A 130319-nucleotide genomic window follows, 5' to 3' on the forward strand; every position below is an offset into this window, starting at 1 on the left:
GGCGAGGTCAGCACAGGTGCATCAAAGCTGGGACCGAGAGACTTGAAAAACAGCTTCTAATCTCAAGGCCATCAGACTGTTAAACAGCCACCACTAACTCAGAGAGGCTGCTGTCTACATACAGATTTTAAATCTCTAGCCACTTTAATAATGCTTACATATCCTACATTACTCATCTCATAAACTATATTTTATACCATCTATTGCATCTTGCCTATGCCGCTCTGTCATTGGTCATCCATATATTCATGTGTATATATTCTTATTCCCTTCCTTTACTTAGACTTGTGTGTATTAGGTAGTTGTTGTGGAATTGTTAGATGTTGCAATACTGTCGGAACTAGAAGCACAAGCATTTCGCCACACTCACATTAACATCTGCTAACCGTGTGTACGTGACTGATAACATTTGATTTGATTTGGTTTGACCTTGGTCTAGTGGTTAAAATTCAGAGCTCTCTCCGGTTCGATTCCCGGTCAGGGAATGAATAGCTTTATGAGCTCCCAAGTGGTGCAGTGGTCTAAGGCACTGCATCTCAGTGCTAGAGATGTCACTACAGACCCTGGTTTGATTCCAGGCTGTATCACAACCGACTGTGATTGGGAGTCCCGTAGGGCGTTGCACAATAGGGCCAGCGTGGTTAGGGATTGGCTGGGGTAGGCCGTCATTGTGAATTTTTTTCTTGCCTGACTTGCCTAGTTAAATAAAGGATACCTTTTTTTTTATGTCACTGTTTAAACTGTCATTGTTGAATTAGTCTATGTAGTGGAATGTATTCATAGTGTTGACGTACAGTACACCGTTCTGCCAAGGCGTTCATTAAAACTTTTACCTGAAGTCTGTCACAATACAATGCCATTGATTTCTAATGTCATGATGTACTCACCATCCAGTAGGCTAAATATCCGAGGTATAAATGTCTTTTTTTTTTGCATAACAGTAACAGTCTATATTTATCTCAAGTTTAATGGTGTGAAAAACAATAGTTAACAAAGTACTTAATCGGTGCAAAATGCCAAAGTGAGTCGCAAAGAACAAAGAATTCCTTGAGTGAGTGAACGATTAGCAAACCGTTCAAGCCTAGTTAATTAGAGAGTAGCCGAGGTCTGAAGAGAACAAAAGTCAGACAAACTGTTCAAGCCTAGTTAATTAGAGAGTAGCCGAGGTCTGTAGAGAACAAAAGTCAGACAAACCGTTCAAGCCTAGTTAATTAGAGAGTAGCCGAGGTCTGTAGAGAACAAAAGTCAGACAAACCGTTCAAGCCTAGTTAATTAGAGAGTAGCCGAGGTCTGTAGAGAACAAAAGTCAGACAAACCGTTCAAGCCTAGTTAATTAGAGAGTAGCCGAGGTCTGTAGAGAACAAAAGTCAGACAAACCGTTCAAGCCTAGTTAATTAGAGAGTAGCCGAGGTCTGTAGAGAACAAAAGTCAGACAAACTGTTCATGCCTAGTTAATTAGAGAGTAGCCGAGGTCTGTAGAGAACAAAAGTCAGACAAACCGTTCAAGCCTAGTTAATTAGAGAGTAGCCGAGGTCTGTAGAGAACAAAAGTCAGACAAACCGTTCAAGCCTAGTTAATTAGAGAGTAGCCGAGGTCTAAAGAGAACAAAAGTCAGACAAACTGTTCAAGCCTAGTTAATTAGAGAGTAGCCGAGGTCTGTAGAGAACAAAAGTCAGACAAACTGTTCAAGCCTAGTTAATTAGAGAGTAGCCGAGGTCTGAAGAGAACAAAAGTCAGACAAACTGTTCAAGCCTAGTTAATTAGAGAGTAGCCGAGGTCTGTAGAGAACAAAAGTCAGACAAACTGTTCAAGCCTAGTTAATTAGAGAGTAGCCGAGGTCTGAAGAGAACAAAAGTCAGACTATTGCAAATGGTTACCAAGGATGTATTTCATTATATTAAAAAACAAAAACAAATCCCTGTTTCTTTCTTTCTTGAATCAATGCTACAGGTTAACTTGTTAGCGACTGTAACACTTTAGTCAACCCCCCACACAGCAAGCCAACCAGGCACATTGTTGAATCAATTAACAGATCCACCATATCATCAGTATTTTTTTTTAATTCTAATGCCTGAAGTATCCCGGCTAACACTTAGTCCTCCTGACTTCAGAGTCTGGAATAGCTCTCTGAAGGGGTCGGCACAATGCGTTGATAATGAAGGAGGGGCTGTGCTTTTACTGGTTGGCGCTCCTCTGTGTCTTTTTCACTCAAACACAGCCCTCGGGCGCTGTCTCTCCCCCCCCCCCCCCCCCATCCAATACAACGATTAGAACATTTGAGAGAACGAATCAAAACCCCTCGCACGATTTCTGAGCGATTATATTGCATGAACTAAAAACGGTCTCCTTTCCAGACCCGTGTGTCGCAGCTCTCCCTGCACTTTGAGTGACATGGGGGCGCGTGGGCCAGGCTTTGCTTGAAGAGCCTGAGCTGTGTAAGGACAGTTGGAAAGTTAAAATGACTGACTGACTGACTGACTGACTGCCCTTGGTGACCCTCCCCTCATTACAGACAGTGAAATGTGTAGTTAGTAAAAGCAAAGTGATGTTTTCAGACATGCCATCAGCCAACGTCAACAGAGACACGGATCTTTGGCAGGAACCTGTTCATGAACATTTCCAAGTTAGCGAGTCCCGAACGGGTACCCTATTCTCTATCTTAGTGCACTACTTTTTTGATGGACTCTGGTCTAAAGTAGTGCACTTACGTAGGGAATAGGGTGCCATTTGGGACAAATAGGCATGACAGTTCTCTGCCAATGAGCTCTTTGTGTCTTTGTGTTTCCACATCGCCCGAGAGTATGGTGTACTTGTAACCTGAGCTAATGTTTAGTCAACTACTAATTTGACTCTCAGAAGAAGTTATGTGAACTTTCGTGTCCTTGGTGAAATGAAATACAATGAAAGGAAGGATTGGCAGACAGAGGGATGACAGAATGGAGTGTTATACTGTTGTGGTGCAATGTTTATGTACAGAGCATTCGGAAAGTATTCAAACCCCTTGACTTTTTCCACATTTTGTTACGTTACAGCCTTATTCTAAAATGGATTAAATTGTTTTTCCCCCTCATCAATCTACACACAATACCCCATAATGACATCACAGTACCCCATAATGACATCACAGTACCCCATAATGACATCACAGTACCCCGTAATGACATCACAATACCCTATAATGACATCACAGTACCCCATAATGACATCACAGTACCCCATAATGACATCACAGTACCCCATAATGACATCACAATACCCTATAATGACATCACAGTACCCCATAATGACATCACAGTACCCCATAATGACATCACAATACCCCGTAATGACGAAGCAAAAACAGGTTTTTAGAAATGTTTGCAAATGTATTAAAAACAATAAACTGAAATACCACATTTACATAAGTATTCAGTACTCAGTACTTTGTTGAAGCACCTTTGGCAGTGATTACAGCCTCAAGTCTTCTTGGGTCTGACGCTACAAGCTTGTCACACCCGTATTTGGGGAGTTTCTCTCATTCTTCTCAGATCCTCTCAAGCTCTGTCAGGTTGGATGGGGAGTGCCACTGCACAGCTATTTTCAGGTCTCTCCAGAGATGTTCGATCGGGTTCAAGTCCAGGCTCTGGCTGGACCACTCAAGGACATTCAGAGACTTGTCCTGGAGCCACTCCTGTGTTGTCTTGCCTGTGTGCTTAGGGTTGGAAGGTGAACCTTTTCCCCAGTCTGAGGTCCTGAGTCCCCCAGTAGCCTACAGTTATTCTCTGTATCTAGTTTAAATGTAGGTTATGTCATGTCCATGGATAGTTTTGTAGTCTTCTAACAGGATGGTGGGAGTTAGTAGGTTAGAGTAAGATATGTTATTACCATTACAAAGTTCATGTTTATAACCCATTATTCTCTTCTGTTTCCAGCTGCTTACAGCTCCGATGTGTGGTTTCTCCTCTTCCTCCGCAATTCCTCCTCCTCCTCCTCAATTCCTCCTCCTCACCTTCCTCCTACTCCTCCCCTTCCTCCTCCTCCTCCTCAATTCCTCCTCCTCACCTTCCACCTCCTCCTCCCCTTCCTCCTCCTTGTCCCTCTCCTTCTCATCCCCTTCCTCTTCCTCTTCCTCATCTTCCTCATCCTCTTCCTCCTCCTCCAATTCATCCAATTCAATTCAACGTCTGCGGTAATCATACATGTTTGAAATCCATGCTCAATAATCACACTGGATTCTATTATTCTAATATAAAGAGAGGGTTTAATTAACAACACCAAATACGAGCTCATGTCTACGTCCCAAATGGGCACTCTGTTCCCTACATAGTACACTACTTTTGACCTGGGCCCTATGGGTAGTGCACTATGGAGGGAACAAGGTGCCATTTGGGACGTAGACATGAGCTCGCATTTGGTGGTGTTAATTAAACCCTCTCTTTAAATAAACACACATCTCGCAATTGATCATTACAATCTGTTAACTGTAGAATAATTAACAATCTATCATTTATTATTAGCACAGTGTACATGTTAAGATGTCAAGTGGTTAATAATTTTCAAGAGGGAGGACGAGGAGGAGGAGGAGGAGGAGGAGGAGGAGGGAGGGTCCACATGCTTCATTTGCAACATTAATTAAGCAAAGTCATTATGGAGCTAATTAGCTGATCTTAAAAGGATCTTGGTTTTATTGTAATTTATTATCAAAGTGACAATCAGCTGCTTTCTTGAAAAGGGGGGGGGGGGAATGTTCACACGAGTGATTATTGATGTTATCCAGTCAAGTTAGGCTACATCTATCAAATACCTTTAGTATCTGTCAGCTTGTCAGTTCATTTATTTGATGTGCTTCTTTTCACGTGGTGGCTTGATTTGTTTTATATGGTATCCAATTATCTACAGTGTAATATACTGTAGATTCCAACAAACATTCAAAGGCCATTTTCTCAAAAGTGAGGTTACAAGTTTATCAACTTTTCAAAAGCAGTTTTCAAAACTGCTTTCAAACCTTTCCCATTGTTCCTCAAGTAAGTGCAGTGTATGATATATCATTTTGAAGCTCTGTGTCTCTGCTTTTATCCAATGTTAAAAAATATATATATTTTAACCAAATTTTGCTGCATAAGACTGAATCAAGGCGGTGGGTCACATAATGCCTCTGTATGCAGGGTAATTCACGAGAACTAGGCCTTGTGAACCTTATTCATGAGTGACACAGTGGACTCTGAGGACGTTCTGGAAGCTTGTTGAAATTCATGAGGTTGAATCAGGGTTGAATCAGTGAACTGTTGTTCCATTAGCAGGGGGTCTCGTCATTTTACATTCTGTTTGTCGTCGCTAGCTTTTTCTCTCTCTTTAAAGGAGCAATCAACCATATTACCGCTATATATGGTCGTTCGAGTTAGTGATAACCATTTTAAAAATTATTACAGATTGTGGCTTTAAATCCTAAACTCTAAGGTCTTTCGAAACTCTGTCAGCCTCCTCGTGTTCCTTTCATCCAAACTTCAGCCTTTAGTGCACTACTTTTGATAGGGCTCTGGTCAATAGTAGTGCACTAAATAGAGAACAGGGATCCATTGTGTGGTGCAGATTGGGATACATTGTGTGGTGCAGATTGTACTGACAGAAGTTGTTGATTTAATGTCATTCTACAGCACAAGACTTTGTCATCTGGTACATTTCTCTTGCTTTTCTGTTGTTCGCTCTGCCAATTTCCCTTCTTTTTACTCGTGCTACTGATAATTGAAGCAATACATCCCGCTGAAGATTAAATACGGCATTTAAATAATTTCTTAAATTGAAACCAAGTAACTGTTTTTTCATTTCCTAGAACTCTTATCCACCATGATATGATACTGATCTATCGTGATATGATACTGATCTACCTTGATATGATACCGATCTATCGTGATATGATACTGATCTATTTTGATATGATACTGATCCACCTTGATATGATACTGATCCATCTTGATATGATACTGATCCACCTTGATATGATACTGATCTATCGTGATATGATACTGATCCACCTTGATATGATACTGATCTATCGTGATATGATACTGATCCACCTTGATATGATACTGATCCATCTTGATATGATACTGATCCACCTTGATAATGATACTGATCCATCATGATATGATACTGATCCACCTTGATAATGATACTGATCCATCATGATATGATACTGATCCACCTTGATAATGATACTGATCCATCATGATATGATACTGATCCACCTTGATAATGATACTGATCCATCATGATATGATACTGATCCACCTTGATAATGATACTGATCCATCATGATATGATACTGATCCACCTTGATAATGATACTGATCCATCATGATATGATACTGATCCACCTTGATAATGATACTGATCCATCATGATATGATACTGATCCACCTTGATAATGATACTGATCCATCATGATATGATACTGATCCACCTTGATATGATACTGATCCATCTTGATAATGATACTGATCCATTATGATATGATACTGATCCACCTTGATATGATACTGATCCATCATGATATGATACTGATCCACCTTGATAATGATACTGATCCATCATGATATGATACTGATCCACCTTGATATTGATACTGATCCATCATGATATGATACTGATCCACCTTGATAATGATACTGATCCATCATGATATGATACTGATCCACCTTGATAATGATACTGATCCATCATGATATGATACTGATCCACCTTGATAATGATACTGATCCATCATGATATGATACTGATCCACCTTGATAATGATACTGATCCATCATGATATGATACTGATCCACCTTGATAATGATACTGATCCATCATGATATGATACTGATCCACCTTGATAATGATACTGATCCATCATGATATGATACTGATCCACCTTGATATTGATACTGATCCATCATGATATGATACTGATCCACCTTGATATGATACTGATCCATCTTGATAATGATACTGATCCATTATGATATGATACTGATCCACCTTGATATGATACTGATCCATCATGATATGATACTGATCCACCTTGATAATGATACTGATCCATCATGATATGATACTGATCCACCTTGATATTGATACTGATCCATCATGATATGATACTGATCCACCTTGATATGATACTGATCCACCTTGATATGATACTGATCCACCTTGATATTGATACTGATCCATCATGATATGATACTGAGTTGAAAGTGTAAAAACGTATCACTGCTATGCATTTTTACTGTATTGTGAAGTCATACAAAAATAATCTTGTGGCATTACACCTGAAGATACAATCTCTTGTGAAATTACACTCAACTGACTGATCACAGTGTGTATGACATTTGGAAGCATGTTATTCTTTGTTCCTTGACCCAGGATCATATAGGTAACAATGATTAACTAAACAATGACTTATCCTCAATTTCTCCCTTCGCTCTCTGTCGTTGTCCCCCAGGTGAGAAGGTGACCGTGTTTCCTGTCCTGGGCATTAACCGGGGCGACATCGTGGACACTAACGGAGAAGGAGGTGCCTTTATTGGAGGTACAGTACACTAGTCTGTCTCCTCCCTGGTTTCTCCCTGGTTTCTGCCTGGTTTCTGCCAATCATCCTCACCACGTACATACGTGGTAACCAATTTTGCCCATTTAACCAATTATGTCCATGTTCCATTTCTACATTTTTCACCAGCCCTCCCTAGCCCCGTCATTCAAACTGTGCTTTGTCAAATTATATTTTAAGGAGTGACACTTTAATGATATTTTCTTCTCTGCTCTGCTCTATTCTTTTTTCTTTGACCCCTGACCTTTGCCTCTCTCTCCTCCCAGGCTTCCTGTCTGGAGCTGGTCCTGTGCTTTGATTTCCATGTATTTTCCTTAAAAACACCTGCTGCATTAAGCTGTGTGTACGTGCCTCAAAGTTGTGTAAAGTTTGTGTAAGCCTTAACCTACAATTTCCACGCCCCAGCGGAAATCTGATTAACATAAAAACAGAGAACACAGGTATAAGTACCCAGGGGATAATGGGGAAAATGGGCGACACCTGGAGAGGGGGTGGAGACAAGCACATGGACAGGTGAAACAGATCAGGGTGTGATAATCATTGGTATGACCATATAAAAACAATGTAATATGTTAGCTTAGAATGCAGCCCTATGTGTGCTGATCAAAAGTTGTGCACTATATAGGGAATAGGGTGCACTATGTAGGGAATACATGGAATATATAGGGTACACTATATAGGGAATAGGGTGCTATTGGGAAGGATAGGTCCATGGCTGATGGAAGTCGTTTCTCTCAGCTATGGGATTAGTGGTGCCTCTTCATAGTGGTCATTAGATAGCCCTGAAAACTAGGCTAATTCCCCCGCACCCAGCTGTGCTGTCGCCAGGTGTTGGAGAGGGGAGACAAGGATCACGGAGAGGCCCCAGTCTGTCCCTCCCTCCCTCCAGGCATGGAGAGAACAAATGTAGGATTAGTGCCAAATGGTACCATATTCCCTATAGTTGAATACTTTTGACCAGAGCCACTGGTTAAAATTCTTGCACTGCAGTATGTAGGGAATAGGGTGTAGTGCTCTGGTCTACTATAGTTATACACTATATAGAGAATAGGGTGTAGTGCTCTGGTCTACTATAGTTATACACTATATAGAGAATAGGGTGTAGTGCTCTGGTCTACTATAGTTATACACTATATAGAGAAAAGGGTGTAGTGCTCTGGTCTACTATAGTTATACACTATATAGAGAAAAGGGTGTCATCTAGGGTGCACCCTAAGTGTTCAGCTCATACCATACTGCACCTATAGCAGTAGTAGATACAAACTGAAGCCTATACTACCTATACCATTATCATAGGCTGCAGTCCAAAAAAAACTGAAAGTCTGCAACAACAAAATCCCTTTACGCAATATACCATTTATTATCATATGGTGTCTAAATAATACTGCACAGCCAAACTGTTAGCGTATCATCATATCATCCTTTCATTTCTGGGCTCATTGAATATTAAGAGTTCCCTTTCATACACCTCTTATTCAAAGGGTTGTAGATCCATTTAAAGAGGCTGAGTTTATGCGCTTATGCTAATTGGGGGGCATCTAGGTGAACACCAAAAATGTTATTAGCAACTTTGAGACACTTCTTCTTTTTTTTTTTTTCATCAGCATTTTTAAGGTTTCACACAGATGCGCTTTGAAAAACCACCACGTTTCTGATTGGCTGAGATCACACTCCGTAGCAGCTGGTTCATTTGCTTCTCAACATGACAGATGGCAAAACACAAACACAAAGTATGCGTGACCATTGGCACCCTATCCCCTATTTAGTGCACTACTATTCCCCATAGGGCCTTGGACAAAAGTAGTGCACTACTGTATATATGGAGTATAGGTGCCATTTGGAGCACAAACACAGAAAGATGGAGCCAGTAATGAGAAGGAAGAATCCTTAGCTACCAGGACAACTATTTACCAGTTTTCTACCTTCGGTTTACTTTCTTTTATAGAAATTAAATACGTCAGTTATCTAGTCTAGTAGTATTGTATCTGTCTCAACAACTAACGGGCTATCTTGTCTAGTAGTATTGTCTCTGTCTCAACAACTAACTGGTTATCTAGTCTAGTAGTAATGTGTCTCTGCTTCAACGACTAACTGGTTATCTAGTCTAGTAGTAATGTGTCTGTCTCAACAACTAACTGGTTATCTAGTCTAGTAGTATTGTCTCTGTCTCAACAACTAACTGGTTATCTAGTCTAGTAGTAATGTGTCTCTGCTTCAACAATTAACTGGTTATCTAGTCTAGTAGTAATGTGTCTCTGTCTCAACAACTAACTGGCTATCTAGTCTAGTAGTAATGTGTCTCTGCTTCAACAACTAACTGGTTATCTAGTCTAGTAGTATTGTCTCTGTCTCAACAACTAACTGGCTATCTAGTCTAGTAGTATTGTCTCTGGGCAGAACGACAGATGTGTACCTTGTCAGCTCGGGGGTTTGAGCTTGCAACCTTCCGGTTACTAGTCCAACGCTCTAACCACTAGGCTACCCTGTCGCCCCAGGCTATGAACTTTGATTATACATGCAAGGCTCAATTAGAAGGGGCTGGTGGAAGAACGTATGTCATTCTGAGGCAGATCATAGCCTACTACAGTTATACTGTCAACGTAAAATACACCACAACTTGTCGATGTGGTATGTACCGTCACGTGGTTTCATTCATGACCACCCTCCATCCCTTCTTTGAAAAGCAAATGTGTTTGTGCCTCTCAAATGGTATCCTATTCCCTATACAGTGCACTACTCTTGACCAGAGCCCTTGGTGCACTACATAGGAAATAGGGTGCCATTTGGGATTCACACTGACTGACTGGGGACATTGCCAGAGCAAACCAGACCAGAGTTTTGCACCGCAGATGGGCAGCAGTGTTCCTGAACAGCACTGGGTGGCAGTTGGCAGGGATTGAGAGGGAGAGGGAGGGAGAGGGAGAGGGAGAGGGAGAGAGAGAGAGAGAGAGAGAGAGAGAGAGAGAGAGAGAGAGAGAGAGAGAGAGAGAGAGAGAGAGAGAGAGAGATTTGGGGGGATGGGCAGACTGTGGTTGGCACATGCTCCCGTCTCTGTCCCAAATGGCTCCATATATAGTGCACTACCCTGGTCAAGAGTAGTGCACTACATAGGGAATTGGGTACCATTTGAGACACAAGCGGCAATTCAAATGCTCCTGCTGGACCCATGCATGGGATGCAGCAGTGTGGAGCTCTGGGAGTCAGGGGTACCTGCTGCCTGGCCTGCTGGGGCCCAGGGTGACATTCATTACACACACACACACACACACACACACACACACACACACACACACCACACCACACCACACCACACCACACCACACACACACACACACACACACACACGGAAAGAGAGACACTCTCTCACACATGTGCTTGGTACTCTTCCTTTCTCTTGATACCATGGACAATCCAATCATAAGCAAGCACTTGTTTCACGTCCTCATGTCAGTCATACTGTGATTTAAATGTCCCGTGAAATAACTATTGCATACATCAGATATAGCTAATAATAATATTTAACAAGTATTGACATGGTAAACATGTTTTTATAAAATATATGTTTTATAAAAAAATTGGTATATTGTCACTGAAATTGCATACAAATATTATGTGTTATTATTATGTAACTACCTCATAAATAGGTTACCATCATCAACAAAGATTACTTGCAAAAATCCAAACTTTTACGTAATATTTTAGAATAGGCCTAACCAAACTTTTACGTAATAGTTTAGAATAGGCCTATCCAAACCTTTACGTAATAGTTTAGAATAGGCCTATCCAAACCTTTACGTAATAGTTTAGAATAGGCCTATCCAAACTTTTTATATTCCAGTTCAATATTTACTTATTATGTTTAACAAGATTATCTTGTTGAGGCAAAAAGGCTATCCAAACTAAATAGACTTTCCAAACTTTACGTTACAGTTTTTCATACTAGTTCAATATTTACTCTACTAACTACACAACATAGTAGCCTCCCTCGCTCCCTCCCTCCCTCCCTCCCTCCCTCCCTCCCTCCCTCCCTCCCTCCCTCCCTCCCTCCCTCCCTCCCTCCCTCCCTCCCTCCCACACCTCCCTCCCTCCCTCCCTCCCCCCCCTCCCTCCCTCCACAGTGAATCTACATCCAAAATGACACTTGATTTGGCACACTATTCCCTACAGGGTTAAACTAAATGTGGAAGACACATTTTAAATGTTTTTATTCAACCTTTATTCAACTAGGCAAGTCGGTTAAGAAAAAAATGTGTATTTACAATGACGGCCTACCACGGCCAAACCGGACGATGCTGGGCCAAATCTGCGACACGTTATGGGACTGACAATCACGGCCGGATGTGAAACAGCCTGGAGTGGAACCAGGGACTGTAGTGACACCTCTTGCACTGAGATGCAGTGCCTTAGACCACTGTGTCACTCGGGAGCCCATTTCGGTTGAATGCATTCAGTTGTGCAACTGACTAGGTACCCCCCCCCCCTTCCCTTTATATAACATACTACTCTTTACTAGAGCCCTATCGGTCTTGGTCAACAGTAGTGCACTTTAAAGGGACTAGGGAGCCGTTTGGGAATGATAATGGGTCATGTTGTTCCTGTCTGTATGCCTGTGACGATGACACAGAATGGGATGTCACCACGTGCGGCTGTAACATCTTGAGCTCGTTGATGGATCATCTCCATATCATTTGAATGAATCATACGGTCGATTGGACTTGGTGTTTGTCCATTTGATAGACTATACCTGAGTGATTCTGAAGGGGTTCTCTTCTTGTCTGTCTTCCATTAAAAACGATATGGGTTGGTATCCTGTTGTGACGGAATGAAATGCTAAATCAATATTGTGTCTAAAGACAGACTTGTTATATGGTGACATTATTCATTAATGTAACGATTTTGTGTCATGCCCAAGGACGTGTGATGTGTTTATTATTAGGATTGAGTCAATCTCTGTGTAAAAATAAACACATGAATATGGTATGATCGCACGATGCTAGGGAACAAGGTGGAAACCTAATAGGCTGCATTAAGTTATTCTAATTTTTATTTTTTATTTTTTATTTATTTCACCTTTATTTAACCAGGTAGGCTAGTTGAGAAGAAGTTCTATTTACAACTGTGACCTGGCCAAGATAAAGCAAAGCAGTGCGACACAAACAACAACACAGCACATAAACAAACGTACAGTCAATAACACAATAGAACAAATCTATGTACAGTGTGTGCAATTGGGGCCCCCTAGATAGCATATGAACACATCATAACCCATGGGAAAATGTGTAGAATTGCAAATTAGCTTAGCTAGCCAGTAACTCCTCCAGTATGTGTTGAGGTAATTTCACAGGATTTGTTTTACGTCAGAAACTGAGAAAAAATCTGTCAGAAATGGCACTTCGGTAAGCAAATATCTTACTCATACATGTTATTTTATTTTAAATATCAGCATTGAATTAGTTGGTATGATGATGCATTAATCAGTTATACAGTTTAAAGACTTTGTTTTTTGCAATCAGTCTTTGCAGTCGACCTTTTAAAGTAACTGTCCAGTGTTTCCAGATGTCTATAAAATAGACAGTATATTCCCAAAGTATGTGGACACCCCTTCAAATTAGTGGATTTGGCTATTTCAGCCAAACCCCTTGCTGACAGGTATATAAAATCGAGCACACCGCCATACAATCTCCATAGGCCAACATTGGCGGTAGAATGGCCTTACTGAAGAGCTCAGGGACTTTTAACGTGGCACCTTCACAGGACGCCACCTTTCCAACAAGTCAGTGGGTCAGATTTCTGCCCTGCTAGAACTGCCCCGTTCAATTGTAACTGATGTTATTGCGAAGTGGAAAAGTCTAGGAGCAACAATGGCTCATCAGCAAAGTGGTAGGCCACACAAGCTCCCAGAACGGGACCACCGAGTGCTGAAGCGTGTAAAAACTCGGTTACGACACTCACTACCAAGTTTCAAACTGCCTCTGGAAGCAACGTCAGCACAATAACTGTTCGTCGGGAACTTCATAAAATGGGTTTCCATAGACGAGCAGCCGAGCAGCCGCACAAAAGCCTAAGATCATCAATGCCAAGCATCGACTGGAGGGGTGTAAAGCTCGCCGTTGTTGGACTATGGAGCAGTGCAAACATGTTCTCTGGAGTGATGAATCAAGCTTCACCATCTGGCAATCCGACGGGCGAATCTGGGTTCGGCGGATGCCAGGAGAACTCTACCTGCCCAAATGCATATGTAACAGTATAATTTTAGACCGTCCCCTCGCCCATACCCGGGCGCGAACTAGGGACCTTCTGCACACATCAACAGTCACCCTCGAAGCATCGTTAACCATCGCTCCGCTGCCACCATCTGCAAGGGCCGCGGCTTTTGTGGCGCGATGGGTAACGACGCTTCGTAGGCGTCTAGTTGTTGATGTGTGCAGAAGGTCCCTGGTTCGCGCCCGGGTATGGGCGAGGGGACGGTCTAAAATTATACTGTTACATTGATGCTGTTGACCCGGATTACTGGTTGCTGCGGAAAAAGGAGGAAGGTCAAAAGGGGGGTGAGTGTAACAGATGTGAAACGGCTAGTTTAGTTAGCGTGGGCGCTAAATAGTGTTTCAATCAGTGACGTCACTTGCTCTGAGACCTTGAAGTAGTAGTTCCCCTTGCTCTGCAAGGGCCGCGGCTTTTGTGGAGCGATGGGTAACGACGCTTCGTAGGCGTCAGTTGTTGATGTGTGCAGAAGGTCCCTGGTTCGCGCCCGGGTATGGGCGAGGGGACGGTTTAAAAATTATACTGTTACACATAGTGCCAACTGTAAAGTTTGGTGGAGGAGGTATAATGGTGTGGGGCTGTTTTTCATGGTTCGGGCAGGTAGAGAATGGTGTGGGCATATACTGGTCATTAAAAATATTAATGCAAGTAGACTGCTGATTGGCCAGATCATCCTCCTCTTTGAGGATATAGCAAGTGTTTGTTAAATGGTCTGTTTCAGGTGGAGTTTTTTTAATTTTTCCAATGTATGCTTTGGCCACAAATACGAGTATAGGATTAGTCAACAACATTATTTGGGTATGAGTTAACAGAATAGGAACTTCTAAAAGTGAGATTTTCACTAGACAGTTACTTCAAAACTGCAACATTTTTCTTTCAGCCTCATGGTAAAATGTGTAGAATAGCATTATAAAACTGTACGAAATGTGCTTAAAAACGGCAATATTTTGTCTCACCCCCATGGCAAAATGTGAAGAATAGCATGAAATGAACTATAAAACAGCACAATTTTCTCTCTGCCTCATGGCAAAATGAGTAGAATTGTGGGGAATTAGCTTTAAAACTACAGCCTTTTCTCTCAGACTCATGACAAAATGTGTAGAATAGCGTTATAAAACTGCACATTTTTCTCTCAGCACCATGGCATCTCCTTCCTTGCACGTTTTAATGTGTTAAAGTTAAAGTGACATTAAATTTGCCTATGATCATTGTTGAAACGTTACTGCTACACAGGGGCGCCGGTCCGCTCGGTTTACACTGACTGAAGTGGGGATGTCTACAGTGAAGAAGAAGAAGAAGCAGAGAAGAAGCAGAAGGGGGAGAGAGGTACCACTTTGTCACAGGCTGCTATGTAGATGAACCTTTATTCAATTAGTTGTTATCCGGTCCTCCCTGTCTCAACGCGAGCCTTTAGTGTATCCTTTTAGAGATAAAACATACAAGGAAACCCCCTTTGGATGTGCCGCTTTGAGTGTTTCTATCCGATCGTCGTTTCCGTCATCCTGATAATGAAGAAGAGGACTGTATCTGAGAAAAAAACTTGAGGTAACTACCAGCAAATATTTACGGTAGCTAGCCGATGCTTTTCCCCTCACTGGTTACATGTTCATCCTTGCGTGAAACTTGAGTAATTTGTTTTGCCTCCTCGTCCAGCCGCGTCACATTGTTTAAACGATTTATATTTCAAGGAGGCTGTATATCACCGACTAATAATGTGTAAAGGAGAATGGACCCGCGAATCGAGTGAGACATGGATGGGATCGCGAAACTGTAGCGATAGGTTACATTTATTCTTGAGGATCAGTGAAGATGGTGTTACTCTTACCAGGGTCAACTTCTTAGTTTGTATGTGGAATTTCCCCCATGTGCTCATTTTTTTTTTTATTCTAGTTGGAAATGCAGGGCAAAATAATCCCCATAAGAAGTGTTGTCATGATTTACGTAGAATGTTAATACTCGCTATAGCCTAATGCAGGCAGGCGCTCCTGCTATGTGGAGAAATTCTACCGCTTGATGGATGATTATAGGTTGCCCTACTTATTCTTTAGCCCACGTTTGATACATGAGTTTAGGTTAGTGTAAACAGTTATTTATCTGTGTTTGTGTTACTGATTTCTTTAGTGGGTTTACACAAGAGTGGAAAATAAAAAGAGAAGTACAGGTTCTAATGGTGGGAAAATAAGTGCCGGATAGCGTACACAACACTAGCGCAATAATAGCCTATCACCTTCAAACCTTTTAAAAACTTGCTGCTTTAAATCAGCAGTCAAGTCTTCGCCATGTTTGCAAATAAATGACGGATATAACAAACAACCAATTAAAGTCTAAAATGATCCAAATCATTTTCAAGTGTAACCAATTGTTTCAAGGAGTCGTACTTAAGGTGGGCTGGTGTTTGACACTATAGCCTAAAATCATCATTTTAGCCAACAATCTGTGATAACTATTATGTTAATGAATGATCATATCAATTACATATATATTTGCCTATTAAATTGTCCTTATCGTGTACTCATTTATTCAAACGATAAGTGTTCTGGGTAAATAAAACATCAATCCATGATAGGAGAAGACACCTTAAAAGGCGGGTCAAGTAAGTGTAGTGACAGATCAAGCAGCAAACGCAGTCCCGTCTAAACTGAGCTCATACATTATATTATAATGATTGACATGTACTTTATCAAACCAGAAATCGGATCTTGTCTTTACAGCCAATATTAAAGTTGCTAGGGAGGGTACATTAGTGTAGGTAAGGTTTAATGAGACTCCATTGGATTGTAATCATCGTCATGTCGGATTTATGTAAACTACAACATTGTAACAAAATGGCGACTGTTTAGGTCACGTCAGTAATGCAGGGCAGCACTGTTATTTCTTACAACTCAACTGATACAAGTCAAGGTTTGTTACATATTATCTTCTCGCTCGTTCGCGTTTCATGTTAATTTGAACATAAATTGTCATCATAAATTTCCGGTAACCATCCCTCGGCAGCTGTCAAAAAGCTCAACAATATGAATTGACGGTGTGCGGCTGACATTCAAGCTCGCGCCGACTGCTAAAATGAACAAATCCTTGTTTGTCGCTCGTTACGTATCCAAGCTGTCAAACACGCGTGCAAAAAGTCCAACTCCATTGCCCTTCTTGCGCTACTTGGTACTAATATGAAAATAATAGGATTGATGAAAATACTAACTTCGCCACAGAGTATCCTAACGTTACTCCAGTCAGCTGGCGATGTTGCAATGAAACATTTATCTAACAGATAAAGATATCACGAACAATTGTAACATATTTAACTGGTTACATTTCGTCTCCCTTGTCGTGATGGTTATAGTCAGGGTGTCATGACTAATGAATCTTACTTAACCTGATGTAGTACTGTGGTAAAAATAGAGATTATGTCAATTGTGTTTGTGATTGTGTTATCAGACTCGGACTACCGATTTAAGGGCAATTCCATGGCAACAAGTGAAATTGAGACTGATTTTTCACTTTAAAATGTATGTCAAACGAAAACCAATGATTGCAAAGTTAAACAAACCATACCACTGCACAACGAATACTTTGAACAAGTTTCACTCAAGAACATTGCAGATGTCAAATTTGATACCAGAATGACTGTTTGCTGTTCAAGTAAATGGGTTTTTATTTAATTTTCTGTGTGAAATTGTTAAAAGTAGACATTGTGCATAGTCAGTTTTTTTTTTTTTTTTTGCAATATTGTTTTTGTTACATTTTAAAAGTGAATAATTTGAGTCGCTGAGTTACTGTGGAATTGCCCTTAAATTAACGTCAGCCTTTCCCTAACCTCCCTAGAGTGTCTTTAATCTTCAATCCCTCTGAACCGCATCATAACCCATCCGTTTCTCTAGAATGTTATTGACCTTCTTCATTTTAGTGTTTTGTAATGCTTCTCAGTATTAAACTGATGTTATGGTGACGTCTCAGAATGTAAGATACTACTAATCCAATGTGTCAAGTGTAGACTAGGGCGTATCCCTCACAAATTGCTACCCGTAATCAAATCAATCTGGTGTTTGACTAATGTGACTATTGACATAATGTGTGTTAGGCTTGCCCACTAGTACATTAAGACTGTATAGTGAAGGTGCTGGGTAAAAATGATGGTTCTGTTGTTGATTTTATTTTTTAGATTACAGTATTACTTTATTCTTGACTTGTGATCTTGTTTATGATTGTGTGTTTTTTTTTCTTTTTAGGAATTGTGTGACCTCATTTGAAGAAATTGTGTTCTAGTCCAGTCCCAACCTTCAAGGAATTTACATTCGGGCTACTTCTGTCTTCTTTTGTGAGGTGACGTGAGTTACTACCTTGGATGAAGATTTACAGCAGGATTGTAAATGTGTTAATGCCGAGGTGGAACAGTACCTATTTTTTTTTTTGTTGTTGTTGACCTTTTCAAGATGTGCTGGATGTACCAAATGTTTCACAACAAGGAGGAATCTCTATGGGTAATTTTTTCCTGAATCTCATCGATTTAACCATGGTGAAACTTACCAATCCTCTATATACAGAGTGGATTCTAGAAGCAATACAGAAAATCAAACGGCAAAAACAGAGGCCTTCCGAGGAGCGGATTTGCCATGCGGTGGCTACCTCACACAGATTGGGCAAGCGGACTGTTCTGGAACAGTTGGATTTAAGTGTTAACGATGGTTCCATTCTCAAAGTCACCAATAAGGGAAACGTGTCGTACAAAGACCCCGAGCACCCTGGGAGAGGATTATTATCATCATCATCATCGTCGTCGTCGTCGCTCAAACCTGTAAGTGCAAACCTCTCTATTCCATCGTCTAAAGGATCTATATGGAAACCGAGTGACCTACGCCACGTTGATTGGAATAAAGTCCTGAGGAGGGCCATCGAGGGTCTGGATGATAGCCGTGGTTCCTCTCTGAAGAACATCCAGAGGTACCTAAGGAACCAGGATGATCCATCGCACGTCCAGGACAATCCAGGGTTCCAGCAGAGGTTACGGCTGGCCGCTAAATGGGCGGTCAAAAACGGCCGGCTGGCCAAGGATGGTCCGCGCTACAGGTTGAACCAGGGGGTTAATGGAGCTGAGGGTAGGAGCCAGAGTTGTCCAGGTGCTTCCCCATTGGCTCTTCTGTGTGTCACTCTTCTTCCACATGAGAGAGACCAGGTACAGTATACTGACACTTGCCTCCTGTCTTCCTCTGTTTTTAGTGGTCTATGCTGATAATACTGTATTCCCTTTCACTGTAGATATTCTATGCTACTCCATAGACTCTGAATCCTTTTCAGGCTATCGCTTATGTTGATGTTATATCTCACCCTCTTTCGCTAGTTTATTTTTTTATATTATAGAGGCCATGTTTTATTTTAGTCATGGATCAATCGGCACACACTGTCCTTTCCCTCTGTAACGCAGTTGGTTGAGCATTGTGCTTGCAACTCTAGGATAGTGGGTTCAATACCTGGGACCACCCATATGTAAAATAAAATGTACGCATGACTAAGTCATTTTGGATTAAAGCATCCGCTAAATGGAATTGTATTATATTATCCCGTTAACCAGCTAAATAGACACTTGATTATTGTGTTTGACCATCTCATTTCAAAAAATTCAGTCAGATTTGGTTTCAGTTAAGGACTTGTGAGGCTCTCACTAATAGGCCTCAAGTACTGGGTGATGAAGCTGCTCTTGAGGAATGCAATTGGATGATAGCTGACTGTTGTGATGAATAGGGGAGCTCTCTGTGGGCTTGAATCAAGCTGTTGTGATATAATAATGCTGCTTGGAAACGCAGCAGTAGATCTCGCTGCTAGTTTAGTGTGTACTTGAGAACTAGGCATTGTTGACATTTTCTCTGCTCAGGAAAAATGCTTTGTAACTAACTGGCCATGCTTGTATTTGACAGAATAGATGGACTATGTTATTGTAGACGGAGAGTAAATAACAGACAGTAGCTTTGAAGTTCTTTGAGATAACAAAGGAGAAGGGGGGGGGGGGGGGGGTGCCTTGGTGATATACAGTATAGCCTATGATATGGGGCCATAAAGACTTCCTCTTAGCCTTCATTCGTTTTTCTTGACTATGACACAAGACTTATGCTTTTCACTCTGCAGAGATTGTGACTCCATCACTGACACTCAGCAGTAACTCACGCTGCAGGTGAACAATACTGTATTGACAATATTTTTTTTTTTTTTACTTAACCCTCCTGCTGTCTTCCGGTCGAATTGGACCGATTTACAAGTTTTTTTCTCTCTGAGAAATGTAGTTGATTTCATCTGATTGTCCTATAAGGTTCCAATACTTTGTCCACACAGGGCATCTGAACACACAAAAAATACATGTTGGTGATTTTCATTACGTTTTGGGTGTTCTGTTTAACTTTTTGTACACCTGTGGTGTTCCCGGTCAAAAATGACCGGTCATTAGAAATGAACGGGTGAGACTACAATTAGTGTATAAAATTGAGTTCAGGCACATGCCCATGTATCAGATGGACACACTTTCTCTCCCAGACCCCCACATGCATGTGTGTTTGAACACACACACAATCATCTCACTCCCCTTCTTGGCTTCCATGGCAACCCCCACGGGAACCTTTCCCCAATAGAATCTTTCCCCCACGGGAACTACACCTGTTGGCATTCTCACAAACAATTGCAACACTGTTTCAATAATAAACTCAGCAAAAAAAGAAACATCCCTTTTTCAGGACCCTGTCTTTCAAAGATAATTCGTAAAACTCAAACTTCACAGATCCAAAACTTCACAGATCTTCATTGTAAAGGGTTTAAACACTGTTTTCCATGCTTGTTCAATTAACCATAAACATTTAATGAACATGCACCTGTGGAACGGTCGTTAAGACACTAACAGCTTACAGACTAGGCAATTAAGGTCACAGTTATGAAAACTTAGGACACTAAAGAGGCCTTTCTACTTACTCTAAAAAAACATCAAAAGAAAGATGCCCAGGGTCCCTGCTCATCTGCGTGAACGATTGCATAAATGTCCGTACTGAGAGACGCATAAGACAGCGCTACAGGGTGACAGGACGGACAGCTGATCATCCTCGCAGTGGCAGACCACGTGTAATAACACCTGCACAGGATCGGTACTTCCAAACATCACACCTGCGGGACAGGTACAGGATGGCAACCACTGCCCGAGTTACACGAGGAACGCACAATCCCTCCATCATTGCTCAGACTGTCCACAATAGGCTGGGAGAGGCTGGACTGAGGACTTGTAGGCCTGTTGTAAGGCAGGTCCTCACCAGACATCACCGGCAACAATGTCGCCTATGGGCACAAACCCACTGTCGCTGGACCAGACAGGACTGGCAAAAAGTGCTCTTCACTGATGAGTCGCGGTTTTGTCTCACCAAGGGTGATGGTCGGATTCGCGTATATCGCTGACGGAATGAGCGTTACATGGAGTCCTGTACTCTGGAGCGGGATCGATTTGGAGGTGGAGGGTCCGTCATGGTCTGGGGCGGTGTGTCACAGCATCATCGGACTGAGCTTGTTGTCATTGCAAGCGATCTCAATGCTGTGCGTTCCAGGGAAGACATCCTCCTCCCTCATGTGGTACCCTTCCTGCAGGCTCATCCTGACCTGACCCTCCAGCATGACAATGCCACCAGCCATACTGCTCGTTCTGTGCGTGATTTCCTGCAAGAGAGGAATGTCAGTGTTCTGCCATGGCCAGCGACGACCCCGGATCTCAATCCCGTTGAGCACGTCTGGGCTAGAGGTCGACAATTCATCGGAATAGTCGATTTTAATTAGGGCCGATTTCAAGTTTTCAGAACAATCGGAAATCGGTATTTTTGGATGCCAATTTTGCCAATTAGAAAAATATATTAATTTTTTAATACCTTTTTTTTATTTAACTAGGCAAGTCAGTTAAGAACACTTTCTTATTTTCAATGACGGCCTAGGAAAGTTGGGTTAACTGCCTTGTTCAGGGGCAGAACGACAGATTTTCACAGTCAGCTCGGGGGATCCAGTCTTGCAACCTTACGGTTAACTAGTCCAACGCTCTAACCACCTGCCTCTCATTGCACTGTACAAGGAGCCTGCCTGTTACGCGAATGCAGTAGAAGCCAAGGTAAGTTGCTAGCTACATTAAACTAATCTTATAAAAAACAATCAATCAATCATAATCACTAGTTAACTACAATTAGTTAACTACACATTGTTGATGATATTACTACTAGTTTATCTAGTGTGTCCTGCGTTGCATATAATCGATGCAACGCTGGGGGATGATTTAGCAAAAGCGCATTTGTGAAAAAAGCACAATCGTTGCACGACTGTACCTAACCATAAAAAATAATAAAATTAAATAATATTAACCAGGTGAAATTGTCACTTCTCTTGCGTTCATTGCACTCAGAGTCAGGGTACATGCAACAGTTTGGCCAACTAATTTGCCAGAATTTTACTTAATTATGACAACATTGAAGGTTGTACAATGTAACAAGACATATGGATGCCACCCGGTTAGATAAAATACGGAACGGTTCTGTATTTCACTGAAATAATAAACGTTTTGTTTTCAAGATGATAGGTTCCGGATTCGACCATATTAATGACCAAAGGCTCGTATTTCTGTGTGTTATGTTAGACTTAATTATATGATTTGATAGATCAGACTGACTGAGCGATGGTAGCAGAAGCAGGCTCGTATGCAGGCTCGTATTCATCCATTCAAACAGCACTTTCGTGCGTTTTGCCAGCAGCTTCGCAAGCACAGCGCTGTTTATGACTTCAAGCCTATCCGCCTAATGGCTTGTGCAACCGATGTGAAATGGCTAGCTAGTTAGCTGGGTGCGCGCTAATAGCGTTTCAAACGTCACTCGCTCTGAGACTTGGAGTACTTATTCCCCTTGCTCTGCAAGGGCCGCGGCTTTTGTGGAGCGATGGGTAACGCTGCTTACAGTGTGTCTGTCGATGTGTTCCTGGTTCGAGCTCAGGTAGTGGTGAGGAGAGGGACAGAAGCTGTTACACTGGCAATACTAAAGTGCCTATAAGAACATCTAATAGTCAAAGGTGTATGAAATACAAATGGTAGAGAGAGAAATAGTCCTATAAATACTATATTAACTACAACCTAAACCTCTTACCTGGGAATATTGAAGTCTCATGTTAAAAGGAACCACCAACTTTCATATGTTCTCATGTTCTGAGCAAGGAACTGAAACGTTAGCTCTCTTACATGGCGCATATTGCACTTTTACTTCTCCAACACTTTGTTTTTGCATTATTTAAACCAAATTGAACATGTTTCATTATTTACTTGAGGCTAAATCGATTTTTATTGATATATTATATTAAGTTAAAATAAGTGTTCATTCAGTATTGTTGTAATTGTCATTATTACAAATAAATAAAAATCGGCCGAAATAATCGGTATCGGCGTTGAAAAATCATAATCGGTCGACCTCTTGTCTCGGCCCTGTTGGATTGGAGGGCTAGGGCCATTCCCACCAGAAATGTCTGGGAACTTGCAGGTGCCTTAGTGGAAGAGTGGGTTAACATCTCACAGCAAGAACTTTCAAATCTGGTGCAGTCCATGAGGAGGAGATGCACTGCAGTACTTAATGCAGCTGGTGGCCACCAGATACAGATGTCTGTGGAACTTGTTCAGTTCATGTCTCAGTTGTTGAATCTTGTTAAGTTTACTGAAAATAAACGAAAATGACCGTGAGAGGACGTTTCTTTTTTTTGGATGAGTTTATGTTGAACTTTTCTCACAGCTCTGGTATATAATGCTTTTTTTGAGGCCTTTCTCACAATTCATTCTGTGGCAGCACAATGACCAAACAATAGTGAGGCTCTTGATCATATCTTTGATCGTGACACTGGTGAGGAGGAGAGAGAGAGTCCTTGTTAAACTCTGACACAAAATAGTCTGTGATAAATTGCACAATATGAGTATTTGTTATAGTAAAAAAAATCCATACATTACGTGCTTTTGTTTTCCTCAACGAGTTGTGTGAGCTGAGGTCAATGAGGCCTACAGGCCATAAATAGAAGTAATGTAAAAACTTGTAATGTTCACAAGAACTTAAGTCGATTTTTAAAAGATCTAACAACATTAGGTGATAATATGTATTATTATGGATTTATAATCAGCTATAATGGGGTGGCCATTTTTAGGAACACAGAATTAATTAACATGAAACAAACACAACAGGAGGGTTAAAAAAAATGGAAGAGAACTTCACGGTGAAGGCCGAAGCATTGGAAGTGTACCATTTTCTGTTGCTTTGAACAACTGACTAGGTGTTGCTAAGTAGGGTCTTCACACACACACCCACTAGATGTGCCTGATATGAGACAAGCTGAAGGAAAGAGGACCCCCCACCAACTTAGGTTAGGGATTAACAACAAACCAAACAGGAGAGAGACAGGATAATATTTTGTTTGACAACTTAGAGGAAGAACTAAACAGCTGTGTATCTTTTCCAACATTTCTCATGCCATCTCCAGCACTGGCCCAGCAGCCGTGACCTAGCAGCCGTAGCCCTTCACACTCGTACCCGTATAAGTGTTGAAAATGGCAGATTTTGGACATTGACAAACGCCTAAATATAAACGCAGTGGCTGTACAGTAACATGCTATACATGACGTCAGAGCTCAGGGTCTCCACTTCACAGCTCTGAATGGGTTTGGACTGACAGACGTTCTGAACTTGAGCACCTCGCGCTACAAGTTGACCCATCCCTCCCTCTAATTGGACAACTCTTGCACCTTTTTTGGTTGTCTGAGTGAGGGAAATACTGTAAATTAAGAGGATTTGATTAGATCTTAATGTATTTTGAAAGATGAGACATTGAAGATTCTAAGAAATATCGCTTTGATGTCATACAAGTAAGCAAAAACACCTGTGAGTCCAAACGTGCACTTCACATATCTATGTCATAAAACTCATGTAATGTACAGAGTCAACGTTTATGATCTCTGTGTTTTGATGTACAGTTACATGATGACATGGTGTTATACCCTGGGTTGTCCTGAACAGAATGAGTCTACGTTTGTCCTATTGTGAAGCAAATTTGCCACGGACCATGCATCTGAATGCACAAATTACTCCATTCTTTGCGGACCTAAAGTACGATCTGCTTCTCTGAATTCTCTACTGAAAGGCTAACACTGTAAGATCGTATTTTATCATTTAGCAAGCCAAGAACAAGCTTTCAGATGATGCCCACCTGACCCAGATTGCGATTTATAATGGACCGTTTTTGGATTGCGTAAACAACAGTGGGGATGCAGGTTTGTGTTCCTAATTTAACAGCTACAAGTGTGCTCGCCCTAGTTCCTCAACAGCACAGCTAGGCCAGCTCAAAAAAAGCACCTTATAGTTGAAGACTTCATTGAAATGACTTAGGAACTGTGGACACCTTTGGAGAGGTGTGTGTGTGTGGCCACTTGGAAACACCAGTTAGTCCTCTACTCAAACCCTTGTCATTACATTGTAGTCATTTAGCAGACACTCTTATCCAGAGTGACTTACACTTAGTGCCTTCATCTTAAAACCAGGTGGACAACCACATCACAGGCATAGTAAGTACATTTTTCCTCTTTTGTAGCAATCACCAAAGTCAGGGAGGGTCGGGGGCAATAGCGTTAAATAGCAAGTGTAAAGGGGTTAAATAAAACCTGTGACGTCCCAGGTGCAACACACAGGCTGACGAGGTGACTCCAATCAGTATGCTAATGAGAGAACCGTAACACCTCCCCCATTTAAGACAATTAAATGTTTTATTTATTTAACTAGGCAAGTCAGTTACTAACAAATTCTTATTTTCAATGACGGCCTAGGAACAGTGGGTTAACTAACTGCCTGTTCATGGGCAGAACGACAGATTTGTACCTTATCAAGCTCGGGGATTTGAACTTGGTAACCTTCCGGTTACTAGTCCAACGCTCTAACCACTAGGCTACCCTGCCGTCCCTACACTCTAACCACTAGGCTACCCTGCCGTCCCTACACTCTAACCACTAGGCTACCCTGCCGTCCCTACACTCTAACCACTAGGCTACCCTGCCGTCCCTACACTCTAACCACTAGGCTACCCTGCCGTCCCTACACTCTAACCACTAGGCTACCCTGCCGTCCCTACACTCTAACCACTAGGCTACCCTGCCGTCCCTCCACTCTAACCACTAGGCTACCCTGCCGTCCCTCCACTCTAACCACTAGGCTACGCTGCCGTCCCTCCACTCTAACCACTAGGCTACCCTGCCGTCCCTACACTCTAACCACTAGGCTACCCTGCCGTCCCTACACTCTAACCACTAGGCTACCCTGCCGTCCCTACACTCTAACCACTAGGCTACGCTGCCGTCCCTACACTCTAACCACTAGGCTACCCTGCCGTCCCTACACTCTAACCACTAGGCTACGCTGCCGTCCCTCCACTCTAACCACTAGGCTACCCTGCCGTCCCTACACTCTAACCACTAGGATACCCTGCCACCCCAAATATAGACGCATTTATTTGTTGGACCAGTTTGCTCACAACCAAAAATAAATAAAACACTCCCAATAACATGGCTAAACGGGATCCCTGGACTGTCCCGGGAATATAAAATGATGACCTGAGGAAATGACATGTTCCCCCTTATGTCTAATCCACAAAATCCACAACATGCACAGTAGCAGATAAACACTTTATTAAGGAAACGGTCTGTCTTTTCAGAAAGGGGGTCGGGTTAAAAGTGGAAGTCAGATTTTGTTGTGTGCAATTTACCAATAAAGTAATCTCATCCTAATTTTTGTATTTCAATTTAGGACACTGAGAAGACTGTGTCCTTTCTCTCATGGCGGTAATGACAAACTGCTGGATACGAAGAACCAGGTTTCTGCCGATTTCTTGTCTTTGGGCACCGTAGAAAAAGTTTGAATCCTTGCAGCAGGAGGTGACTTCTGGATTGCTTTTTGCGTAGGGATAACAAAACATATCTACAAGGACTTGAGATTTCTCAAGAGTGAGTAAATGTAGGTAGCAACTCTTTCATGAAGGCAATTCTTGAAATTGCTCGTGTAGTATGAGCATCTTTTCAAACCTCGAGGGCCTCGACCTCGTGAACCACGCACCGATCAAAAAGACATGCTTTGTTCTCTTGTAAATTCAACAGGAGTTCGCGACTCTGTTTTGTTCGTTATTTACAGAACTGTTATTTACAGAATTACTCTGGGACCAACTCGTAAGCCCAAAGGATTCTTTAACCAGTGTCATGAGCTAAAGTGACGTACACTTTCTGAGCTTTTACCACAAGGAGCAGTCACCAGATATCTCATGGCTATTTTAGAGATGTGGCAATCCGCTTAAACAGAGTACAATATACGTCCACCTCCTCCCTCGTTGAAAGACGGTACAAGCCAGCTGTTCCGACCAAGATCTAACTCTTTTAACGGTGCAGGAAGGCATGACTGCATTGAAAATGCTTCCATCTCTATCTCTTTTAATGGAATGGAATGCTCACGTGCAGCCAGAGAACGTTCATCTTGTTCTAATGTTCCTTTGGTGGCCTCCCAATTCTATCTGGTTTTTAAACAAATGACCCGCTCCAACTCCAATCTCCATTGTGCCCAGTTAGGCTTTTGTTCTATCTCAGATGCACGTCTACAGGTTGTACTCGACTACCCGTAGGGTATGAGCTGTTATTTCCTTTTTTGTACATTTTATCCAGTTTTTTCCCAGGTAGAGTTCCCCCACAAATGCTCATATCAAAGTGTGTTTTTTTAAAATGCAAGTTTCCACTGTTTTTCACCAATCTTAGAACGCTTCTGAGTGGTTGTCAGTGACAAACTCTACCACAAAAGTGTCTTTTGAACACCCACAACATCTGGGCACAGTAGAGCTTCAGATTTAGAGTGACTACCATACTCCTGGTAAACAAGATCCTGGATGAGACCCCATTTTTTTGTTACGTTCCCGAACAAGAACTCAAAAAAAATCGTCACTCAGAACGAAAAATTGAACTTTTTTATAAATGAACCACTGACAACCAGAATGAAACAGGTGGGTTTTTAAAATTGGTTCTGGAAAGCAGGGTCTTACAAACACCCACCATGGACACCGACTAGATTTGCTTGATATCAGACAAGCTAAAGGAAAAGAGAACCCAACTTAGGTTAAAGAGTAAACATAAAGGTGTGGCAAACCAAACAGGAGAGAGACGAGATAGAGATAAAAGGCTTTAACAACTTAGAGGAAGAGCTGAACATCTCTCATGCCATCTCAAGCACTGGCCCAGCAACCCTTAATACATATCACCTGCTTTCAGCACAATGTGCACCCCATGCCAACATGCCTACAGTAAACCATTCTAGATTGCAATTTCCACTATTGGAAACATCTTATCTACCCTTCAGTTTCATTATGAATATCAGGAAATAACACCCTCGACTGTGCAGTGACAAGTTTCGGTGTCTGGTCAGACCCAAGTGAAACTGAAATGTTAAGACACTGTAATAAAAAGCATATTATTGATTTAAAAAAAAATATATATATAGAATCTCTCCTAATTTGAAATGTCTAGGCCCGTCTCCTTTTGTAGACTTACAATAACACTCTGCTCTCAAGCTATTTTGGTGGTGACATCACTAAGCTCTTCTAGTTCCCTGTGTATTTCAAAAAGATGTCCTTGCAGTTAGCGAGTAACAACTCATAACTAGTGGGTATAGGAAATGAGAAAGTCTTGGAAAAGAGCATTCTTGGGTGAAAGTTTATTAGATTCTAAAGTGTTTGGCAGGAACAAAGGCAAGGAATGAGATTGTTTTTTTTTTTCACTCCCCTCACTGTTATGTAACCTCTTCTTCAGTGCAGCTCTGCCTGGCTTCTAGAACAGCAGCAGTGTTCTAATAGAACCACAACCCCTTTGCGGAACACAACTGTGTCTCTTTCAAGCACTCTAATTTCCTGTAATGTACTTCATTTGGAAGCCCCTAGTCAATCAGTGGAATCTTCTTCAGCTGTCTATTTTTATTCTGTTATTTTTCAGATGAGCTCCACTAACTTTTTTTTTATTCTCTTGGTTTAATCACCAGTCACAAGCTTTTCCCTGCTGTAAAACATCTCCGATGACCAGCCCAGTCTGTACCAGGCTTGACTTTAAATTGTTAGCCACAGAATGCACATCTTAGGCTCATATATATCATATGCTCAGGTTACCTGTGATGTAAATGCTCTAAAAAGGCTCATAGGACTCACTTTTTAGGTAACCTGAGCATATCTCTAGCTAGTCCCTGAGACAGGTCAACTAAGATCTATCCTTATTGTAACAATGCCTTTATTTTTCATGTGGTCCCACTGGCCAATTGTTTAGCTACAGCTTTTCATTGTGATAACTACTTGACTATAACATCCCTGCAGATGAATATTTGTCCTAAACACCTAGGCCTTTCACATCTAGTTAAATCTTACAGCTTTTCATTGTGATAACTACTTGACTATAACATCCCTGCAGATGAATATTTGTCCTAAACACCTAGGCCTTTCACATCTAGTTAAATCTTACAGCTTTTCATTGTGATAACTATTTCACTATAACATCCCTGCAGATGAATATTTGTCCTAAACACCTAGGCCTTTCACATCTAGTTAAATCTTACAGCTTTTCATTGTGATAACTACTTGACTATAACATCCCTGCAGATGAATATTTGTCCTAAACACCTAGGCCTTTCACATCTAGTTAAATCTTAATTTGCCGCTTTGGGGGATACAGAGGATGTAAAGTAGCCTATGCTTGTGAATGATTTATTGTGATCAGGTGCAGAAGAAGCAGCCTGTTTAGATACTTACTCGAGTTTGAACAGTTCTGCTGTTTTGGAAGTAGTTTAAACAGAAATGCTCCAAACACTTATGGCCTTCAACGTGAAGTTTGAATCTTCATTTGCAGCTTTGGTGGAAATGGTCGTTTTGTGATGGGATATACAGTTGAAGTCAGACGTTTACATAAACCTTAGCCAAATACATTTATAGTAGAAATTCCCTGTCTTAAGTTCAGTTAGGATCACCACTTTATTTTAAGAATGTGAAACGTCAGAATAATAGTAGAGAGTTATATATTTCAGCTTTTTATTTCATTCACCACATTCACAGTGGGTCAGAAGTTTACATCCACTCGATTAGTATTTGGTAGCATTGCCTTTAACATGTTTAACTTGGGTCAAATGTTTCGGGTAGCCTTCCACAAGCTTCCCACAATAAGTTGGGTGAATTTTGGCCCATTCCTCCTGACAGAGCTGGTGTAACTGAGTCAGGGTTGTAGGCCTCCTTGCTCGCATACGCTCTTTCAGTCCTGCCCACAAATGTTCTATAGGGTTGAGGTCAGGGCTTTGTGATGGCCACTCCAATACCCTGCCTTTGTTCTCCTTAAGCCATTTTGCCACAACTTTGGAAGTATGCTTGGGGTCGTTGTCCATTTGGAAGACCCATTTGCGACCAAGCTTTAACTTCCTGACTGATGTCTTGAGATGTTGCTTCATTATATCCACATAATTTTCCTCTCTCATGATGCCATCTATTTTGTGAAGTGCACCAGTCCCTCCTGCAACAAAGCACCCCCACAACATGATGCTGCCACCCCTGTGCTTCACGGTTGGGATGGTGTTCTTCAGCTTGCAAGCATCCCCCTTTTTCCGACAAACATAAAGATTGTCATTATGGCCAAATAGTTATATTTTTGTTTCATCAGACCAGAGGACATTTCTCCAAAAAGTATGATCTTTGTCCCCATGTGCAGTTGCAAACAGTAGTCTGGCTTTTTCATGACGGTTTTGGAGCAGTGGCTTCTTCCTTGTTGAGCGGACTTTAAGGTTATATCGATATAGGACTCGTTTTTATTGTGGATATAGATACTTTTGTACCCATTTCCTCCAGCATCTTCACAAGGTCCTTTGCTGTTGTTCTGGGATTGATTTGCACTTTTCGCACCAAAGTACGTTCATCTCTAGGAGACAGAACGCGTCTCCTTCCTGAGCGGTATGACGGCTGTGCGGTCCCATGGTGTTTATATTTGCGTACTATTGTTTCTACAGATGAACGTGGTACCTTCAGGCGTTTGGAAATTGCTCCCAAGGAAGAACCAGACTTGTGGAGGTCTACAATTTGTTTTCTGAAGTCTTGGCTGATTTCTTTAGATTTTTCCCATGATGTCAAGCAAAGAGGCACTGAGTTAGTGTATGCAAACTTCTGACCCACTGGAGTTGTGATACAGTGAAATAATCTGTCTGTAAACAATTGTTGGAAAAACTACTTGTGTGATGCACAAATTAGATGTCCTAACCAACTTGCCAAAACTATAGTTTGTTAACAAGAAATGTGTGGAGTGGTTGAAAAACGAGTTTTAATGACTCCAACATAAGTGTATGTAAACCTCCGACTTCAACTGTATTGTGATCAAATGCAAATGTCCATCCTATTTAGGCTAGATGGGCCTACGTACTAGAGACCGACAGCCCTCCTGATTTGAAGTAGTTTAAAGGACAGAGCTTGAAAAACCAACTGTTTGATAGAGCAACTTCCTGTTTCTACTTTCTGTGGCCCATTGTTCACAATGACATAATGCCCATCTAGCCAAGGTCGTGAGTTCAGTTCCCGTGGTGATCGATACTCATACTAAATATGCACTCCCTGTACCAGACTGTAAGTCACTTTGGATGAGTGGCATATCCGCCAAGTGGCAAATTTAAACAATAAGGCCTGAGGAGATGCGGTAAATGGCCAATATTCCACCACTAAGGGCTGTTCTTTAGCATGTTGCGTCATGCCTGGATACAGCCCGTAGCCGTGGTATATTGGCCATATATCACAAACCCCAGAGGTGCCTTATTGCTATTATAAACTGGTTACCAACGTAATTAAAGCAGTAAAAATAAATAAAAATGGTCATACCCGTGGTATACCGTCTGATATTCCACGGCTGTCAGACAATCGGCGTTCAGGGCTCGAACCACCCAGTTTATAATATCCTATATTCTGTTCAACTATAATAGTTTGTTGAAGAGCTGAGGAGCTGAGGAAAGAGCTGAGGAAAGTGTGTAGCCTATCCTACAACAATGAAGCACCTGGTTAAATAAAGGTGAAATATAAAATATTTAAAAAAATCAGCTCTATAGCGTTCATTCAAGAGTTACTGTCTTAACGTAGACTGAGGCAAGCTGATATTTAGGGTTGGGCAGTATGCAGATGTTAATACCGTTTCAGTAGCATACCGGGGTATACGGTATTACCGGAAGTGCACACAACGGGGCTCTTCTATCTAAAAATATGTTATTCAAAGTTTTTGGGGACGCACAAAACAATTCCGGCAACAGGGATCTTGATCCAGGAGGTGCCATTTGGCAAACTCCAAGCTGACTGTCATGTGTCTTTTACTGAGGAGTGGCTTCCGTCTGACCACTCTACCACAAAGGCCTGATTGGTGGAGTGCTGCAGAGATGGTTGTCCTTCTGGAAGGTTCTCCCATCTCCACAGAGGAACTCTGGAGCTCTGTCAGAGTTACCATCTGGTTCTTGGTCACCTCCCCGACCAAGTTCCTTCTTCCCTGATTGCTCTCGGAAGAGTCTTGGTGGTTCCAAACTTCTTCCATTTAAGAATGATGGAGACCACTGTGTTCTTCGGTACCTTCAATGCTGCAGAAATGTTTTGGTACCCTTCCCCAGTTCTGTGCCTTGACACAATTCTTTCTCAGAGCTCTACGGACAATTCCTTCGACCTCATGGCTTGGGTTTTTGCTCTGATATTCACTGTCAACTGTGGGACCTTTTATATAGACCGGTGTGTGCCTTTCCAAATCATGTCCAATCAATTGAATTTTCTACAGGTGGACTCCAAGTTGTAGAAACATCAAGGATGATCAATGGAAACAGGATGTACCTGAGCTCAATTTCAAGTCAAATACTTTTTCCTTTTATTTTTTACATTTTTAATAAATTTGCAAACTTTTCTAAAACTGTTTTCGCTTTGTTATTATGGGGTATTATGTGTAGATTGAGATGTTATTTAATATATTTGATAATAAGGCTGAAAAATCCAACGAGTCTGAATACTTTCTGAATGAAACTGTATTGAGGGATAGAGTGACTAGGCAACAGGATAGATGATAAACAGTAGCAGCAGTGTATGTGATCAGTCAAAAGGCTCAATGCAGATAGTCCGGGTAGCTATTGGTTAACTATTTAACAAACTATTTAGCAGTCTTGTGGCTTCGGGGTAGAAACTGTTCAAGGTCTTGTTGGTTCCAGACTGCTTGCTGTGCGGAGAGTCTATAACTTGGGTGGCTGGAGTCTTTGACATTTTTTTTAGGGCCTTCCTCCCCCCTGTTATAGAGGTCCTGGACTCTTTGCAGTGAGAGAGAGAGATACAGAGCCATAATATAACATGTCTCTTTGGGAAACTTTTGTGTGTTTTACTGTTTTTCACTTTTTGTTTTATCTATTTGTAAAAATGTTTCCCACGCCAATAAAGCGTCCTGTCTCACTGTAGTGTAAAGCTTTCTTAATCACCTTTTTCAGACGATCACATCCCCCCCTTTCAGATTGAATGGATCAAGGCCAATCTTTTACATATATTACGGTAGGGTACCTCTGTACAAAGAGTACACGGAAAAGATGGGTTTTAAGTCAATATCTACAGCACCTTACAGCACTGAGGGCTTATGATGACTTTATTTGCATCCATTAGAACGTTGTTTTTGCTTTCATACAGCATGAATACAGATATTATGTACAGCATATCATGCTTCTCGTCCATTCTGACACTTTCTAACTGACCCCATCCCAAAATGCACTTTGTTTCTCTTCCCAGCTATGTTTTGGCCCCATCCCAATATACATTTTTATATTTTAGTAAATTAGCAAACGCTCTTATCCAGAGAGACTTACCAGTAGTGAGTTCATCATTCTGTTTGTACTGGTCCCACGTAGGAGTTGAACCTACAACCCTGGCATTTCAAGCGCCGTGCTCTACCACATGGGACCATGCAGTTTCTGTTTCTCTCCCCAGCTACGCGCTGACCCCATCCCAATATGCAGTTTTCTGTTTCTCTCCCCAGCTACGCGCTGACCCCATCCCAATATGCAGTTTCTGTTTGGGAACGAAAGAGTCCAATCGGGACAAGAGGTCAGAGGAGCTTCTGTCCTGTGCAGACTGTGGAAGCAGCGGTAAGTTCATACCCTTTTTACACTACTGAGCTGAAGTGGACCGAGCGGTACTGGACTTGACCTAGTTACAGATCCACCATTTCTCAGTTACCTAGAGAGCATCGGTCCACTTTACAAGATGTATGTGTTTTGAGATCTCACTACCTGGCAGTCAGACTACACAGAATAACTGATGTAAATCACCTTGCATCCCACATAACTATGCTACTCGTAATGTAATCAAGCTTAGTGATTTTATTCTGCGCCTTATCTTACTCAAACTGATTTCCTCCAACAAACTGGCCATATCCTAATCGGTCTGTGTACTAATAGTACTACACACTATTTATAATTTACTATTTAGTTCAAATGTAACTAAATCAAAACAACATCGCCGAGCTTATTTAATCTTTTTTAACCTGTTTCTCCTCTGGTGGAGTTCCCGGTGCTTGGAAGGCAGCCACGGTGCGTCCTTTATTTGAAGGCTGTATCACAACCGGCCGTGATTGGGAGTCCCATGGCCCAGCGTCGTCCGGGTTCGGCCGGTGTAGGCTGTCATTGTAAATCAGAATTTGTTCCCAACTGACTTGCCTAGTTAAATAAATAAAATAGGATCAGCTTGATCTCCCCCTAACTGTTATAGACCAATTTCTATCTTGCCCTGTTTATCAAAACTTGTCAATAATCAACTGACTGGTTTTCTTGATGTCTATAGTATTCTTTCTGGTATGCAATCTGGATTCTGCTCAGATTAATGTCACTGCAACCTTAAAGGTCCTAAATTATGTAATTGCCCTTGATTCTAAGCAGTGTATTTTTATTGACTTGGCCAAAGCTTTTGATATGGTAGACCATTCCATTATTGTGGGTCAGCTAAGGAGTATTGCTGAGGGGTCATTGGCCTGGTTTGCTAACTACCGCTCTCAAGAGTGCAGTGTATTAAGTCAGAACAGCTGCTGTCTTAGCCACTGCTGTCACCAAGGGTGTACCCCAAGGCTCCATCCTAGGCCCCATGTTCTTCTCAACATAGTTCAGGTAGTAGGAAGCTCTCTCATCCATTTATGTGCAGATGATAGTCTTATACTCAGCTGGCCCCTCCCTGTATTTTGTGTCAAACGCTCTACAACAAAGTGTTCTTAGTGTTCAACAAGCTTTCTCTGCCCTTAACCTTGTTCTGAATACCTCCAAAACAAAGGTAATGTGGTTTGGTAAGAAGAATGCCTCTCTCCCCACAGGTGTGATTACTACCTCCCTGAGAGTTTAGAGCTTGAGGTAGTCACCTCATACAAGTACTTGGGAGTATGGCTAGACGGTGCACTGTCCTTCTCTCAGCACATATTCAAGCTGTAGCCTAAGGTTAAATCTAGACTTGGTTTCCTCTATTGTAATCGCTCCTCTCACCCCAGCTGCCAAACGAACCATGATTCAGATGACCATCCTACCCATGCTAGCTAGATTTATAGATCGGCAGGCAAGTGTGCTCTCGAGCGACGAGATGTTCTTTACCTTTCGGCCATCAGATTTGGCAACAATGCTACTTATAGGACACATCACTGCACTCTATACTCCTCTGTAAACTGGCCATCTCTGTATCCCTGTAGACCCACTTGTTGATGCTTATTTATAAAACCTTCTTAGGCCTCACTCCACCCTATATGAGATATCTACTGCAGTCCTCATCCTCCACATACAACACCCGTTCTGCCAGTCACATTCTATTAAAGGTCCCCAAAGCACACACATCCCTGGGTCGCTCCACTTTTCAGTTCGCTGTAGCTAGCGGCTGGAACGAGCTGCAACAACAAACACTCAAACTGGACAGTTTTATCTCAATCTCTTCATTCAAAGACTCCGTCATGGACACACTTACTGACAGTTGTGGCTGCTTCATGTGATGTATTGTTGTCTCTACCTTCTTTCCCTTTGTACTGTAATCTGTGCCCAATAATGTTTGTTCCATGTTTGTGTTGCTGCCATGTTGTTGTCATGTGCTGCTGCCATGTTGTCATGTGCTGCTGCCGTGCTGTGTTGCTGCCATGTTGTTGTCATGTGCTGCTGCCATGTTGTTGTCATGTGCTGCTGCCATGCTGTGTTGTGTTGCTGCCATGTTGTTGTCATGTGCTGCTGCCGTGCTGTGTTGCTGCCATGTTGTTGTCATGTGCTGCTGCCATGCTGTGTTGTGTTGCTGCCATGTTGTTGTCATGTGCTGCTGCCGTGCTGTTTTGCTGCCATGTTGTTGTCATGTGCTGCTGCCATGCTGTGTTGTGTTGCTGCCATGTTGTTGTCATGTGCTGCTGCCGTGCTGTGTTGTCTTGGGTATCTCTTGATGTCGTGTTCCGGTGTCTCTCTTGGTGATGTGTGTTTTGTCCTCTTTTTATTTTATTTGGTATTTTTTTATCCCCGTCCCCACAGGAGGCCTTTTGCCTTCTGGTAGGCCGTCATTGTAAATAAGAATTTGTTCTTAACTGACTTGCCTGGTTAAATAAATAAACATACTAGGCCCCTCCCATACTGAGAATAGGTCATCCATTACCCCTTCTCATTATCAGCTGTTGTCAAGAACACGTGGGTCTGAAAAGATGATTCTCTTCCTCAATGGCATGCAGGGAATTCTACTAGGTGCAGGCAATTGTACTAGGTGCAGGGAATTGTACTAGGTTGCAGGGAATTGTACTAGGTTGCAGGGAATTGTACTAGGTTGCAGGGAATTGTACTAGGTTGCAGGGAATTGTACTAGGTTGCAGGGAATTGTACTAGGTTGCAGGGAATTGTACTAGGTTGCAGGGAATTGTACTAGGTTGCAGGGAATTGTACTAGGTTGCAGGGAATTCTACTAGGTTGCAGGGAATTCTACTAGGTTGAAGGGAATTCTACTAGGTTGCAGGGAATTCTACTAGGTGAAAGGTTCAAATTAGTATGACATCCTGGCATTTATCACATACTGGTGTATGTATGTATGTATGTATGTATGTATGTATGTATGTATGTATGTATGTATGTATGTATGTATGTATGTATGTATGTATGTATGTATGTATGTATGTATGTATGTATGTATGTATGTATGTATGTATGTATGTATGTATGTATGTATGTATGTATGTATGTATGTATGTATGTATGTATGTATGTATGTATGTATGTATGTATGTATGTATGTATGTATGTATGTATGTATGTATGTATGTATGTATGTATGTATGTATGTATGTATGTATGTATGTATGTATGTATGTATGTATGTATGTATGTATGTATGTATGTATGTATGTATGTATGTATGTATGTATGTATGTATGTATGTATGTATGTATGTATGTATGTATGTATGTATGTATGTATGTATGTATGTATGTATGTATGTATGTATGTATGTATGTATGTATGTATGTATGTATGTATGTATGTATGTATGTATGTATGTATGTATGTATGTATGTATGTATGTATGTATGTATGTATGTATGTATGTATGTATGTATGTATGTATGTATGTATGTATGTATGTATGTATGTATGTATGTATGTATGTATGTATGTATGTATGTATGTATGTATGTATGTATGTATGTATGTATGTATGTATGTATGTATGTATGTATGTATGTATGTATGTATGTATGTATGTATGTATGTATGTATGTATAAAAATACTATTTTGGCATACCCAGTCAGCCTATTACTTAGAACGCAAGTACTGCAAACCTGGACTTAGTCACTGTCTGAATCCCAAACTGCACCCTGTGTCCAATGGGTCCTGGTCAAAAGTAGTGCACTATATAGGGTGCCTCATTTGGGATGAAGCCACAGAATTGACAGGAGGAATCCCTCTGGAGGTCCAAACCTCCACAAAACAACGTAGCCAGGTCGTATGTAGCTAGCAGAGGTGGTTTCAAGGTCAATCTACAATTTGTGAGTCTGTGGTTTAAACACTGAGATGGGGGGGTGGTATACCCTGCGATGGTAGCAACTCTAGTGTTGTTGGGACCGACGCCATATTCCACCTGTAGCATGATGTTCTCCTGCTTTAGGCTTAAACCCTTCTTCTTTAAGAACGTATTAGAGGAACGTTGTTAAAATTGGATAGTTGAGGGATCAAAATCACTACCAACCCATGATGGACTGAGGACTGACTCTGCTTAAGTGCCATTTTAATTATTATTATTTATTTTTTGAATCACTCAAGTCGTTGAGTGAATGGAGCTCGTAGCTCTCAGAATCGAAATTCCCCAGCACTCTGAGAACACACCAGGCAGCGACGAGAGCGGGCAAGGGGATCAAAGGTCATCCATTTTCCACAGCTGTAGATTAGTGACATTTTCATTTACTGTTCTTTTAGTTCCAGACAGAATTTGCTGCTGCAGCTAGCCCTACATAAAATGCAGTCTGCTAAGGAGTGGATTGTTTAAGGAACAGTTCTGCCAGTGACGTTTTTATAGAGCTCAAATTTGACTAAGTAACGTTGAGGTGGTTTTCATTTAACCGCTCTGTAGTGTACACACATTGTGTTCTGGGTGTAAAACAGCTGTTTTACAGCCATGAGAGGGAGACGGGTGAGAGAGAGAGAGAGAGAGAGGAGTCACGCTTTTTAAATGACTTTCATGGATGGGCCCCCATTAGACTGAGTGCTGCTACTGTTTCTGCCTCATTAAGATCAAATTATCTTTAATTAACTGCTTTGATGTTTGATCATACTGGTTTTGTTTTTTTTAATATGCCGCTTGTGGGGAAAAAAAAGAGGTCTACGGACCCACACACCCAAGTACAAACGCTGCTCAACATAGTTGACGATGCAAAATGTTAATATTTAAAGTGGAATTGACAGTGTTTTAGCAACATGATATCTTATTAAAATCAGATTCATTTACACCCTCGGGAAGAATGATGCCTTTTTTTTTTTTTCTTCACATTTTCTGACAGGCGAGACTACACAGACCGGTGCGCCATAGCCAATCAGAGCTACACTAGGCCTATATGCAAATAATATATGCAAATAAGACATTTACCATACGGGCATTCCATCATTTTAACTTTGAACTGGACTGTGTATTTACAGGCAGTAGCAACAGTGCTTAGATCAGTTAGATCAGATTCTCCATTAGCCACAAAATACACCTGAATGGATTTCTGGTGTGACCGATGTGAAATGGCTAGCTAGTTAGCAGGGTGCGCGCTAATAGCGTTTCAATCGGTGGCGTCACTCGCTCTGAGACCTTGACGTAGTTTTTTCCCTTGCTCTGCAAGGTCCGCGGCTTTTGTGGAGCGATGGGTAACGATGCTTCGAGGGTGGCTGTTGTCAATGTGTGCAGAGGGTCCCTGGTTCGAGCCCAGGTAGGGGCGAGGAGAGGGACTGAAGCTATACTGTTACATAAGTATTACAGAAGTCCTTGTACATTTGGGAACTTTACAGTCCTATTTATCTAAAAACTGTGAACATGTAGGCTAGCGCTTTCTCAGTTGCCTATAAGATCAACAACCAAATGTACAACTGAATGGGCAGTTTGACAACTGAATGGGAACTTGCCAGCTTGCCCGCCCATTCGATCGATGACAAATACATTTTTATTGAAAACTAAGAGCTATGCAAACTGTTGGTGAGTTATTCAAGTTCAGCATAGCTAGCTATCAAAGTGACTCACATTTCTTTCTAGCTAACCAAATGACACTTGCATCTCTAGCTGTAGCCAAAGTGAAAATATATGGGGGGACGGTTGTCCACTCACCCATCCTTCCAGCAGCTAGTTAGCTAGGCTCCAGGCTTTGTTTGCTAAATAAATAGTTAGATGAATAGATAAATGAGCCTATTAGCCTCATAGCTTCATATAGATGGGTCCAACCACCATTAATCAAATTAGAACTATTTTATAAGTTAGGGTTATTTTAGATGATGACACGTAGCTATAGAGTTAGCTAGCTATCTATAGCTACTGAAACAGATTATTTCATTTTGCTATGTTTTTGGGGAAGAACTGCATTGTTTGCATCAGCTACCTAACTTTTTTTTTTATGACCAGCACTGTAGGTGCGCGAGACAACTTTACCAGCATCATAGCATATGTATCGATGAATCGTTGTGACATATGAAATACGAGTGATAATATTAACGTAGTTATTACACTAATGAACGTGTTAAATAATTATTTGACGTGCAGCCATATTCAGGTCCTGATTGGTCAACAAGCTTATTTGACAGGTCAAATAGTGTTATTTTACTTTAATATTTTTTGACACGCAAAGACCCAAACGGCATTCCATAGAAATCCTGGTTGAGAATGAAACAAATTAACCACGAAACAGCACAGCTAGTAATTGAAAGAAATAGGGTTTGATTATGTTTTACTGGTAATGGGGACATATGTAAATGCCAACAAAATAACTTTCTGTGTGTGTGTGTGTGTGTGTGTGTGAACTTTATTTAACTAGGCAAGTCAGTTAAGAACAAATTCTTATTTACAATGACGGCCCGGATGAAGCTGGGCCAATTGTGCGCCGCCCTATAGGACTCCCAATCACGGCCGTATGTGATACAGCCTGGATTCGAACCAGGGACTGTATTGACGCCTCTTGTACTGAGATGCAGTGCCATAGAACGCTGTGTGTGTAACTATTTAACTGTACTGGAATGCTTAAAAAGCCGCTAAAATTTGAAATTTAGGTATCGTTTTTTGGGGGGCAAGGAAAATATTGGATATTGGTATCAGCCAAAAATGTCATATCGGTGCATCACTACTTGTGCAGAGAAGCACGAGATTGAACTTGAGTCAACTTTCTGGAGTTTTTCCCCCTTAGTTAACACTATCAAGACTTAGTATGCTAAACTAATTATGCAAGATATTTTCTTGTAGGCGGAACGCATTTGAGTAGGGTTCTATTGCATTTACAGGCACAACTCAGCCTGTACTTCACACAGACTGGTGCAGCATAACCAATCAGATCTGCAGTAGGCCTATATACAAATAGATCATTGCTATATATGGATCTGTGCCATTCAATTTCAACTGGACTGTATTATTTTTTTGTGTATTTATTTTTTTTAACAAATTTCTTTCTCCCCAATTCCGTGGTATCCAATTGTCCCATCGCTGTGACTCCCATACGGACTCGGGAGAGGTGAAGTTAGAGAGCCGTGCGTCCTCCGAAACACAACCCAGCCAAGCCGCACTTCTTCTTGACACAATGCCCGCTTAAAACGGAAGCCAGCTGCACCAATGTGTCAGAGGAAACACCTTGCACCTGGCGATCGTGTCAGCGTGCATTGCGCCCACCACAGGAGTCGTTAGTGTGCATTGGGACAAGAACATCCCTGCCGGCCAAACCCTCCCCTAATCTGGATGCCTCTGGGCCAATTGTTCGCCGCCCCATGGGTCTCGGTTGCGACTGGCTGCGACGGAGCAGGGACTCGAACCAGGATCGCTAGCCTTAGACCACTGACCCATTCGGGAGGCCCAAAACTGTGTTTACAGCCTGAGCAGTCACGAGTAGATGCGCTAGTTTTGAGATCATAGCAAGAGCTGCATGTAGCCACTTTGCATTTCTATTTCCTATCCTTTGCAAATTAGTGAGATATTAGCCCAGTTACATATCATTTGCAGTCAGCAATGGTGGAGTGATTGCATCCTCCGAGAGCACAAAATGTGTACATTTTCTTCTGTCACAAACTCTGATACCTCCTGCGCCTCGAACTGTTTCGGTCTGTTTCTGTTTTTTTATTTTGTTCATATGTCTGGACTGGATGTTTACCAGCTAGCTAGGTTGCATTGGAGCCCACTGCCTGGAATAGCAAACAAACTTTTCCAGCACTGTAGAAGCTGTTTATTACGCTCTTGCCTGGTACAATAGTGACAATCCGGAGTTCTAATGCGGCCATTGTTTGCTTACGGTGGATTACAGGAAGGATTACAGGAACAGTAGCTATATCGTTTGCAAGCAAATTTAAATTCTTATGGAGAAAATACAAATTGGAACTTTATTGTTCTCAACTCCTGTGGCTGGACACCGCTGGGCTTGATGGATGTATCCCTGCCTTGACATCTGTCCTTATTCAAATGGCCTGTGTTACCTGGAACTTGCCTGCCAAGGAAGTTGTCTCCATCTGTTTCTCCTCCTCCTCATCTTGTAGTGGAGTATAACGAGAACAGCAAGAGGATTGCTCCAATCAGCGATGGTCCCATGTCACAAGTCGTGGAAACAAAAGGCAGCAGCATGCTGCTAAACGGACTAGAGTGTCTGCGAGAGGTCCGGAGCAGATCGACATGAAGAATGGCTTTGCCGCCCTGGTGCCTGATCTACCTGTGGCCTTCATCGCTAGGACTGCCTGTGTCTGCGACAGCTTAGCTGTCTCCAGCAGCGGCTTCGTCGCCCAGTTCGGCTCCTCTCTCTGGATCTGACGGGGCTCATCCTGCTGTGGAAGGTCTGAACCTATAGCCGGGAGCTGCGTGCATACGCTATCCTGTTTCTCGTGGGACCGTGAAAGGTTCCACGAATTGTGTGAGGGGTAGAAATGGGTTGATTTCTCCATCCCCTTCTCCGGCCGTTGTATTGGGCAGTTCAATGGTGAGAAATGTCTCAGTCCCTGGTGCAAAGACTTGCTATCCAGGAGCATGTGTATCGGTCATCAATATGCTGCTCCCAGACATTATAAACCTGCATCAGGACATCAATAAGCTCCTCCCAGACATTATAAACCTGCATCAGGACATCAATAAGCTGCTCCCAGACATTATAAACCTGCATCAGGACATCAATAAGCTGCTGCCTAACATTATAAACCTGCATCAGGACATCAATAAGCTGCTCCCAGACATTATAAACCTGCATCAGGACATCAATAAGCTCCTCCCAGACATTATAAACCTGCATCAGGACATCAATAAGCTCCTCCCAGACATTATAAACCTGCATCAGGACATCAATAAGCTGCTCCCTAACATTATAAACCTGCATCAGGACATCAATAAGCTGCTCCCTAACATTATAAACCAGCATCAGGACATCAATAAGCTGCTCCCTAACATTATAAACCTGCATCAGGACATCAATAAGCTGCTCCCTAACATTATAAACCTGCATCAGGACATCAATAAGCTGCTCCCTAACATTATAAACCTGCATCAGGACATCAATAAGCTGCTCCCAGACATTATAAACCTGCATCAGGACATCAATAAACTTAGAGAGGATCTCATGTTAAATACTGTTGAAGTAATATGGCTACAGGTTAATTTGCCTCACCTAAAGCTCATTCTGGTGGGAAGCTGCTATAGACCACCGAGTGCTAACAGTCAGTATCTGGATAATATGTGTGTGATATCAACAGAGGTTTATTTTCTGGGTGATTTAAAAAATATATATATTGACTAGCTTTCGTCAAGCTGCCATCTCAAGAAAAAGGTTAAAGCTGTAGCCAGTGTTCAGGTTTTCAGTCAACCTACCAAAGTAGTTAAAAACAGCACAGGAATGATTTTTTATTTAATTAGGCAAGTCGGTTAAGAACAAATTCTTATTTACAATGACATCCTATCCCAGCCCAGCCTAACCCTAACCCGGACGACGCTGGGCCAATTGTGCGCCGCCCTATGGGACTCCCAATCACGTCCGGTTGTGATACAGCCTGGAATCGAACCAGGGTCTGTAGTGACGCCTCTTGCACTGACGTATTGATCCACATGTATTGATCACGTCTTTACTAATGGTGCAGAAATTTGCTTTAAAACCTTATCTAAATCCATAGGATGTAGTGATTACAATATCGTAGCCATATCTAGGAAAACCAAAGTTCCAAAGGCTGGGCCTAATCAAATCGAATTGTATTTGTCACATGGGCCGAATACAAGTGTAGATGTTACCTTGAAATGCTTAGTTACAAGCCCTTAACTCTATTTCTTGAACTGCATTGTTAGTTAAGAAAATATTTACTAAATCTAATTTATTTATAAAGCCCTTCTTACATCAGCTGATATCTCAAATCTGATATCTACTAAATAAACTAAAGTAAAAAAAAAAGATAACAAAATGAAGATAAGTAACAATAATGAGGCTATATACCGGTCCTGAGTCAATGAATAAACAGCGAGTAGCAGCAGTGGTGGTGGGGAGTCAATGTAAATAGTCTGGGTGGCCATTTGATTAATTGTTCAGCAGGTGGCTTGGGGGTAGAAGCTGTTACGGAGCCTTTTGGTCCTAGACTTGGCACTCTGGTACTGCTTTCCGTGCGGTAGCAGAGAGAACAGTCTATGACTTGGGTGACTGGAGCCTTTGACTATTTTTTTGGGGGGCCTTCCTCTGACACCGCCTGGTATAGAGGTCCTGGATGGCAGGAAACTTGGCCACAGTGATGTACTAAGCCATACGCACTACCATCTGTAGCGCCTTATGCCGTATATAATGTATAAGATGTCTTACAATAAGTTTTGTAGTGATTGATATGTTGACGTAAAGAATATTTGTTGGTCTGTGGTGTGTAATGAGGAGCAACCAGACGCTGCACTTGACACATTTATGAAATTGCTTATTCCATTTACTAATAAGCATGAACCCATTAAGAACATGTCTGTTAAATCCCCATGGATGGATGAGAATTTGAAAAAATGTTATGGTTGAGAGGGATGAAACAAAAGGAATGGCAAATAAGTCTGGCTGCACAACCGATTGGCTAACCTACTGCAAATTAAGAAATGACTAAACTGATTAAAAAGAAGAAACTATACTATGAAAACAAAAATACATGTTGTAAAGAATGATAGTAAAAAGCTTTGTGTTATGGCTTTAGACTCCCTGCGATATTGCGGATAAAGAGTTACCTGTCTAACAGAACACAGAGGATGTTCTTTAATGGAAGTCTCCAACATAATCCAGGTAGAATCAGGAATTCCCCATGGCAGCTGTCTAGGCCTGTTACTTTTTTTCAGTCTTTACTAATGCCATGCCACTGGCTTTGAGTCAAACCAGTGTGTCTATGTATGCGGATGACTCATCACGAGACACGTTGTCTACTACAGTGACTGAAATCACTGCAACACTTAACAAAGAGCTGCAGTTAGAGCTGTTCTGCCTTATTATTATTCGACTATGCTGGTCATTTATGAACATTTGAACATCTTGGCCATGTTCTGTTATAATCTCCACCCGGCACAGCTAGAAGAGGACTGGCCACCCCACATAGCCTGGTTCCTCTCTAGGTTTCTTCCTAGGTTTTGGCCTTTCTAGGGAGTTTTTCCTAGCCACCGTGCTTCTACACCTGCATTGCTTGCTGTTTGGGGTTTTAGGCTGGGTTTCTGTACAGCACTTTGAGATATCAGCTGATGTACGAAGGGCTATATAAATACATTTGATTTGATTTGAGTTAGTTTTAGAATGGGTGGCAAGGAATAAGTTAATCTGAAATATTTCAAATCATTCACTAAACCGTGTAATAAATAATGTGCAAATTGAGCAAGTTGAGGTGACTAAACTGCTTGGAGTAACCCTAGATTGTAAACTGTCATGGTCAAAACATTTTGATACAACAGTGGCTAAGATGGGGAGAAGTCTGTCTATAATAAAGCACTGTTCTGCCTTCTTAAGAACACTATCAACAACGCAGGTCCTACAGGCCCTAGTTTTGTCACACCTGGACTACTGCTCAGTCGTGTGGTCAAGTGCCACGATGAGGGACCTCGGAAAATTACAATTGGATCAGAACAGAGCAGCACGCCTTGGATGTACACAGAGAGCATTAATCTCTCATGTCTCAAAGTGGAGGAGAGATTGACTTAATCACTACTTGATTTTGTATTAAGTATTGACATGGTGAATGCACCGAGCTGTCTGTTTAAACTACTAGCACACAGCTTGGACACCCATCCATACCCCACAAGATATGCCACCAGAGGTATCTTCACAATCTCCAAGTCAAGAACAGACTATGGAAGGAGCACAGTACTACATGGAGCCATAACTACATGACTGCGAAGACACACACACCCACACACACACACACACAGACACATGAGTCGGACTGCAGAGTGGAAAAGCAGCCAACAACTCATTCAAGGCTGTTGGAAAAGCATTCCAGGTGAAGCTGGTTGAGAGAATGCCAAAAGTGTGCAAAGCTGTCAGCCACCCTTTGCCTTGATATTTGAAGAATCTCAAATATAAAATATATTTTGATTTGTTTAACACTTTTTTTTTTTTTGGTTACTAGATGATTCCATATGTGTTATTTCATAGTTTTGATGTCTTCACTATTATTCTACAATGTAGAAAATAGTAAAAATAAAAAATAAACGCTTGAATGAGTAGGTGGTGTTAAACTTTGGACTGGTAGTGTATGTGAAAGTAGAGTTGTGGCCTGAGGGAACACACTTAATGGGTTGTGAAAAGTGTTATGAAATGTAATATTAAAAATTCTGTATATAACTGCAATAATGTTTCTTCCCCAGGAAGAGTAGCAGCTGGGATCCTTAATAAATACATGTTTGAAAAGCGAGTAGGTTTAAAGATTTTTTTTTTTTTTCCGTCTCAGTGTTATATATCGAGACAGGCTTGAATAAGCTGAGTAGCCAATAGGCAGATGGTAATTTATCTGATTCTCTGTAATAGTGGTATGGGAATAATAATGCTTTTTATTTTGTAAAGTGGTTTCTTTCATCAAACACATTTTCACTCACTTCCTGGTCTGAAGGATAAACAGGTTAATGTTAAGACCTACATTTTTTTTTTGTAGAGTCTCATGGAATGTAGACCTACATTGAACACCACACATTGGCTGTTACTGTAGGCTGGATGATAGAACAGCTATTTCCATGCTAAAAATGTTATGGGGTGTATTTTCTCCATTGTTTTTGATGGTAGGCCTAAATGATGATCAAATAGCCACAGTGGCCAACTTGATCACTGTCTAAAACTGTGACTTAAAAGGGGTATAGCCTCAGTGTTCACAGAAAACGCCCGCTGGAAGTTGCACAGAATTTTCACTGTGTTCAAGTTTGCATTCAGCAGACCTAAAATGGCTTTGCTTCTGATGCCCTCGCTAGTTTGATTTTGTATTTCACATTCCCAGCCTTACTTTCTTCTGCTTTTGTCCACAATATTGAGTCATTGAAACTGAAACAGTGCTGGAGGCAGAAAACAATGTACCGGCTGTGATTTACAACTTTGTTGGACTACCAAGCAATATATTGGTGAATTATATTAATCATGCATAGATGAATGCATCCATCTATTCTGCCAACAAATCAAATCGCATTTTATTTGTCACATACACATGGTTATCAGATGTTAATGCGAGCGTAGCGAAATGCTTGTGCTTCTAGTTCCGATCATGCAGTAATATCTAACAAGTAATCTAACCTAACAATTCCACCAACACTACCTTACTCCATGTAATATTATTTTTTTGTTGTCAGATAGAACCTATTTTTAAAACTATATTAAGTTGGTTTCGTAGCGTTAAACTGTGAATTGGATATTTTCGACTGATATTATGGTCTGTTTTTCATATCTTGCGAAGCAGTTAAAAACACTGTCAGTTTCACTTTGAACCTTTCTTGTGTGAACGTGATGGGAAGGTCGAGTCTACTGCTCTGTGAAACTGATACTAAAGAATATGGTCCCAAGTGGCACCCTCATTCCCTCATTCAGGCTTCAGAATGCATTCCCAGTCCTTTACTCTTCCCACATTTTGTTACAGCCTGAATACTCACAGTACCCCGTAATGTCAAAACGGAATTATGTTTTTAGAACATTTTTTTTTACAAATTTAATAAGAAATGAAAAGCTGAAAATCTCGAGTCGATAGGTACGGCAAGCCTAAAAACATTGTGTAAAAAAATGTGCTTAACAAGTTGGATAATAAGTTGCTTGGACTAGCTCTTTGTAGAAGGGTGTTTTTAACATGTTTTGTTTAATGACTACCCTACTTCTGTACCCCACTCGTACAATTATCTGTAAGGTTAAGAGCAGTTAATTTCAAACGCAGATTCAACCACAAAGACCAGGGAGGTTTTCCAACACCTCGCAAAGAAGGGCACCTATTTGTAGATTGGTATAAAAAAAAGCAGACATTGAATATCCCTTTGAGCGTGGTGAAGTCATTAATTACGCTTTGGATGGTATATCAATACACCCAGTCACTACAAAGATACAGGCATCCTTTCCAACTCAGTCCTGAGTGGCCTAGTAACAGTTTTGACTTAAATTGGCTTGAAAATCTGTGGCAAGACTTGAAAATGTCTGTCTAGCAATGTTCAACAACCAACTTGACAGAACTTGAAGAATTAAAAACAAAAAAAAAAAAAATGGGCAAAAATGGTACTTTCAAGGTTTGCAAAGTGCTTAGAGACTTACCCCAAAATACCCTCGGCTGTAAATGCTGCCCAAGGTGATTCCAACATGTATTGACTCAGGAGGTTGAATACTTATCTAATTCAAATATATTGGTGTTTTTAAAAAAAAATTTTTATAAAAATAATAATATTTCCGTTTGACATTACAGAATATTTTGTGTAGATGGTGGACAAAAAATTACAATTTAAATCCATTTGAATCCCATTGTGACACAACAAAATGTGGGGGAAAAATCCAGGGGTGTGAATGTAGTGTAGGTCTCTCTCTCTCTCTCTCTCGGCTCTGGTCAAAAGCATTTACATAGGGAATATGGTGCTGTTTTGGACGTGAACCAAAATATGGTTGAAATGTACAGGAACACTAATATGCTCCTCTTTTAATTACCTCTACAGGGCATCCGTCTTGTTTGAAGTTTTCCCCAGAGCTGACCACTAACGTCAAGAGATTGCGATGGCAATGTATAGAATGTAAAACATGTAGCTCCTGTCAAATACAAGGCAGAAACGCTGTAAGTATTATAATGATGTAATACTGTTCTATTTTCTGTTTACACACCATTTTAATCCGTGATATAGATTGATGATACTTTCATAGAGACATAGCGAGTCTAACGTCTCCAAGGCATTATGGGTAGTACATGTCCTCTTAATGATATTGGCTGATCCCAAATAGCGCCCTAGTACGCTATATAATGTACTACGAAGGTCAAAGGTCGTGCACTATATTGGTAATAGTGTGCTGTTTGGGACACATACTATATAATTACAGATGTTTTTCAAACATAGATCAGCCTTTTCCCGGGCAACATGTTGTACATTGAAGATGCACCGCCCTTTCTTCATTCAAAACATAAATCACCTTCTCGTCCATGTTAAACTAAATGGACGTATACCTCCTTTAGAGTGAAATGACAGAAGGTGTAACATCTATGCAACTACAGGGAAGCCACCACACAGCCCCACACATGCCTCCTGTCTCCTTGCAGGATGAGATGCTGTTCTGTGACTCCTGTGATCGGGGGTTTCACATGGAGTGCTGCGACCCGCCTCTCTTAAGGATGCCAACAGGTAACTAACTGCGTTTTATACATGTTTGGCTCCTTAGTTTTGTCTGAGGTTGTCTCTCTCTCTCCTTCTCTTGTCTTTTTCTCCATCTCTTATCTCTCTTTCTCTCGCTCTCTCTCTCTCTCCTTCCGTCTGTCTTTTTCTCAATCTCTTATCTCTCTTTCTCTCGCTCTCTCTCTCTCTCTCTCTCGCTCTCTCTCTTCCTTTCTCGCTCTCTCTCTTCCTTTCTCTCTCTCTCAATTCAATTCAAGGGACTTTATTGACATGGGAAGCACGTGTTAACATTGTCAAAGCAAGTGAAGTAGATAATATGCAAAAGTGAAATAGACAATAAAAAAATAAACACTTACAGAAGTTCCAAAAGAATAAAGACATTACACACGTCATTATGTCTGTATTCAGTGTTGTAACAATGTACAAGTGGTTAAAGTACACAAGGGAAAATAAATAAGCATAAATATAGGTTGAATTTACAATGGTGTTTGTTCTTCACTGGTTCACAAATCTTGCTGCCGTGACGGCACACTGGTATTTCACCCAGTAGTAATGGGAGTTTATCAAAATGAAAATTTGAATTCATTGTGGATCTGTGTAATCTGAGGGAAATATGTTTTTTTTATTTTTTTTATTTCAACTTTATTTAACCAGGTAGGCTAGTTGAGAACACCTTTATTTAACCAGGTAGGCCAGTTGAGAACACCTTTATTCAACCAGGTAGGCTAGTTGAGGACACCTTTATTTAACCAGGTAGGCTAGTTGAGGACACCTTTATTTAACCAGGTGGGCCAGTTGAGAACACCTTTATTTAACCAGGTAGGCTAGTTGAGAACACCTTTATTCAACCAGGTAGGCTAGTTGAGAACACCTTTATTTAACCAGGTAGGCCAGTTGAGAACACCTTTATTTAACCAGGTAGGCCAGTTGAGAACACCTTTATTTAACCAGGTAGGCTAGTTGAGAACACCTTTATTTAACCAGGTAGGCTAGTTGAGAACACCTTTATTTAACCAGGTAGGCTAGTTGAGAACACCTTTATTTAACCAGGTAGGCTAGTTGAGAACACCGTTATTTAACCAGGTAGGCTAGTTGAGAACACCTTTATTTAACCAGGTAGGCTAGTTGAGGACACCTTTATTTAACCAGGTAGGCTAGTTGAGAACACCTTTATTTAACCAGGTAGGCTAGTTGAGAACACCTTTATTTAACCAGGTAGGCTAGTTGAGAACACCTTTATTTAACCAGGGAGGCCAGTTGAGAACACCTTTATTTAACCAGGGAGGCCAGTTGAGAACACCTTTATTTAACCAGGGAGGCCAGTTGAGAACACCTTTATTTAACCAGGGAGGCCAGTTGAGAACACCTTTATTTAACCAGGTAGGCCAGTTGAGAACAAGTTCTCATTTACAACTGCCACCTGGCCAAGATAAAGCAACGCAGTGCGACAAAAAACAACACAGATTTACACATAACCAAACGTACAGTCAATAACACAATAGAAAATAATAATAGACAAATGTACAGTGTGTGCAAATGTAGAAGAGTAGGGAGGTAGGCAACAAATAGGCCCTAGAGGCAAAAAAATACAATTTAGCATTAATACTGGATTGATAGATGTGCAGATAATGATGTGCAAGTAGAGATACTGGGGTGCAAAAGAGCAAGAGGGTAAGTAACAATATGGGGATGAGGTAGTCGTGTGTGTGTATTTACAGATTGGCTGTGTACAGGTACAGTGATCGGCAAGCTGCTCTGACAGCTGATGCTTAAAGTTAGAGAGGGAGATATAAGACTCCGCAATTTGTTCCAGTCATTGTCTGCAGAGAACTGGAAGGAAAGGCGGCCAAAAGAGGTATTGGCTTTGGGGTTGACCAATGCAATATACCTGCTGGAGCGGGTGTTATGGGTGGGTGTTGCTATGGTGACAAGTGAGCTGAGATAAGCCGGGGCTTTACTTAGCAGGGTCTTGTAGATGACCTGGAGCCAGTGGGTTTGGCGACATATGTAGTGAGGGCCAGCCAACGAGAGCATACAGGTCGCAGTGGTGGGCAGTTCATGGGGCTTTGGTGCTAAAACGGATGGCACTGTGATAGACTGCATCCAGTTTTCTGAGTAGAGTATTGGTGGCAATTTATAAATGACATCGCCGAAGTCGAGGATCGGTAGGATAGTCAGTTTTACGAGGGTATGTTTGGCGGCATGAGTGAATTAGGCTTTGTTGCGAAATAGGAAGCCGATTCTAGATGTCATTTTGGATTGGAGATGCTTAATGTGAGTCTGGAAGGAGATTTTACAGTAACCAGACACCTAGGTATTTGTAGTTGTCCACAAGTCAGAACCGTCCAGAGTAGTGATGCTAGTTGGGCGGGAGGGTGTGGGCAGCAATCGGTTGAAGAGCATGCACATAGTTTTACTAGTATTTAAAAGCAGTTGGAGGCCACTAATGGAGTGTTATATGACATTGAAGCTCGTTTGGAGGTTTGTTAGCACAGTGTCCAAAGAAAGACCAGATGTATTAAGAATGGTGTTGTCTGCGTAGAGTTGGGTCAGAGAATCACCGGCAGCAAGAGTGACGACATTGATATATACAGAGAAAAGAGTCGGCCCGAGAATTGAACCCTGTGGCACCCCCATAGACTGTCAGTGTTCCGGACAACAGGCCCTCCAATTTGACACACTGAACTCTATCTGAGAAGTGGTTGGCGAGGGAGTCATTTGAGAAGCCAAAGCTATTGAGTCTGCTGATGAGAATGAGGTGATTGACAGATTCAATAGCCTAGGCCAGGTCGATGAAGACGGCTGCACAGTACTGTCTTTTATCGATGGAGGTTATGATATTGTTTAGGACCTTGAGTGTGGCTGAGGTGCACCCATAACCAGCTCTGAAACCAGATTGCATAGTGGAGAAGGTACGGTGGGATTCGAAATGGTCGGTGATCTGTTTATTAACTTGGCTTTTGAAGATTTTAGAAAGGCATGGCAGGATGGATATAGGTAACTAACAGTTTGGGTCTAGAGTGTCGGGGATGACCGTGGCAGCTTTCCAATCTTTGGGGATCTCAGGCAATACGAAAGAGAGGTTGAATAGGCTAGTAATAGGGGTTGCAACAATTTTGGTGGGTAACTTTGGAACGAGAGGGTCCAGATTGTCTTGCCCAGCTGATTTGTAGGGATCCAGATTTTGCAGTTCTTTCAGAACATCAGCTGTCTGAATTTTGGGGAAGGAGAAACAGGGGGGCGGGGGGGGGGGGTCCAGGTGAAAAGCATGGTCAGCCCTGGAAAAATGCTTATTGAAATTATCGACTTTCGTAGATTTATTAGTGATGACAGTGTTTCCTGGCCTCAGTGGGCAGCTGGGAGGAGGTGCTCATATTCTCCATGGACTTTAGTGTCCCAAAACGTTTTGGAATTAATGCTACAGGAAGCTAATTTCTGTTTGAAAAAGCTAGCCTTAGCTTTCCTAACTGGCTGAGAATATTGGTTCCTGACTTCCCTGAAAAGTTGCATATCGCGGTGTCTATTCGATGCTAATGCAAAACGCCATAGGATGTTTTTGTGCTGGTCAAGGGCAGTCAAGTATGGGGTGAAGCAAGGGCTATATCTGTCCTTAGTTCTACATTTTTTTAATGGGGAATGCTTATTCAAGATGGAGAGGAAAGCACATTTGAAGGGCAACCAGGCATCCTCGACTGACGGGATGAGGTCAATATCCTTCCAGGAGACCCGGGCCAGGTCGATTAGAAAGGCCTGCTCGCTGAAGTGTTTTAGGGAGCGTTTGACAGTGATGAGGGGTGGTTGTTTGACCACGGACCCATTACGCATGCAAATTGGTCCGGATGATATCTAAAAGTGTGCCCATGGTTACGGATTTAGGGTTGTACCTGGTAGGTTCCTTGATAATTAATGTGAGATTGAGGGCATCTAGCTTAAATTGTAGGACGGCTGGGGTGTTAAGCATGTCCCAGTTTAGGTCACCTAACAGTACATACTCTGAAGATAGATGGGGGCCGATCAATTCACATATGGTGCCCAGGGCACAGCTGGGGGCTGAGGCGGCAACAGTGAGAGACTTGTTTCTGGAAAGGTGGATTTTTAAAAGTAGAAGCTTAAACTGTTTGGGCATAGACCTGGACAGTATGACAGAACTCTGCAGACTATCTCTGCAGTAAATTGCAACTCCGCCCCCTTTGGCTGTTCTATCTTGTCGGAAAATGTTAATGCAAGGTTATGCTCACTGAGTCTGCACATAGTCAAAGCTTTCCTTAATTTTGGGTCAGTCACCGTGGTCAGGTATTCTGCCACTGTGTACTCTCTGTTTAGGGCCAAATAGCATTCTAGTTTGCTCTGTTTTTTTGTTAATTCTTTCTAATGTGTCAAGTAATTATCTTTTTGTTTTCTCATGATTTGGTTGGGTCTAATTGTGTTGCTGTCCAGGGGCTCTGGGGGTGTGTTTGTGAACAGAGCCCCTGGACCAGCTTGCTTAGGGGACTCTTCTCCAGGTCCATCTCTGTAGGTGATGGCTTTGTTATTGAAGGTTTGGGAATCGCTTCCTTTTAGGTGATTGTAGAATTTAACGGCTCTTTTCTGGATTTTGATAATTAGTGGGTATCGGCCTAAATCTGCTCTGCATGCATTATTTGGTGTTCTACATTGTACACGGATGGTCTTTTTGCAGAATTCTGCATGCAGAGTCTCAATTTGGTGTTTGTCCCATTTTGTGAATTCTTGGTTGGTGAGTGGACCCCAGATCTCACAACCGTAAAGGGCAATGGGTTCTATAACTGATTCAAGTATTTTTTGGGCAGATCCTAATTGGTATGTTGAAATTTATGTTCCTTTTGATGGCAAAGAAGGCCCTTCTTTCCTTGTCTCTCAGATCATTCACAGCTTTGTGGAAGTTACCTGTGGCGCTGATGTTTAGGCCAAGGTATGTATCGTTTTTTTTTGTGTGCTCTAGGGCAACGGTGTCTAGATGGAATTTGTATTTGTGGTCCTGGCGACTGGACCTTTTTTGGAACACCATTATTTTGGTCTTACTGAGATTTACTGTCAGGACCCCAGGTCTGGCAGAATCTGTGCAGAAGATCTAGGTGCTGCTGTAGGCCCTCCTTGGTTGGTGACAGAAGCACCAGATCATCAGCAAATAGTAGACATTTGACTTCAGATTCTAGAAGTGTGAGGCCGGGTGCTGCAGACTTTTCTAGTGCCCTCGCCAATTCGTTGATATTTATGTTGAAGGGGGTGGGCTTAATCTGCATCCCTGTCTCACTCTACGGCCCTGTGGGAAGATTTATTATTTTTTTTCTGGCAATTTTAGCTGTACACTTGTTGTTTGTGTACATAGATTTTATAATGTTGTATGTTTTTCCCCCCAACACCACTTTCCATTCATTTGTATAGCAGACCTTCATGCCAAATTGAGTCGAAGGCTTTTTTGAAAGCAACAAAGCATGCCTTTGTTTTGGTTTGTTTGTCAATTAGCGTGTGCAGGGTGAATACGTGGTCTGTCGTACAATAATTTGGTAAAAAGCCCATTTGACATTTGCTCAGTACATTGTTTCCACTGAGGAAATGTACAAGTCTGCTGTTAATGATAATGCAGAGGATTTTCCCAAGGTTGCTGTTGACGCATATCCCACAGTAGTTATTGGGGTCAAATTTGTCTCCACATTTGTGGATTGGGGTGATCAGTCCTTGGTTCCAAATATTGGGGAAGATGCCAGAGCTAAGGATGATGTTATAGAGTTTTAGAATAGCCAATTGGAATTTGTTGTCTGTACATTTTGATCATTTCATTGAGGATACCATCAACACCACAGTCCTTTTTGAGTTGGAGGTAGTTGGAGAATCCAGTGTGTTCTGGAATCCAGTGTGTTCTGGAATCCAGTGGGTTCTGGGAGTCTTTAATAGTTGATTCTAATATTTGTATTTGATCATGTAAACTCAGCAAAAAAAAGTATTGTCCCTTTTTCAGGACCCTGTCTTTCAAAGATAATTCGTAAAAATCCAAATAACTTCACAGATCTTCATTGTAAAAGGTTTAAACACTGTTTCCCATGCTTGTTCAATGAACCATAAACAATTAATGAACATGCACCTGTGGAACGGTCGTTAAGACACTAACAGCTTACAGACTGTAGGCAATTAAGGTCACTAAAGAGTCCTTTCTACTGAATCTAAAAAACACCAAAAGAACGATGCCCAGGGTCCCTGCTCATCTGCGTTAACGTGCCTTAGGAATGCTGCAAGGAGGCATGAGGATTGCAGATGTGGCCAGGGCAAGAAATTACATAAATGTCCGTACTGAGAGATGCCTAGGAAAGCACTACAGGGAGACCGGACGGACAGCTGATCGTCCTCGCAGTGGCAGACCACGTGTAGCAACACCTGCACAGGATCGGTACATCCGAATATCACACCTGCGGGACAGGTACAGGATGGCAACAACAACTGCCCGAGTTACACCAGGAACGCACAATCCCTCCATAAGTGCTCAGACTGTCTGCAATAGGCTGAGAGAGGCTGGACTGAAGGCTTGTAGGCCTGATGTAAGGCAGGTCATCACCGGCAACAACGTCGCCTATGGGCACAAACCCACTGTCGCTGGACCAGACAGGACTGGCAAAAAGTGCTCTTCACTGACGAGTCGCGGTTTTGTCTCACCAAGGGGGATGGTCGGATTTGCGTTTATCGTCGAAGGAAAGAGCATTACACCGAGGCCTGTACCCTGGAGCGGGATCGATTTGGAGGTGGAGGGTCCGTCATGGTCTGGGGCGGTGTGTCACAGCATCATCGGACTGAGCTTGTTGTCATTGCAAGCGATCTCAATGCTGTGCGTTACAGGGAAGACATCCTCCTCCCTCATGTGGTACCCTTCCTGCAGGCTCATCCTGACATGACCCTCCAGCATGACAATGCCACCAGCCATACTGCTCGTTCTGTGTGTGATTTCCTGCATGACAGGAATGTCAGTGTTCTGCCATGGCCAGTGAATAGCCCGCATCTCAATCCCATTGAGCACGTCTGGGCCCTGTTGGATCGGCGGGTGAGGGCTAGGGCCAATCCCACCAGAAATGTCTGGGAACTTGCATGTGCCTTGGTGGAAGAGTGGGGTAACATCTCACAGCAAGAACTGGCAAATCTGGTGTAGTCCATGAGGAAGAGATGCACTGCAGTACTTAATGCAGCTGGTGGCCACACCAGATACTGACTGTTACTTTTGATTTTGACCCCCCCTTTGTTCAGGGACATATTCCATTTCTGTTAGTCACATGTCTGTGGAACTTGTTCAGTTAATTTCTCAGTTGTTGAATCTTATGTTCATACAAATATTTACACATGTTAAGTTTGCTGAAAATAAACACAGTTGACAGTGAGATGACGTTTTTTTGTTGCTGAGTTTATTTGATTTTGCCGTTTGTTCTTTGTTAAAGAGCCAAAAAGAGTGGTTTACCCATACATCTCCATCTCTTCGTGTTGTTTGTTTAGTGTTTTCCAATTTCTCCAGAAGTGATTAGATTCTATGGATTCTTCAATTACATTGAGCTGATTTCTGACGTGCTGTTCCTTCTTTTTCTGTAGTGTATTTCTGTATTGTTTCAGTGATTCACCTTAGTGAAGGCGTAGACTCAGGTTTTCCCGGTCTCTATGTTTTTGGTTGGACAGGTTTCTCAATTTCTTTTAGATTTTTGCATCTTCATTAAACCATTTTGTCATTGTTGTTAATTTTCTTTTTATAATTTTAGATGTTTAGATTTGATAGGGAAGCTGAGAGGTCAAATATACTGTTAAGATTTTCTACTGCCAAGTTTACACCTTCACTATTACAGTGGAATGTTTTCCAGGGAGTTGTCTAAAATGGATTTAATTTGTTTTTGGCTAATTGTTTTTTGGTAGGTTTCCAAACTACATTCCTTCCCTCTATAGCATTTCTTAATATGATTCAGTTCCTTTGGCTTTGATGCCTCATGATTGAGTATTGCTCTGTTCAAGTAGAGTGTGATTTTGCTGTGATCTGATAGGGGTGTCAGTGGGCTGACTGTGAACACTCTGAGAGAGACTGGGTTGAGGTCAGTGATAAAGTAGTCTACAGTACTACTGCCAAGAGATGAGTTATAGGTGTACCTACTGCAGGAGTCCCTTCGAAGCCTACCATTGACTATGTACTGTACATACCCAGTGTCCGACAGAGCTGCAGGAGTCCCCTCTAAGCCTACCATTGACTATGTACTGTACATACCCAGCGTGCGATAGAGCTGCAGGAGTTGTGACCCGTTTTTGTTGGTTATGTTGTCATAGTTGTGCCTAGGGGGGCATATGGGGGAGGGAATGCTATCACCTCCAGGCAGTTGTTTGTCCCCCTGTGTGCTGAGGTTGTCAGGTTCTTGTCCGGTTCTGGCATTTAGGTCACCACAGACTAGTACATGTCCCTGGTTCTGGAAATGATTGATTTCCCCCTCCAGGATAGATAAGCTTTCTTCATTAAAGTATGGGAATTCTAGTGGAGGGATATAGGTAGCACACAGGAGGACATTTTTCTTCTCTGTTAAGATAATTTCCTTTTGAAATTCCAGCCAAATGTTCCTGTTTTGATTCATTTAATGGAGAGAGTTAGGTCTGCTCTATACCAAATTAGCATGCCCCCTGAGTCCCTTCCCTGTTTCACACCTGGTAGTTTGGTGGATGGGACTACCAGCTCTCTGTAACCTAGAGGACAACCAGTGGATCCATCTCCTCTATACCACCCACCTGGTAGTGTGGTGGATGGGACTACCAGCTCTCTGTAACCTAGAGGGCAACCAGTGGGTCCATCTCCTCTATATCATGTTTCTTGTAGGATGACAATGTCTGTATTTCCAATTTCTTTGAAGTCCAGGTTCCTGCTCTTTAGGCCGAAGGCAGATGACCTCAGGTCTTGAATATTCTAGAAGGCTTTGTATTCCATAAAGTGTCCAATGTTGTTGGTCTTGTGGTTTGGCCTCAGGCCAGTAAGTGTGAGCAGAGCCTGCTGAGCATCTGGTACATTCCATTGGCTTGGACTAGTGTAAGAGTGGGGGTTGGGCCTTTTTGCCTGCTCACGGCCTGGGCGTTTGTGTGACTTCCATGTTGAGGCCCTCTTTGCGGGGGTGGGGTGCATGGGGTGGGCAGGAGGAGCATACGTCTGATCTGAGGTGGCCTAAATGGGGGGTGGGGATGGTTGACTTGGGTGGGTACCCACTGTATGGTAGTAGGGTGGAAGTCTTTTTCGTGGTAGCAGGGTGGACATAACCACTTGTGCATTGGGAAAAGTAGAAGAAGCTTTTTCAATCACTCACTTCAGTGCTGTGGCCACCCTTTCCTGCTGTATTCTCAGGTCGTTGGTGCCTGTGTGTATTATTATGTGACTGGGTGACCCTAGTTGGTCCTCAGACAGAAGGTCTGGGTGTTTGGACACCAGAGTTTAGACACACTGTGTTTGGGAAAAAGTGTTTTTTTCTTCTATATATTTCCCATTTGAGCTGGCTTCTCTGCGGGGGTGGCCACCTCTCTAGTGGGTTGTTCTCTGTCACGCCATCCCCCTCAACATCTCCTCCAGCAGTCTGATCCTCTCCTCTAGTGCTCTGTTCTTCTCCTGCTCTTACTTTTTATATTGTTGAAGTTGTCTCACCACATTCCAGAGTGCAGATATGTCTCTCTCCGGGTCTGGTTAAGGGGGTGTTGTTGTGCTGGACTGTTGTCTGGGTCTGTGCTGACTGCAGAGTAATCACCTGCTGTTCCAGCTCCACCTGCCTTACCTCCAGCTGGGTAAATGTATCCTTCATTTCAATGAGGGGGTAGTACTCCGTGGTGGGAGGTTGACTTTCCGCTTGGGGTTGCTCATCTGTGGGGTTATATAATGAAGAGATCTGGGGTGGGGGTATCTTTCTCAAGGGAGAGCTTCTCCTGCTGGACTATAATTCTTTGATTAGGTGAAAGTCCAGCTGAAACTGTTTGGGTTTGCCCTGTACTATTACTGTTCCAGACTTATAGAGATTTGTATTAGTGGACTCAGAATCCTCGTTGTCTAGTATATGAGTTTCCACCCCTCGTTAACCTCTCTGGTATATGTGGGACGGTAGCGTCCCACTTGGCCAAAAGCCAGAGAAAATGCAGAGCGCCAAATTCAAATAAATTCGTATAAAAATCTAACTTTCATGAAATCACACATGTAAGATACCAAATTAAAGCTACACGTGTTGGGAATCCATCCAACATGTCAGACTTCAAAAAGGCTTTTCGGCAAAAGCAAACGATGCTATTATCTGAGGATAGCACCTCCGTAAACAAAAGAGAGAACATTTTTCAACCCTGCAGGCGTGACACAAAACGCAGAAATAAAAATATAAATCATGCCTTACCTTTGACGAGCTTCTTCTGTTGGCACTCCAATATGTCCCATGAACATCACAAATGGTCCTTTTGTTCGATTAATTCCGTCCATATATATCCAAAATGTTGATCCATAAAAACACCGGTTCCAACTTGCGCAACGTGACTACAAAATATCTCAAAAGTTACCTGTAAACTTTGCCAAAACATTTCAAACTACTTTTGTAATACAACTTTAGGCATTTTTTAAAGTAAATAATCAATAAAATTGAAGACGGGATGATCTGTGTTCAATACAGGAAGAAAACAAACTGACTCTAGCTTTCTAGTCACGTGCCTCTCAAACAGTACACATGAAGTGACCATCGTTTCAAACAGGGCTACTTCTTCATTACACAAAGGAAAAACCTCAACCAATTTCTAAAGACTGGTGACATCCAGTGGAAGCGGTAGGAACTGCAAGCAAGTCCCTTAGAAATCTGGATTCCCAATGAAAACGCATTGAAAAGAGTATCCTCAAAAAAACATCTGAATGGTTTGTCCTCAGGGTTTTGCCTGCTACATAAGTTATGTTATACTCACAGACATGGTTCAAACAGTTTTAGAAACTTCAGAGTTTTTTCTATCCAAATCTACTAATAATATGCATATCTTATCTTCTGGGGATGAGTCGCAGGTAGTTGAATTTGGGCATGCTTTTCATCCAAAATTCCAAATGCTGCCCCCTATCCTAGAGAAGTTAACACCCCCTCTCTTAACCTCTGGGATTTTCGGGAAGATAGCGTCCCACCTCAACAACAGCCAGTGAAAGTGCAGGGCGCCAAATTCAAAACAACAGAAAACCCTTAATTAAGATTCCTCAAACATACAAGTATTTCACACCATTTTAAAGATAAACTTGTTGTAATTCCAGCCACAGTGTCCGATTTCAAAAAGGCTTTACAACTAAAGCACACTAAAGGATTATGTTAGGTCAGTACCTAGTCACAGAAAAACACAGCCATTTTTCCAGCCAAAGAGAGGAGTCACAAAAAGCAGAAATGGAGATAAAATCAATGACTAAACTTTGATGATCTTCATCAGATGACACTCATAGGACTTTGTTACACAATACATGTATGTTTTGTTCGATACAGTTCATATTTATATCCAAAAATCTCAGTTTACATTGGCGCGTTACGTTCAGTAGTTCCAAAACATCCGGTGATTTTGCAGAGAGCCACATCAATTTACAGAAATAGTCATAATAAGCATTGCTAAAAGATACAAGTGTTATGCATGGAATTTTAGATCCACTTCTCCTTAATGCAACCGCTGTGTCAGATTTCAAAAAAGCTTTACATTGTGGATTCAACAAAGTCAGAAATAGCATTATAAATATTCACTTACCTTTGATCTTCATCAGAATGCACTCCCAGGAATCCCAGTTCCACAATAAATGTTTGATTTGTTCGATAATGTCCATTTATGTTCAAATTCCTCCTTTTTTCGCGCGTTTAGCCCAGTAATCCAAATTCATTAGATGCGAGCAGACGTAAAGTCAAAAAGTTCCGTTACAGTCCGTAGAAACATGTCAAACGATGTATAGAATCAATCTTTAGGATGTTTTTATCATAAATCTTCAATAATGTTTCAACCGGAGAATTCCTTTGTCTGTAGAAATGCAATGGAACGCAGCTAACTCTCATGTGAGCGCGCGTGGTCAGCTCATGGCACACTGGCAGACCTCATTCAGCTCCCATTCCCCCCTCCTTCACAGTAGAAGCATCAATCAAGGTTCTAAAGACTGTTGACATCTAGTGGAAGCCTTAGGAAGTGCAATATGACCCAATAGACACTGTATATTTGATAGGCAATGAGTTGAAAAACTACAAACCTCAGATTTCCCACTTCCTGGTTGGATTTTTTTCTCAGGTTTTTGCCTGCCATATGCGTTCTGTTATACTCACAGACATCATTCAAACAGTTTTAGAAACTTCAGTGTTTTCTATACTACTAATATGCATATATTAGCAACTGGGCCTGAGTAGCAGGCAGTTTCCTCTGGGCACCTTTTTCATCCAAGCTACTAAATACTGCCCCCCAGTCCCAAAGAAGTTAAAGGGGTAATGTGCTAATATAGCACTGTGCCATGCCAGGGGATGGTTTGTATGAAAGATGAGGTTGCTGATGTTCCCATTTTTATACTAGTCAGCAAAAAGTGTCTCTTGATTTTCCATAAGGAGCTTCATTTTGTGATATTTTCTTGCCTTATCATTCTTTACATACACAGGGTACTGTATTTTAATTACCTCTGAACAGCGAGAGGCAGCTTCTAAGGCCTCTCCATTTGGTTGGAGTAGACTGTGCGACTCTCCTGCCATTGTTGGGCTAAAGGGCTTTGACACTCTCTCACTTGACACGTTAGTGCTAATTGAAGTTGTATCAAGCTTAGCAGCCTTCATTTAGCATTCGGTCATTATAAAGTAATGTAATGCGTTTTTCTTCTTGGCTTTTGGAAATAAAATATAGCTTCAGACTAAACTTACGTAGTTCCAGGTTGGATGGTGTTTTCAGATTTCTGTTGTTTTCCAGGGCATTTGCTGTATAGCGTTGGAATAAAAATCTTTGGTAGTTGTAAGCAATTCAGGTGATTCTGTAATTCCGTCCAAAATCAGTTTGTAGGTTTTGAGTTTTGATTTGGTGTGAAGGTTATGTTGTAGAGGGTAGCATCCTCTATATATTCCCTGACATCAAAAAGTTTAACTATAAATCTATATTTTTTTTAAGAACATGCTGAAAAATGCAGGAACTCATCTGATCATAACCTCTCTCTGTCTCATATATATATATATATATATATATATATATATATATATATATATATATATCTATATCTTTGTCTCTTTCTTTGTCTCATCGTAGTGAAGCAGACATGGCTTATTAGGAGTTAGCATACATATCAAATGATTCCCCAGTCCCAGGGGTGATGTATTATCTGTAGATTACAGTACAGGCCCTACAGCTATGGTGGAATGATTGAACATGTACTGAAGTGTAGGACGCTTGGCAGACAGACTAATATTCTCACAGTCGAATCGCTTTGCTCAAAAACATGCTGACATGGGCAGTGTCCCAAATGCTAGCCTATTCTCTCCACCGGTCAAAGTGTTGCACTGTAGAGGGAGTTGCCAGTTGGGACGCAGACTAGAAGTCTGTTTGGGTGGAGGTTTATTTCCTATGGATTTCCCTGCCTTGTGTTGATTTAATTGAATGTAGTTGGTTGTGAGGAGAGTTTCTCTCTTCCTCTCTCTCCATTCGTTGTAGGAAGTGAGTAGGAGTCTTTCTCTCTCCCTCTCTTTCTCCGTTCGTTTTAAGAAGTGAGTAGGAGTTTCTCTCTTCCTCTCTTTCTCTGTTCGTTGTAGGAAGTGAGTAGGAGTTTCTCTCTTCCTCTCTCTCCATTCGTTGTAGGAAGTGAGTAGGAGTTTCTCTCTTCCTCTCTTTCTCTGTTCGTTATAGGAAGTGAGTAGGAGTTTCTCTCTTCCTCTCTCTCCATTCGTTGTAAGAAGTGAGTAGGAGTTACTCTCTTCCTCTCTCTCCATTCGTTGTTGGAAGTGAGTAGGAGTTTCTCTCTTCCTCTCTCTCCATTCGTTGTAAGAAGTGAGTAGGAGTCTTTCTCTCTCCCTCTCTTTCTCCGTTCGTTGTAGGAAGTGAGTAGGAGTTTCTCTCTTCCTCTCTCTCCATTCGTTGTAAGAAGTGAGTAGGAGTCTTTCTCTCTCCCTCTCTTTCTCCGTTCGTTGTAGGAAGTGAGTAGGAGTTTCTCTCTTCCTCTCTCTCCATTCGTTGTAAGAAGTGAGTAGGAGTTTCTCTCTTCCCCTCTCTCTCCATTCGTTGTAGGAAGTGAGTAGGAGTTTCTCTCTTCTTCTCTCTCCATTCGTTGTAGGAAGTGAGTAGGAGTTTCTCTCTTCCTCCCTCTCTCCATTCGTTGTAGGAAGTGAGTAGGAGTTTCTCTCTTCCTCTCTCTCTCCATTCGTTGTAGGACGTGAGTAGGAGTGTTTCTCTCTCCCTCTTTCTCTGTTCATTGTAGAAAGTGAGTAGGGGTGTTTCTCTCTTTCTCTCTCTCTCCATTCGTTGTAAGAAGTGAGTAGGAGTTTCTCTCTTCCTCTCTCTCTCCGTTCGTTGTAAGAAGAGAGTAGGAGTGTTTATCTCTCTCTCTTTCTCCGTTCGTTGTAAGAAGTGAGTAGGAGTGTTTATCTCTCTCTTTCTCCGTTCGTTGTAAGAAGAGAGTAGGAGTGTCTTTCTCTCTCTCTCTCTCTCTCCGTTCGTTGTAAGAAGTGAGTAGGAGTGTCTCTCTCCCCCCCCCCTCTGTCGGCATTAAAAGGAAATGTTTCAAATGAATGTGTCCTGTGAATTGATGAAGCCTCATAACAGATTTTGTCTCTGACTCTGTTTCTCCCTCCCTCCCTCTGTGTGTGTGTGTGTGTGTGTGTGTGTGTGTGTGTGTCCAGGTACTTGGGTCTGTCGGGTCTGTCAGGTCTGCAGGCCCAAGGAAAATGGAAAGACATTTCTGCATATGAAAGCCGATCAGATCAAACGTCGATATGCAAAGCCAATCGGGAGGCCCAGAAATAAGCTCAAACAAAGAATGTAAGTTTATCATTATGATCTATTAGAGTATATATCTTTTTTTTACTTTGTTGTACCAAAAAATGATTTTTCAGAGTGTCTGTAAACAACCTTATTGGCTCGAGGAAATCAATAATATCGTAATATGTTGTTATTGAGTTATGTTGTTAGTACTTACATTCTCATAAAGTTTAGCTTTGTTTCTCCATATAGCTTTTATTAGTATCCTAACCCTATGTTATTTTGGTGTCTAGGTCTGTAAGCAGTGGTGCCGGCTCCGTGCTAGCCCGGGGAGGAAGGGGGTCACCTGGTAGGGGTCAAAAGCTTACCGTCTGTTCCACACCTTCATCTGGTCATGCAGCATCTGTGAAGAACGCCACAGACAGATTGGCTGTTGCTATAGCTGACCCCTGTTGGGCAGGTGACGCTGTCACCCCTCCTCCCCAATTCACCACCTCCTCCTCCACCCTCTCCACCACTCCCCCCCTCACGCCCACCTCGTCCTCCTCGTCCTCCTCCTCCACCCCAGCAGCTATACTCACCGTTAACAAGAAAACCAAAGGGCTTATCGACGGGCTTTCCAAATTCTTTACACCCTCGCCTGTCGGTCGTAGGTCGTCGCGAGCCGGCGAGATCTTAGACCCCTCAGCCTCGAAAGGGTCACAGTCTTGTTGTCCTGCTAGGAAAAAGCCTGTCCCTCCGCCAGAACTATGGAAACTAAGTCCATCTCCGTCAGTTGTTGTTGGCATGGCTGCAAAGCTAACCACCACCACCCTATCTCCCTGTACACTCCCCCTCTCTCCCACACCCACGTTGCCTGGACAGGGCTCCACCATTTCCCAGGTATTCTCCACCTCTGCTAACTCCCCCCAGAGTTCTTCCAGCCAGTATAGCGTCCCCTCCCTTACTATTTTGTCTGATCACAACCAGCTTAAGGGACTCTTTGACGGACTCTCCCATATCTATACCACTCAGGGACAGTCTCGGGAAAAGGGACTGCCTTGCTATGCACCACCTAAGCGCAGGCACCATAAGGCATCCAAAACGTGTCCTCTCATTCCCCATCCTTCCCAGCAGCACCTTGGAAAGAAAGAGAGAATAAAGAATCGGTTGCTTTTGTTGTCCCATCCATCTCCTAACGCCTCTTCCCATCCTGGGCACGGCCGGCCAAGGGGGCGCCCCTTTAAGTTGGTCAGTCATTTCAGACGTAACCCCTTTTTTAAAAAGCACAGAATGCTAGGCAGGCTAAGATGTAGAATGACCCCTCAGAAGGGACCCCAGGAAATGAACCCTCAGCAGGGAACCCAGGAAACACCAGGAAAGGGAGACATGACAGACGAAGGAAGAATTAAGACAGAGCACCATCATGGTAAGAAAAGGCTTGAACGCTCTGACCGAAACTACCTGCGTCTACTGCCATCTTTATTTTTATTTATTTTTTTAACCCTAAGGCTTGTCACAAATTGCCTGGCTATTTATACAAATGTATACTACTGTGTGAGCTAGCTAATGTTTTATTTTGAAGAGTGAACAAGCACATTGTGGCTTTACCTAATTTATTAAATAACATTTTAACAAGTTTCTACTACTAATCTTTTCTTTTTACAACCTACTTTTAATTCATTAATTTCAATTTGTTTAACCTGTTTAATTGCGTGTTTTTTTACTTTAATGGCTGAATAATAGTCTAGCAACGCGGCTTCAGTTCCATCTCTCTGTCGCCGGCTTCTTTGTTATAGTAGGTCATCATATTAGTGCATGACCTAAACCCTAAACCCTCAAACTGCTTCCTCTGTCCTCGACCTAAACCCTAAACCCTCATACTGCCTCCTCTGTCCTCATGTCCTCGACCTAAACCCTAAACCCTCAAACTGCTTCCTCTGTCCTCGACCTAAACCCTAAACCCTCATACTGCTTCCTCTGTCCTTGACCTAAACCCTAAACCCTCATACTGCTTCCTCTGTCCTCGACCTAAACCCTAAACCCTCATACTGCTTCCTCTGTCCTCAACCTAAACCCTAAACCCTCATACTGCCTCCTCTGTCCTCCTGTCCTTGATCTAAACCCTAAACCCTCATACTGCCTCCTCTGTCCTCGACCTAAACCCTAAACCCTCATACTGCTTCCTCTGTCCTCGACCTAAACCCTAAACCCTCATACTGCTTCCTCTGTCCTTGACCTAAACCCTAAACCCTCATACTGCTTCCTCTGTCCTCGACCTAAACCCTCATACTGCCTCCTCTGTCCTCGACCTAAACCCTAAACCCTAAACCCTCATACTGCTTCCTCTGTCCTCAACCTAAACCCTAAACCCTCATACTGCTCCCTCAGTCCTCTGTCCTCGACCTAAACCCTAAACCCTCATACTGCTTCCTCTGTCCTCGACCTAAACCCTAAACCCTCATACTGCTTCGTCTGTCCTTGACCTAAACCCTAAACCCTCATACTGCTTCCTCTGTCCTCGACCTAAACCCTCATACTGCCTCCTCTGTCCTCGACCTAAACCCTAAACCCTAAACCCTCATACTGCTTCCTCTGTCCTCAACCTAAACCCTAAACCCTAATACTGCTCCCTCAGTCCTCTGTCCTCGACCTAACCCCTAAACCCTCATACTGCTTCCTCTGTCCTCGACCTAAACCCTAAACCCTCAAACTGCTTCCTCTGTCCTCCTGTCCTCGACCTAAACCCTAAACCCTCATACTGCCTCCTCTGTCCTCCTGTCCTTGACCTAAACCCTCATACTGCCTCCTCTGTCCTCATGTCCTCGACCTAAACCCTAAACCCTCATACTGCTTCCTCTGTCCTCGACCTAAACCCTAAACCCTCATACTGCTTCCTCTGTCCTCGACCTAAACCCTAAACCCTCATACTGCTTCCTCTGTCCTTGACCTAAACCCTCATACTGCCTCCTCTGTCCTCCTGTCCTTGACCTAAACCCTCATACTGCTTCCTCTGTCCTCCTGTCCTCGACCTAAACCCTAAACCCTCATACTGCCTCCTCTGTCCTCGACCTAAACCCTAAACCCTCATACTGCTTCCTCTGTCCTCCTGTTCTTGACCTAAACCCTCATACTGCCTCCTCTGTCCTCGACCTAAACCCTAAACCCTCATACTGCTTTCTCTGTCCTCCTGTCCTTGACCTAAACCCTAAACCCTCATACTGCCTCCTCTGTCCTCGACCTAAACCCTAAACCCTCATACTGACCCTCATACTGCTCCCTCTTTCCTCGACCTAAACCCTAAACCCTCATACTGCTTCCTCTGTCCTCGACCTAAACCCTAAACCCTCATACTGCTTCCTCTGTCCTCCTGTTTCTACTACTGTCCTCCTGTTTCTACTACTAATCTTTTCTTTTTACAACCTACTTTTAATTCATTAATTTCAATTTGTTTAACCTGTTTAATTGCGTGTTTTTTTACTTTAATGGCTGAATAATAGTCTAGCAACGCGGCTTCAGTTCCATCTCTCTGTCGCCGGCTTCTTTGTTATAGTAGGTCATCATATTAGTGCATGACCTAAACCCTAAACCCTCAAACTGCTTCCTCTGTCCTCGACCTAAACCCTAAACCCTCATACTGCCTCCTCTGTCCTCATGTCCTCGACCTAAACCCTAAACCCTCAAACTGCTTCCTCTGTCCTCGACCTAAACCCTAAACCCTCATACTGCTTCCTCTGTCCTTGACCTAAACCCTAAACCCTCATACTGCTTCCTCTGTCCTCGACCTAAACCCTAAACCCTCATACTGCTTCCTCTGTCCTCAACCTAAACCCTAAACCCTCATACTGCCTCCTCTGTCCTCCTGTCCTTGATCTAAACCCTAAACCCTCATACTGCCTCCTCTGTCCTCGACCTAAACCCTAAACCCTCATACTGCTTCCTCTGTCCTCGACCTAAACCCTAAACCCTCATACTGCTTCCTCTGTCCTTGACCTAAACCCTAAACCCTCATACTGCTTCCTCTGTCCTCGACCTAAACCCTCATACTGCCTCCTCTGTCCTCGACCTAAACCCTAAACCCTAAACCCTCATACTTCTTCCTCTGTCCTCAACCTAAACCCTAAACCCTCATACTGCTCCCTCAGTCCTCTGTCCTCGACCTAAACCCTAAACCCTCATACTGCTTCCTCTGTCCTCGACCTAAACCCTAAACCCTCATACTGCTTCGTCTGTCCTTGACCTAAACCCTAAACCCTCATACTGCTTCCTCTGTCCTCGACCTAAACCCTCATACTGCCTCCTCTGTCCTCGACCTAAACCCTAAACCCTAAACCCTCATACTGCTTCCTCTGTCCTCAACCTAAACCCTAAACCCTAATACTGCTCCCTCAGTCCTCTGTCCTCGACCTAACCCCTAAACCCTCATACTGCTTCCTCTGTCCTCGACCTAAACCCTAAACCCTCAAACTGCTTCCTCTGTCCTCCTGTCCTCGACCTAAACCCTAAACCCTCATACTGCCTCCTCTGTCCTCCTGTCCTTGACCTAAACCCTCATACTGCCTCCTCTGTCCTCATGTCCTCGACCTAAACCCTAAACCCTCATACTGCTTCCTCTGTCCTCGACCTAAACCCTAAACCCTCATACTGCTTCCTCTGTCCTCGACCTAAACCCTAAACCCTCATACTGCTTCCTCTGTCCTTGACCTAAACCCTCATACTGCCTCCTCTGTCCTCCTGTCCTTGACCTAAACCCTCATACTGCTTCCTCTGTCCTCCTGTCCTCGACCTAAACCCTAAACCCTCATACTGCCTCCTCTGTCCTCGACCTAAACCCTAAACCCTCATACTGCTTCCTCTGTCCTCCTGTTCTTGACCTAAACCCTCATACTGCCTCCTCTGTCCTCGACCTAAACCCTAAACCCTCATACTGCTTTCTCTGTCCTCCTGTCCTTGACCTAAACCCTAAACCCTCATACTGCCTCCTCTGTCCTCGACCTAAACCCTAAACCCTCATACTGACCCTCATACTGCTCCCTCTTTCCTCGACCTAAACCCTAAACCCTCATACTGCTTCCTCTGTCCTCCTGTTCTTGACCTAATCCCTAAACCCTCATACTGCCTCCTCTGTCCTTGACCTAAACCCTCATACTGCCTCCTCTGTCCTCCTGTCCTTGACCTAAACCCTCATACTGCTTCCTCTGTCCTCCTGTCCTCGACCTAAACCCTAAACCCTCATACTGCCTCCTCTGTCCTCGACCTAAACCCTAAACCCTCATACTGCTTCCTCTGTCCTCCTGTTCTTGACCTAAACCCTCATACTGCCTCCTCTGTCCTCGACCTAAACCCTAAACCCTAAACCCTCATACTGCTTTCTCTGTCCTCCTGTCCTTGACCTAAACCCTAAACCCTCATACTGCCTCCTCTGTCCTCGACCTAAACCCTAAACCCTCATACTGACCCTCATACTGCTCCCTCTTTCCTCGACCTAAACCCTAAACCCTCATACTGCTTCCTCTGTCCTCGACCTAAACCCTAAACCCTCATACTGCTTCCTCTGTCCTCCTGTTCTTGACCTAATCCCTAAACCCTCATACTGCCTCCTCTGTCCTCGACCTAAACCCTAAACCCTCATACTGACCCTCATACTGCTCCCTCTTTCCTCGACCTAAACCCTAAACCCTCATACTGCTTCCTCTGTCCTCGACCTAAACCCTAAACCCTCATACTGCCTCCTCTGTCCTCGACCTAAACCCTAAACCCTCATACTGCTCCCTCTGTCCTCCTGTTCTTGACCCTCTGCCGTAGTGCACTGCCTTCGCCCACAGTGATCTTCACCTGGTAGTAACTGTAGTGTAGTGTAGTGTGGTTGCATTATTAGCACCCCTTCCACCCACCACTACCACCAGTGGCACTGTCAACATTCACCCTCACCTCCAACAGTCGTTAGACTGACACATAAACCCTAGTGATAGACATTCACCTACCATTGATGATACACACTTGACATGATGATTACGACTATTGATCAACTATTGATGGTGTCATAGGTCCGGTTTAGCTTAGTCCTAGACTAAGAAGCACGTCCAATTTTAGATTCTCAATTGAGCTTTTTAGTCCAGGGCTTAATCTGTGTCTGGGAAACCGGACCTAAAGGGCTAAGATCCAGTTGTTGTTTTTTTTTTTAAGATATGGATTGGATTTGAAGGGGTTGTTAACAGATTTGGGACCAAGTCACTGTTATTGAAGTCACAAGGTCTGAGTCTGGAGTCAAGTCCAAAGTAGAACGGAACGAGTCTGGAGTCGAGTCCAAAGTAGAACGGAACGAGTCTGTAGTCGAGTCCAAGTCGTGCATTCTAAGAGCGAGTCGCGACTCAAGTTTTTTTTTTTCCAAGTTGAGTCTCAAGTAAAGTAAAAAAAAAAAAGCATCTACACATGCAATGACTGGTTCAACTACAAATCTTTGTCTATGTATTGAAGCTACCAGACGGCCCTTTTCATTATTTTGTCTACAACACATTTTGATGATAGGGACCTTGTAACAGTATTTTTATAACATTTTTGGGGTTATTTTTACCTCATTTTGATATTGTCTCATCACTGTAACTCCCCAACGGCTCAGGAGGCGAAGGTTGGGTCTTGGGTCCTCCGAAACATGACACACCAAACCGCGCTTCTTAACACCCACCCGCTTAACCCGGAAGCCAGCCACACCAATGTGTCGGAGCAAATGATCATTCAACTGACGACCGAGGTCAGCCTGCAGGCGCCCGGCCCGCCACAAGGAGACGCTAGAAAACGATGAGCCAAGTAAAGCCCCCTTGGCCAATCCCTCCCCTAACCCGGATGACGCTGGGCCAATTGTGCGCCACCCTATGGGACTCCCGATCACGGCCAGTTGTGACACAGCCTGGGAACGAACCTGGGTCTGTAGTGACTCCTTAAACCGCTGCGCCACTCAGGAGGCCCAACTTGTAAGAGTCTTAAAGGCATGCTTCTGAATTTTGGCAACGAGGCCCTTTATCTACTTTCCCAGAGTCAGATGAGTAAGGGAATACTATATTTATGCCTCTGTCCTGTATAAAGGAAGATGGTGGTAGTTTCGCGAGCCAATGCTAATTAGCGTTAGCACAATGACTGTAAGTCAATGGGTAGCTACTAGCATGCCCATTGCGAAAATCCCATAGTATCCCTTTAAGGGCCTGAAATCAGCAGAAGGCAAGGCAGGTTGATGTGCTCAATGTAGATTTAGTTACAGGCCTTGTTGATCCAATGATGAAAGTGCAATAGCATCAACATATGCAAAATAACATATGCATCAGCAAAAATCTCTGAAGCTTGAGATTCACATCTCCCTCACTAGCTTTAAGCACCAGCTGTCAGAGCAGCTCACAGATCACTGCACCTGTACATAGCCCATCTGTAAATAGCCCATCCAACTACCTCATCACCATACTGTTATTTATTTTGCTCCTTTGCACCCCAGTATCTCTACTTGCACGTTCATCTTCTGCACATCTACCATTCCAGTGTTTAATTGCTGTATTGTAATTACCTCGCCACCATGGCCTATTTATTGCCTAACCTCCCTTATCCTACCTCATTTGCACACACTGTATATAGACTCTTTCTATTGTATTATTGACTGTATGTTTGTCTATTCCATGTGTAACTCTGTTGTTGTTGTTTGTGTCGAACTGCTTTGCTTTATCTTGGCCAGGTCGCAGTTGTAAATGAGAACTTGTTCTCAACTGGCCTACCTGGTTAAATAAAGGTGAAATAAATAAAATAAAATACACAAGTAGATTTACCAAATATACATGGGCAATAGCCCAAAAGAAATAGCCTCTGTATCAGGTTTAACCTGTCATAACTGAACGGACACAGGTGGAGGGCCAAACTGTACTGCCTAGTTCCCCTTGAGGAACCAAAAGGAGTCTGACAGGAGCTCAACAGGTACATGTAAGCACTTGGCCCTTCCCAGGACAATACAGTTACCCAATTGGCAATTACAAAACCAATTTTACATTCTTCTTGATCAGACTTAATGATTATTAATGATATTTCATCACCATTCATACATGGAACAAACATTTAATCTTATTCAACATACTGACTCCAACGCGTGGAGCACAGGGCACTTACACGGAACCCAAACCGACTGAGCGCGTGTGCCACCGTGCATAAATTAATTTTGTCCCCCCCCCCCACACCAAGCACGATCACGACACGCAGGTTAAAATATCAAAACAAACTGAACCAATTATATTAATTTGGGAACAGGTCGAAAAGCATTAAACATTTATGGCAATTTAGCTTGTTAGCTTGCACTTGCTAGCTAATTTGTCCTATTTAGCTACCTTGCTGTTGCTAGCTAGTTTGTCCTGGGATATAAACATTGAGTTGTTATTTTACCTGAAATGCACAAGGTTCTCTACTCCGCCAATTAATCCACACATTCCTTCCAGGCTTTTTCTTCTCTTGACTTTATATTGCGATTGGCAACTTTTCATGAATTAGGTGCATTACCGCCACTGCCCTCGTTAGTCTTTCAGTCACCCACGTGGGTATAACCAATGAGGAGATGGCACGTGGGTACCTGCTTCTATAAACCAATGAGGAGATGGGAGAGGCAGGACTTGCAACGCGATCTGCGTCCGAAATAGAACTGATTTCTATTTTTTTTTTATTTTTTTTTATTTATTTATTTATTTTATTTTTTTATATAAATATAAATCCCTTGACAACGCAGACGCTTGTTGCCGCGCGCGAGCAGTTTGGGTGCAATAATTGAATAACACAGATTTCTAAATGTATTTTGCGTGCGCGAGCGGTGTAGTCAGCCCGTTTAGCGTAGTCCTATGCCCACTGAGGCGTTACCGCTTCCGTTACACACGACCAGAATGACAGACGACACAAACACACGGACAAAACATGGGAAATACGAACACGGGAAACTTTTTGTTGAATGAACAGAACTTCTACCTCAACAAACAATGAACATCACGCCCACCCAGAGCGTAAGAAATTGTCAATGAAAATGTATGGTATTAAACGTAAAATAATCAAACCTACGGTGATGAAACACTAGCAATTATTAGATAAACTATAGATTTCCCCCACGTGGCCTTTAAAAGTGCAAAAGCACCAGCAAACATTTCAACCAAAGAACAAAGTTGCACCAATGGCGGGAGTTTGGAGAAACGCGCCTATGACGCCTCTTCACCACGAAAAATAATAATCATTTAAACAAGAAAATAAAAATACAAGCTTCATAAATAAATTATACATTTCAAGGATTTTTAACATGCCAAAAGACCAGAAGGCTAGTAAATGTTAGTAATTGTTGTTTGAAGCCCCATTGCTAGTGAGCAAAGTAATAGTTCATATTCTTAATCACCAATTTTTTGGGGAGCTGCATATTTATTTATAATGTCAATCCTCTCTCCCTACAATGTGATGTTTTTACGCTGCACCCGATCCCATAGCTGGACAGCAAATCAGCAATCTCTGCTCGCTCATCCGACCTGTGTTGAGTGACAGTTTGCTGGTCCAATCAGTGGACCAGACTGCGTTTTCAGTAGCCAATCTGTTTCGTTTTTTTTTTTTTTGCAAGGGTGACGCTGCCGCTACTGTCTCTGGCTGCATGGAGATCCACAAAATAAGTGAAAAAATGTTACAAAACCTGGCCCGATTTAATTTCAAGTTTCATGTCGAAGTTGAGTCTTGAGGCTCCAAGTCTCAAGTTATTTTATTTTCTGTCGCGTCTCAAGTCATAAAATGTGTGACTCGAGTCAGACTCGATTTCCAAGTCATGTGACTGGAGTCCACAACTCTGGTATAGAAGCAATAGTGTTTACATTTGAAAGCCATCTACATAATTTATAACTCATACTTAAGTCTCAAACTAATCTCTGTAATTATTGATTTGTTCATGTATAATTTCCACTTATTGTAACACATTCTGTTTTGTTGGTGTATAATACATAATTGTAAGTGTTTTTTGTTAATTTTTGCTAAATCTGCTTGCTTAGGTTTTCAACAGAATTGCTGTTTCATCGTATTCTCCACACTCTGCTGCTGTCACCGCATTGGCTTTTTAATTCATGGTCATTTGTCTCAAATAACACCCAAATATTCCCTATACAATACTTCAGATCAGAGCCCTATGGGCCGTGGTCTAAAGTAGTGCACTGTATAGGGAATAGAGGGCCATTTGGGATGCAGACTTGGTGGGATAACTAAGCACATGAAAGCGGTTACGTAATTAGTGATTTAGTTTCAGATCATTACATTAGGGATTTTCATACGCACATCCAGAGATGAGATAGATATACATTATGTCGCATACATACATGATATATACATTATGTTATATACATCATGATATATACAGTTGAAGTCGGAAGTTTACATACACTTAGATTGGAGTCATTAAAACCCATTTTTCAACCACTCCACAAATTTCTTGTTAACAAACTCTAGTTTTGGACATCTACTTTGTGCATGACACAAGTCATTTTTCCAACAAATTGTTTACAGACAGATTATTTCACTTATAATTCACTGTATCACAATTCCAGTGGGTCAGAAGTTGACATACACTAAGTTGACTGTACCTTTAAACAGCTTGGAAAATTCCAGAAATTATGTCATGGCTTTAGAAGCTTCTGATAGGCTAATCATTTGAGTCAATTGAAGGTGTACCTGTGGATGTATTTCAAGGCCTACCTTCAAACTCAGTGCCTCTTTGCTTGACATCATGGGAAAATCAAAAGAAATCAGCCAAAACTTCAGAAAAGTAATTGCAGACCTCCACAAGTCTGGTTCATCCTTGGGAGCAATTTCCAAACGCCTGAAGGTACCACGTTCATCTGCACAAACAATAGTACGCAAGTATAAACACCATGGGACCACGCAGCCGTCATACCGCTCAGGAAGGAGACACGTTCTGTCACCTAGAGATGAACGTACTTTGGTGCGAAAAGTGCAAATCAATCCCAGAACAACAGAAAATGACCTTGTGAAGATGCTGGAGGAAACGTACAAAAGTATCTATATCCACAGTAAAACGAGTCCTATATTGACATAACCTGAAAGGCCGCTCAGCAAGGAAGAAGCCACTGCTCCAAAACCGCCATACAAAAGCCTACGGTTTGCACCCAACCTTGACGAATGGGGGTGGAAGCATCATGTTGTGGGGGTGCTTTGCTGCAGGAGGGACTGGTGCACTTCACAAAATAGATGGCATCATGAGAGAGGAAAATTATGTGGATATATTGAAGCAACATCTCAAGACATCAGTCAGGAAGTTAAGGCTTGGTCGCAAATGGGTCTTCCAAATGGCCAATGACCCCAAGCATACTTCCAAAGTTGTGGCAGAATGGCTTAATAAGGACAACAAAGTCAAGGTATTGGAGTGGCCATCACAAAGCCCCGACCTCAACCCTATAGAAAATGTGTGGGCAGAACTGAAAAAGTGTGTGCGAGCAAGGAGGCCTACAAACCTGACTCAGTTACACCAGCTCTGTCAGGAGGAATGGGCCAAAATTCACCCAACTTATTGTGGGAAGCTTGTTGAAGGCTACCCGAAATGCCTGACCCAAGTTAAACAATTTAAAGGCAATGCTACCAAATACTAATTGAGTGTATGGAAACCTCTGACCCACTGGGAATGTGATGAAATAAATAAAAGCTGAAATAAATAATTCTCTCCACTATTATTCTGACATTTCACATTCTTAAAACAAAGTGGTGATCCTAACTGACCTAAAACAGGGCATTTTTACTCAGATTAAATGTCAGGAATTGTGAAATCTGAGTTGAAACGTATTTGTCTAATGTATATGTAAACTTCCGACTATAACTGTACATGATAAATTCATTATGATATACATTATTATAGATACATTATTATAGATACATTATTTTAGATACATTATGATATATGCATTATTATATACATTATGGTATATACATTATGATATATGCATTATGATATATGCATTATGATATGTGCATTATGATATGTACATTATGCTATATACATTATGCTATATGCCTTACAAGCACATTAAAACCAAATGCATTTACTTGCGAATTGAGAGGCGCTACAGAACACACACTAACGCTACAGAACACACACTAACGCTACAGAACACACACTAACGCTACAGAACACACACTAACGCTACAGAACACACAACACACACTAACACTACAGAACACACACTAACAATACAGAACACACACTAACACTACAGAACACACACTAACACTACAGAACACACACTAACACTACAGAACACACACTAACGCTATAGAACACACACTAACGCTATAGAACACACACTAACACTACAGAACACACACTATCACTACAGAACACACACTATCACTACAGAACACACACTAACACTACAGAACACACACTATCACTACAGAACACACACTAACACTACAGAACACACACTAACACTACAGAACACACACTATCACTACAGAACACACACTAACACTACAGAACACACACTATCACTACAGAACACACACTAACACTACAGAACACACACTAACACTACAGAACACACACTATCACTACAGAACACACACTAACACTACAGAACACACACTATCACTACAGAACACACACTAACACTACAGAACACACACTATCGCTACAGAACACACACTAACGCTACAGAACACCCACTAACGCTACAGAACACCCACTAACGCTACAGAACACCCACTAACACTACAGAACACCCACTAACACTACAGAACACCCACTAACACTACAGAACACCCACTAACACTACAGAACACCCACTAACACTACAGAACACCCACTAACACTACAGAACACGCACTATCACTACAGAACACGCACTAACACTACAGAACACGCACTAACACTACAGAACACACACTAACACTACAGAACACACACTAACACTACAGAACACACACTAACGCTACAGAACACACACTAACACTACAGAACACACAACACACACTAACACTACAGAACACACACTATCACTACAGAACACCCACTAACACTACAGAACACCCACTAACACTACAGAACACACAACACGCACTATCACTACAGAACACACAACACACACTAACACTACAGAACACACACTATCACTACAGAACACCCACTAACACTACAGAACACCCACTAACACTACAGAACACACAACACGCACTATCACTACAGAACACACACTATCACTACAGAACACCCACTAACACTACAGAACACCCACTAACACTACAGAACACACACTAACACTACAGAACACACACTATCGCTACAGAACACACACTAACACTACAGAACACCCACTAACACTACAGAACACACACTAACACTACAGAACACACACTAACACTACAGAACACACACTAACACTACAGAACACACACTAACACTACAGAACACACACTAACACTACAGAACACACACTAACACTACAGAACACACACTAACACTACAGAACACACACTAACACTACAGAACACACACTAACACTACAGAACACACACTAACACTACAGAACACACACTAACGCTACAGAACACACACTAACGCTACAGAACACACACTAACACTACAGAACACACAACACACACTAACACTACAGAACACACACTATCACTACAGAACACCCACTAACACTACAGAACACCCACTAACACTACAGAACACACAACACGCACTATCACTACAGAACACACACTATCACTACAGAACACCCACTAACACTACAGAACACCCACTAACACTACAGAACACACACTAACACTACAGAACACACACTAACACTACAGAACACACACTATCGCTACAGAACACACACTAACACTACAGAACACACACTAACACTACAGAACACACACTAACACTACAGAACACACACTAACACTACAGAACACACACTAACACTACAGAACACACACTAACACTACAGAACACACACTAACACTACAGAACACACACTAACACTACAGAACACACACTAACACTACAGAACACACACTAACACTACAGAACACACACTAACACTACAGAACACACACTAACACTACAGAACACACACTAACACTACAGAACACACACTAACACTACAGAACACACACTAACACTACAGAACACCCACTAACACTACAGAACACACACTAACACTACAGAACACACACTAACACTACAGAACACACACTATCACTACAGAACACACACTAACGCTACAGAACACCCACTAACACTACAGAACACACAACACACACTATCACTACAGAACACACACTATCACTACAGAACACCCACTAACACTACAGAACACCCACTAACACTACAGAACACACACTATCGCTACAGAACACACACTAACACTACAGAACACACACTAACACTACAGAACACACACTAACACTACAGAACACACACTAACACTACAGAACACACACTAACACTACAGAACACACTAACACTACAGAACACACACTAACACTACAGAACACACACTAACACTACAGAACACACACTAACACTACAGAACACACACTAACACTACAGAACACACACTATCACTACAGAACACACACTATCACTACAGAACACATACACCGCTGATGTGAATCTAACAGGCTCTTTGGTTACTGTGACTAACAGGCTGTTTGGTTACTGTTACTAACAGGCTGTTTGGTTACTGTGACTAACAGGCTGTTTGGTTACTGTTACTAACAGGCTGTTTGGTTACTGTTACTAACAGGCTGTTTGGTTACTGTTACTAACAGGCTGTTTGGTTACTGTTACTAACAGGCTGTTTGGTTACTGTGACTAACAGGCTGTTTGGTTACTGTGACTAACAGGCTGTTTGGTTACTGTGACTAACAGGCTGTTTGGTTACTGTGACTAACAGGCTGTTTGGTTACTGTGACTAACAGGCTGTTTGGTTACTGTGACTAACAGGCTCTTTGGTTACTGTGACTGTAACAGGCTGTTTGGTTACTGACTGTAACAGGCTGTTTGGTTACTGACTGTAACAGGCTGTTTGGTTACTGACTGTAACAGGCTGTTTGGTTACTGTGACTAACAGGCTGTTTGGTTACTGTGACTAACAGGCTGTTTGGTTACTGTGACTGTAACAGGCTGTTTGGTTACTGTGACTGTAACAGGCTGTTTGGTTACTGTGACTAACAGGCTGTTTGGTTACTGTGACTAACAGGCTGTTTGGTTACTGTGACTAACAGGCTGTTTGGTTACTGTGACTAACAGGCTGTTTGGTTACTGTTACTAACAGGCTGTTTGGTTACTGTGACTAACAGGCTGTTTGGTTACTGTGACTAACAGGCTGTTTGGTTACTGTGACTAACAGGCTGTTTGGTTACTGTGACTAACATGCTCTTTGGTTACTGTGACTAACAGGCTCTTTGGTTACTGTGACTAACAGGCTCTTTGGTTACTGTGACTAACAGGCTCTTTGGTTACTGTGACTAACAGGCTCTTTGGTTACTGTGACTAACAGGCTGTTTGGTTACTGTGACTAACAGGCTGTTTGGTTACTGTGACTAACAGGCTGTTTGGTTACTGTGACTAACAGGCTGTTTGGTTACTGTGACTAACAGGCTGTTTGGTTACTGTTACTAACAGGCTGTTTGGTTACTGTGACTAACAGGCTGTTTGGTTACTGTTACTAACAGGCTGTTTGGTTACTGTGACTAACAGGCTGTTTGGTTACTGTGACTAACAGGCTGTTTGGTTACTGTGACTAACAGGCTGTTTGGTTACTGTGACTAACAGGCTGTTTGGTTACTGTGACTAACAGGCTGTTTGGTTACTGTGACTAACAGGCTGTTTGGTTACTGTGACTAACAGGCTGTTTGGTTACTGTGACTAACAGGCTGTTTGGTTACTGTGACTAACAGGCTGTTTGGTTACTGTGACTAACAGGCTGTTTGGTTACTGTGACTAACAGGCTGTTTGGTTACTGTGACTAACAGGCTGTTTGGTTACTGTGACTAACAGGCTGTTTGGTTACTGTGACTAACAGGCTGTTTGGTTACTGTTACTAACAGGCTGTTTGGTTACTGTGACTAACAGGCTGTTTGGTTACTGTTACTAACAGGCTGTTTGGTTACTGTGACTAACAGGCTCTTTGGTTACTGTGACTAACAGGCTCTTTGGTTACTGTGACTTTAACAGGCTCTTGGTTACTGTAACTGTAAAAGGTTGTTTGGTTACTGTGACTTTAACATGGTGGTTGGTTACTGTGACTGTAAAAGGTTGTTTGGTTACTGTGACTGTAAAAGGTTGTTTGGTTACTGTGACTGTAAAAGGTTGTTTGGTTACTGTGACTGTAAAAGGTTGTTTGGTTACTGTGACTGTAAAATGTTGTGTTGTTACTGTGACTTTAAAAGGTTGTTTGGTTACTGTGACTGTAAAAGGTTGTTTGGTTACTGTGACTTTAACATGGTGGTTGGTTACTGTGACTGTAAAAGGTTGTTTAGTTACTGTGACTGTAAAAGGTTGTTTGGTTACTGTGACTGTAAAAGGTTGTTTGGTTACTGTGACTTTAAAAGGTTGTTTGGTTACTGTGACTGTAAAAGGTTGTTTGGTTACTGTGACTTTAACATGGTGGTTGGTTACTGTGACTTTAACATGGTGGTTGGTTACTGTGACTTTAACATGGTGGTTGGTTACTGTGACTTTAACATGGTGGTTGGTTACTGTGACTTTAACATGGTGGTTGGTTACTGTGACTTTAACATGGTGGTTGGTTACTGTGACTTTAACATGGTGGTTGGTTACTGTGACTTTAACATGGTGGTTGGTTACTGTGACTTTAACATGGTGGTTGGTTACTGTGACTTTAACATGGTGGTTGGTTACTGTGACTTTAACATGGTGGTTGGTTACTGTGACTTTAACATGGTGGTTGGTTACTGTGACTTTAAAAGGTTGTTTGGTTACTGTGACTTTAACATGGTGGTTGGTTACTGTGACTTTAACATGGTGGTTGGTTACTGTGACTTTAACATGGTGGTTGGTTACTGTGACTTTAACATGGTGGTTGGTTACTGTGACTGTAAAAGGTTGTTTGGTTACTGTGACTTTAACATGGTGGTTGGATACTGTGACTAACAGATTGTAATGTTTGGTTGCTGTAACAGGTAGTGAAGTGGGGCTGATGGTGAAGCAGGAACCTGGTTTTGTAGCCGTCTCCAGGGAACACGTCACCGAGGAAGACGTGGAGATATTCACGCAGGTCCAAGAGCTCTCGTCGCAGGTGAAGAAATAAACTCTCAATCACACTTCACCCCTATCACCTGATCAAGACAAGTTAGATCTAGCCTGTAGTTTAACATTTTAAATTCTAAATTTAAGTTTGTCACCCCCAGAAAAAATTCTGACCTGAAAAGTAGTTTAGTGTCAAGAAGGGTCCACATCCCATTGTTGAAGTTGCTGTTGAAAGATACTGCCTGTGTCAGACTGTTTGAATGCTTGTGGTACGACATTATGTTTTGTTTTGTCATGTTTAGAGAAATGGAACCATGACCATCACTGACTCTGGACGATTCCCTGCCTTCATAGAGTTTGGGAAGTATTGTATCCAAACCTGGTACTCTTCTCCTTACCCACCTGAATACTCGAGGTAAGCTTCATTTTTTTTACTCAGCCAAATTCGGACAAATCAATGTTATTAGACCCAGTTTAAAAAACATTGTCCTTGTCCTATAGAAATACTGTATTTTGAGAGCATTATACCAGTGATCGGATTTACTGTGTTTTCTAGGCTTTTAATTTGCAAGCTGAAATACAAATTGTCTTGTTATCTCTGTCGTTGGCAGATTGCAAAAGCTTTACCTGTGTGAGTTCTGTCTGAAGTACATGAGAAGCAAAAACATCCTACAGCGACACACCAAGAAGTGTGGCTGCTTTCACCCTCCGGCCAATGAGATTTACAGGAAGGACGACCTTTCAGTGTTCGAGGTCAGAGTTCACTCTTCACAGTAGTAAAGCAATGGTTGTGTCCCAAATGGCAGTATATTCCCTATATATAGTGCCATACTATTGACCATATATATATTTATTATTATTATTATTATTATTATTATTATTATATGTATTATTATTATTATATATATATATATTTATATATATATATATATATTTATTATTATTATTATTATTATATATAATAATATATATTTATATATATATATATATATTTATTATTATTATTATTATTATTATATATAATAATATATATTTATATATAATAATAATAATAATAATAATAATATATATATATATATATATATAAAATAATATATATATATATATATATATTATATATATATATTTATTATATATATATATATTTATTATATATATATATATATATTATTATATATAATAATAATAATAATAATAAATATATATTAATATATATAATAATAATAATAATAATAATTATATATATATATATATATAATAATATATATATTTCTGGCCATTTTGAGCCTGTATTCAAACCCACAAATGCTGATGCTCTAGATACCCAATTAGTCTAAAGAAGGCCAGTTTTATTGCTTCTTTAATCAGGACAACAGTTTTCAGCTGTGCTAACATCATTGCGAAATGGTTTTCTAATGATCAATTAGCCTTTTAAAATGATAAACTTGGATTAGCTAACACAAAGTTCCATTGGAACACAAGAGTGATGGTTGCTGATAATGGGCCTCTGTACACCTATGTAGATATTCCATAAAAAAAATCTGCCGTTTCCAACTAGAATAGTAATTTACAACATTAACAATATCTACACTGTATTTCTGATCAATTTTATGTTATTTTAATGGACAAAAAAAAAGTGCTTTTCTTTCAAAAACAAGGACATTTCTAAGTGACCCCAAACTTTTGAACAGGTGTGTGTGTGTGTGTGTGTGTGTGTGTGTGTGTGTGTGTGTGTGTGTGTGTGTGTGTGTGTGTGTGTGTGTGTGTGTGTGTGTGTGTGTGTAAAGACGATTAGATCCATTTGAATCCCACCTTGTAACACAACAAAATGTGGAAAAAGTCCAGGGGTGTAAATACTTTCTGAAGGCACTGAATTATAGTGCACTACTTTGAAGCAGATTCTTTATTGGCCTGGTCAAATTGCAGTGCACTTAAAAGGGGAATTGAGTTCCATTTGAGATGTTGCCCCGTGATCATGGTGCTGCACCTGTGTGAAATGTGACTGAATGGTTCTGAAGAACAGGAGGAAAGAATTCAACTTGGTTGGTTTTGAATTTGAACAATGTTCTTATGCTGGTCTTGTTCTGTGTTTAGGTTGATGGAAATGTCAGCAAGCTCTTCTGCCAAAACCTCTGCCTGTTAGCCAAGCTGTTCCTGGATCACAAGACCCTATATTACGACGTGGAGCCTTTCCTTTTCTACATACTAACGAAGAACGACGACAAAGGATGTCACCTTGTGGGTTATTTCTCCAAGGTGAGGATATTCAACAGCATGAAAGATGTTTTCTTTCATCCAGTTGGACAACGTTTTGATTAATGCAGTGACACTGTCTTTACTATATTAGTCATGATTAATGCAGTGACACTGTCTTTACTATATTAGTCATGATTAATGCAGTGACACTGTCTATACTATATATTAGTCATGATTAATGCAGTGACACTGTCTATACTGTATATTAGTCATGATTAATGCAGTGACACTGTCTTTACTATATTAGTCATGATTAATGCAGTGACACTGTCTTTACTATATTAGTCATGATTAATGCAGTGACACTGTCTAACTATATTAGTCATGATTAATGCAGTGACACTGCCTTTACTATATTAGTCATGATTAATGCTAATGCAGTGACACTGTCTATACTATATTAGTCATGATTATTGCAGTGACACTGTCTATACTATATTAGTCATGATTAATGCAGTGACACTGTCTATACTATATTAGTCATGATTAATGCAGTGACACTGTCTATACTATATTAGTCATGATTAATGCAGTGACACTGTCTATACTATATTAGTCATGATTAATGCAGTGTCACTATCTATACTATATTGGTCATCTTAAAAGCTAAATGTATTCTCAAGGGATTGTGCGCGTTCATGTACGTGTCTGTGTGCACCATTGTGTGTGTGCGTGCGTGTGCGTGTGTGCTTTAGACAAGGACAGTGACACGTGCAGTAAATTGCCAGCTTCAGCAGAGCTCTGACATACTTGATCTGTTTCCCCTTCCCTCAGGAAAAGCTTTGCCAGCAGAAGTACAATGTCTCCTGTATAATGATCATGCCTCAGTACCAAAGGCGAGGCTTTGGAAGGTTCCTCATTGATTTCAGTAAGTCCCTTAATGCGTTCTAAGAACATAAAACTCAATGCCAGCCTGATTCTAGAATGCTTGCCTGATTTTAAAATGTTTCCTCGGGTGTAGATTTGTGTCAGTCAGGTGCTTGTGAATTCGTTGAAATGTGTAAATCAAGGCAATTTATACTGATCAAAAATATAAATGCAACAATTTCAAAGATTTTACTGAATTACAGTTCATATGAGGAAATCAATCAATTGAAATACATTCATTAGGCCCTAATCTATAGATTTTACATGACTGGGAATACAGATACCTTAAACTAAATGGGCCTCAGGATCTCATCATGGTATTTCTGTGCATTAAAATTGCCATTGATAAAATGCAATTGTGTTGTCTGTAGCTTATGCCTGCCCTTACCATAACACTAACGCCACCACGGGGCACTCTGTTCACAACATTGACATCAGCAAACTGCTCGCCGACATGTGGTCTTCGGTTGTGAGGCCAGTTGGACGTCCTGCCAAATTCCCTAAAACGAAGTTGGAGGCGGCTTATGGTAGAGAAATTAACATTCAATTGTCTGGCAACAGCTCTGGTGGATATTCCTGCAGTCAGCATGACAATTGCACACTCCCTCAACTTGAGACATCTGTGGCATTGTGTTTGTGTGACAAAACTACACATTTTAGTGGCCTTTTATTGTTCCCAGTACAAGGTGCACCTGTGTAATGGTCATGCTGTTTAGTCAGCTTCTTGATATGCCACACCTGTCAGGTGGATGGATTATCTTGGCAAAAGAGAAACGTTCACTAACAGGGATGTAAACAAATGTATGCACAACATTTGAGAGAAATACGCTTTTTGTGTGTAATGGAACATTTCTGGGATCTTTTATTTCAACTCATGATGGGACCGCGTTGCATTTATATTTTCGTTCAGTGTACTTGCATAAGAGTATGTTTTCAATAATATAATCGGGACGTTCTGGTGTACTTATGAAAACAACTGCTGCCTAGAGACGGCATTGTGTTTAGGTGCCAGATTTGGACAGTTTGTCATAGCTATTTTAATTAGTACACTTTTTTAATCTTTGGAGGAGTGGTGCGTGTGTGTGTGTGTGTGTGTGTATGTTCGTACGATGTAATGGAGCGTTTGATTTCCTGCCCATTTGGTGGGAGAGAGAGAGAGAGAGAGGGAGAGAGAGAATGGATGTGTGATATTGACAGTGTGTTGATAACAGGGAGAGAGGGATTAAGAAGAGATTGAACACAGCTGAGTTCTGAGCTCAAAGAGGGCTTTATTGGAAAATGTCATGTGTCCTAAATGTCACCCTATGTAGTGCGCTACTTTTGACCATGGTCCTACAGGGCTGTAGTGCACTAACTAGGGAAAAGGGTGCCATTTGGACTGTACACTGTGGCTTTGGAATTGGAAGTTGTTCAGATTAAAAAATGTTCTGCTTTTTTATTGGATGGTATTAGAGAAACACTTTGTCTCAGGTAGCTTCGCTGCGCGAGGGAAAGCATTAGCTTCGTTTGCCAGCGTGAATAATGCATTTCTTTCTCTCTCTCTCTAATCATTACCCCCAGTGGATTCCAAATAGGCTTTTTGTTTAGATTTACAGATGGTAAAACATTTAGTAAAACACACAGAATAAAATATGACTTGTTAGTGTTAGAATATTATTTTCTGTGTTCTAACTTATTACTCTTGTTCTAGCAGTATATTTATTTTTTTGGGGGGTAAATTATTGACAATTCTCTTATTTCTCCTGAGCTTTGGGTAATGAACATTTGTCATAATGACTGGCATATTATGTATTCAGTGTTTGGTGATTAGATGTGCTTGTTTGGTTCCTGGTAGTGGGTGCACACATTAAAAGACATTCATTAATTTCAAGCTGCTTATAATGGATGACCCTTGACAGAACAGCTCTAAAACAAATTACACACAGACACCGCTACCTTTTTTACGTTTCGTTTTTTCCTCTTCGTCTCTAATAAGTGCAGCCTTTTGTGAGAAATGACATCCAGCTGCTTCTCCTCCATTTGTTCTGTGGCTTTGTTTCCTCCTCCCCCCCCCCCCCCCTCTTCTCATCTCCCCCTTCCTCTCCATCTCCTTTTGTTGCCCTTGGCAGCATGTATCATAGCTGACAGAGGTTGAAGGAGAGGGAAACTGATTGCCTCCCTTTCTACTGTTTGAAGGTGAAAATGGATCTGCTCCCCAACACAGGATGTCACGACATATTATGAATGTCATTTTTGACAGGGACGGAGATTGAAATGAAATCTAAGACATGCAGCTGTCTCTGGCTAGCATGTGTTTTTTGTCTTTTTTAGGTTGCATAGTAACCTACTTTCTCACAAAATGGTATTGTTTGAATGTGGGCCGTGTCCCCAAATCTGGCCTGTCTACTACTTATTTACACTGCATACTGTGTACTAATCGCACAACATACTAATTAGAACACACTGTTTAGTTAAAACGAATGCAGGAAGCATCAAATAACGGCACACTAGGCTCCTCCTACTGAGAGTGCATCATCTAATGTACAGTTGTGTTGATTTCCGCCATTCATTCATTTTGGTACAACCTCTTCCCTCAGCTGATTATCAGCTGTTGTCAGACCTCATGGGTCTCCGAATAGGATTCTCTTCCCCGACAGAGTGAATTCTACTAGAAGAAAGGCTCAAATTTAGTATGACATCCTGGCATCTAAAGTATGCAACATTATCTGAATTCGGGTTGTCTATGTAACCGCAGTATTGTTTCATTTGAATGTCTTGTTAGTCTCCAACAGTAGGTAACCTATCTGACTTGAGATCATTTTTAATTACATAATCAGCCCATTTATGTATGGGATAATCATTGAGGGGCTGCGCGTTCCATAGAAAGTGTGTTCCACGACGCGCTAACTGAGTGGAACTAACCTTCCACAGAGTGCCAATATTTTCCACAGAACACATGGAGCCCCAAGTTCCTTTTTATACCATGGCTATAATTTAGTACTTTTACCACTAGACAGTAGTTGCCTTGGTAACTAAACAGATTTGCTAGTTTAGCTAACCAAACCGTCAGTCCTACCTTGCTATTATGTAGGGCCGCCCCCAATTAGTTGACTGGTCAATTTTTTTTTGTCTGTAACAAATACAGAACCAGTCAGAAGTTTGAACACACTTACTCATTCAAGGGTTTTCCTTCATTTTGACTATTTTTTTACATGGTAGAATAGTAGTGAAGACATCAACACTATGAAATAACACATGGAATCGTGTAGTAACCAAAAAAGTGGAAAACAAATCTAAATATATTTTAGATTCTTAGCCAACCTTTGCCTTGATGACAGCTTTGCACACTCTTGCCATTCTCTCTACCAGCTTCATGAGGTAGTCACCTGGAATGCATTTCAATTAACAAGTGTGAACTTGTTAGAAGAACTTTGAAAGTTTCTTCAAGTGTAGTCGCAAAAACCATTAAGCCAGTAACCGAAAGGTTGCTAGATCGAATCCCCTGAGATCGAATCCCCTGAGATCGAATCCCCGAGCTGACAATGTAAAAATCTGTCATTCTGCCCCTGAACAAGGCACTGTTCCTAGGCTGTCATTATAAATAAGAATTTGTTCTTAACTGACTTGCCTAGTTAAATAAAGGTTACATTTAAAAAATAATAATAATAATAATAATTGAAAAGTGCTATGATGAAACTGTCTCTCATAAGGACCGCCACAGGAAAATAAGACCCAGAAGTTACCTGTGCTGCAGATGATAAGTTCATTAGAGTTGCCAGCCTCAGAAATTGCAGCCCAAATAAATGCTTCGCAGAGTTCAAGTAACAGACACATTTCAACATCAACTGTTCAGAGGAGAATCAGGCCTTCACCACTACTAAAGGACACCAATAGTAAGATGAGACTTGCTTGGACGAAGAAACAAGAGCAATGGACATTAGACCAGTGGAAATCTGTCCTTTGGTCTGATGAGTCCAAATTTGAGATTTTTGTGATTTTTGATCTTTGTGAGACGTGGAGTAGGTGAACAGGTCTCCGCATGTGTAGTTCCCACCGTGAGGCATGGAGGAGGAGGTGTGGGGTTGCTTTGCTGGTGACACTGTCTATGATTTATTTAGAATTCAAGGCACACTTAACCAGCATGGCTACCACAGCATTCTGCAGCGGTACACCATCCTATCTGGTTTGCGCTTAGTTGGACTATCATTTGTTTTTCAACAGGACAATGACCCAAAACACACCTCCAGGCTGTGTAAGGGCTATTTGACCAAGGAGAGTGATGGAGTGCTGCATCAGATGACTTGGCCTCCACATTCACCCGACCTCAACCCAATTGAGATGGTTTGGGATGAGTTGGACCGCAGAGTGAAGGGCTATTTTCTTGCCTGCCGAAATTCTCCTCCCACCTTCTATTTTGGGACTGCAAGGCCTGGCACGCTTCATAATCATTTTGGTAGCTCATGTTGACCAGTAGAGTGTAATACAGAGTAAAGTAAAATTATTTATTAGTATTTATTAGTATAAATACAGAAAGTAAAATTAGAGTATAAAGAAACATAAACATGTATTTTAGAAACCTTTTCTAATGTTTAAGGAAATAAAAATAATATATATTGTCACACAAAAATAGAAAGGTAAGTTTGTTAACAAACATTAAATAGGAAATACAAATGTATATATTTGCATAATAAGATATAATATGACAAATCACAAATAAAAGACAATAAATAACATAAATAAATTGAAAAGCTGCAACACATTTAGTTCCTCTTTTTATTGAAAGTTTTCCAGGTGATACCGTCGCCTGGACCTCAAGCCCAACCTCGTCCTGACAGGCAGCGCAGACACAATCCTCCTATGATAGGATGGTACCGGACCGGTGGAACCAACGTGGGCTTGCGGTCACAACCAATCTGACATTTATGATGAAAATGTTCATATATTTAGCACATTAAATACATTTTCTTGTTTTACAATTATCTCATCAAACAACAAAGTGGATAATACTACCTCTATAAATATTACTACTTATACAAATTCTTACTCGTAAAAATGTGCCTTTTTTAGAAGTGAACAAGAAATGACCCAGGTAGTGTCTTCCTCATTATTGTCCACCTCACCACAGAAGTGGCACAGTTAGCTCAGGTCATCTAGCAAAACATCATGTCAAGTAGTCTATACATCTTTTCATGTATTTTTCTGAGCAAACGGGGAACAAGGGAATAGTATTGGTTTCTTGTAACACAATTATTTAAATACATGTGTTTTAGTGGCTATCTAGTCAAAAGGTGGATCAAAGATAACCTTGAAAGATCCATATAAATGTTTTTTCAACTTACCACCTGTGGGCGTCAGGCCCTCATACCACCCTCATGGAGTCTGTTTCTGACCGTTTGAGCAGACACATGCACATTTGTGGCCTGCTGGAGGTAATTTTGCAGGGCTCTGGCAGTGCTCCTCATGCTCCTCCTTGCACAAAGGCGGAGGTAGCGGTCCTGCTGCTGGGTTGTTGCCCTCCTACGGCCTCCTCCACGTCTCCTGATGTACTGTACTGTCTCCTGGTAGCGCCTCCATGCTCTGGACACTACGCTGACAGACACAGCAAACCTTCTTGCCACAGCTCGCATTGACGTGCCATCCTGGATGAGCTGCACTACCTGAGCCACTTGTGTGAGTTTTAGACTCCGTATCATGCTACCACTAGAGTGAAAGCACAGCCAGCATTCAAAAGTGACCAAAACATCAGCCAGGAAGCATAGGAACTGAGAAGTGGTCTGTGGTTTTCACCTGCAGAACCACTCCTTTATTGGGCGTATCTTGCTAATTGCCTATAATTTCCACCTGTTGTCTATGCCATTTGCGCAACAGCATGTGAAATTTATTGTCAATCAGTGTTGCTTCCTAAGTGGACAGTTTGATTTCACAGAAGTGTGATTGACTTGGGAGTTACATTGTGTTGTTTTAAGTGTTCCCTTTATTTTTTTGAGCAGTGTATATTCTGTATTATGTGTGTATGTCTTAGTAGTGCCTCAGCGGCTCTTACCGGCAGAGTCCAGCGGTTGTGTTCATTGGTGATGCCAATAATGTACTTGTACATCATTGGATCAATCTGAAATTTAAAAAGAGCAAGGATACAGTTGCTTGAGTTCAGAATCTGTCAGATATAATATTATAATATTATGAGAATAATCCAACTGACCTTAAGTTTTAATTTCTTGCTCCCCCAAGTGCCAGTCATTTTAAAGGTGTCAATGTAGAAAGCTGCTCGGTTGACTGCCTGGTAAAGTTTCTGCACCAGATGGAACATGTAGGCATTGATGGTCTGACAGAAGAAGAAAAATGAAAGGCAGTGAAGGTAAATCTGTTACATGGGGGAAAAACAGCCATTTAGGTTTTCCTTATAAATACAGATGAATCACACACATACAGTGTTTTTACATATACTGTATGTGCAACACAGTCTTACCTCACTTTCCAGCTCCATATTTGGACCAGTTCTGTGGAGATAGCGATAAAAGATTTGATATGGGCCGATTCTAAACAACAGCACATATACAGTGCCTTGCGAAAGTATTCGGCCCCCTTGAACTTTGCGACCTTTTGCCACATTTCAGGCTTCAAACATAAAGATATAAAACTGTATTTTTTTGTGAAGAATCAACAACAAGTGGGACACAATCATGAAGTGGAACGACATTTATTGGATATTTCAAACTTTTTTAACAAATCAAAAACTGACAAATTGGGCATGCAAAATTATTCAGCCCCCTTAAGTTAATACTTTGTAGCGCCACCTTTTGCTGCGATTACAGCTGTAAGTCGCTTGGGGTATGTCTCTATCAGTTTTGCACATCGAGAGACTGACATTTTTTCCCATTCCTCCTTGCAAAACAGCTCGAGCTCAGTGAGGTTGGATGGAGAGCATTTGTGAACAGCAGTTTTCAGTTCTTTCCACAGATTCTCGATTGGATTCAGGTCTGGACTTTGACTTGGCCATTCTAACACCTGGATATGTTTATTTTTGAACCATTCCATTGTAGATTTTGCTTTATGTTTTGGATCATTGTCTTGTTGGAAGACAAATCTCCGTCCCAGTCTCAGGTCTTTTGCAGACTCCATCAGGTTTTCTTCCAGAATGGTCCTGTATTTGGCTCCATCCATCTTCCCATCAATTTTAACCATCTTACCTGTCCCTGCTGAAGAAAAGCAGGCCCAAACCATGATGCTGCCACCACCATGTTTGACAGTGGGGATGGTGTGTTCAGCTGTGTTGCTTTTACGCCAAACATAACGTTTTGCATTGTTGCCAAAAAGTTCAATTTTGGTTTCATCTGACCAGAGCACCTTCTTCCACATGTTTGGTGTGTCTCCCAGGTGGCTTGTGGCAAACTTTAACCGACAGTTTTTATGGATATCTTTAAGAAATGGCTTTCTTCTTGCCGCTCTTCCATAAAGGCCAGATTTGTGCAATATACGACTGACTGATTGTTGTCCTATGGACAGAGTCTCCCACCTCAGCTGTAGATCTCTGCAGTTCATCCAGAGTGATCATGGGCCTCTTGGCTGCATCTCTGATCAGTCTTCTCCTTGTATGAGCTGAAAGTTTAGAGGGACGGCCAGGTCTTGGTAGATTTGCAGTGGTCTGATACTCCTTCCATTTCAATATTATCGCTTGCACAGTGCTCCTTGGGATGTTTAAAGCTTGGGAAATGTTTTTGTATCCAAGTCCGGCTTTAAACTTCTTCACAACAGTATCTCGGACCTGCCTGGTGTGTTCCTTGTTCTTCATGATGCTCTCTGCGCTTTTAACGGACCTCTGAGACTATCACAGTGCAGGTGCATTTATACGGAGACTTGATTACACACAGGTGGATTGTATTTATCATCATTAGTCATTTAGGTCAACATTGGATCATTCAGAGATCCTCACTGAACTTCTGGAGAGAGTTTGCTGCACTGAAAGTCGTTCCACTTCATAATTGTGTCCCACTTGTTGTTGATTCTTCACAAAAAAATACAGTTTTATATCTTTATGTTTGAAGCCTGAAATGTGGCAAAAGGTCGCAAAGTTCAAGGGGGCCGAATACTTTCGCAAGGCACTGTACATTTTTTCCTCCCCAAGCCTCTGCAACACCTGGAAGGATGTACCTGTAAGTGTACTGAGATATATAAATGGATCAACCTGACAAGATTACATACATACATACATGTTTATATCAGTAGCTGGTGTGGTGGCTGTGGAGGATGCTGGTGTTGTGGAGGTGGAGGATGCTGGTGTGGTGGAGGTGGAGGATGCTGGTGTGGTGGAGGTGGAGGATGCTGATGTGGTGGCTCAGGAGGTGGAGGATGCTGATGTGGTGGCTCAGGAGGTGGAGGATTCTGGTGTGGTGGAGGTGGAGGATGCTGGTGTGGTGGGGGTGGAGGATGCTGGTGTGGTGGGGGTGGAGGATGCTGGTGTGGTGGCTGAGGAGGTGGAGGATGCTGGTGTGGTGGAGGTGGAGGATGCTGATGTGGCTGAGGAGGATGCTGGTGTGGTGGCTGAGGATGCTGGTGTGGTGGCTGTGGAGGTGGAGGATGCTGATGTGGTGGCTGAGGAGGATGCTGGTGTGGTGGCTGATGAGGTAGAGGAAGGATCCTGGTGTGGTGGCTGATGAGGTAGAGGAAGGATGCTGGTGTGGTGGCTGATGAGGTAGAGGAAGGATGCTGGTGTGGTGGCTGAGGAGGCTGCTGATTTTATTTTATGAGGGATCCGAGGAGTCTCCTCTATATGAGGCCTCAGGTGATCCACACTTATTTTTGTCATCTTCCAAGTCCGCGATTTTCCCTTCGAGACCGAGAATCGTATATATGGTCGAGATAGTTGGGATCTAGTCTGCCCCTTTCCTCTTCATTCATGAGGGGGGGGGGGGGGGGGGGTTGGGATTTCCTTAATTTTGTGGCTAGAGTCAAATACTTTCTGTGGCACACACTACTGGTCAACTTGAGCTACCAAATTCAAGAAAGATTTCAGATCCAGGCACCCTCTCATTTTAACAATAAATTGTCGAGGTCACCCCCTTTCCTAGGGAGGGTGACATGTTCGATGCCGATATAACGAAGGGACGAAATAGTGGTTCACTTCCAAAAAGTGGGCCTCAACTGGGTAAGTCTTGTTTTTGCACCTAATTGTGCTACGGTGCTCCAAGATTCTTACTTTCAGTTTGCGCTTCATTTTAGGACAAGATAAATAACTGCCTTTGTAAAGCATGTGATAACACCTTTTGATTGGGATTTGTGTCCTTGTTTGACGGTGCTTGAAGGATCTACATTTGTAAGTGCCATTGTATTAAGCACAGCCATTACACTTGTAGTTTCCATCCGGGTAGAGGCGCAAATAGACTTGTTTGTGCGGGTGTATTTTGGGGGTGGTAAATCAGAGTTTACCAGCTGATCTCTGGGATTTCTGCCCTGCGAGAATACGACCAAGGGTGGGTTTGAAAACACATTACCGATACTGTCATTAGATTCTAGAATGTGCCATTGTTTGAACGATTCCCTTAATTTATTCAGAGCACTTTGAATAGCGCGTAGTTAGAACGCGAGAATGCTTCTTTTTGCCAGACTGTCCTTGAAAGAGATCATGTCTCGATTTGTTTGGGATTTTCTCAATGGCAGTATTAATATGACCGTTTTTGTCTGATTTCTGTCAATCTTATCTTTTTTGATTCGACAGAGTTGGCTGTAGGGTAAACGTGTGACAACTATCATCCCTCAACAAACTGTTAGGATCAGTAGGTTTCCTGTAAAGATCAGTGTATGGAACGTTATCCTCACGCAAAATCAAAAGATCAAGGAAACTGATTTGACGTGTGTCAGACTGCATAGTAAATCTCAGGTGCTCAGAACAGGAGTTCAGAAAAGCATGGGAACGCCCTGGAGCTGTTTTGCATCACCCCTCCATAGAACAAAAATATAATTAATGTACCGTTTCCATATAAGAATGTTAGTTAATCATTTTTTATTTTTTATTATTGTATCAATTATGCTTTTTATATGTTTTGTTTGTAGCTGTAAATCAACCAATGACATCAAGCCACACGCAGCCATGATTACAGACACCTGTTGTGTCCTTCCAAACTATATAAATTAGTGACCCGTGGTGTTTGTCATTATACATCGGATCTCCTAGAGTGTTGCTCTCTTATTGGTTAGCTAAACCAGCAAGCCTGTGTATTTGGTTACCACGGCAACTACTGGAGCTATCTAGTCAAACTTTGCTAGCTGGCTACTCCAGGGGACGTTGGAACACATTTCTACCAGCAAATGTGTTCAATTATAGCCATGGTATTGTAATGAAACCGTCAGGGAGCATGTCTCAAACTCTCGACCTTCTAGCCCGAAGTCCTCATCGACTGTGCCGCAAAAGCACGCTCGAGCGGCAGAGTCGATATCCGAGCTTGTAAACCCAGGGTCGTTACACTATGAAAGGGGATAATCAACTCGGGGCTCTATGTGTCCTCTGAAAAATAATGCAACTCTGTGGAAGGTCACACCTACTTTCCACGTAGTTCATTATTTTCCATAGAACGCATAGCTCCTCGTAGATTATACATAATCAGCATATTAGTAGTAATAACTTGTTGTTGGTTAGGATGATGGAGAGTGTGTGTATTATTGCAGTGACGAGGGGAATTACAGAAAGTGTCTTGTCTGTCCACTATCATTATTATATTTCTAAGGAAGTAGGTAGAGAGCAACAGTCGAGTCTCGGTTCCTGATAAGTTAGGCTAGTCACTGTGGATCTAGGGCAAGGAGAGATGGGGAGCTCAACATCGAGGTAAGGACAACAGTTGAAGAGAGAAGAAACCCCTGTGAGTGGGGGCCAGAGGGGCCCACACATCATTTGAATGTGTCTTTTTTTTAGGTTACCTACCGTCTCACAAAAATTGTTGTTTTGTTATAATAGGTCATTTTAGGTCAGCTACTGCGTCTTTTCCATGTTATGTCGTCATCTTCTCACGCCATTTTGTTTTGTTATAATAGGTCATTTTAGGTCAGCTACTGCGTCTTTTCCATGTTATGTCGTCATCTTCTCACGCCATGTTGTTTTGTTATAATAGGTCATTTTAGGTCAGCTACTGCGTCTTTTCCATGTTATGTCGTCATCTTCTCACGCCATGTTGTTTTGTTATAATAGGTCATTTTAGGTCAGCTACTGCGTCTTTTCCATGTTATGTCGTCATCTTCTCACGCCATGTTGTTTTGTTATAATAGGTCATTTTAGGTCAGCTACTGCGTCTTTTCCATGTTATGTCGTCATCTTCTCACGCCATGTTGTTTTATTATAATGTGTCTGTTTCAGGTTACCTTCTCACGAGGCAGGAAGGACAAGCTGGCTCCCCAGAGAAGCCTCTGTCAGATCTGGGTCGCTTATCCTACCTGGCATATTGGAAAAGTGTCATGGTGGAGTACCTCTATAAGCAGCCAGATAAACACATCAGCATTAAAGGAATCAGCAAGGCCACTGGGATGTGCCCACATGACATTACTGCTACTCTCCACAACCTCCGCATGATTGACAGACAGGACGGCAGGTCAGTCTTAACTCACACACTTGCTCTGTCTGTCTGTTTGTGTCCGTCTGTTTGTGTCCGTCTGTTTGTGTCTGTCTGTCTGTTTGTGTGTCTCTGTCTGTGTGTCTCTGTCTGTCTGTCTGTCTGTCAGCACGTGTTCCCTCCTTTCTGACACCTGTCTGGCCGACATCTGTCTGTCGGTTGTTTTGAACGTGGTCTCCATTAATGCAGCAAAATGTTGACAGAGTCTGGTCAAGTGACAGACCGACAGAAGAGCACCTGCTGCTATTCCATCATGAGAATCCTCTGTTTCAGCTTTATGGATGCCATGCATCATGCATCATGGATTTATTCTCATACAGATGGTCTTTTTGTTATTGGTTTACTGTTTAAGCACTTTGACAGTACTTACTGACAATTGCTAATATAAAAAAAACGATATATTGTTTGATTAATTGGTGTATGATTTCTGTCTAGCTTTGTTGTGATCAGAAGATATCGATTGATGTTCAGTTGCATAACTGAAAAATATTTTTGAAAGCTGGTGCTTTTTGACAGTTTATGATTGCTCCTCTCTAGGTTTGTGGTAATCGGAATAGATTGATTGATTGATCGATCTTGCTGATTATTACTCTAGGTTTGTGGTAATCGGAATAGATTGATTGATTGATCGATCTTGCTGATTATTACTCTAGGTTTGTGGTAATCGGAATAGATTGATTGATTGATCGATCTTGCTGATTATTACTCTAGGTTTGTGGTAATCGGAATAGATTGATTGATTGATCGATCTTGCTGATTATTACTCTAGGTTTGTGGTAATCGGAATAGATTGATTGATTGATCGATCTTGCTGATTATTACTCTAGGTTTGTGGTAATCGGAATAGATTGATTGATTGATTGATCGATCTTGCTGATTATTACTCTAGGTTTGTGGTAATCAGAATAGATTGATTGATTGATCGATCTTGCTGATTATTACTCTAGGTTTGTGGTAATCGGAATAGACTGATTGATTGATCGATCTTGCTGATTATTACTCTAGGTTTGTGGTAATCAGAATAGACTCAGTGTTTCCCCTGTATTAATTTAGCAGTAGTGGGCCACTCCAGAGTATATGATTTAAAAATATATATATTTTAAATAAAACATTTTTTTTTAAATGGGATGGTAAAACATGTTCAGTGTAAACTTAAATGATTAAAACCATAGAAAAAGTATTTGGAAAAGATAATGTACCGATATATATTTAAATAACATAGTCTTTGAGAACTAACAATCACCAAAATATAAACTACAGTCGGGGAGAATCAAACATTAAATAAATGTCATGGCGTGGGGCCCACATTGATTTTGTTCGAATTTGCAAAATAACATGACATAAGCCATGGCAAAATGTGTTAAAATTGCTGTAAATTATCTTTAAAACTAGTGCTGGGCGATTAAGTACTTTTTCAGGTCGTTTTGGTTCGACCAAACCGTTCAGACGGTATCGACGATTTCGTGAGAAGACCAATTTTTTGGGGGGTTGTCTCGTGGTCGGACAAACACCGCTCTAACTCTGTCACCTTTCAAACACCGCTCTAACTCTGTCACCTTTCAAACGCCGCTCTAACTCTGTCACCTTTCAAACGGCGCTCTAACTCTGTCACCTTTCAAACACTGCTCTAACTCTGTCACCTTTCAAACGCCGCTCTAACTCTGTCACCTTTCAAACGCCGCTCTAACTCTGTCACCTTTCAAACGCCGCTCTAACTCTGTCACCTTTCAAACACCGCTCTAACTCTCACCTTTCAAACGCTGCTCTAACTCTGTCACCTTTCAAACACCGCTCTAACTCTGTCACCTTTCAAACGCCGCTCTAACTCTGTCACCTTTCAAACGCCGCTCTAACTCTGTCACCTTTCAAACACCGCTCTAACTCTGTCACCTTTCAAACACCGCTCTAACTCTGTCACCTTTCAAACGCCGCTCTAACTCTGTCACCTTTCAAACGGCGCTCTAACTCTGTCACCTTTCAAACACTGCTCTAACTCTGTCACCTTTCAAACGCCGCTCTAACTCTGTCACCTTTCAAACGCCGCTCTAACTCTGTCACCTTTCAAACGCCGCTCTAACTCTGTCACCTTTCAAACACCGCTCTAACTCTCACCTTTCAAACGCTGCTCTAACTCTGTCACCTTTCAAACACCGCTCTAACTCTGTCACCTTTCAAACGCCGCTCTAACTCTGTCACCTTTCAAACACCGCTCTAACTCTGTCACCTTTCAAACGCCGCTCTAACTCTGTCACCTTTCAAACGCCGCTCTAACTCTCTCACCTTTCAAACGCCGCTCTAACTCTGTCACCTTTCAAACACCGCTCTAACTCTGTCACCTTTCAAACGCTGCTCTAACTCTGTCACCTTTCAAACGCCGCTCTAACTCTCTCACCTTTCAAACACCGCTCTAACTCTGTCACCTTTCAAACACCGCTCTAACTCTGTCACCTTTCAAACGCCGCTCTAACTCTCACCTTTCAAACACCGCTCTAACTCTGTCACCTTTCAAACACCGCTCTAACTCTGTCACCTTTCAAACGCCGCTCTAACTCTGTCACCTTTCAAACGCTGCTCTAACTCTGTCACCTTTCAAACGCCGCTCTAACTCTGTCACCTTTCAAACGCCGCTCTAACTCTGTCACCTTTCAAACACCGCTCTAACTCTGTCACCTTTCAAACACCGCTCTAACTCTGTCACCTTTCAAACGCCGCTCTAACTCTGTCACCTTTCAAACGCTGCTCTAACTCTGTCACCTTTCAAATGTGCGACATGCGGTGGATTGAGATGCATCCAAGGCTAAAAAACAGATATCCCTTTAAAGGGACTGATTACGATACAAATGTTTATATTATGCGAATTAGATTTTTGCAGTGGCGCGGACATCGACCTTGAGTTGGAGGTTATTTTATTTTTTACAGGGACAGTGCACATTGATCAACGTTTCAGTAAAAGTGCCGGACCTTAGGGGGTTAATCGGAATTCCGAAGCCAGAACATAGGAAATATTCCATCGTTTGTCAGGTCCGATATAAGCCCATAGAAACGCATTGGTCTTATTATTGACAGATTTTGACGAGATTGAAACGTCGCTTTTTCTCTCTGACCCGTCTCTGTCCGAGCCGGAAAAAAACTGGCCCAATGGATTATGGTCATTGTAGTTAATTACCACGTTTCTGCGCTGACATAGGATCAAATAAAATGTTATTGGTCACATACAACATATGTAGCAGATGTTATTGCGGGTGTAGCGAAATGCTTGTGTTCCTACTGTAGCGCCAACAGTACAGTAATATCTAACAATTTACAACAATACACGCAAAATCTAAAAAATTAATAAATAATGGAATATAGAAATATTAGAAGGTGCCAGAGTCCGGGATAGAAATATATGTATATGATGGTGTGTGAAAAGACAATATGGGCAGTGCAGTGAGCTCCAAAAGTATTTGAAGAGTAACCATTTTTTGTTGTTGTTTGTGCTCTGTACACCAGCACTTTGGATGTGAAATGACACAGTGATGATGAGGTTAAAGGTTAAAGTGCAAACTCTCAGCTTTAATTTTTTTAGGCTGTTTCTGAGGGGTTACATAGTCACCCCCCATTTTAAGGGACCAAAAAGTATTGGGACAAATTCACTTCAGAAAGTGTTCACACCCCTTTAACTTTTAACACATTTTGTTGTTACAGCGTGAATTTCAAATGGATTACATTTAGATATGTTTTCTGTCACACACAATGACTCAAAGTGGAATTATGTTTTTTGAAAATGTCTCTTAAGTATTCAAACCCTTTTTTGTTGTTGTTTATGGCAAGACCAAATACATTCAGGAGTAAAAATGTGCTTAAGTTGCATGGACTCACTCTGTGTGCGATAATAGTGTTTAACATGATTTTTGAATTACTACCCCATCTCTGAACCCTACACATACAATTATCTGTAAGGTCCCTCAGTCAATCACTGGATTTCAAACACAGATTCAACCACAAAGACCAGGGAAGTATTCCAACACCTCACAAAGAAGGGCACCTATTTGTAGATTGGTATAAAAAAAGCAGACATTGAACATCCCTTTGAGCACGGTGAAGTCATTAATTACAATACAAAGATACTTCCTAACTCAGTTGCCGGAAGGAAATCACTCAGGGATTTCACCATGAGGCCAAAGGTGACTTTAAAACAGTTGCAGAATTTAATGGCTGTGATATTACAAACTGAGGATGGATCAACAACATTTTAGTTACACCACAATACTAACCTAACTGACATAGTGAAAAGAAGGAAGCCTGTACAGAATAAAATTGTCCAAAACATGTATCCTGTTTGCAACAAGGTATTAAAGTAATACTGCAACAAATGTGACAAAGCAATTAACTTTTTGTCCTGAATACAAAGTGTTATGTTTGGGGCAAATCCAATACAACCAATTACTGAGTACCACTCTCCATATTTTCAAGCATGGTGGTGGCATGTTATGGGTATGCTTGTAATTGTTAAGTACTGGGAAGTTTTTCAGGATAAAAAAAATAAACTGAATGGAACTAAAGCACAGGCAAAATCCTAGAGGGAAACCTAGTTGTCGGCATTCCACCAGACACTTGGCCCTTCTTACATCAGCTGATATCTCAAAGCGCTGTACAGAAACCCAGCCTAAAACCCCAAACAGCAAGCAATGCAGGTGTAATCGCTGCCAAATGTGATTCTAACATGTATTGACTCAGGAGGTTGAATACTTATCTAATCAATATACTGTATATTACTGTTTGAATTTTTTTATGCTGTTTTTTTTCCCCCACAAATGTTAGAATTTTTCTTCTAATTTGACAGAGTTTTGTTGGTAGATCGTTGACAAACAAATGACATAGCCATTATAATTCCACTTTGTAACACAACAAAATGTAGAACAGGTCAAGGGGTGTGAATACTTTCTGAAGGCATGGTAGATGTGCTAGTCAAAAGTGTAGTATTTGGCCTCATTCATAGCACACGATGATCACATCAACTCTGTTGGATGCATTTGGTTGTGTTTCAGATTATTTTGCGCCCAATAGAAATGAAGGGTAAATAATGTAATGTGTCATTTTGGAATCACTTTTATTGTAAACAGGAATATAATATATTTCCTGAATGAATCATGAATCATTTTGAGAAAGTTACAGATGCACAAATATCTTACCCCCAGAAAACTGCTAACCTCCCTTTGTTATTGTAATGGTGAGAGGTTAGCATGTCTTGGGGGTATGATCTAAAATGCTAACCTCCCCTAATTATTGGTAATTGTGAGAGGTTAGCATGTCTTGGGGGTATGATATAATATGCTAACCTCACCTGTTATTGTAATGGTGAGAGGTTAGCATGTCTTGGGGGTATGATCTAAAATGCTAACCTCCTTTGTTATTGTAATGGTGAGAGGTTAGCATGTCTTGGGGGTATGATCTAAAATGCTAACCTCCCCTAATTATTGGTAATGGTGAGAGGTTAGCATGTCTTGGGGGTATGATCTAAAATGCTAACCTCCCCTAATTATTGGTAATGGTGAGAGGTTAGCATGTCTTGGGGGTATGATATAATATGCTAACCTCACCTGTTATTGTAATGGTGAGAGGTTAGCATGTCTTGGGGGTATGATATAAAATGCTAACCTCCTTTGTTATTGTAATGGTGAGAGGTTAGCATGTCTTGGGGGTATGATCTAAAATGCTAACCTCCCCTGTTATTGTAATGGTGAGAGGTTAGCATGTCTTGGGGGTATGATATAATATGCTAACCTCACCTGTTATTGTAATGGTGAGAGGTTAGCATGTCTTGGGGGTATGATATAAAATGCTAACCTCCCCTGTTATTGTAATGGTGAGAGGTTAGCATGTCTTGGGGGTATGATATTTGTGTGTATGTACAGTGCATTCGGAAAGTATTCAGACCCCTTGACTTTTTCCACATTTTGTTACATTACAGCCTTATTCTAAAGTGGATTAAATCATTTTTTCCCTCATCAATCTACACACAATATCCCATAATGACAAAGCAGAAACAGGTGTTTAGTAATGTTTGCAAATTTATTTTAAAAAAAAAATGTACATCTGAAATGTCACATTTACGTAGGTATATTCAGACCCTTTACTCAGTACTTTGAAGCACCTTTGGCAGCGATCACAGCCTCGAGTCTTCTTGGGTGTGACCCTACAAGCTTGCCACATCTGTATTTGTGGAGTTTCTCCCATTCTTCTCTGCATATCCTCTCAAGCTCTGTCAGGTTGGATGGGAAGCGTCGCTGCACAGCAATTTTCAGTTCTCTCCACTGATGTTCGATTGGGTTCAAGTCCAGGCTCTGGCTGGGCCACTCAAGGACATTCAGAGACTTGTCCCGAAGCCACTCCTGCGTTATCTTGGCTGTGTGCTTAGGGTTGTTGTCCTGTTGGAAGGAGAACCTTTGCCCCAGTCTGAGGTCCTGAGCACTCTGGAGCAGATTTTCCTCAAGATCTGTTGCTCCATGTAGTGAATCTGTGATCCATGTAGACCAGGGCTGTCCAACCCTCTTCCTGGAGATCTACCGTCCTGTAGGTTTTCAGTCCAACCCTAATTTAGCAGTTCTGATTCAGCTAGTTAAGGTCTTGTTGAGCAGCTAATTAGTATAATCAGGTGTGTTAAATTAGGGTTGAACTGAAAACCCTCAGGACGGTAGATCTCCAGGAAGAGGGTTGGACTGAAAACCCACAGGACCGTAGTTCTCCAGAAAGAGGGTTGGACTGAAAACCCACAGGACCGTAGCTCTCCAGAAAGAGGGTTGGACTGAAAACCCACAGGACCGTAGTTCTCCAGAAAGAGGGTTGGACTGAAAACCCACAGGACCGTAGCTCTCCAGGAAGAGTGTTGGACTGAAAACCCACAGGACCGTAGCTCTCCAGAAAGAGGGTTGGACTGAAAACCCACAGGACCGTAGCTCTCCAGAAAGAGGGTTGGACTGCCCTGATGTAGTGAATCAGTATAGATTGATTGATTTTATCCTGTTGATTTATTACTCTAGGTTTGTGGTGATCCGAAGAGAGCGATTGATCCAGAGACACATGGAGAAGCTGCGAGTCACCCCCAGGCTGAACCAGGTCGACCCTGACGCCCTGCACTGGACCCCCGCTGTGGCCCTCAACTCTGTCCTGTCTGAGGAGGAGAGAGAGGCTGAGATGGATGTAAGTCTCGTGAAGACTCACACCACATATACACAGTGTTATTCCACTTTGCTCCTCAAGAGCTAATGGATATGCAGTGTTTTTGTTGTTTCAGCTCATCACTAAAACCCCAGTCAAACAATCAACTAATCACGGTCTTCAGTCTGGTCTAGAACATGATTAGGTAAATTAGGTGTTTGTGCTGGGCTGGTACAAAACCCTGCACACCCAGTATCTCTGCTCTAGTTCTATAGGCTTAGTCAGTATCTTCAGCTGAGGCTGTGTGATCATTCTACCCCCCCCTTACAGTCTGTTAAATGTATTGTTTGGTTAGCTTTCAGAGTTCAAACCAAGGACATTAATGGGCAAAGCCTGTTCACTGTCACTAGACATTTAATGTGGTGCAAAATTGCCCCAAATCAGTTCACTACATAATTAATAGTACTAAATATTCCATGAAATGCAATCTCTCCATGGTTGCTTAACAGCAAATTCTTCCTCTGCTTTGACACACACACACACACACACACCCAATCAACAAGAAGAGGCAGTCTAGTCACGTCATCATCATGGTGATTGAAATGTCATGATGTTAATTCAGATTGTGTTTGTTTGCCACGCGTATAGTGAAATGCTTAACGTGCAAAGCCCTACCCAACAGGTACAGCAGCGTTCAATATCAAAGCCCTACCCAACAGGTAAAGCAGTGTTCAATATCAAAGCCCTACCCAACAGGTAAAGCAGTGTTCAATATCAAAGCCCTACCCAACAGGTACAGTGTTCGATATCAAAGCCCTACCCAACAGGTACAGCAGCGTTCAATATCAAAGCCCTACCCAACAGGTACAGTGTTCAATATCAAAGCCCTACCCAACAGGTACAGTGTTCAATATCAAAGCCCTACCCAACAGGTACAGTGTTCGATATCAAAGCCCTACCCAACAGGTACAGCAGCGTTCAATATCAAAGCCCTACCCAACAGGTGCAGCAGTGCTCAATATCAAAGCCCTACCCAACAGGTACAGCAGTGCTCAATATCAAAGCCCTACCCAACAGGTACAGTGCTCAATATCAAAGCCCTACCCAACAGGTACAGCAGTGCTCAATATCAAAGCCCTACCCAACAGGTACAGTGTTCAATATCAAAGCCCTACCCAACAGGTACAGTGCTCAATATCAAAGCCCTACCCAACAGGTACAGTGTTCAATATCAAAGCCCTACCCAACAGGTACAGCAGTGCTCAATATCAAAGCCCTACCCAACAGGTACAGTGTTCAATATCAAAGCCCTACCCAACAGGTACAGTGTTCAATATCAAAGCCCTACCCAACAGGTACAGCAGTGTTCAATATCACAGCCCTACCCAACAGGTACAGTGTTCAATATCAAAGCCCTACCCAACAGGTAAAGCAGTGTTCAATATCAAAGCCCTACCCAACAGGTACAGTGTTCAATATCAAAGCCCTACCCAACAGGTACAACAGTGTTCAATATCAAAGCCCTACCCAACAGGTACAGTGTTCAATATCAAAGCCCTACCCAACAGGTACAGTGTTCAATATCAAAGCCCTACCCAACAGGTACAGCAGTGTTCAATATCAAAGCCCTACCCAACAGGTACAGTGTTCAATATCAAAGCCCTACCCAACAGTTACAGTGTTCAATATCAAAGCCCTACCCAACAGGTATAGTGTTCAACTTTTAAAGCCCTACCCAACAGGTACAGCAGTGTTCAATATCAAAGCCCTACCCAACAGGTACAGTGTTCAATATCAAAGCCCTACCCAACAGGTACAGCAGTGTTCAATATCAAAGCCCTACCCAACAGGTACAGTGTTCAATATCAAAGCCCTACCCAACAGTTACAGTGTTCAATATCAAAGCCCTACCCAACAGGTACAGCAGTGCTCAATATCAAAGCCCTACCCAACAGGTGCAGCAGTGTTCAATATCAAAGCCCTACCCAACAGGTACAGCAGTGTTCAATATCAAAGCCCTACCCAACAGGTACAGTGTTCAATATCAAAGCCCTACCCAACAGGTACAGTGTTCAATATCAAAGCCCTACCCAACAGTTACAGTGTTCAATATCAAAGCCCTACCCAACAGGTACAGTGTTCAATATCAAAGCCCTACCCAACAGGTACAGCAGTGTTCAATATCAAAGCCCTACCCAACAGGTACAGTGTTCAATATCAAAGCCCTACCCAACAGGTACAGCAGTGTTCAATATCAAAGCCCTACCCAACAGGTACAGTGTTCAATATCACAGCCCTACCCAACAGGTACAGTGTTCAATATCAAAGCCCTACCCAACAGGTACAGCAGTGCTCAATATCAAAGCCCTACCCAACAGGTACAGTGTTCAATATCAAAGCCCTACCCAACAGGTACAGTGTTCAATATCAAAGCCCTACCCAACAGGTACAGCAGTGTTCAATATCAAAGCCCTACCCAACAGGTACAGTGTTCAATATCAAAGCCCTACCCAACAGGTACAGTGTTCAATATCAAAGCCCTACCCAACAGGTACAGTGTTCAATATCAAAGCCCTACCCAACAGGTACAGTGTTCAATATCAAAGCCCTACCCAACAGGTACAGCAGTGTTCAATATCAAAGCCCTACCCAACAGGTACAGTGTTCAATATCAAAGCCCTACCCAACAGGTACAGTGTTCGATATCAAAGCCCTACCCAACAGGTACAGTGTTCAATATCAAAGCCCTACCCAACAGGTACAGCAGTGCTCAATATCAAAGCCCTACCCAACAGGTACAGTGTTCAATATCAAAGCCCTACCCAACAGGTACAGTGTTCAATATCAAAGCCCTACCCAACAGGTACAGCAGTGTTCAATATCAAAGCCCTACCCAACAGGTACAGTGTTCAATATCAAAGCCCTACCCAACAGGTACAGCAGTGTTCAATATCAAAGCCCTACCCAACAGGTACAGCAGCGTTCAATATCAAAGCCCTACCCAACAGGTACAGTGTTCAATATCAAAGCCCTACCCAACAGGTACAGCAGCGTTCAATATCAAAGCCCTACCCAACAGGTACAGCAGTGTTCAATATCAAAGCCCTACCCAACAGGTACAGTGTTCAATATCAAAGCCCTACCCAACAGGTACAGTGTTCAATATCAAAGCCCTACCCAACAGGTACAGTGTTCAATATCAAAGCCCTACCCAACAGGTACAGTGTTCAATATCAAAGCCCTACCCAACAGGTACAGCAGTGTTCAATATCAAAGCCCTACCCAACAGGTACAGTGTTCAATATCAAAGCCCTACCCAACAGGTACAGTGTTCAATATCAAAGCCCTACCCAACAGGTACAGTGTTCAATATCAAAGCCCTACCCAACAGGTACAGCAGTGTTCAATATCAAAGCCCTACCCAACAGGTACAGCAGCGTTCAATATCAAAGCCCTACCCAACAGGTACAGTGTTCAATATCAAAGCCTTACCTAACAGGTACAGCAGCGTTCAATATCAAAGCCCTACCCAACAGGTACAGCAGTGTTCAATATCAAAGCCCTACCCAACAGGTACAGTGTTCAATATCAAAGCCCTACCCAACAGGTACAGTGTTCAATATCAAAGCCCTACCCAACAGGTACAGTGTTCAATATCAAAGCCCTACCCAACAGGTACAGTGTTCAATATCAAAGCCCTACCCAACAGGTACAGCAGTGTTCAATATCAAAGCCCTACCCAACAGGTACAGTGTTCAATATCAAAGCCCTACCCAACAGGTACAGTGTTCGATATCAAAGCCCTACCCAACAGGTACAGTGTTCAATATCAAAGCCCTACCCAACAGGTACAGCAGTGCTCAATATCAAAGCCCTACCCAACAGGTACAGTGTTCAATATCAAAGCCCTACCCAACAGGTACAGTGTTCAATATCAAAGCCCTACCCAACAGGTACAGCAGTGTTCAATATCAAAGCCCTACCCAACAGGTACAGTGTTCAATATCAAAGCCCTACCCAACAGGTACAGCAGTGTTCAATATCAAAGCCCTACCCAACAGGTACAGCAGCGTTCAATATCAAAGCCCTACCCAACAGGTACAGTGTTCAATATCAAAGCCCTACCCAACAGGTACAGCAGTGTTCAATATCAAAGCCCTACCCAACAGGTACAGTGTTCAATATCAAAGCCCTACCCAACAGGTACAGCAGCGTTCAATATCAAAGCCCTACCCAACAGGTACAGTGTTCAATATCAAAGCCCTACCCAACAGGTACAGTGTTCAATATCAAAGCCCTACCCAACAGGTACAGTGTTCAATATCACAGCCCTACCCAACAGGTACAGCAGTGTTCAATATCAAAGCCCTACCCAACAGGTACAGTGTTCAATATCAAAGCCCTACCCAACAGGTACAGCAGTGTTCAATATCACAGCCCTACCCAACAGGTACAGCAGCGTTCAATATCAAAGCCCTACCCAACAGGTACAGTGTTCAATATCAAAGCCCTACCCAACAGGTACAGTGTTCAATATCAAAGCCCTACCCAACAGGTACAGCAGTGTTCAATATCAAAGCCCTACCCAACAGGTACAGCAGCGTTCAATATCAAAGCCCTACCCAACAGGTACAGTGTTCAATATCAAAGCCCTACCCAACAGGTACAGTGTTCAATATCAAAGCCCTACCCAACAGGTACAGCAGCGTTCAATATCAAAGCCCTACCCAACAGGTAAAGCAGTGTTCAATATCACAGCCCTACCCAACAGGTACAGCAGCGTTCAATATCAAAGCCCTACCCAACAGGTACAGTGTTCAATATCAAAGCCCTACCCAACAGGTACAGTGTTCAATATCAAAGCCCTACCCAACAGGTACAGTGTTCAATATCAAAGCCCTACCCAACAGGTACAGCAGTGCTCAATATCAAAGCCCTACCCAACAGGTACAGTGTTCAATATCAAAGCCCTACCCAACAGGTAAAGCAGTGTTCAATATCACAGCCCTACCCAACAGGTACAGCAGCGTTCAATATCAAAGCCCTACCCAACAGGTACAGTGTTCAATATCAAAGCCCTACCCAACAGGTACAGTGTTCAATATCAAAGCCCTACCCAACAGGTACAGTGTTCAATATCAAAGCCCTACCCAACAGGTACAGTGTTCAATATCAAAGCCCTACCCAACAGGTACAGTGTTCAATATCAAAGCCCTACCCAACAGGTACAGCAGTGTTCAATATCAAAGCCCTACCCAACAGGTACAGTGTTCGATATCAAAGCCCTACCCAACAGGTACAGCAGTGTTCAATATCAAAGCCCTACCCAACAGGTACAGTGTTCAATATCAAAGCCCTACCCAACAGGTACAGTGTTCAATATCAAAGCCCTACCCAACAGGTACAGTGTTCAATATCAAAGCCCTACCCAACAGGTACAGTGTTCAATATCAAAGCCCTACCCAACAGGTACAGTGTTCAATATCAAAGCCCTACCCAACAGGTACAGCAGCGTTCAATATCAAAGCCCTACCCAACAGGTACAGTGTTCAATATCAAAGCCCTACCCAACAGGTACAGTGTTCAATATCAAAGCCCTACCCAACAGGTACAGCAGTGTTCAATATCAAAGCCCTACCCAACAGGTACAGTGTTCAATATCAAAGCCCTACCCAACAGGTACAGTGTTCAATATCAAAGCCCTACCCAACAGGTACAGTGTTCAATATCAAAGCCCTACCCAACAGGTACAGTGTTCAATATCAAAGCCCTACCCAACAGGTACAGTGTTCAATATCAAAGCCCTACCCAACAGGTACAGCAGTGTTCAATATCAAAGCCCTACCCAACAGGTACAGTGTTCAATATCAAAGCCCTACCCAACAGGTACAGCAGTGTTCAATATCAAAGCCCTACCCAACAGGTACAGTGTTCAATATCAAAGCCCTACCCAACAGGTACAGTGTTCAATATCAAAGCCCTACCCAACAGGTACAGTGTTCAATATCAAAGCCCTACCCAACAGGTACAGTGTTCAATATCAAAGCCCTACCCAACAGGTACAGCAGCGTTCAATATCAAAGCCCTACCCAACAGGTACAGCAGCGTTCAATATCAAAGCCCTACCCAACAGGTACAGTGTTCAATATCAAAGCCCTACCCAACAGGTACAGTGTTCAATATCAAAGCCCTACCCAACAGGTACAGTGTTCAATATCAAAGCCCTACCCAACAGGTACAGCAGCGTTCAATATCAAAGCCCTACCCAACAGGTACAGTGTTCAATATCAAAGCCCTACCCAACAGGTACAGTGTTCAATATCAAAGCCCTACCCAACAGGTACAGTGTTCAATATCAAAGCCCTACCCAACAGGTACAGCAGTGTTCAATATCAAAGCCCTACCCAACAGGTACAGTGTTCAATATCAAAGCCCTACCCAACAGGTACAGCAGTGTTCAATATCAAAGCCCTACCCAACAGGTACAGTGTTCAATATCACAGCCCTACCCAACAGGTACAGTGTTCAATATCAAAGCCCTACCCAACAGGTACAGTGTTCAATATCAAAGCCCTACCCAACAGGTACAGTGTTCAATATCAAAGCCCTACCCAACAGGTACAGCAGCGTTCAATATCAAAGTATACCTGATAATACAATTCAAATTTTAAAAAATATCATAAATTAGAGGGGACACTAAACACTGAGTGTACAAAACATTCGCAAACACCTTCCTAATATTGAGTTGCAACCCCTTTTGTCCTCGGAACAGCCTCAATTCGTCGGGGCATGGACTCTACAAACTTTCAAAAGCGTTCCACAGGGATGCTGGCCCATGTTGACTCCAACGCTTCACTCAGTTGTGTCAAGTTGGCTGAATGTCCTTTGGGTGGTGGGCCATTCTTGATACACACGGGAAACTGTTGAGTGTGAAAAACCAGCAGCGTTGCAGTTCTTGACACACTCAAACCGGTGTGTGTGTGTGTGTGTGTGTGTGTGTGTGTCAAATAATCAACTAATCATGTGCTGTGGAGACTGTTGTGCAACAGTCATGTAGACAGACTGAACCTTGTTCTATTGTCAGTGGTCAAGTCTAAGGCAGACTTACTTCCGTACGCGTGTCTGTTTATTTCCCCTTACGGATGAGGATGTTGAGTAGATGGTAATAATGTCTGTTGATCTGGGTGTTTAATTTCAGGCTGAGCGACTTAAGGAGCAGGCTAGTTGTTGGGAGAAGGAGGAGAGAGAGGTGGTCTACCTGATGACTCACCCTCGTCCTCCCACTAAGGTCTACAGTAAGAAGCCCTACAGAACCTACCAGCGTCGCCCCGCCGCCGGAGAACAAGGCTTGCACGTCTCTGAGGAGTGCAGTGAGGACGATGAGGATGGTTTTGATTGGTCGCTACCCATCCTAGCAAAGGCCCACACCGTACTTGGAGTCAAGAGAAAGGTGACCACTAGAAATGTGTTATTTGTCACATGGCTGCAATTGCAGGGTCAGGTGACTGCTGTTGTCTTGTAGGATTGGCTGTTTGTAGTCTTTACATAGGGATGTAAAAACAAAGGAAATGAATGGGGATGTTATGCAATAGTTTCAGAAATTAGATGGTTTTCAATCATTATATATTGTGACTTAGTATGTTAAAGATGTGTTGTCTACAAACTAAGAGAGAGGGATGTGGTGAATCCTCTTGACTGCAGTGAAATGTTGAGCCTCTTTTTGGGCCTGACAGTACAGCAGATAAACAGTACATAACCAGATTTCTCTGGTGCTGTGGAGACTGTTTTCTAGCATTCATACAAAACGGAACCTTGTTCTATTGTCAGTGGTGGAAAAAGTACCCAATGGTCATACTTGAGTAAAAGTAAAGATACCTTAATAGAAAATGACTCAAGTAAAAGTGAAAGTCACCCAGTAAAATACTACTTGAGAAAGTCTATAGGTATTTGGTTTTAAATATACTTAATATACAAAAGTAAATGTATAAATCATGTCAAATTCCTTATATGAAGCAAACCAGACGGCACAATTTTCTTATTTTTTTAAATGCACTGATAGCCAGGGGTACACTCCAACACTCAGACGTAATTTACAAACAAATAATTTGTGTTTAGTGAGTGTGCCAGATCAGATGCAGTAGGGGGATGACCAGGGATTTTCTCTTTAAGTGCCTGAATTAAAAAATGTAATCAAAAATGTGTCCTGCTCAGCATTTCACATTTTTGGGTGTGAGGGACTTAGACTTAGAGTAAAAGTACGTTATTTTATTTATAAATATTGAAGTACATATACCTTGTTCCCAAAAAAACTACTTAAGTAGTACTTTAAATTATTTTTACTTAAGTACTTTACACCACTGTTCTATTGTCAGTGGTCATGGCAGACAGACTGAACCTTGTTCTATTGTCAGTGGTCATGGCAGACAGACTGAACCTTGTTCTATTGTCAGTGGTCATGGCAGACAGACTGAACCTTGTTCTATTGTCAGTGGTCATGGCAGACAGACTGAACCTTGTTCTATTGTCAGTGGTCATGGCAGACAGACTGAACCTTGTTCTATTGTCAGTGGTCATGGCAGACAGACTGAACCTTGTTCTATTGTCAGTGGTCATGGCAGACAGACTGAACCTTGTTCTATTGTCAGTGGTCATGGCAGACAGACTGAACCTTGTTCTATTGTCAGTGGTCATGGCAGACAGACTGAACCTTGTTCTATTGTCAGTGGTCATGGCAGACAGACTGAACCTTGTTCTATTGTCAGTGGTCATGGCTAATTTAAACCCCTCCAATGTTGTTTTAACATCTGTGTTGTCTATAGGCAACTGCCCCCTTGTGGTGAAGATAATAATACACCAGATTGTGTTTCCCAACCCTGGTCCTCCAGTACCCCTCAACAGCCCAATCCTGGTCCTCCAGTACCCCTTAACAGCCCAACCCTGGTCTGTCGGGGAGGGGGGGTACTGGAGGACCAGGGTTGGTCTGTCGGGTGGGGTACTGGAGGACCAGGGTTGGTCTGTCGAGGGTGTACTGGAGGACCAGGGTTGGTCTGTCGGGTAGGGTACTGTAGGACCAGGGTTGGTCTGTCGAGGGTGTACTGGAGGACCAGGGTTGGTCTGTTGTGATACTCAGTTAGTGGAAAACGAGATGATATGTAGAAAGAGGCCTGTGATCCGAGTTAACTCTGCCGGTCTCATTTGGGGTTCTCAACCAGGCAGCCTTCATCTGTGGGAAAGAGTTGCTCAAGCGTTGAGGCTCACATCGTGTGCTTGGAGCATATTGCATATTGCAGAACAAGAATTTAGGATGAGGTTCTCCCTTCAGACATTTAACCAGAGTCTTTAGTATCGCCCTCTCTGTAGCTAGTAAATTTCAGAAAGAGTTTAGAGGAAGTTATGTTGGAGAGCAGTTGTGCTCAGAAAGTACTTTTTTTAGTCCATTCCTAGGATTAATCTTTGTCCAGGAAAGGTTGTGTTTGACGTTTGATATGTGTGTTCCAGAGAGATGAGAGAGCTCTGGTCCTCAAGAAGAGAGGTCAGGAGAGGAGAGGGATAAGTAGCAGTGTGACAACTGAGACCATCTCGGAGACGACGGAAGTTCTGAAGGAACCGTTTGCCAACTCGTCGGACGAGAGGCCCCTGTTGGAGAGGACCTGCAGGGTGGGAGAGACGGAGGAGGAGCTGCTTAGGAAACCAGTAAAGAGACGCAGAGGTCGTCCACGGCTAGAGAAAAACATGTACAGAGACAATCACTGGAACGAAGGTAACTCCATCTTTCAGATGGTTTTTTAAAGCTTTATTACTATGTATACTGACCGTGTACATTTTAAAATGTGAACATAATTCACACAACACCAATTTTCTCATCACTAATGACGTTTTCTCTTTCTACATTCTAGGGGCCGGTGTGCTGGTGAAGAAACCGGGCAGACCTCGAGCAGTAAAGCGCAAGAAGGGCTGGCCCAAAGGAGTGAAACGGGGGCCTCCAAAATGGCGTCTGAAGAAGGAGAGGAAGATGGGATTCAAGCTGAACCTGTACACACCCCCGGAGACGCCGCTGGAGGCCGAGGAGCCCCACATCCAGGCCGAAGAGCCAAAGGAGGAGCTGGACCAGGCCTCTCCCATCACGGAGGCAGGGTTAGAGCCCAGCAGAGGCCTGGCCAGCCGGGAGATGGACAAGAAGCTAGCCTTGGAGCCTTCAGAGCCCCAAAGTCCCATGGAGGAAGGGCACTCCCCTGGGTTGTCTCCTGTGACTTCTCCTATTGCCTGTTCTCTGGTAGCCTCCCCTATAGCCTCTAGAGCTAGCTCCCCCTTCTGCTCCCCCGTCTGCTCCCCCGTCTGCTCCCCCGTCTGCTCCCCCGCCTGCTCCCCCGTCAGCTCCCCCAGTCGTGACAACAGTCAGGAGGTGTCAGAGCCACCAGAGGATGACTCACAGGACAAGGAGCACGGGGCCTCTCCATCCCCCTCTCTGTCTCCACCCAAAGAGCTGAAACACAGCACTGAACGATCAGCTGAGGAGGAAGAGGCCACGCACCTGGATGCGGACGATGAAGACGAAAGTCACATTGAGTCGACAGCAGAGCCAGAGAAACACGGAGACGTGCAGCAGCTGGAGCCAGGGCCTTGTAAAGAGCCTCCTAAAGCCCAGTCCTACATCACACCGGCTTTTCTACATCTGAACCGTGAGGATTCTGAACAATGTCAGGAGGAGGAGTCCGTAGTCGTGGCTTATAGGTGCGAGCAGCCTGCCAACACCGGAGAAGAGAGAAGCAAACATATCCAGGAACAGGCACCTACAACATCAGTAGCAGTAGTCTCTGACCACCCTGTTGACTCAGAGAGCAGCAGTCAGGAGGCTCCTCACCAGCCACAGCAGCCACAGAACGCTAGAGAGAGGCTTGGAGCGCTGAGTCCTGCTGTCGTACTAAGAGACAGAGAGGAGAACAGAGAGGAGATGGATCCCCCGGTGTACCCTGAGCCTGATGTGGACCAGGAGACTGCCCAGGCCGTACAGAGCCTCACCCAGGAGACGGAGCGCGACCCAGAGACAGATAGCGTCAGCTCTGTGTTCCACCAGGACTGTGTGGAGAGAGAGACCCAGGAGGCATGCCGGAGCCTACAGACTTACACCCACCACGTGACCCCCCAGAGTCCCCCTCACACCCCAACTTCGCTGGACGAAGGCTGCCCCCAGTCTGACCACAGCAGCCCCCTGTCCTCGGCCCACTCACACCCCAGCCAGTCAGTGCGCTCCGTCAGCAGTCCAGCTGTGTCCATCCTGGAGAGTAGTGGAGGCAGCGTTCCGGCTGTGTCCACCCTGGAGAGTAGTGGAGGCAGCGTTCCGGCTGTGTCCACCCTGGAGAGTAGTGGAGGCAGCGTTCCGGCTGTTTCCACCCTGGAGAGTAGTGGAGGCAGCGTTCCGGCTGTTTCCACCCTGGAGAGTAGTGGAGGCATCGTTCCGGCTGTGTCCATCCTGGAGAGTAGTGGAGGCAGCGTTCCGGCTGTGTCCATCCTGGAGAGTAGTGGAGGCTACACCCAGATTAGCCCAGACCACGCCTCCATCTCTGTCCCCTCCTCCCTCCACAACATGGCAACCAGCCCCATGATGGATGTGTCGTCAGTGTCAGACCACTCGTCCCAGCAGGTGGTGGACAGCGGTTTCAGTGACCTGGGCTCCATCGAGAGCACCACAGAGAACTACGAGAACCCCAGCTCCTATGACTCCACTCTGGGGGGCAGCATCTGCGGTGGGGCCGGGGGTCCCTCTCAGAACAGCTGCTCCTACGGGCCCCTCCCCCCTAGCGGCCTGGCGCAGAGCAGCTGTGCCGTCAACCCTGGCAGCTGTGGTATGATTCAGCAGAATAGCCTGAGCTCCCCGCAGCACTGCAACGTCAAGTCACCACAGGGCTGTGTGGGAGTGGTGGAGAGACCACCGAGTCACAGCCAACACAGTCACAGCCAACACAGTCACAGCCAACACAGTCACAGTCAACACAGTCACAGCCATACAATCCCACACAACCCCTATGGCCATATTAGGCAAACAATCACTCCACACAGTCTGCCTCACGGTGCGCCACACAATCAACACAGCCAGCTAACGCAACACAACCCATACACACACCCTGCACACAGCCAGCTACATAGTGTACGGCACAATCAGCTCAGCCAGCACGGTCAACACACCCTTCACACTCAACACGGCACCAGCCAGCACAGCCACTGTCAGCAGCAGACCATGGCACAGTGTGTCATTCCCACCAACTTCACAGTGCCCATGCAGCTAGCTGACAGCCCAGATTCAGGCAGCTCCAACCTGAGCAGCTTCTACGACAGGATGAACCAGGAGGGCTATAGCAGCGGTCATTACTCCCAGCCCTCGGCCACCTTCAGCCTGGCCAAACTACAACAGTTGACCAACACCCTGATCGACCACCCTCATTCGCTGCCTTTCAACCACCCTCATTCAGCCTCCCATCCCCACTCAGCCTCCCACCCCCACCCCCACTCAGCCTCCCACCCCCACTCAGCCTCCCACCCCCACTCAGCCTCCCACCCCCACTCAGCCTCCCACCCCCACTCAGCCTCCCACCTCCACTCAGCCTCCCACCTCCACTCAGCCTCCCACCCCCACTCAGCCTCCCACCCCCACTCAGCCTCCCACCCCCACTCAGCCTCCCACCCCCACTCAGCCTCCCACCCCCACTCAGCCTCCCACCCCCACACCATCACATCCTATACAAACAGTGCCTCCCTGTCATCGCACTCTCAGCACTCTGGCCTGGTGTCTCTATCCCAGTCCCCACACCCCCATGTCCCCCACGGGGTCACTCCTCACCCTGGGGCTTCCCAGGTCCAAGTACAGGCCACCATGACACCCCCTCCGCCCTCCTCCCACCCCCTTAGCTCCCCTCAGATGATGCTGCAACGCAACGCCATGGGTATCCCCAACATCACCCCCTCCCAGCGGACTCTACAGGCTCAGATGGCCTCTGGGGGACACAGGGGCCCCACACACATCTCCATACGCTCCAAGTCAGCGGCCCCTGGTCACTCCGCCCACCAGCAGCAGATGTACAGCCATGCCCACGGGGCCCCCCAGACAGTCTCCATGCAGGCCCCCTCATCCCGGACACTTGCTGCCATGCCCAGGGGCATGAACTTGGGCACGGTCAACATCATGCCAGCCTCTTACAACCACGCTGTGACCATGCCCACTGCCGCCGCCTACAACCACGCCATGAATGGCTACCGCGTCAACGGTGGTTACCCCGGCAGCCAGATGTCGAGTCAACAGATGGCTGCGGCCTACATGAACCAGTCGCCCGGGTCCCAGTACGCCTCTATGCAGATGGGCATGATGGGAACGCAACCGTACCCCCAACAGCCCATGCAGGCTCCGCCCCACGGCAACATGAGGTTCTCTTCAGCTGGTCACCATGGATACATGACCAACGCCGGACCTATGTCCAAGCAGACACTCAAAGGGCCTTTCATCAGACGGTAACCCACGGTTACTAACACAACAGTTAACTAACAGTTAACGAAACGGTAACTACCGACAGACTGAATCAATCTGACTGGATGTTTAAATCACACAAATGTGCATTATTAATTATTATTACTATTAGTCCCTGATGCACACATTTGGCCTTTTTGGTTGTTGACCATGTTTGTTTGTTGTAATTTTGTTAATAGTTACTTAAAAACCAGCACTTGGAAAGAATGCATCAAGTTCGATCAACAAGCAAACTTTCTACAAAAAGCTACTATCTATCTATGTCAAAGTATTTTTGTTCCTAACAGATGGGAAGCCTTACGTCCATAAAGATGAACATTTATTTAATTAGTATTAGTTTCCCTGATCAGTCCGTAGGGAAGGCAGGGTAGGGGGACGGGGGGGGAGACCGGCGAAGGATTTCATCACCTGGAGGGAGAGTGTGAGTGTAGTTATGTAGCAGCATCAAAATGAAGCCATCTAATGTGCCTGCTACAAACAGACTTAAACAAGTGGATATTCCTAGAACCTGTTTAGTGTACCTGTCTAACAGTGCTGACGATTAGTTTGTACTACACTCATGCCTTTGTATATTTTAAATTATTGTACTTATTTTGTAAAGTGACAATTAGCATGCATCGGTCTTCGGTCTCCATTAGTAACAGTGTTGTGCTTAATAGCAAGACATTTTAAAGACATTTTGGCCTTTTGTTAGGTTCCCCTCGCTTACAAAGCAGGGGGAGAAAGATGAAACTATATTTTGTTAATTCTAATAATACTGTAAAAAAAAAAAAAAATGTGTCAACTTCTTTAATCCTGTTGTTCTGTACGGTTGAGAGGTTTTTATTACCATGTATGTATAATTCTGAAGTCTTTTCTAACAGATATCTTTGAGGCAGCGTTCTGTTTTATAATACAGGAGACTTCTGGCAAGATAAATAAGCGTATTGCACCCCTCACTCTGATTTTGTTTTTAAATTTCAGAGTTGTACCAATGTCAAAAAGTGTTGACAAAAAAAAAAATTATAATAATAAAGAAATATAAATTTAGTCCAAAGTTGATATTTTACAATTTCTTTAAAAAGTTACATTTTCATTCCATCTGTAGATTTGTTTTCTATCTTGATAAAATGTTGGATTTATATTTTACAAAGTGTAGGAGAAGAGAGGATGTAAATATACCAAACTAAGCTAACAGATTGCATGTAAAAAAAAAAAGCCACTTGTACTTGTGTTTTTGTTAATATTGCTCTTTTGTAGCCTTTGTACCTGTACAGAACGGCTGGTAGGGACAGTCACAGGGGGAGACCTGGCTATGTGCACAAACAATTGGACAGAATGACAGTCTTGTATTTATGACTTTTCTCCATTGGCAGTCACTTATAAATGCTGTACATTTTAGCATAAAATAAATGATGATTGACCATGCACACGATTCTGCTCCTTTGACTTCCAACTGACTGAACTTCAAATTAATTGGGAGTTTTGAAGTTCAAAATGTACAAAGACAGAAGTGTAAGCTAAGGCAATATCCTTTTTTTTCCCCAATAAAACTGTAGCATTTAGTTTAAATCTTACATTTAGAGTACAATTGGAGTACCTGATTCTACTACGGTACTCCAGTGGTTTCCAAACTGTGGGTGGTGCCCCATGGGTCGGCAGGGGGGGTGGGGGGGTGGGGGTCATGAACAGTGCTTGTGCCCATAGAAATAGACAAGGCGTGTGCATGCAGGATGTTTCCCCAATGCTGGAATGGTATAGAACCCCTGCTCTACTCTACAACAGTACTCTAATAAAAAATGTATATATAAGTATTCTACAATCGTACTCTATTAAAAAAAATATATATAAGTACTCTACAACAGTACTCTACAATAGAGTTACTACAAATATATATATATATATATATATATGTACTCTACAGCAGTACTCTACAATAGTACTCTACAAAAGTACTCTACAATAGTACTCTACTAAAATATATATATATATATATATATAAGTATTCTACAATCGTACTCTATTTAAAAAAATATATATAAGTACTCTACAACAGTATTCTACTAAAAAACGTATATATAAGTATTCTACAATCGTACTCTATTAATATATATATATAAGTACTCAGTACTCTACAATAGTTACTACAAATATATATATATATAAGTACTCTACAGCAGTACTCTACAATAGTACTCTACTAGAATATATATATATTTAAGTACTCTACAACAGTATTCTACAATAGTACTCTACTAAAAAAATATGTACTCTACAACGGTACTCTACAAAAAAATATAAATACTCTACTACAGTATTCTACTAAAACATATCTGTAAGTACTCTACAACAGTACTCTACTCTAGAACAGTACTCTACAACAGTACTCTACTCTAGAACAGTACTCTACTCTAGAACAGTACTTTACTCTAGAACAGTACTCTATTCTAGAACAGTACTCTACTCTAGAACAGTACTCTAGAACAGTACTCTACTCTAGAACAGTACTCTACTCTAGAACAGTACTCTACTCTAGAACAGTACTCTATTCTAGAACAGTACTCTACAACAGTACTCTACTCTAGAACAGTACTCTATTCTAGAACAGTACTCTACTCTAGAACAGTACTCTACTCTAGAACAGTACTCTACTCTAGAACAGTACTCTATTCTAGAACAGTACTCTACTCTAGAACAGTACTCTACTCTAGAACAGTACTCTAGAACAGTACTCTACAACAGTACTATACTCTAGAACAGTACTCTACTCTAGAACAGTACTCTACTCTAGAACAGTACTCTATTCTAGAACAGTACTCTATTCTAGAACAGTACTCTATTCTAGAACAGTACTCTACTCTAGAACAGTACTCTACAACAGTACTCTACAACAGTACTCTACTCTAGAACAGTACTCTACTCTAGAACAGTACTCTACTCTAGAACAGTACTCTACTCTAGAACAGTACTCTACTCTAGAACAGTACTCTACTCTAGAACAGTACTCTATTCTAGAACAGTACTCTACTCTAGAACAGTACTCTACTCTAGAACAGTACTCTACTCTAGAACAGTACTCTACTCTAGAACAGTACTCTAGAACAGTACTCTACTCTAGAACAGTACTCTACTCTAGAACAGTACTCTACTCTAGAACAGTACTCTACTCTAGAACAGTACTCTACAACTGTACTCTACTCTAGAACAGTACTCTATTCTAGAACAGTACTCTACTCTAGAACAGTACTCTACTCTAGAACAGTACTCTAGAACAGTACTCTAGAACAGTACTCTACTCTAGAACAGTACTCTAGAACAGTACTCTACTCTAGAACAGTACTCTACTCTAGAACAGTACTCTACTCTAGAACAGTACTCTACAGACTGTCTGGCGGTATTTTTGAAGTTCTAGGAAACCTACTTGAAATACTTTTTATATTTTTGTTTCTTGTGGAACTAAATGATCCAAATTAAATGTTTCCTTTTCTCAGGATGCATCGATCACATGTATCATTATTTTCAACCTCCTATTTCTCCTAGTCTTTTCTTCTTTCTCCCTTTCACCTGTTTCTCTGTGCTAAGAGGTAGGTGTCCAGCTGTCTAAACTGTTTTCACCTGTTTCTCTGTTCTAAGAGGTAGGTGTCCAGCTGTCTAAGCTGTTTCGGGAAGCCCCAGTCGGGTGTTGCTTCCCGGGGTCCATGGCATCCACCAGCGTCATGTTCTTACAGATCATCAGGTAGGCCAGGACAGGGTGGCTGACCTGCTTCTCCCCATCACACAGTGGACTTGGAGCTTATCTGGAGATACAGAATAATAGGAATACTCTTCTAATACACTGAGAAGAAAGACAAGACATTAAGGTGTTTGTTATAAGGAGTTGAACTACAGGAGCAGCTCTGTACTGCAGAGTTATATTACAGGTGGTACAGATGAACTACAGGAGCAGCTCTCTACTGCAGAGTTATATTACAGGTGGTACAGATGAACTACAGGAGCAGCTCTCTACTGCAGAGTTATATTACAGGTGGTACAGATGAACTACAGGAGCAGGTCTGTACTGCAGAGTTATATTACAGGTGGTACAGATGAACTACAGGAGCAGCTCTACTGCAGAGTTATAATACAGGTGGTACAGATGAACTACAGGAGCAGCTCTCTACTGCAGAGTTATATTACAGGTGGTACAGATGAACTACAGGAGCAGCTCTCTACTGCAGAGTTATATTACAGGTGGTACAGATGAACTACAGGAGCAGCTCTCTACTGCAGAGTTATATTACAGGTGGTACAGATGAACTACAGGAGCAGCTCTGTACTGCAGAGTTATATTACAGGTGGTACAGATGAACTACAGGAGCAGGTCTGTACTGCAGAGTTATATTACAGGTGGTACAGATGAACTACAGGAGCAGCTCTGTACTGCAGAGTTATATTACAGGTGGTACAGATGAACTACAGGAGCAGCTCTCTACTGCAGAGTTATATTACAGGTGGTACAGATGAACTACAGGAGCAGCTCTGTACTGCAGAGTTATATTACAGGTGGTACAGATGAACTACAGGAGCAGCTCTCTACTGCAGAGTTATATTACAGGTGGTACAGATGAACTACAGGAGCAGCTCTGTACTGCAGAGTTATATTACAGGTGGTACAGATGAACTACAGGAACAGCTCTGAACTGCAGAGTTATATTACAGGTGGTACAGATGAACTACAGGAGCAGCTCTCTACTGCAGAGTTATATTACAGGTGGTACAGATGAACTACAGGAGCAGCTCTGTACTGCAGAGTTATATTACAGGTGGTACAGATGAACTACAGGAGCAGCTCTCTACTGCAGAGTTATATTACAGGTGGTACAGATGAACTACAGGAGCAGCTCTGTACTGCAGAGTTATATTACAGGTGGTACAGATGAACTACAGGAGCAGCTCTGAACTGCAGAGTTATATTACAGGTGGTACAGATGAACTACAGGAGCAGCTCTCTACTGCAGAGTTATATTACAGGTGGTACAGATGAACTACAGGAGCAGCTCTGTACTGCAGAGTTATATTACAGGTGGTACAGATGAACTACAGGAGCAGCTCTGAACTGCAGAGTTATATTACAGGTGGTACAGATGAACTACAGGAGCAGCTCTGTACTGCAGAGTTATATTACAGGTGGTACAGATGAACTACAGGAGCAGCTCTGTACTGCAGAGTTATATTACAGGTGGTACAGATGAACTACAGGAGCAGCTCTCTACTGCAGAGTTATTACAGGTGGTACAGATGAACTACAGGAGCAGCTCTCTACTGCAGAGTTATATTACAGGTGGTACAGATGAACTACAGGAACAGCTCTGTACTGCAGAGTTATATTACAGGTGGTACAGATGAACTACAGGAGCAGCTCTGTACTGCAGAGTTATATTACAGGTGGTACAGATGAACTACAGGAGCAGCTCTGTTCTGCAGAGAAACCCTGTTATAAGGAGACATGGTAAGCTACCACTGTATAGTCACTTTAATAAATAAGAAAAAAAACGTATATATAAAAGTATTCATAAATAAGTTTAATTTGTAAACATTACAATTCATAAGTATTTATAACAATGATTTATAAAGCCTTTTTAAACAATTAAAATGTCTAATCAAATGTCTAAAACAAAGGTAAACTGAAGTTTTGGTTGATGAACTGTGCTGCAGAGAGAAGTACTGGCTAAGGTCAAAAGGTGGGGGATCCTCTGCCACAACCTACCGGACAGTAGACCGGACAGTAGACCGACAGTAGACCACTCCGGTGTCCACGTTGTTCTACGTCCCCTTTGCTGCGTTCAGGATGCCCAACTTTTCATTTTGTCTTTGGCTCTTGTCAAAATTAGGATTTACTAACCTGAGAGCCAGTCTGTTTGTGCTCTCACGCCAACTCATTGTTACTTATTGTCATGCCAAATGTTTTGAAATTGGCAAGAGCACAAACCCAGACCCGGGACCAAATCAAATTGTATTGGACACATACACATGGTTAGCAGATGTTAATGCGAGTGTAGCAAAATGCTTGTGCTTCTAGTTCCAGCAGTGCAGTAATATCTAACAAGTAATTTAACAAATCCACAATGTAAGGGGATGGAATAAGAATATGTACATATAAATATATGGATGCGCTTTGGCCGTGTGGTATAGGCAAGATGCAATAGATGGTATAAAGTACAGTATATCCAAATGAGATGAGTAATGTAGGATTTGTAAACATTATTAAAGTTGCATTATTTAAAGTGACTAGTGATATAAGTCTGTATGTTGGCAGCAGCCTCTCTATGTTAGTGATGGCTGTTTACCAGTCTGATGGCCTTGGGATAGAAGTTGTTTTACAGTCTCTCGGTCCCAGGTTTGATACACCTGTACTGACCTCACCTTCTGGATGATAGCGGTGTGAACAGGCAGTGGCTCGGGTGGTTGTTGTCCTTGATGATCTTTATGGCCTTCCTGTGACATCGGGTGCTGTCGGTGTCATGGAGGGCAGGTAGTTTGCCCCCAGTGATATGTTGTGCAGACCGCACCATCCTCTGGAGCGCTTTGCGGTTGAGGGCGGTGCAGTTGCCGTAACAGGCGGTGATACGGCCCGACAGGATGCTCTCGATTGTGCATCGGTAAAAGTTTGTGGGTTTTAGGTGACAAGCCAAATTTCTTCAGCCTCCTGAGGTTGAAGAGGTGCTGTTGCGCCTTCTTCACCACGCTGTCTGTGTCGGTGGACCATTTCAGTTTGTCCGTGATGTGTACGCCGAGGAACTTAAAACTCTCTGCCTTCTCCACTACTGTCCCATCGATTTGGATAGGGGGGTGGTCCCTCTGCTGTTTCCTGAAGTCCACGATCATCTTTGTTTTGTTGACATTGAGTGTGAGGTTATTTTCCTGACACCACACTCCGAGGGCCCTCACCTCCTCCCTGTAGGCTGTCTCGTCGTTGTTGGTAATCAAGCCTACCACTGTAGTGTTGTCTGCAAACTTGATGATTGAGTTGGAGACGTGCATGGCCACGCAGTCATAGGTGAACAGGGAGTACAGGAGCGGGCTGAGAATGCAACCTTGTGGGGCCCCAGTGTTGAGGATCAGCGTGGTTGTTGGGGGCGGCCCGTCAGAAAGTCCAGGACTCAGTTGCACAGGGCGGGGTCGAGACCCGGGGTCTCAAGCTTAATGATGAGTTTGGAAGGTACTGGGGTGTTGAATGCTGAGCTGTAGTCAATGAACAGCATTCTTACATAGGTATTCTTCTTGTCCAGATGGGATTGTGCAGTGTGATGGTGATTGCATCGTCTGTGGGCCAATTGGGTCGGTAAGCAAATTGGAGTGGGTCTATATTATCAGGTAGTGTGGAGGTGATATGGTCCTTGACTAGTCTCTCAAAGCACTTCATGATGACAGAAGTGAGTGCTATGGGGCGGTAGTATTTTTGTTCAGTTACCTTAGCTTTCTTGGTAACAGAACCAATGGTGGCCATCTTCAAGCATGTGGGGACAGCAGACTGGTGTCATGACTGTCCTGAACAGGTCAGGTTACAGGAGACCACAACCCTACAGATTATCTCTCAACCCCAACAGAGGAGGAGAGATCTAGGGGTCTGAAGATGTTGGGGTTTTATGACCCCTCACGCCCTTGGTAAATCTCAGGCCACAGACAATTTCCTTTGTCCTGTTACTATGGAGACCCAGCCTCAGAACATTAAACATGAAATAAAGGGACTTTGGAACAATGGTTTCCGTCAGCCACAATGGTGGTCATGACGATAGATGGAATATGAAAATGTATGTCATTTTTGTTTTGTTATTAAAGGTTAATAGATGACGTTATTACAAAAACATTGTAACGTGAAGAGTTTTCCTAGTATATGTTTGATGTTTATACATTGTACGTTGTATGGAAAATATCCAAATCAAAGAGAATGTTTTGGGGAAGATGAAATGTGAAGTTAGTTGTCTAAAATTGGATTTGAGTCAAATCTAGACCTTGCCCTCATAACTTGGTACGCCCAGAGAATTGCCCTAAAGGCGGTTACGCCCACTTCTGACCCAAGGGTATAAAACCTGTGAGTAAAGAATTTCCAGAGAAGACTGCGATACCCAAGCTGCAGCCAAAGTCTAAAAAGTCAACGAACCCAAAACAAGTTTGAAGACAAATAAATATTTTTCTACCCAAGCTACGGATGAGTAGCTGTGTCTAAGCGGGTGAATTCAAGTTGAACCACCTAGCCTCCATCTCCCATCGACTCGTGGTATCTACACGGTTTCATTCCAACGCTGTGAGCTCTGAGCTACAGAGCTGTCTGTCCTCAGAAGACCCCTTCCAGAGCAAGGGTGAGGGAACAGACTCCTAAGCCAAAAGCACACTGACATCGGGAGGACGATCAGAGAGCTGTGCCGGAGAAGTGCGTCATCGAGCAGCCTGAACGTTCCCCTGAACGGTCCACGCAGAGAATCCTCGGAGATCATCCCCACGTAATTACATCATTATATTCTGACCCATAAAAGCTCCAGTTGGGGCAAGGCTAGGGTTAGAATAGCATACCTGACAAATTCACCCAAATGTATATTTCTCTGGTGTACTTTCTTTTTTCTCTCTCTTTGAAATCCCCATTGTGGGTAACACGCGCCATAGTGTGTTGGCCCGTTATACTAAGTTCTAATCAATTTTCTATAATGTGTTTTGTCTATGTATATCTTTTTATCATAATTTTAGCTTTTTAGTAAATAAATATTAAACTAAGATTGGTGTGGTACGAATTCATTGGTGAGACCTGGGTCCGTGCAGATTCACGGGCTATACGACGTTCAGAACGAGACTGTAGAGGCAACTGGTTAATTAGCGGCTGTTGTAAAATCGATATTCTGATATTCTTTGAGTTAATTTGGGAAATAGAAACTCAGGTTAATGAGTTAATAATTGCTTGATTCAGTTAATCACGCAATTAGAAACTTTAATCATTCGATGAACAACAGTCGTCACATTAACTAATAATACGTCACGACAATGGGATAGGGATTGATTGAATATGTCCGTAAATATACCATCCAGCTGGTCTGCACATGCTCTGAGGACGCGGCTGGGGATGCCGTCTGGGCCAGCAGCCTTGCGAGGGTTAACACATTTAAATGTTTTACTCTCTTTGGCCATGGAGAAGGAGAGCCCACAGTTTTTGGTAGCAGCCCGCGTCGGTGGCACTGTATTGTCCTCGACGCGCGCAAAGAAGTTGTTTAATTTGTCTGGGAGCAAGACGTCGATGTCCGCGACAGGGCTGGTTTTCTTTTTGTAATCTGTGATTGTACCCTGCCACATTCATCTTGTGTTTGAACCGTTCTACTTTGTCTCTGTACTGATGCTTTGCTTGATTGCCTTGCAGAGGAAATAGCTGCACTGTTTGTATTCGGTCATGTTTCCAGTCGCCTTGACATAATTTAATGCAGTGGTTCATGCTTTGAGTTTTGCGCAAATGCTGCCATCAAGCCACGGTTTCTGGTTAGGGAAGGTTTTAATAGTCACAGTGAGTATATATCAATGTATATATCGATGATGTTGCTCTTGCTGCGGGCGATTCCCTGATCCACCTCTACGCAGACGACACCATTATGTATACTTCTGGCCCTTCCTTGGACACTGTGCTATCTAACCTCCAAACGAGCTTCAACGCCATACAACACTCCTTCCGTGGCCTCCAACTGCTCTTAAACGCTAGTAAAACCAAATGCATGCTTTTCAACCGTTCGCTGCCTGCACCCGCACGCCCGACTAGCATCACCACCCTGGATGGTTCCGACCTAGAATATGTGTCTAGGTGTCTGGCTAGACTGTAAACTCTCCTTCCAGACTCATATCAAACATCTCCAATCTAAAATCAAATCTAGAGTCGGCTTTCTATTCCGCAACAAAGCCTCCTTCACTCACGCCGCCAAACTTACCCTAGTAAAACTGACTATCCTACCGATCCTCGACTTCGGCGATGTCATCTACAAAATAGCTTCCAATATTCTACTCAGCAAACTGGATGCAGTTTATCACAGTGCCATCCGTTTTGTTACTAAATCACCTTATACCACCCACCACTGCGACCTGTATGCTCTAGTCGGCTGGCCCTCGCTAGATATTCGTCGCCAGACCCACTGGCTCCAGGTCATCTACAAGTCCATGCTAGGTAAAGCTCCGTCTTATCTCAGTTCACTGGTCAAGATGGCAACACCCACCCGTAGCACGCGCTCCAGCAGGTGTATCTCACTGATCATCCCTAAAGCCAACACCTCATTTGGCCGCCTTTCGTTCCAGTTCTCTGCTGCCTGTGACTGGAACGAATTGCAAAAATCGCTGAAGTTGGAGACTTTTATCTCCCTCACCAACTTCAAACATCTGCTATCTGAGCAGCTAACCGATCGCTGCAGCTGTACATAGTCTATCAGTAAATAGCCCACCCAATTTTACCTACCTCATCCCCATACTGTTTTTATTTATTTATTTTTCTGCTCTTTTGCACACCAATATCTCTACCTGTACATGACCATCTGATCATTTATCACTCCAGTGTTAATCTGCTAAATTGTAATTATTCGCCTACCTTCTCATGCCTTTTGCACACATTGTATATAGACTCCCCCTTTGTTTTCTACTGTGTTATTGACTTGTTAATTGTTTACTCCATGTGTAACTCTGTTGTCTGTTCACACTGCTATGCTTTATCTTGGCCAGTTCGCAGTTGTAAATGAGAACTTGTTCTCAACTGGCCCACCTGGTTAAATAAAGGTGTTCTCAACTAGCCTACCTGGTTAAATAAAGGTGTTCTCAACTGGCCTACCTGGTTAAATAAAGGTGTTCTCAACTGGCCTACCTGGTTAAATAAAGTTGAAATAAAAGAATACATAAAAATCTCCAACACTTCCTAATAAATTCACTCACCGAGTCAGCGTGAGTAACCTACTGTTATTGTCTGAGGTTTCCTGGAACAAATCCCAGGCTAAAGATGTACAGTGACTTCAGGTGGGAGACTAACACATCAGACCGTAGGTAACTGTTATGTATTACAGTAATACCCAGATATAATACTGTGCACATGTTTAACAGGAACAGAAAGTCAATAATAAACTGGGTACCAGTCTGTCCTCTCTTGTCAACTCCTTACGGAATTGCCAAGCCAAAACATTTTGGAATTACAATGAGTGACAATGAGTTGGCATGACAACGCAAACAGACTGGCACTCAAGCTAGGTAAATAATGCGACTTTATAAATTAATCCTACAGACGGTGATAATAATTTTTGGGGGATGGAATGAATTAATCAAAGAATGGAAAAGACTGAAATCAAAAATGGACATAATTAAAATAGAGAAGTGGAATGACATATTTCCACAACGACATCCTTGAAGTGGTAGACACATTCCAAAACACAAAATATTTGACAATAAAAATAAAACAATTCTAAAGGTATGTGATTCTTCGTTGCCAGGTGTTCCATGTAATAAATTAGCAAAAGATTCTAAACTGTTTTTGCTTTGTCATTATGGGGTATTGTGTGTAGGTTTGATGGGGGGGGGGGGGGGGGGGGGGGACAATTTAATAAATTGTAGAATAAAGCTGTAATGTAACAAAATGTGGAAAAAGTCAAGGGGTCTGAATACTTTCCGAAGGCACTGTATGTGTGCGTGTATGCGTGTGAAGCTAATCGTGTGTGTCCTTTTTAACATGTCAAACAGTTCTAGAAAACAAATAGTAAAATGTGCTTTTAATTCTGGGAGCCTGAGTGGAGTCTGTCGGATTGTATAACTGGCCAGTGACAGGACAGGCATCAAATGGAAGGGATATATTTAGGACTAGTATGTGGCAGGCAGGGAAGCCCCCTGAACTTAGTGACTGTAGTGGAAAAACCTCCTCAGTAATAGTCCCAAATTACACCCTATTCCTGGTCTAAAACTAATGCACTACATGGGGACTACGATGCCATCCTGGACTCCCTAGTGGCACCGGGGTTTAATTAAGGCACTGCATCTCAGTGCTAGAGGGGTCACTACAGACCCTGGTTCGATTCCAGACTGTATCACAACCGGCCGTGCTTGGGAGTCCCATAGGCCGTCATTGTAAGTAAGAATTTGTTCTTAATTAACTGACTTGCCTAGTTAAATAAAGGTGACATAAAGTCCTGAACAGAGCTGGTAACTGTACTCTCTGCAGCTGTGCTGTGCTTAGCCACGCCAAAAGACATATTGCACTCCAGTGAACAGGGAATGCCAAGCGTCTGTTCGAATTCTGTCAGTTTACATCTCACAGTCTTCAAGCAAGGGCCGTGGGACTCTGTGCGTCATTCTATATAGAAGCAGTATATCTCACAGGTTATATTGTCAAAGAAATATGTAACTTTTGATGTGTATTTCTAGGATGAAAGATCATTGAAACGTGTTAAAATAGGGAAAGGATGATGCTCTGTATAAAATGGTACAGGGCTTGAGTTCTCGCTGATCTTCTAAGGGCTCCTCAATGCCAGCCAAAGAACAGATTAAGGATCATGATTGCGCCGTGGAAACGAGTTGAAATGAAGCATTGTACACTTGTCAGATTTTCATTTATTTTTTTTTTTTACACCAATTCCCTCTTCTGTCTTTCAGATCTTCATGCTCCGTGACATCATTCATTCTGACGGTGAAATCATGTCACCTGTGACGTACAACGAGCGTTGCTCTCTCCACAGTACGGCGCTCTGGAGAGCTAGCGTCTCGTAAGATGGCTCCATTGCTTGCTTCTCACAGTTTTTGCTCTGGATCACCTGTATACAAGCCTTTGAACCACAGTTGAACCATATGTCTGTCATAGTATATCATCCCTCTTTACTGTGAGACATTTACAGTTTTAACAGCTTCCGTGTAGATTTCAACAGGGTTTTTTTTAAAGTTTTTTTTTAAGACGCATTATTCTGAGAGATGAAGTGATTTAATAAGTGTTGATGCTATTTCTGGATAAAGGTATGCGTGCAGAAGACACATTGATGCATCCTACATGTTGTTCTCTATTATTCTCCATCTGTCTGTATAGATATATTTCTATCAAGCGAAGATAGAATCAGAATAATATATGTTAGGGCTGTTGTATTAGAGAGCGATAATATACAGTAATAGTCTTTCACATGAGTCATTATTCATCCCCCCCCCCCTCCCCACTCCCCCCCATCCTTTCCAGAGATAAGGATGTGTTCAGATGGTACAGTCTGGCGGACTGGCCATCTGGCATTTCGGGCAAATGCCAGATAGGCTGGTCCATTTTTAGCCCGGTAGCCCTGTTAAACTTGGGTTGTTTTTGCAAAATGATAATTATTTGGTTAATAACGGGAGCCTCAATGTGTCGCGGCCTCAAGGGATAAAAAAAAAAGGGGGCCATGTGTTAAAGTGCCAGGGCCGATTTCTGATCCCAGTCTGCCCCTGGGTACAGTTGGCGTAGACATGCAGTGTTG

The 130319-nt window shown here is 42.5% G+C and overlaps 1 protein-coding gene and 1 long non-coding RNA gene across 3 annotated transcripts; one reads left to right on the forward strand and one right to left on the reverse strand.

Moving 5' to 3' along the window:
* Positions 1-16442: 16442 nt before the first annotated feature.
* Positions 16443-118284, forward strand: LOC110499546 (histone acetyltransferase KAT6B). 2 transcript variants are annotated; one of them, XM_036956330.1, is made up of 17 exons: positions 16443-16726; positions 18049-18992; positions 33909-34017; positions 48714-48829; positions 49262-49388; positions 64217-64355; positions 64589-65703; positions 81459-81574; positions 81828-81940; positions 82137-82278; positions 83620-83781; positions 84556-84649; positions 95969-96200; positions 103244-103403; positions 110560-110811; positions 112860-113121; positions 113258-118284. In XM_036956330.1, exons 2-17 carry the CDS (start codon positions 18297-18299, stop codon positions 116863-116865), a joined length of 7443 nt encoding a protein of 2480 aa, XP_036812225.1. In that variant the 5' UTR covers positions 16443-16726; positions 18049-18296; the 3' UTR covers positions 116866-118284. The 2 variants fall into 2 exon arrangements, with proteins under 2 accessions (XP_036812225.1, XP_036812226.1); XM_036956331.1 differs by having other exon boundaries at positions 49307-49388.
* LOC118942070 lies at positions 69265-69946 on the reverse strand. Its single transcript, XR_005038023.1, has 3 exons — positions 69848-69946; positions 69580-69667; positions 69265-69328 (listed from the first exon to the last, which is right to left on the reverse strand). It is a non-coding gene; the product is annotated as an uncharacterized LOC118942070 (long non-coding RNA).
* Positions 118285-130319: the final 12035 nt, after the last annotated feature.

Source organism: Oncorhynchus mykiss, chromosome 20, assembly GCF_013265735.2.
Source record: "Oncorhynchus mykiss isolate Arlee chromosome 20, USDA_OmykA_1.1, whole genome shotgun sequence".
Taxonomy (NCBI): Eukaryota; Metazoa; Chordata; class Actinopteri; order Salmoniformes; family Salmonidae; genus Oncorhynchus; species Oncorhynchus mykiss.

Excerpts from the sequence above, each read along its gene's own strand:
- LOC110499546 (XM_036956330.1), top strand. The coding sequence starts at position 18,297 with ATGGGTAATTTTTTCCTGAATCTCATCGATTTAACCATGGTGAAACTT. Across the intron at positions 48,830-49,261 it reads AAATACAAGGCAGAAACGCT|GGAAGCCACCACACAGCCCC; the intron begins GTAAGTATTATA and ends ATGCAACTACAG. Across the intron at positions 96,201-103,243 it reads ATTGACAGACAGGACGGCAG|GTTTGTGGTGATCCGAAGAG; the intron begins GTCAGTCTTAAC and ends TTATTACTCTAG.